Source organism: Frieseomelitta varia, unplaced genomic scaffold (assembly GCF_011392965.1).
Source record: "Frieseomelitta varia isolate USP_RPSP 00005682 unplaced genomic scaffold, Fvar_1.2 scaffold_463, whole genome shotgun sequence".
NCBI lineage: Eukaryota > Metazoa > Arthropoda > Insecta > Hymenoptera > Apidae > Frieseomelitta > Frieseomelitta varia.
The window spans coordinates 88550-228458 of NW_025110216.1; the positions used below are offsets into that span (position 1 = coordinate 88550).

General features: G+C 43.5%; 15 protein-coding genes and 2 long non-coding RNA genes across 20 annotated transcripts; 14 read left to right on the plus strand and 3 right to left on the minus strand.

The window, feature by feature from the left end:
• The first annotated feature begins 4169 nt into the window (after positions 1 to 4169).
• On the plus strand, positions 4170 to 6139 carry LOC122532685. Its single transcript, XM_043661675.1, has 4 exons — positions 4170 to 4228; positions 4341 to 5007; positions 5095 to 5197; positions 5293 to 6139. The coding sequence occupies exons 1-4, from the start codon at positions 4170 to 4172 to the stop codon at positions 5625 to 5627; spliced, it is 1164 nt and encodes a 387-aa protein (XP_043517610.1). The 3' UTR covers positions 5628 to 6139.
• Positions 6140 to 11123: 4984 nt separating this feature from the next.
• LOC122532666 lies at positions 11124 to 13964 on the plus strand. The gene is made up of 3 exons (XM_043661647.1): positions 11124 to 11648; positions 11832 to 12007; positions 13080 to 13964. The coding sequence occupies exons 1-3, from the start codon at positions 11392 to 11394 to the stop codon at positions 13475 to 13477; spliced, it is 831 nt and encodes a 276-aa protein (XP_043517582.1). The 5' UTR covers positions 11124 to 11391; the 3' UTR covers positions 13478 to 13964.
• Positions 13965 to 16149: 2185 nt separating this feature from the next.
• On the plus strand, positions 16150 to 24416 carry LOC122532661. The gene is made up of 6 exons (XM_043661641.1): positions 16150 to 16349; positions 16437 to 16932; positions 17213 to 17499; positions 22828 to 23108; positions 23219 to 23391; positions 23469 to 24416. Exons 2-6 carry the CDS (start codon positions 16449 to 16451, stop codon positions 23786 to 23788), a joined length of 1545 nt encoding a protein of 514 aa, XP_043517576.1. The 5' UTR covers positions 16150 to 16349; positions 16437 to 16448; the 3' UTR covers positions 23789 to 24416.
• A 524-nt stretch (positions 24417 to 24940) lies between these two features.
• Positions 24941 to 34228, plus strand: LOC122532676. Of its 2 annotated transcripts, XR_006307550.1 has the most exons (3): positions 24941 to 25691; positions 26252 to 26753; positions 34218 to 34228. XR_006307550.1 is itself a non-coding variant. In XM_043661665.1 (2 exons), the coding sequence occupies exons 1-2, from the start codon at positions 25211 to 25213 to the stop codon at positions 26674 to 26676; spliced, it is 906 nt and encodes a 301-aa protein (XP_043517600.1). In that variant the 5' UTR covers positions 24941 to 25210; the 3' UTR covers positions 26677 to 27019. The 2 variants fall into 2 exon arrangements, 1 of the variants encoding a protein (XP_043517600.1); XM_043661665.1 differs by lacking the exon at positions 34218 to 34228 and having other exon boundaries at positions 26252 to 27019.
• LOC122532662 lies at positions 29105 to 40652 on the plus strand. Its single transcript, XM_043661642.1, has 4 exons — positions 29105 to 29584; positions 29685 to 29744; positions 29834 to 30060; positions 38794 to 40652. The coding sequence occupies exons 1-4, from the start codon at positions 29215 to 29217 to the stop codon at positions 39571 to 39573; spliced, it is 1437 nt and encodes a 478-aa protein (XP_043517577.1). The 5' UTR covers positions 29105 to 29214; the 3' UTR covers positions 39574 to 40652.
• Positions 30638 to 32382, minus strand: LOC122532679. Of its 2 annotated transcripts, XM_043661669.1 has the most exons (4): positions 32323 to 32382; positions 31993 to 32218; positions 30916 to 31092; positions 30638 to 30810 (listed from the first exon to the last, which is right to left on the minus strand). In XM_043661669.1, exons 2-4 carry the CDS (start codon positions 32039 to 32041, stop codon positions 30662 to 30664), a joined length of 375 nt encoding a protein of 124 aa, XP_043517604.1. In that variant the 5' UTR covers positions 32042 to 32218; positions 32323 to 32382; the 3' UTR covers positions 30638 to 30661. The 2 variants fall into 2 exon arrangements, with proteins under 2 accessions (XP_043517604.1, XP_043517603.1); XM_043661668.1 differs by lacking the exon at positions 32323 to 32382 and having other exon boundaries at positions 31993 to 32250.
• A 307-nt stretch (positions 40653 to 40959) lies between the features above and the next one.
• On the minus strand, positions 40960 to 52953 carry LOC122532681. Of its 2 annotated transcripts, none has more exons than XM_043661671.1 (3): positions 52836 to 52953; positions 41508 to 41941; positions 40960 to 41147 (listed from the first exon to the last, which is right to left on the minus strand). In XM_043661671.1, exons 2-3 carry the CDS (start codon positions 41758 to 41760, stop codon positions 40960 to 40962), a joined length of 441 nt encoding a protein of 146 aa, XP_043517606.1. In that variant the 5' UTR covers positions 41761 to 41941; positions 52836 to 52953. The 2 variants fall into 2 exon arrangements, with proteins under 2 accessions (XP_043517606.1, XP_043517607.1); XM_043661672.1 differs by lacking the exon at positions 52836 to 52953 and adding an exon at positions 42575 to 42592.
• LOC122532680 lies at positions 45922 to 47177 on the plus strand. Its single transcript, XM_043661670.1, has 2 exons — positions 45922 to 46278; positions 46858 to 47177. The coding sequence occupies exons 1-2, from the start codon at positions 46092 to 46094 to the stop codon at positions 47175 to 47177; spliced, it is 507 nt and encodes a 168-aa protein (XP_043517605.1). The 5' UTR covers positions 45922 to 46091.
• Positions 50181 to 52371, plus strand: LOC122532677. The gene is made up of 3 exons (XM_043661666.1): positions 50181 to 50526; positions 50867 to 51052; positions 51821 to 52371. Exons 1-3 carry the CDS (start codon positions 50304 to 50306, stop codon positions 52210 to 52212), a joined length of 801 nt encoding a protein of 266 aa, XP_043517601.1. The 5' UTR covers positions 50181 to 50303; the 3' UTR covers positions 52213 to 52371.
• A 1113-nt stretch (positions 52954 to 54066) lies between the features above and the next one.
• On the plus strand, positions 54067 to 56409 carry LOC122532678. Its single transcript, XM_043661667.1, has 2 exons — positions 54067 to 54483; positions 55963 to 56409. The coding sequence occupies exons 1-2, from the start codon at positions 54126 to 54128 to the stop codon at positions 56292 to 56294; spliced, it is 690 nt and encodes a 229-aa protein (XP_043517602.1). The 5' UTR covers positions 54067 to 54125; the 3' UTR covers positions 56295 to 56409.
• Positions 56410 to 62033: 5624 nt separating this feature from the next.
• On the plus strand, positions 62034 to 63049 carry LOC122532684. Its single transcript, XM_043661674.1, has 2 exons — positions 62034 to 62581; positions 62667 to 63049. Exons 1-2 carry the CDS (start codon positions 62056 to 62058, stop codon positions 63047 to 63049), a joined length of 909 nt encoding a protein of 302 aa, XP_043517609.1. The 5' UTR covers positions 62034 to 62055.
• A 15609-nt stretch (positions 63050 to 78658) lies between these two features.
• On the plus strand, positions 78659 to 82834 carry LOC122532683. The gene is made up of 4 exons (XM_043661673.1): positions 78659 to 79813; positions 79912 to 80144; positions 80219 to 80967; positions 81663 to 82834. The coding sequence occupies exons 1-4, from the start codon at positions 79183 to 79185 to the stop codon at positions 81799 to 81801; spliced, it is 1752 nt and encodes a 583-aa protein (XP_043517608.1). The 5' UTR covers positions 78659 to 79182; the 3' UTR covers positions 81802 to 82834.
• Positions 82835 to 83521: 687 nt separating this feature from the next.
• Positions 83522 to 84639, plus strand: LOC122532668. The gene is made up of 3 exons (XM_043661649.1): positions 83522 to 83674; positions 83797 to 84158; positions 84241 to 84639. The coding sequence occupies exons 1-3, from the start codon at positions 83571 to 83573 to the stop codon at positions 84519 to 84521; spliced, it is 747 nt and encodes a 248-aa protein (XP_043517584.1). The 5' UTR covers positions 83522 to 83570; the 3' UTR covers positions 84522 to 84639.
• A 1899-nt stretch (positions 84640 to 86538) lies between these two features.
• Positions 86539 to 87716, plus strand: LOC122532665. The gene is made up of 2 exons (XM_043661646.1): positions 86539 to 86832; positions 87064 to 87716. Exons 1-2 carry the CDS (start codon positions 86632 to 86634, stop codon positions 87610 to 87612), a joined length of 750 nt encoding a protein of 249 aa, XP_043517581.1. The 5' UTR covers positions 86539 to 86631; the 3' UTR covers positions 87613 to 87716.
• Positions 87717 to 89754: 2038 nt separating this feature from the next.
• Positions 89755 to 91352, plus strand: LOC122532664. The gene is made up of 2 exons (XM_043661645.1): positions 89755 to 90468; positions 90626 to 91352. The coding sequence occupies exons 1-2, from the start codon at positions 89913 to 89915 to the stop codon at positions 90880 to 90882; spliced, it is 813 nt and encodes a 270-aa protein (XP_043517580.1). The 5' UTR covers positions 89755 to 89912; the 3' UTR covers positions 90883 to 91352.
• An 843-nt stretch (positions 91353 to 92195) lies between these two features.
• Positions 92196 to 94199, plus strand: LOC122532688. Its single transcript, XR_006307552.1, has 6 exons — positions 92196 to 92417; positions 92614 to 92736; positions 93599 to 93657; positions 93809 to 93877; positions 93947 to 94004; positions 94118 to 94199. It is a non-coding gene; the product is annotated as an uncharacterized LOC122532688 (long non-coding RNA).
• Positions 94200 to 119669: 25470 nt separating this feature from the next.
• On the minus strand, positions 119670 to 120790 carry LOC122532687. Its single transcript, XR_006307551.1, has 2 exons — positions 120350 to 120790; positions 119670 to 120247 (listed from the first exon to the last, which is right to left on the minus strand). It is a non-coding gene; the product is annotated as an uncharacterized LOC122532687 (long non-coding RNA).
• Positions 120791 to 139909: the final 19119 nt, after the last annotated feature.

Here is a 139909-nt window from a genome sequence, read left to right on the forward strand (position 1 = left end):
CGTTATTCGTTTCACGCTCATTAACGATCGGAAGGAAATTTAAAATTTAAATGTGGCCAGGTCGACCGATTTTACGAATCGATCGCGCGTGTGTCAACGACGATCCTATCGTTGTGCTGAATAATCTGACGTACATGAGTGTTGGAGCTACAGGTATTGGAAAATGCAAGCTGTTCAGTTTGGAACTAGAAATGTCGCTACAAGTGGCACGGTTGTGTGAATTACGCTAGTAGCTGATAGAGAATCAACGATTTCGATGTAAATGAGTTACAAATAGAAGTGTTGAATTTTTTCAATTTCTCTGTCTGAATGAGGAAATTAGAATTTTTGATCAAGAAAATTATAAGGTTGCCTAAAGATGGTAATAAAAAAAAAAAAAAAAAAAATCTAAATTCACAACGATGCGTTCGAAAGTTGATTTACGAATTGAAAGTGTTTTCTGTTCGAACAACTTAATTCTTATGAAATGTTTACATATTCTGTAAATGTAACAAGTTTTTTTTATTAATATTAACAATTGAAGCACTTAATCTACAAAATTGATTTGAAATTGATTTGAAAACGTGTTTGAAAATAGATTTATAAATTGAGTTTCCTTTCCATTCAAACAATTAATTATTTCGAAATTTTACTTTTGTATGTTTTGTAAATTATTTATCATTTACTTTTGTGAATGTAAAAATTCATCTTACGAGTTCTTGAACGTTTTTCATAAAATATTACAGAACACAGAGAGTCGTTGAAAAGAATACAAGCGACGCACGTTTACTCGAATAATTTAAAATAGCTTGTCGCTACAACCTTACGCTGATTCACGCAACTGTGAAACAAGGATTTAACGAGTCGACGATCGTGCCTTCGCGAATAAAAATGCGTGACGTACAGAATTGGTAAGTAACAAGTTTCCAAAAGTTTTCGGCCAGTCATTTGAAAAAGTAGACTAGGCGAAATTCCTCGATTCTTCCGCTTGATCGGTCTTGGCCTCATTCTTATCTAATATTTTCTATCTCGCTCGGTCGCGTGACAGAAATTCCATTTCCTCTGAATTTCGATGCCTGTGGAAAACACATCGACCGGTACAATTTTCCTGTTTCTCGTTGACCGACTTCGCTCTCGCGCGTCGTTTTCACGAGAAGTTTGCAATTTAGAAGTTGGCCGAAGTGCAAGGTAAATCACAGGGAATTTGTAAGAAATCTTGCGTGCACGACGCGGGCGCTGTTCTGGGTTAATACGAAGTCCGGTATTAGCAGACCAGTGTCATCGAACATTTCTCTAGTTCGAGTGAAACCTGGAGCGAGCGTACGCCGAGCGAGTCGGGTTAGAGAGAAACGTTGACACACGTGCCCCGTGACACCTATTTCGAGTTCTCATTTTTCTGTCCTTTTTTTTTTTAGAATCTCGTTTACGCGAAAGGAATCCGTTGAAAGGAATGTGACTCGATGTAAATGACAAAACTTTGCCTCTGATGTATGTATAATTGCCTCGAATCTTGACGTCTAAATTGGAAATAAAAATTTGTGGCATCGGAATGGCAATAAGTCAAAGTGGAATGCTGGAGAAATTGCGAATGAAGAAAGCAATTTTCCTCTAACCTGCTCCCTGTGATTAAACAGGGCGGTTTTGTGGGTCGTATTGGCCATTCGCGAAACGTACCATTACAATGTGACACATAAAATGACGATACAGCTCGTCTACAGTGCCAGAATTATTTCTATGATTATCGCACCTGGCAAACTATCGCGTGTAACGTTCGAAACTGTCGTTTGAATTACCACTAAAACTGAAAGTGGCTGCACCTCGATGCCAACGACAACCTCGCTTGCCCCACTGACACCCTTTCCTGCAATCTCAAGCCTTCAAAAACTCGTCCCTAAACATTCCGAGTCACATCAGAAAAACAATTTTCTGAAGCAAATTTCGTTGATTGAATCGTCCAATGGTATCAAGGACAGTTAGCATCCCCTCCAACGAGCAGAGTCAAGATAAAAATCACAAACAAGAAGGCAAGAAGTCACGGTGGATCGGTGAAAGTTTGCATAATCCGTTGAACGAGCGATATTAGGCTAATTTCGCTCAGGTCGTGCAAACGCTCTTACAGTCGCGATATTTTACCCGAGAGGCTGGGCGTGTCTGTTCCTTTCTGCTGCTGTGCCACGAAGGAGAAATCTTCATTTTACTTTTGAACGGCTCTCCTTCCCCGCGGGAACGAAGGATCGACGAAAGGATGAATGAACACTGACGTAAGAGGCCAGCCGGATTTCTTTTTCGATCCGATCCCTTCGCTGCCATTGCGAACGCGAAAAAAAGGAGCCTCGTTTTATCAGAACGATTGTCGCGCGACGAGTTTATCTCAACTCGACACTTTGCTTTTTTTTTCTTTTTTACTGATGATACGTTTCGTTTCATTGATTGAAATTTAAAGGCTTTAGTGTTTTAGAATTAAATTTAGAATTTAAACAGTGTATGACTGAGCTAGGAGGTATATAGAGTTCGAAAAGTTAGGACCGGAGATCTCCGTTTCACCGATTCAAATTTGACGCTCTTAATGGGGAGATTAGTACACCTGACCTACGAAGTATAAAATCACGAAAGTTTAGCTGGATCAAGAGTTTCGTTTCATTGATTCAAATTTGTTGCTCTTAGTAGGAGACGACAAGTAGCAATTAAGAGTTATTTGGCGATAGAGGATTGGAAAAGTGTTTGGCCAGACGCTCCGGGGTATTATTCAGCAAGGAGATTAGAACGGTGCCTGGTCAGGCACTTCTCACGTATCACCACTATATTTAACGCTTTGATTTAAATCGTTACACAAGTGTCTTACACGAATAAAAATTGGAAAATTTCTCTTACTATGACAATCTTTAAAATACCTTCGCGTAAATACGTAAACGAACGTAAACAAACGAATAAAGAAATAACACAGAGAGCGTAAGAATATATCAGAGCATGAGACAAGATATACACGCAAAATGTCGTGCATACAGAGAGCATGTGAAAAAAAGATTGAAACTAAAATCTTAGAAATCTCGCGTACTCTCTAGAACGATCGTTACGCTCGATTTCCCGGATTCGTGCGAGACGCGAGAGTGTCGGCAGGACGCGCGCGGAATTCGAACGACCGGGCACCTACACGCGCGGCTATTTCGCAACCGAAATTCCACTTGGCCGCTTTGTAACCACTTGTCAGGTCGAAACGAAAACGACAAGAGCCCGGCGCGCCTGTATGTGTATGTTATCGGCACAGGCTCGTGAGAGTCAGCGCAGGGTCAGAGTAGAAAGTGGTGTGTTCGCGTGTGGATATACGAGCAACTCGCGATGAAGGTCGGATCCGGGATGTTTGAACCTGATCCATACCAGTTTTCTTTCATTCATGACGATCGCGTTTCAACGTTGATGCGCTCACGCGATGAGGAGAGAGTCACGCCGATTTCTGACCCCTTCCTGCGGAAATTACGAATCGACACAGTCCGCTACGAGATTCTTTACTTACGCGCGTCTGCAATTACGCGATTCCCCGCACACACGTGCTCAGAGAGCGAACTCGCGTCGCCTCGAATTGGATGCAGCCAGCTGCACAACTGGCGAAATAGGTCTTCCATCTACGCCAATGGCCTCCTCTGCTTCTTCTTATCTACCGCGATTAGTGCTGTTAGCTCGTGTACACCGTTTTACCGCTCTCTACTGGCAATTGTTAATTGGAGGATTCTCGTTAATTGCGCCTCTCTGGCTCCGTAACGCTTCTTCGAAGAGAAAACGCGTTAGCTAGTGTTGGAACATCGAATCGTATAATTTCGTATCCTCGGATTATGTCAGACGCAATGCACGTATCTTGCCGTATTTTTAGATCCTCGGTTTCAGTCACGCGATTTCGATTCAGGTATTTTCCAGTCTGAGATTCTATTCGAACGCGAGACAAGATTCCAAATTTCAAATCTTCAAATAGCTTTAATTCGAGCTTCGGACGTGTACTTTCGATCGTTAATCTTTCTTAGTCCAAAGTTTGTTACTAGCTACAACTTTAGGACAATTTCCAAATAAATGTACGTCGCCCTTTTTCTAAATCCTTAAATCCAATTTTATGTTCCCGACAAATTTCTGGTAAAAATTTAAACTGTCGAGTCGAGCGTTACGAGCAAGCCACGGATGAGGTACAAAGCGACGAGAGTGGAATGAGGTTCAGGATGAAAGGGAACAACGGAAGAGAGGAAGGTCCCACGATGGACGTACGGTATTCGTCGGCCGTGGGCAGGTCGCAGGTCGCGGCGGATAGATGGGCGGCTGTGAACGTGTGCCTGAGCACCTATCCGCGTTCACCAGGGCCGAATACTTTCGTCGGTTAGGCCAGCTAAATGGCCTGAACGGGCCACGGCGACGCCGTTGAGGCATCGTGACGACACTCCTGTATGGCAAATAGAAAGAAAAAAGAGACAAGGTGGGGCGGTGACGCGTACGGGCCCAGAGGAGGGGCCCGCCAAATATAAGCTTAAGAGATTGCACGATGGACCACACGAAGTTTCACTACCAACGGGACGGGTTTCCAAAAAAAAAAAAAAAAAAAAAAAACGAAGGAAAAGAAGGGCAGTCATCGTTATCCTTCTAGTGTATCCGCAGCAGCCGATAACATATCGTTTCTCGCACTTTGGACTTTCCGTTTCGTCGTCACCAGCCACCATGAAGATATTCGCCGCTGTGATTTTAACGTCGGCCGTTGTACTGGCCTCTGGACAAAGTCTGGACGACTGTCTGCAGAGCGACAGCATCTCTTGCGTGCAGAAGAGCCTGTACCGGAAGGCGAAGGAGTTCTTCGACGAGGACAGCTTCGAGCTGTTCAGTGGTGTTAGCTTGGTGAAGAACGGGGACAGCCGGGGAAGAAGCTCGAAAACCAGCAAGGAGCTGATGTACGAGCAGGAGATCGACGCGGCTAACAGTATCACCGATCGGCAGAGTGTTCTGGAGAACTTTGTCAGCGACGAGGCTGGCGAGTTCCTCGCTGGTCGCAGTCTCAGGGTAAATAGACTGTCATTGAGATGATTAATCGCACTTATTTGATTTACTACCTTCGCACGTGACACGTCCTATGTCTTGGATTTGTAGATCAACTTTGCGCCAGCCTTTGAAAAGATCGGAGAGTCTGCTCGTGCTCTCAGCGACTCCGCGCCGGAGGAAGTTCGTCAAGCAGTCAACGAAGTCGTTGAAGGTACACAAATACTTTTAGCTGCTGAAAGAACGCGTAACTCTAACCCAGCTTTTCTAATTTCTCACTTTTCTTATCTCCTTACTTTTCTTTTTTAGGTCGAGGCAAAAAGAAGCTACTGAAATCGATCCTGCCTCTGCTCATCGCAGCGAAAGTAAAAATCGGAGCATTGGCTACTCTCGCGTACTTCGCCATCGGTCTCATAGCCAAAAAAGCCATCTTCGCCTCTCTCATTTCACTCGCCATCTCGGCGTTTATCGGCCTGAAAGCACTATGGTCCAAGAATTCCTACGACGTCACCCCTTACAACGGATGGAGCGGCAATGCTGGATGGTCCGCGCCGGTCGCCAGCGGAGGATGGTCTTCCGGTGGATCGTGGGACGATTCTCACGGTTACGCGCAGAGCCAAGCGTACTCCGGATATCACCACTAATTTGAAATTAGCCCCGCGTAAATTGTTTCTTTCCCTCTTCCTTCACTTTCCCCTCCATTTCTTCTTGACTCCTTTCTTCCTTTCCCTTTCACATTCATCCTTTCGTCCTCGCCGCCGATCCAAGAATTACGAGCAGGCGACATCGACGAGAGCGTCGATAATTCATGGATCGGCAAATGCTATTTATTGTTTATTTATCCGATTCTCGAATAGTTAAGCGACCACGCGGTGGTCCCACGTGTAAATAATGTTGTCGTCGTAAGAATGTACGAATAGAACATTTTAGGCCAGACAAAGGACTTTGGGATCGAACGTAGAGGCTAGTCGGCAACGCTTCGCGCGTGACCATTCGTCGCTCGGTACCATTCCTCTCTCCAGATCGCAGCCCGATCGCATGCCATCTAGTCCAATACGATTCAAATGAACCCCCTCGAATTACTACTATCATTGAGAATATCACTGTACGCAATCGGATGTACGCAGCCGCCAAATACAGAATTTTTAGAAAATTACACGACGATGTTTTTTCGATTGCCCACCTACATTCCTTAAAAAAAAAAAAAAAAAAGAAAAGATTGTCGAGTTATCGTTCCGGCAGACTCGCGGAGGCAGTCTATCAAATTGTCGAACGAGTTTCTTTCTCGTTGTCGAAAATCATCCCGGATCCACGGCGAAAAGAGAAATCACTCGCCGACTTTCCAACCTTCCAGGAACCTCCGAAACGGTCTTGTTTTTTCCTCTCTCTCTCTCTCTCTCTACTCGCCGGCGAAATTTCAGAGCTGTCGGCCTCGAAATCGAGCCTCGACGTCGAGATGGAAATACCAGATGGCAGCGGATGATCGACCGCGGCGAACCACAACCGAGGGGAAAGTGCACCGGCAAGGTGCACATCCGGTCGAGCAAGTCGTGCCGCAATGACACGCCACAGCTTGCTCGCGAGACGCATACGCGGAGGTCGAGAGGCCGAGGCTCGCGTTTGTCATTCTTAATCGGGTCGAGAGGACGGACATTCTATTAAATCTTCCGCGACCGATGTCCTTAAGTCCCAGATAGAGGAGGAAAATGAGCGGCTGGAAAGGAGGTTGACGCAAAATTGCCGTTTCTTCCGTCGTCGCTGGTCAACTCGCTCCGAGGTCCGCCAGTAAAAATCCTTTTTTGCCGCCGCTTTCTGGGCCAACGTTCGACGCGCGACCCACAGGCTGATTAGTGGTCGCAGCCGCCGTCGAGGTGCGAATGTAAAACAGCCCGTCACGGTTCGTACCATGAATCGTTCGCACGTTTTATTGTTTGGTAATGCTTCGAGTTTTTCACGCGACGTCCGCCTATTTGTTATTGAATGCCGACCGAGACTTGTAATATTTAGGGGAGGGGGGCGAAAATTTGAAAAAATTATAATATCGTCTTGAAGGTAGTCTGTGGATTTTTATCCACTTGCAGGAAATTTTGAGGTATAAAGTATGCACACGGTATGAAAAAGAATTTCTGTGTCATCTAATATATAAAACAGTTTCTTTCTGTTAAAGTTTTTAATTGGGGTTAATGTCGGCGATTAATAATAATGACAGTCGAAGAAGAAATTTGTTTTATTCATTAAGTATTTCAGCGTCAAGATTTACATCTTGTATCTTCAATAATTTCTTTGACACAATTAAAAAGATAGAAAGATAGAAATAGATGGAAAATTATTTTCCTTGAATAATAGATTTAAAAAACAATGTTTCGAATAAACATTTCTTTGTTCCTTCATTTGTTACTTTTAAACGTTTCAAGTAAATTTCCACCGAGCATTCATCAGGGGGGAAAAAATTGGGCAGCGATTGATATAAATCGGCGAGAACGATACCAAAAAGCGGAACCGCTTGATAGAACGAAGGTGAAACGAATCGGGAGAGCAAGAACGCAAGTGTCACGGCTCGTTACGTCTGGCTGTACCGCGGCAGGATCGCGAGGGATCCCGAGGAAAAAGAGATGCGAAATTATTTTGAAAGGAAGAGGAGACTTTCGTTGGTGGCGAAGTCACGCGGGTAGAGACACGGTGCATTAATCGTGACGCGGTGTCGAGGCAACTTGTCTTTTATTTCATTCAGCCTGCTGTACCTCTCTTCCTAACCTAACCACGCACAATGAAACCGAGCGTTGAAGCAGCAACGTCAATTATCCTGTCATATTCGTTGAAGCATTATCGAGTTTGTGAAACCCGTTTCAATCTCTGAAACTGCCGCGTCTCTCCATTACTGTCCCGTGAAAATACACTGAAAATGGAATATTTTTGTTGACGTGCGCTTGCTTTCATAACTCGTGCAATTTTTTCGGTCGTCGAGCAAACACGGATGGAAAAGTCAGAACGAGAAAAAGAAAGGATGGTCCAACGATCCAACAACTAGCAAGGAAACGAACGAAAGAATGAATCGCAACGAAAATTGACGCTGTGCTCTGCGCGCGTCACGGATCTGCCAGCTGATGAATAGAGGCTTTCTTTCGAGTATCACAAAAGCGGAATTTCACCTCGCGCTGAAGTAACGCGAGAACTTCGTTCTATCTCGTTATTAGAGAGTCGTGAAATGGCGGAGCCGAACGAATCTCGGCTTTGCTCGTACGTATCTAAATCTCGGTACGGTTCTCACGTCACGATTAGCCTCGCCACCGGGTTCTCATGCGTCACTGGGTTACTGGATCCTCTTTGGCCGCTCGTGGATTTCCTAGTGCCTTATTATTAGCCGCGTGGCGACCAGCGTTAAGCGCCGACAGATGTTCATCGACATCGACAGTGCTCGATCGTCGTGATTCGAATCGCTAGCGCTAGCTTCGATAGAAGCGCGCGACACCGATTCCATCGTATCGTCATGAACAACCATGGCGCGGAGTCTGTTCCCGACAGATTCACTGGAAATTGGAAAGTTTCGATGTTCGATTTTCAGTAGCCTCCACTACGAGAATAAAAGATAACGTATTCCTCGCTGTTCGTGAGCAGCGAGCGTTGCTTTATCGTCCGTAACTTCGAACATCGTTTCTTCGCTTTAGGATAATTCCACGCCGAGAGAATCGACTCAGGAACAAGAATCGACGTAAATAAGGGAAATCGTAACAAACGTCCCATGTAATTATCCTACGAGTTTTTTCTTCTTCTTAGATTTTTCAGGTTTTTACGTACTCTGATTTACAAAAGGAAGACAACGAAAAAGAAAACGAAAGAAACGACATTAAAATTCCAATTTCCCGTGGATGTCGATCGACGGCACGCCATCTCGCCTCGCGTGTGCGTTCGATCGAGCAGCGTTGGCACGCAACACCTTGAACTTCGCCGTGAATTTCGAAACAACAATTGCCAGCTGACCCGTTACTCTTTCCCGCGGCTCCGCTCGCTCTCGTCGGGATCGTCATTTCAGACCTCTCGTCTGCATTTCGTCCGCGTCTAATTACGAGCACGATCCACGAGAAGTGGCTTCAACTTAATTCTAATTCTAATTCTTCGTCAAACTACACTCTTCGTCTCATTCGCGTCTCTCGCCGAATCTCGAAATCGCTCGAAACTTTCAATGGGAATGGTTCGTTGCTCGTTTCGACACTCGACAGCTTTCTGATCGGCTGAAAGTGTGCTGGGTCTCTCGTTGGCTACTCTCTCACACACGGGCTCTTGACCTTTGATTCCCGCGTTCTCTAACCATAACGTCCTCGATACCGTGACTTCCACTGCTAGAAACCGTTCTCCGCATCTGCTGCCTTCCACACCGCGTACGTTTCTCCGTTTTCACAATTTCGATTCGTGTTCCAGGGTGGTCACTCGCCGAGCTTTTGTTCACAAGCGCGCAGAAACGTCGGGAACGTCGCTGCGTCAGGTGGATGATTCCGCCTGGGGCGATGTTCGCTTTCGAGGACCAGCCGGAGATCTTGATCCTCGAAACCGGCCGGACGAATGAAGAACGTCTCTCCAGAGGGGAACAGGGGAACATGAACCTGAGGAGGCGAGATGAAGACAGGTGTGCCGAAAGAACATCGAGAGAGAGAGAAAGAAAGAAAGAAAGAGAGAGAGAGAGAGAGACAGAGGGAGACGAAGCAGCCGAAACGAACGCCCGGCTACTCGACCCAGTTGTAAATGGGTGAGCGACCCCGTTCCCGAGATAATATCTCGCGTCCATCATCCGCCGATGAATTTTTCGATGCTCCATCCGTATCAACCTCGTCCATCCGATGGATGCAATTAACGATCCTCTACCATTAGAGTTGTTTTGATGCTTTTTTTTACTCCAGGATGCGTGGCGAACGATGACGAAACACGCGCGTGATTTTCCTCGCGGGAGCGATACCGCTCGTAATTCGTAATTTAGGATCACTTAAATACAGGCTGCATGTGCAGGGCCTCGAGTAACGGTCAAAGAGCACCCAAACGTAAGATCGTCATCCGAGGAAAGAATTCAATCTCGGACGTTAAATCTCGTATAACTGTAAGCGGCCCAGGACCGGTCTAGGCAGCTCCAACGCGGAAACAGTGTCATACTATTCCAGCAGAGTGTGACACCTTCGAATTTCTGCGTGACAACTTGGTTAATCTACTCGTAGCGTAAAGCCACGCTAAGTCGAAATGGGTCGTTCGACGGGGAAGTCTCATGCGCGTGCATCCTCCGATGCATCCGGAGAAAATCACGCAGAGGAGCGAAGGAGAAACGTCCTTGTCCCCTCGTCACGATTTCGATTCTCGCTGTCAACCGTGTATTTGCTAAGCGTGTGCTGTCGCACGCGAAAAAGGGACTGGATGCACGGTGAACGAGCATCGGTATCGCGCTAGTAATAATAGACGCGATCGGACGGGATCGGCGAAGAGAGAGAGACACGTGAAGTCGTGCGAGAAATCACAAGGGAGCCGCCGTGTACGCTTGTTCCCCACGATCACCGCCGCGTAGATTTCCCTCGTTGAATCTCCATTCCATCGAGGAGGAAGCCCTCCCTTCTATCACTCGGACCTTAATGGAGGCCGAAGTAGGTCTGCTACGGGCGGTAAGAAGAAGAAGAAAAAGAAGAGGAGGAGGAGGAGGAGGAAGGAGCAAAATTCACGACAGATGGATGGAGAACGACGAGAAGGAAAATGCAAGTGCGTCCTTCTCCAATTTTCCTGCAGTCGCTCCGCGTGTATCCTGATCTTGCATATTCCTCTCTCTCTTTCTCTCTCTTTCTCTCTCTCTCTCTCTCTGTGTTCTTCCTCCCGAGTTTAGAGAGGACTCTTTTTTTTTTTATCTTGCCGAAATAATGAGATTCGCACGCGAGGAGAGGGATGACAAAGGGGGAAGGAGGGCCTCGTAGAGAGGCCTCCGAGGACTCGAGTCCGAAGAGAGGGATAGGAGAGAGGGGCGAGGAGACGCGAGCAGGGAGGATATAAGGGGGGATTGCAAGCAAGGAGAAAGAAAGAGACAGCCAGTGGTAAGCGAACGCGAACGCGAACTCTCGGTGGCCCGTGCCCACGAGGTCTCCCCTCGTGCGATACTTCGGTATAAAAGCAAAGCAACCTCTTTTGGATGTAACACACGAAGTTCGATCGACGCTCGTCCTGGCGTCCTCTCCAACCGTGAATCGGCTGTGACAGATCACCGCGCGATCGTCTCGAGGATAACGCACGACAATTTTTCTTCGTCCTCGTCGTTCTGAACTCTCTCGTCGTAGACGCAGACGGTGGTGGTTCGTTTCCCTCTTTTGTTCTGTCTTCTTTTTTTTTTTTTTTTAAATATTTGCATTTCTCGTCGATCGGATCTCGATCTCGAGTATTCCGGGAAACATGAGCAAGTACTTTGTGACCATTCTGTGGCTGCTTCCGGTGCTGGCAACGGCTCTGCCAGCCAACGACAAGTCTGGAAATGAAAACGACCTAATGGCGACCATATACAGCGACTGTTTGAAGAAGGAGTCGATCAACTGCATCAAGTACAAGGTATTCTCGTACGTGGACAAGATGCTCGCTGATAAGGAAGATATCACGCTCACAGACGGCATTACTGTGGTCAAGACGTCGAATGCCGAGGAAGGTGCACCTAGGTCGGTCCTCTTTCGCCAAAATAATGCCAGATAAATAGAGTCGAAAATATCGTAAATTTAATTGTTAATTTGATTTGATTCTGCGTTTCATTTTTAGGAGGGGAAAAATATATATATGAATGTACTTCTATCGAGCATGTTCCACGTATTAATTGATTTTAATCGATCAACGTGTCCTTGCAGATCAATCGAGTCTAGCGATTTGGATACCCTTTTGTTCGACCGTCTGGGCAGGTTCCTGAAGACGCACACTGTTAAAGTTGACCTCAAGGGAACCGATATCCTCGGTGCCATTGAGTCTGCCGGTCGAAGTTTCGAGGACTTCACCGACAACGCTGTCGAAAGTCGTGGCAAGAAGAGTGAGTATAAATTCAACTAACCAATAAAAGACGTTCGAAAACGTTCGCTTGAAACGTTCCAGTTGAAACAGCTGGCAAAGTTTACTTTACGACAGAATTCTTCTATAAACTCTACGCGTTTCTTCTTTCGTTCCATCTACTTCTAATTACCAGACTCTGAGTAAGCTTCATCGAGTACTTTGATCAGCACTTGGATCCGAACAATAGGCTAATTGGCTCTCAACTAATTAACACGACCGAATGAATAGGTAGCCGAGATTCGCTCGATGTTGGAGCCAATAACGTCGTGCCTAGCTCCCAAGGCTCGTTGTCGGCGTTATTTAGCGACAACGTTAACGACGATGCCAAGGAAGCTGGTCGCGAGACGTTGACCCACTGAGGAACTGGTTCCGCTTCCCCTTGAAGCGGCACCAGCGACCAAGAGGCGATTACCCAGGAGCGAGCGAACACAGAGAGAAAGATAGGCAGCAGGCCTCTCGAGATCTCACCGCGCGAGATTTTTGACATACTTTCCTTCGCGCGCGGGGTACGTCGCCTTGACCTTCGCCTATTCCACTTCGAGATCTCTTGGCGCGTATCGTCCTGAGAAAGGTCGGGTCGCGTGCCTCTGAGAAATCTCTCGCAGTCTCTCCTCGTGGGAAGTTTTCAAAGTTATTCAAACGCCGTGTACTGTAACGTATCTGTAAGAACGCTCGCTCGGCTTGCCGAGTACATTGTACGTCGTAGCGATCGACGAGAAATCGTAGTCACGCTACGTTGAGTCTCGTCTTCGCGGGCAGTTGACCGGAAAATTGCCAATAAAACGGTGACCGCCTCCGCGAACCGTTTATCCACGAGCCTATTGGGTTCCAGAATTTTAAGCCTGTTACCCAAAGACCTAGAGGAAAACTGGAAATTCCTCTAGCTTTTTAGAACAGAAATCTGTCGATGGCGAGGAATTGAGGATTCTCTCTTTATTTAAGATTCCTTCGATTGTTTTGAGCAAAGAGAGAGAGAGAGAGAGACAGAAAGAAACATTAACCCACAAAAAAAGATTCCACGTTACCGTTACGATCGTCGAATTCCATTACAGAGAAGGCGCAAAAGATCCTCGGCCCGCTGATGATGGCCTTGGCCTTGAAGGCCGCAGCCCTGTTACCCTTGGCCCTCGGCGCGATCGCCGCCATCGCTGGCAAGGCTCTTCTCGTCGGCAAGATCGCCCTCGTCATTTCCGCCATTATCGGGCTGAAGAAGCTGCTCAGCTCGAGCGGGAAACACGTGACGTACGAGGTCGTGTCGCACCCCCATCACAGCAGCAGCCACATCGTCAGCCACGACGACAGCCACGGTGGCGGCGGCGGCGGCTATGGTGGCGGTAGCGCTGACTATGGCGGTTACTCCGGAAGCAGTGGCCACGGTTGGGCCAGAAGTTTACCTCAAGATGCTCACGAACTGGCCTACCGCGCTCATCAACCTCAGACACAAGCATGAACAATCTCGTAGAAAGTTTCCTCACTTTTCTCCTTTAACGGTCCTCTTTGAACAACTCTTTCCTTTCGTTTCCTCTTTCGTTTCTCTTCCCTCTTCTTGCCTTTTCATCACGATCCCAGCGCTCCCTGTTTTATACGTATTTATTGTTCCTACTCTCGTCACTTGAACATTTCCGTATGTTATTTCCCCTGTCCTCTCTTAGCCTTTCCTGGAAATTCTTTGGAATTCTCTGTTTTTTTTTTCTTTTTTTGTTATTACTATTTTCTTCTATTTCTACGACGAACCAGTACCTTCGCGAGATACTCGTTCTGTGTATGTATAGCGTAACTCGAGCCTCTGTTATTTATTCATTGCGCCTATAACACGACCTAGTATTTATTTAATTTCATGCATTCGATCGTGTGCTATTTGTTACTGCCTGCATTTGTTCTTTGTAATAAAGAGATGGCGAACGGCGCGCAGCGTCTTGTCCCAAAGAAAAACGCAACATACGTGAGTGTGAGAATGCGAAGAACGTTTTACTACATCCGTCTATACTATTCCTTGAGCTTTGGCACTTGCACTCCGATCGCACTTGGATCCTGGAGACGCGATCTCTTGGCGCGAACGTTACGAGATTCTCGCCTGTATTTCGTATTTATGAAAACGAGTGAAAGTAGTATAGGAACGCGACGATGCATTCATTGATACCCTGCAGCTGCCAGATACGAACGCGAGCCACTATGAGGGATTCCGGTTAAGTATTATATAGAAAGTACTTACTCGCGTGCAATCCAAATGTGTTCGATTTTTTTTTCGAAGGAAAAAAAGAAAGAGAGAACAAACTCGGAAGTTTCTCCGGCGTGACCCATCGATCGATCGACGAGACGTTCCATTTGTCTAATAGCAAATAACAGGCAAGTTACAATATGGCTGCTACCGCGGAATTCCGTGGTAAATAATGCAAAACGCCGCTAAATGATTGACGTCCGCTCGTCCGTATCGCTACTGACCCAGCTACGTCCAACAATCGTTCAATGGCTCGTGAAGTTTGCCTCTGTTTCTCTCCAAAACACCCTCATTACTACCGCATGGATTGGTCCGCAATGGCCAAGCGAAACCGGATGCACCGCGAACTTCCAACTGGTAACCTGCATACCGACCGTATAATGAGAGGCGAACGCGTGGACCGTGTGCGTCGGAGCAAGGCCAGCGCGAGTGAACGCGACGGTCCCATTGGCGAGCAAGTGACGCGTGATACGGGGTATCATCAGGGAGGACTGCGATGCAGAAAATCATCGGCTCGGTGTCCGTGCTTGCTTGCGACTCGTTCAACCGGAAACCAAATCGTGGTTCCCGCTGGTGTCAAAGCAGCGCTCTCGCGACACCTCAATTTTCGCCTCGTCGTCCGAGTCATTTTTTTTTTTCGCGTGCGACGCATGCAGACACCGTGTATCGATCATTTCCGGCCGAAAATTGGAGATTTCGTCGTTTCTTTACGCTTCGTCAGTGTCCTCGTTATGTCTACGAATGATTTCCATTACCTCGTTCGCGAGATTCGTCGAATCATCGAGTCAAAAGGAGTAGTGCGGAGCGTGGGAGAGGAAGGTGGGCAGGTGGAATGGAACGAGAAGAAATCGCCGTGCGGAACAGGGCCAGTTCCCCACCGAAATTTCAGCTGGCTGCTTTTCGACGCTTCACTGCGCTCGTGAACCCGACCACCGTTGTCGAGCGAACGATATCCCCTCCGAAGTACGCGGTAGCCTACGCGTGTCTACGTGCAACGCGTTTTCACTTGGCGCGACCTAGTTTAACAGACCTCGCCGCGCCGCCATCCGCCAGGACGAAAATGGCAAGGATGCGTAGTGCATTGCCAGGATAAGAGGGAAAAGCGCCGCGTCGAGGCACTCTAACCGGGACGGCGCTGATACGCCGGCATTGGCTAACGGTTCGCGTTAATTAACACGAATTTCTTCGTTTCTATTTTCATTCGTGTCATAAATGTGGAATACACGTTCGTCGTGTTTCCGTAACGCGCGATACGGCTGTTTTTGTCGCCAAACAGGGAGAAAGAAACAAAAGAGAGAGAGAGAGAGAGAGAGAACGTGATTACAACGTTCGAACAAACGTCGTGATTTGGTTAATCAGACACGTCGGATCGAGTCGTCGATCCAACCTTCGTCTCTCCGTTGCGACGCTTTCGATTTCAGATTTATCGAAACGCAACGATAACCCGATCGCGTTAGGCAGAAGGACATTCGAAGACGCGTGTGCACGTGGTTCGCCAGACGGGAGAGAATCTTCCGACGAGAAACGGTTTAGTTTCCGCCGGTTGGGCGGAAGAAGTCGAGCGACAAGAGCGATCCGGTGTAGAGTAGCGAAACAATTCGCCGGAATCATCGGTTTTATCGGTGGCAAGCTGGTGGGGCTGGATCGGTGGTAAGTAGGAGTGGAGGGATGGATGCGAATTCCGGGCTGATCCGGAGAGGAACTCTGCTCTCTACCGATGGCGATGGCGATGGTCCCCAGGTGGTCAGCGAGACGCGGTCTCTGCTCTCGAGTAATCTCCTTGGCAATGAAAATTCTCCCACAATGGTGGTATTCGTACGCGTCGCGGCGCAACGGTGGGGAGAATATCACCGGCCACGGAGGTACACTTGACCAGATATATAGAGCTAGGGCAGGGCTTCCGTTACCGACAGTCCAGTTACAGTGCTCTGCGTAAGCACGCATCTCACGCGGCCCAAAGTGTCAAACGACTCGACAAACCGGTGGCCCCGACAAGCTTCGACGAGCTTGTTCTCGAAATATCGAGCAACGAGTAGTACAGCAGAGAGAAGTAGTATCGTTTAGTTTCTACTCGCGTACAGTTTCTCTATAGATTTCCCTTTTGGTGGGTAACACAGAGAGACGGAGACTTGGCGATCGGAAGGATTCTATTCGTGGAGAGTATCACGGAGATTATTGGTTCTATTTTCAGATTCGCTGCAAGATGAAACGCCTGGCGCACTGTTCCGTGTACATGGCCATTCTGTTGGCCGTGGCTTCGGCGAGGTCGGCCGAGACCAATCCCACGAGTAACTCCATCAACGAGGAGACTGCCAGGTCCACAGGGAACAGCAACGTGTTTGGAGACCTTCGACAGATGTATCAGATTTACAAGGAGTGCGCGGACGAGGATCTTAGTTCTTGCTTGAAAGTAAGACTACTGTCTGCGATAGACAGGGTATCCAGGAGCGCTCAGTTGAACATCGCCGATGGAGTTACCTTCGTCCAAGACGACCCGATCTCGAGCGCGGACGAACCTCCAAAGTCCCTTCAAGAGATCGAGGCTGGTTTACCTAGAGCTCTGGACGACAAGGAGGACGCGCTCAACACCATGATCTTTGACCGAGTGATGAAATTCTTCCAAAGCCACACGTTGAAACTGAAGCTGTCCAACGTGGAGGAACTTCAACGAAGTTTGGTAGAGGAAGGTAACAGAGAATTTCTATCTAATTGTCCCGTGACACGAGACATTGCAAATTCGTGTCAATTCGTTCAGAGCGATCATCCGAGAAAAGAAAGTTTCCGGTTCCGATTTCCCGGTCTGGTAGGCCGTATGGCCCACTATTTTCCTCTCGGCAGACTCTGGAACGAACTCGCCGCGATTGTTTCCCTTTTTTGTATAGGAAATAATTATTCAGCCTAATTCCGATACCAACCGCTTTAAATTCGTTTAATCGTGTTTTGTTTATTTTCCCCCGGAAAATCCAGGTCGCAAGAAGAAAAAGAACATGGGAGGTTTGCTCGCTATTCCCCTGTTGATCGGTGGAACCCTGGTACCACTGGCCTTGGGAGCGTTGGCTCTTCTAGCTGGCAAGGCCCTGATCGTCAGCAAACTCGCTCTGGTGTTGGCCTCTATTATCGGCTTGAAGAAGTTGGTCTCGGGCGGTGGGGACCACGGACACGAAGTCGTTCAAGTGGCCGGGGGCCACGGATCCAGCGGATGGGCGAGATCCAGTCACGATCTCGCCTATTCCGCCTACAAGCCGTCGTCTACTTAGGAAACAACAATAGAACAGCAGCGAGACGTATTTTCAATCTCGTTAGAGAGTTCGCTTTCACGAGGCGCATCCGCGTGATTCTCGCCGCGAACGTCGCTTTCCTCCTCGACCGTTCACCTTTCTCATCTTCGCATTTTCCTCGACTTCTTCCTCCTCCTCGTTCCGCTCCATTCTACTTTCTTTCTTTCGTCCTTTGTCGCCCTGTCTTCTCTTCCCCTCTCCACACCCCAAATCCCCACTCCTACCCTAAACGATCGTTTCATTCACAGTATTTATTGTTTTGTACGGAGCTGCCAGGCAGCCGTGTATATTTATAAATATGAAAATATATTAAGATTGACTTTTTGTTTGTACCACCGATCAACTTGTTCTTTACACCTTTTGTATATCCGTGTCGTCCAAGCAAATCACCTTGATCTAATTAAATCGGACAATCGGATAATCGATCGAATCGCATCTCGGGGAAGGTGCTCGAGAAGCAACTCGATGGCAACGTGGGTGCGAAGTTCGAGCGGGGCTCGATAAAATCCGCGTACGAATTCCAACGCTCATCGAAAGTAAGTACTGTTCGACGAAACGAACCGCGATATGGCCGGTGATATTGTCCGGTGCGTTTCGCGTCATTCGATACAGGCCAGGAAAGCGTCCTTACTTCCGCCTTTTTCCTCTATCGCGCGGCGATCGAGCCACAGCTCGACAGAGCCAGAGAAGAGAGCAAAGACGCGAGAGTCACCTACATACTGGAAACGCGCATTACGCACTTGCCTCGGACCTGGAAGCCTTGCGTACGAGCACATGCGCGCGCGATCGAGGCACACACACACACAAAATCGAGAAGTAAACCAGGCCGAGCAGGCCGACCAGGCCAGTCAGCATCCGCGCCGAGCCGAGTCAAGCCGATCCTTTTCAACCTGAGAGTCTAACACTCTCCACCGTTCCGAAGAAAAAGCTGCGTCTCTCTTTCTCCCTGGGTCCCCTCCTATCCAACGGTCGATCGATCTCTCCCTCCTCCTTCGCCTTATGACGGCGAGGTTCATCGATCCTCAAACACATCTCGGGTCAGGTGGTTCCGTTCCGAGAGATCCGAGGCCTCGGCCCTTTTCGACACTTCCGAAAGTCGTGCCGAGAGTCCACGAAATCATTCACCTCCTTTTTCCCATATCCACACATGCCGCGCACACATCTCATCGTGCACGTGTTTCACGAGATTTCGTTAATGGAACTGGCCAAGAATGGATTAGCTGTATTTGCTGCTGGACGAGTGAGAATTATCATTCGCTCGGGAATAGTATCGAGACTGATAGACGAATGTAGAGTTGGCTTTTTTTTTTCTTTTTATTGATTGTATTTGAATTTGAGGATTTGAAGATGGAAGTAGGATCTTTGGTACTTAGTATTATTAGAGTTATTGGAATTGGATCTCCCCCAACACGTTGTAATGGTATTAAAATTTGTCAGGTTACAATTTGTGTAATTGAAATGGTGTTGGAAGTGAAACGAACGAGCTTCAGGATGCTTGGAATTCTTTTGAATTTTGAGACAAAAAACTGAAGTGGAATCTTTGGTCTTTGAATCTTGGAATTAATTACAATCCATAGATAAAACAATTACTATTGCAAGTATATTGAATCGATATCGAATATGAATTATGACTCGAGTTCTTCCTATCAATCCATTGACCAAGTATTTTTTAAAAGTAAATAAAGCAGAATGAATACCTACGTCTTATAATTCAATTTCTTTTCTTGTTTTTACTGTGTTCATGCTTGAACATTAATACGAAATTGCCAAAGAATGGATCAGAGTGTTAAAATTATGATTCGTCAAAAATATCATGGAAAGTGGAACGAATAACGACTGGCAATTGAAATTGTTACTCTCTTTCTCTCCGTTATAATCTCCATCGTGATATTAATATACACTGATCACAAAAAAAAAAAAAACACGAATGTAAAAAGAGAGAAGCGAAAGCTCATTCACGCAGACGCGTATATGTGTATGGAAAGTTGTCTTTCTTTTTTTCGGCTATTGGCAAGTGTGAGCAAAACGCGCGAATCAGAGTCTGCGGATCAGATACGCATGAATCGCGTTCATTCATCCGTGCCAGACGCGTCTCCGATTCTCCATCGTGTACTACTTTTTCTTCCTCGGAGTAGTTCATTCATAGACTGAAATTAAGCTCGATGATCATCTGACTCGAGTGTCACGGTGATCAAGAAGCTATATTACCGCGACAGATTGTCGATTTAATTCTCTCCCTTGCCCAGAGAAAAAAAGAAATAATTAACAGATTCATTAACCAACACATCGTAAAACTCATCAACAATTGATCGTACGCATTGAAACTTTTTCCTTTAAACTTTTTCCTTTAAAAACTTTTTCCTACAAACTAAATTCGTCAATTTCTCTACGATCAACCGTCTGATTGTTTCAATCAGAGAAATTCTAGTGTAAAGATTTAAACGCGAGGAATCGTGTTCCGTGTAACGGAGGGATCGGTATTTTCTGCATTCATACTGCTGTACGAGAGAAGAAGGGAGAACGAGGGAGAAAGAGAGAAGAACGAGAAGTTCGAAGCGTCGCTTCGTGGGAGCCTTGACCTGACCTCGATCCTCGGGCGAGTTCACTCTCGCCCGGCGTCGTCGAGAGGAAAGTGTTCCATTACCAGCCGCTGCTCAACTCGCAGCCGTCTTGTTCTCCCATTGGAATTAGCCATTTCGTCGAGAATATTTACTCCACAGTCGCACGAATCGCTAATAATAACTTCGGCAAGATATTACACTCGTTCACGAGTCGTGCGACTCGTCGGTCGTTTAATTTACTCGCTCAATGATCAAAACTTTTACTTTAAGAAAGAACCGAAATTGACCGACGTTATGGGCCAGCGATGAAAGATAAAGTGAAAGTTTTTTATTGAGAGGATGTATTGTAATTCCACCTTATTTAGAGTCTGATGAGTTTTCTCGTTGCATCTATTGACGCACGTGATGTTTGCGCGCACTTTCGCTTCACAGAGTGGAAAATCGCACAACTCGTTCGTGATGACTAGGTTCTTGAACGACGATTATGTTAGAATGTATAATTACTCAGTTGTTAACGTTAGAATATTTTAAGTAGTGTTTATATCTGACGTGTGAGTATAGAACTCACCCTGTAGGTGAGTCTGAACATAAATTTTCGACGCATATTTATTATATGAAAGGCTCAGAAGTAAATCCTAATTCCTCATTGAAAGCAATTTCGGTTACGCAAATATCTTTTCATTAATTATTACAGTACTGCAGCTAAACTGCTTCATCGACTGACAGTTCCGACAACGAAAGAATATTTGTAGAATAGAAAATGATTTATACTTATTGGCTTCTGTTCATGTAATCTATGAGGCGAATGAAATCAGACTAAAACATCAAAAGAATGAAATGCATTCAATCTTTACGAAACGTTATTTGGAAAAATAAAAAGACTTTACCTTACTTAGATTACTTTCTGTTAAGAAGTAAGTTAAAGAAAAAAAAAAAAAAATTTCCTCACGGAATTAAGCCGTAAATAAAGGTGGCAGCGTGGAATCGAGGAATTCGAAGCAAGGAAGCTCGTCCGCGGAGAAAGTCGCGACGATCCAAGACCACGTTCGCGTCGATCGGAAACGACTCTTCTGCCCTCTCATCCTTTTCCTTCTTCGTACATATATACATTTTTCTAGGCGTCTTCGGGGTCACGCCGAGGCGCGGCCGCTTGTTCTCCTTGAGGAGGTCTGGCGCGGTCCCAACTCGTCCACGCACTACGAACATTCCACGAAAAACCGTTAAACCGTTCGGCGTGCGACTGTCGCACGAATACATTAATTTCAAATAGTTTGATCTTAACCTGTCGCGTCGCTATCGACGCACGGTTCGGATGAATGAGACGCTCGGCTCAGAGCGTCAGAGAAATCCAACCAGGAATGCGGGCTTTAATTATAAATTACAGTTAGATGGGAGAAAAATCCCATCGAGATTCCGTTTGCACGACGAAACGAAATAGGACGATGGAATATCAAGTAGATAGAAAGAAGAATTCGCGGGCTGGGAGCGTTCGATTCGCGTACGATAGGAGGTCGCTGCGAGGAAAGTTGCGGAGGCGTGAGATCCAAGTATCTTCTAGTATAACGCGAGATATTATATACACGGCTTGTTGAAAGTGAAATCGTCGCGGTTATCGCTCGATCCGTTTTCCCGTTTCTTCCCCGCTTGCCGACCGAAAAACATCGCGGATCGTTTTACAATTTGTTGTTAAGCTTGGCGGAAAGTTGTTTTACGAGCTGTTGTGCGCGAGAGAGTTAATTACAGGTGAGAATGAAGTTTGGACCGATTTCGAAGCTGTACGCAATTGTACGAAGACACCGACAGGTGTGTACAGCGAAACGTCCCATGGGAAAAGTAAAACGATTTTTATGGTATATTTGCAGAGACACGAGTTCTCAGCATCAGCGATTCCCCGTGAATATCATTGACCCTGAATATTCGATTTCTAAATACACCTTGTTCGTTTCTCTCCAGAAACAAATACCAGTACGAGAACTGGAACGAGAAAGTAACCAAATTCTACGAACCTTTCGCCGTTTACAGAAGACGTTATCACGTTTCGAATCGATTTGCTTAAATATTCAAGACAGTCTTAGAATGTGCCAAACCAATTACCAACAAAACTCAATCAATACAATCGACCGGTTTACTCCCCAAATGATTCAAACCACAATCTCACCTTCATCGACAGTGTCTAATAGTTCTAAGAACTTTCTGTCGAGAGACCAGAGAGGAGGCTTCAATTCAGAGACAAGATGCTCTCGAGTTTGCTGGGAAAGGGCTGAGAGACGCGTGGACGAACTTCTCTCCACAATTTCCTCTCTCTCTTTTTCTCCCTAATTCCCAATGACCAGCCGTCCGATGGGCGAACGCACGTGTGTGCAGGGAGTGTCAGGGCTGGCTCGGGCTTGCCACAGCCACGGAGAGGAAAGAAGCGAGAAGGATCGAGCGAGCGAGCACGCGGAGGTGCGTTAACGGGAGAGACGCGCGCGTGAGACAGGGAAACGCACACCAACGACGACCGCCTGGAGGAGAACCAATAGCTCGTACGGGTTGTAACCCAGGCGGGGACCAGGTCGGTGGGGGCCATCAAAATTTCAAAAACGTACGCGGGCCCCTTTCGCGACGAGGATAAAAGGCAGCAATCGTGATTCTTTCGGTCAGTGCCGATACGATCGCCGCAGTAGTTCCAGCTGTGCACATTTGTGAAAGGATCAGTATATATACGACAACGCAATTTTTTGAGGGATTTTTCGCCTGGTGACTCCGGAGTATACGATCGCCGAAGATGTTTAAGTTCGTGTTAATCGCCGCAGTTCTCGCCTCTAGCTCGGTGCTAGCCGCCCCCGCAGGTCAAGACGTTAGCCAACCGTCGTCCATCTTGGAGGAAGCCTTGGACGTGTACGCGACATGCACCGGCCAAGAGGAGATATCCACGTGCCTGAAGCTGCAGGCGCTGCGTCTCGTCGACAGGGTGGCCAGATCCGCGAACATCGATATCGCGGATGGTTTCAAGATCGTGCAAACCGAAGAAGCTAAGAACAGGTAAGATTCATTCTGAAAGTGAGAAAGTGAACGGACGGGCGAATAAAAATAAATAAAGCAACTAGCGGATCGATTCGTGATCCAATTTACGTAAGAATTTTACTTTCCAGTCGTGCGGACAACGCTAGATCCTTGAACGACATCGAAAGTACCCTGCCAGCCGAAGCGGAAGCCAAGGAAGCTGTCATTGATCAAGCCATCTTCGACAGAACTGCCAAGTTCCTCTCCACTCACACGGTCGAACTGAGTCTTCCCGATGAGGTCTCTCGCTCCTTCGACGAAGGTAAGGCATTATCCATAGGATGATATCATTTGTCGTGTATCTAATTCATCGATCTGATCTTCTTTATTTGATCGTAGCTCGAGGAAAGAAAAAGAAGATCGTGAAATCTCTGCTGCCGATCCTGTTGCTCTTGAAACTGAAAGCCGCGGCACTGATCCCTATCGCTCTCGGTGGTTTGGCTCTCCTAGCGTTCAAGGCTCTCGCAATCGGCAAAATCGCCCTCATCATCAGCGCGATCGTCGGTCTTCAGAAGCTTCTCGCCAACAAACATCAAAGCTACGAGGTAGTGGCTCATCCAGTGCACTCGTACGGCCACGAAGAACACCACGATCACCACGGATGGGCGAGATCAGGAGGGTCTGACCTCGCGTACAACGCGTACAAACCTTCCGAGTAGTTGGCTCGTCGCCATAGTCTCTTCGTTTCAACTCACTACCTTCGTTCGCCAAAGTGATCGTTCAGCCGCTGGCGATCACCCGAGGGCTGCGCGACTCGACCCCTCGAACACTTCGGAAACTCGTGTGCGATCGACCTGACCGAACGTTCCGCCCGACCGAATCACCATCAACCGAATCACCATCGACCGAAGCAAACGTTTCGTCGAGAGAGACCATCGTATCATTGTACGTGACCAGTGACCGAAACGTGACGAACTGTGACGATTGACGATCGACCAGACTGTCAGAGACACGTTGTTAGTATATCTCTGGTGTCCGAACGATTCACCGCAGGATTACGATTGCGAGCGGTGATTGCAAGCAGCAAGTTGAAGCAGACAGAACAAGTTTACCAGGAACAGTGAACGGTGATGGTCGAGTCATCCTCGACGCAGCTCGTTGTGCTATTTATTCAGGGGGCTTCGAAGCAACCTCGATCGCAGAACCCGGGTCGAACGCGCTCGGACTCGTCAGTACCTGTACAGGGCTACCAGATTTCATCCAATGATTATTTATATTATCCCCCTTCCCGGGGTTGCCATGTAATTTATCAAACTATTTATAAATAAATATAATTTTATACGAAAACCAACGTTCGTCACGTTACCATGTTGCACACTTTTCCCTTCTCCTTCGTCGTAGATCGTGTCATCCCGCGCAACGCTCTAAACGCGCTAATCAAGCATAATCGCGTTAACACGAATATTTACTTGCCACCACTGCTTTCTTCCATTATCTCTGTAACTTTGTCGAACTGTGTCGCGGAATGTCGTCATTCTTTGTGGTTTTACTCGTCGTTCGTGACAGAATTTCTCCCTGTTGCTTCCCGAACCGACGTTCTGACAGTCTAACGAGATTCGCTCTTCCTCGTCCCCTCGAAATTGGCCTGCTCGGGTGCATCCGGTGTATCGAGGGATCTCCCTCGATCTCTCGGTACGAAATGAAAAGAGCCAGACGTACTTTCGCTGCTCGCAAGATCCGCCGAGTGAAACCGATTGTTCCGTCGCGTGTGAACGCTCCCTTGCCGCCTATATAGCAGGCTGATCGTGGGTGCTGGTTCAACAGTATTGTTTTGGAACCCGGTCGTCCTTCGTTCGTTCGTTTCGTTTCATGCCTCCGTCGTGAAGAAATTTCCACTCTTCTCGCGTGTCTCTTTCTTCGAGAACGAAAATGACGAGGGTCGTTTTCGCAGGGATTCGAAGGTTTGATAAATTCGTTGGAACGCGGACTCTTTCTTCTCTCGGAACTGAACGATCCGCTTAATTGCATCCAGGCGGAACTTTCATCGCGGAATCACGAGCCACGCGAAAAAAATATCTCGTCGACTTTCTCCGCGATCTTCTTTCAGTTTTATTCTCACTTACGAAACCTGTATCGTCGTCATGAAACACGGATTACGAGGTTTGTGTCTGTTGGCCTTCGTTTCCACGGGAATTACAGTCATTATGGAACCAACAGAGGAATCAATCTTGCCCAACGAAGATTCGACCAGTTTTAACGAGGCTTTCGGCGCCTGTTTAGCGAGGAAAGAATTCGGCACGCTGGAATGTGCGAATCGTGGTGCTCTGAGTACTCTCCAGTCGCTTAATCACAAGGACGATCTAGATTTTGGGAATGTTCATCTGGAGAGGGCCGACGGCCAAAGTAGAGAACTTGTGGATTGGGATTACGATCCGAAAGATTTTGGAAACATCGTGAAAGCGACGACCAAGCTGATCGAGCGTAGAAGTTTCAAGTGGAATTTGGACAGCGTGTATCCGGGACTGCAGTTGCGAGCTGGACCGATGCTGAATGGGAATGGCATCATGGAATTCGTGATCAATGAAAGAGCAACGACATTTGGCGACAGGCAAGCTGGACCAGGTAAAGAATTATTTCCCTGTCAAATATTCTCGACTGTTGTTCTTAATCCCCTATTAATCATTTGGGAAAATTTGATAGATGTTACGTGGAATTTTATCAAATGAATCCTTACGAAGAACTTTCAAATTAGTTTCTATTTTCTTCCATCGATCATTGACAAATTTGGAGAATTATTTCAACGTTGTTTCAATCGCGTGATATTTTCCCAACGTTGAAATAAGCATAGAAACGAACCAGCGTTCTCCACGGTTCGCATCCACGCTGTTGCGGCGTTTGCCACATACTGCTTTCAGGAAGCACCTCCAGCAGGCAGCACGGTCAAGGCCATCCACGTTGAAGAATCTTAATGCTTCCTATGTTTGTACTTGTAGAATACGTTAACATCCTCGATTAGATATCGTATCGCTGGAATGTCTGAGATATTACCAGTTCGATCCGCGCTAGATCTACTTTCTATTAATAGTTCCATGCCGGTACGAATATTTCTATTTTCGAGCAACAAGGTTAAGAATGCGAATGCTATACGTTCGAATGTTGTCACGCAACTTTCTTCTTTGCAGGAAGGCAAATGGTGAGGCATCTGCTGCTACCATTCCTCCTGGGCTTCAAGTTCAACCTCGCTTCTCTCATTCCGCTGTTGTTCGGATTCTTGTTGATACTCACGAAGAAAGCTTTGCTACTGACGAAGATAGCTCTGGTGATCAGTGGTCTGTTGGGCTGGAATTCGTTATTGTCACCCACTGGGCCGCCGCATTATCCAGCAGGAGGATTCCATACGCACGGACACGAGACACCGATCGGAGGATTCCCGTACTACGAACACTACAATTTTCACCACAGACCGTACAGGGGATTCCAGGGCAACGACTTCCAGCCGTACAGTCAGCATGTAATCAGAGAGGTCGTCGACGTTTACGATAACGCGGAGGAAGTGGGGAAGAGCAAACGGAATGGCAAGAATTTCGTCTGGGTAAAAAGTAACTGACGTGATCAACAAGAGGTAACAAATAGGTGCTTTTAGTCTAGTGACTTTCATCAAAACCGAAACTCGTGATACGATGTGTCGCGAAAAATTTCTATACTATAGAATTGTTCCTCTTGACAAAATTTAGTTCCTTTCCTTTTAATTTCTTTTGATGGAGAGTAGCTGATGGTTTTAGTCTAGTGATTTCTATCGAGACGAAATTTCGCGATGATGTCCCGTAAAAAAAGAAAGAAAAAAAAAAAATTGAGCCCGTTTAGAAATTTCCATACTACAGAAAATTGTTCTCCTTCGTACAATATATATGTCTATATTTCTATCGACAAATATTTTATTTGGAAGAAAATATATTTGGAAGAAAATATTGAAACTTGTGTGTTCTACCAAAGATGCAGAAACTTTTAGGTTAATGCGATGTTGCACAGTATTATTTACCCGTTGAGACGGACAGGATGTGTTTATTACATCTTCTCTCTTGAAATGTGGAATGTTCAAATTAAACCTTTGAATAAAACTTAATTTCCAGAAAAGAATTATTCAGTGCGCAACCATTTCTTACGCCCCTGTTCCATTTACACAGAATTTTCCTTCCGTCTACTCTTATGAATATCGTTTTTCTCTCCCATTTTCCCAATTAAGGATTCTCCTTGTAATTAAACGAAACAGAGGAGCTCCAGCCGGATATGCCTAACCCGAAAAGATATCACGTTTGTGATGTCTACAGCAAACAAAGGCCAAAATAATTCGTTCTCTCCGCGAGAACAGCGTCTGAACAGCGTCACTCTTTCACTGTCGTTTTCCAACTTCCTTTCGGAGTTCGCCCTAAAGGAAGGACAGTTTTCACTCGTTCGCAGATCCATTAGTCTCAGTCCATTATCGTGTACTGTGTAACTGTACCGGTGATTGGTATCCGAAGGAAGAGGCATCGTGTCCGGGAAACGCTTTTGCTCGTAAAGGTAACAGCGTTCATGGTCCCGTGAACGTTCGTGTATCTTCACCACGTGGTTGCGGAGCCGCTTATGTCAAGTGTGACCGACGAACGCGGCATACATTACCAGGACAGTCGACGGTCGACCGTAAAAGTTGCTCGTTTTCCGCCACCGTTTCACGGCCGGTGGCTTCTACTATTCCACGTCGCTGTTTGCGTTATTTCTGCACTTGGCTGCCCCGATCGAACGTGCGTGACGCCGTCGACTCGTTACGATGTAACGGTTCATTCTTCTTCCGCCGTTGTGGAATTCGCTATCGTGCTTGAGTTTCCCCGTGTCGAGATCGCAGATGTCTTTTCGCAAAATTGTTCCACGATCGTTCTTTTTCTTTCCCTTCCCTTTTTTCTTCATTTCCTCCCTTGTGCTCTCAAGTAGGGTAATAGTGGCCATCACGGCGACGAAATCGGCGAGATAACGAGCAGGAAAGAGGGGTGGCCTGGATTTTTCAGACGCAATGTTCGTTGCTCGCACGCGTCGTGATTCCGACGATACGTTGGAAACTTGGTTCTTTTTTTTTTTTTTTCGTCAGCAGCCGTGATAAGGCACGAAGTAGGGTAATTGCGTTTGGCCCGGTCGCACAGAGAGACATCGGGACAAGGATGAACGACAAACGCGGGGAACAGTGTCCTGAATCTTTCAGGCCAGAGATTGAACGGCCGTGAACAGTGGACACATTTTTTAACATCAAAATTTCGTGCGCGCGTAATTGCTCGGGCTGTGTTGTTGGATGTGGCGCGTCATGGTCTGTAATCCGTGTCGGATTAACAGTATCTCGACGAGTCGGGTTAAATAATTCGTGGTGACTAATTCGTCGGCGTGCGTAATTAAAAAGGTTGGAACGATGCATCATTCGCCCGCGATACGTTCATTTTTCACGAACGCAAGCGTGGACTTTCACCGTGCAGTAAAAACGCCTCGAATATGAAACTTGATTTCTCTAGTTTCTTCTCGATTCTTGTTACGTGAATTTTCATCCAATTACGAAATACGTGCAATCTTCGATTCGTCGTCTTTGACGCTTGCTGCAAGCAAATCAAAACGGACTCTTATCTTCGTATCTTTGAAATTTGCATTATTTCCGAGAAAGAGTTTGAAAACGCTTGAGGAGTAATGCGTGGAGTAACGTAAGGAAGGTTTGCTACAGCTTTACCTGGATTCACGATACTCCTTAAAAGCCGCTCGGCCTTTAATTCCTATTTGCGAGCCACTCCGCGAGGGTTTCGGCTTCACTTGGCAACAGGGTCAGAGGGATACTTACTTACGGGGCTGTACGGCATTGTTTTGGTTCAAGAGTCCCTCCTTCTGGAGGAGGAGGCGTTAAACAGCGCGTGGATCAGGTGTGAGTCCAACGTCGTAAGGACGAGCTGACCAATGGTAGGAGAAACGTGAAATACCCTTATATAAGTGCGACGGCCGAGCAATTCGAATTAGTTCGCGATATTTTTCGAGCGGTCGACTCGAGATCGGTGCGGAACGCTGCGAGATCAAACTTCGATCCATCAGTACGCGTTTGTACGCGATTTGCACCGAATTTGCACCGCGTTCGAACACGATGGGAAAATACCGAACTGCTTGCCTCATTTTTATTACCCAATCTGTGTTACTGTTCAATCTGGCGCTGAGCAAGAACGAGTACACGAGGTTATTCGACAAATGCGCCAGGGAGAAGAACGCCTTCGATTGTTTGAAGCAAAGGGCTTTGGAAATTCTCGATTCGGCCATCAAGGATGACACGGTGTACGTGTTGAACGACTACATCTCCATCGGGAGGGACCCTGCAGCGGTTATCAAGAGCATAGACAGATCGTTCAAGGACGACAACGAAACGAAACTCACTTTGGATCAAAAGCTCGATCACAAGTTTCACGAGTACATTTCTTCTAGAAGCGTGAAGCTTACTATCCCGGGAGACTCGTTTCAAGGTACGGGGTTAATTCCAGCTGTACAAATTGTTTCATACTATAGAATTCAATTAAATTTAGTTATGAATTCCTTTAGGATTCAATTGAGTTAAATTTTTAGGTCGAAAGAAGAAAGACAAGGGATACGGTGCTCTGATAATGGGAGCTCTAGCAGTGGGAGGTGAGTTGTAATTTAATGAAGAATACAGCTGTAGAACACAAATTTGTTGCGCAACGATATCTCAGAGTTCATAGAAAATTAATTTTTAGCTATGATGGCGCAGCTAGCTTACGCTAAAATCGCGTTCCTCGCTGGCACGGCCTTGCTCACAGCTAAAATAGCGTTAGTTCTGAGCGCAATTATTGGATTGAAGAAGCTGGTCTCCGGCCAGGGAGGCGGTGGCCACGAAGTGATCTACGCCACAGGTGCTGAACATCACGGAAGTTACGGCGGAGGAGGATATGGGAGTGGCTGGCAACGATCCACCGACGGTGTTTCTCCTATTTGAATCGATCGAATCCTGCGAAATTTCATTTGTTTCATGTACGATACTTTGTTTAGCTAGTTAAGTGTAGCAAAGCGAATAAAGATCCTTCTTGTTTGTATATAAAGTAAATTTTGACGTAATAGCATTTGCGTGATATTAATTGAAGAAATCAACGTGCGAAACACGACTGCGTAGTATTTATTTATTATGAGTTTAAGTGTACCTTGTAGTTTATAGTGTTGTAGTTAGGTATTTTTATGTAACTTGTTGTTTGTTCAGGATAGTTAGTAAAATGCGCTGTACCAAAAACTAATATTATTGTATTTAATTTATTTTGTACGTACTTGTATATTAATTGAACCTGATACAAATAAACAATGTTAGCAAGATTCACTTCCCTCTTTCTCATTGAAGAACAGAGGAACTTTCAGATAAAATTAATTCTTAATTGATTCGAATATTTTTTAAAAATCTTTTTTTTAAGATTAAGTAAAAAATGACAAATTTACTTTGTAAATACTTTTATTATTCAAAATAATTATCCATTTGCATTTAATATTTCAAATGTATATATATATATTTGTACTTTGAATCTCAGTCGTTCGATCTCCTAGTGGAGAATCCTTCGTCGTTTCCGATAGTTGAAATTATTTTCGCCGTATCCACCGTGATGATCGTATTCTATACCCGTGCTGTAACTATGCTCGGAGCTGTGATACGGATGTTTAATTATCTCGTACGATACTTTCTCTTTATGTTCTGAAAGCAAAATGAAAACTTATCAACGCTCCAATAAGAGGACAAATACCCTTTACAGCGGAACAATAATACTGTCAAACTTTCGTTCTAACTCAACTCGCTTACCAAACGCTTTTTTTAATGCAATCGCTGTTGCAATTGCTAGAGCCACTTTACCAACAATCAGAGCCTTTCCAGCAATTGCAGCGACAGCATTCACTAGTACATAAAGCATAGTCAGTTTCGACGCTCCTAAAAAGTACATCAACATCTGACCGTATCCTTTGTTCTTCTTCCTCCGTCCTAAAAATACGCATTTGCAAGTTATTCCTTGGAGTATGATTACTGCAATAATTAAGGCGAACGCGCGTCTATATACGGCAAAAAATAAAAAAAAATATGAATAATGCAGAGGTAGGCCTCGTCACGCGATGCGCAAGATCGTTTGCGAAGATAACGTTTAAAGAAAATATATAGTAGAGTTAAATGAATAGTTTAACAGGAAACTTGAGTAACTACCTAGAATCTTTCTCGTCGAACGGTATTTCACATATTCGCGAGTTATATACCAAGCAAAATAAAACGAAAAATCGTAAAAAAGAATCGCTCAACGCGTCCACTGCGAACTTGTCCGATGTCTGACCGGAACGTTCTCATCCCCCTTGAAGACAAATGCCGCGCGCATATGTAATATACATTTTTCATCGTCACGGTCGAATAGAAAAAGGATAAATATAGATAAAAATGCGAAGTAAATGAACATGAAAATTAAAAGAAAATATAAAAAATATGAAATTACGATAAGAAAAAATATCAGACTCGTTTTCGTTCATTTCCAGATAAAACGTTATATTATATTTCTTTCATATTAAAATTGATTATTATGTTTCTCTTTCTGTGTTAATTGAAATTGATTAAATATTACATTATTATTATTACGAAGCACATCAATCTTTTGAATTAAATTTAATAGCCCCAGTGAAATATTCTGAAATATTAAAACTTTCGTCCCTAACAGTAACCAAACATTTATAGAAATATCCGAATACTTCCTAAATACCCTAATGATAATATATAAACACTCTAAATATCCTAATAATAATGTTCTAATAAATTGAAGAATAATTCTTCAATTATTTCACTCTTATCACAATGCCTTAATTCTTCAATTATATTTCACTCTTAACTCATTGTACAACTCACCTTCTTCGACCGCAACATCATTATTCTCCAATTCTTTTAACCTAATCATCTTAACTTCTTTTGCCGACGCTGCTTCATTGCTTCTGCCTTCAATGTCCCGCACGTTCTTCGTTGCACACTCGGTAGAATTCTCGCTCTGGCTGCAATCGGCCGGCGCAATTGACAACTCACTGTGCGTATTCCGATAGAGAACGGTGGAACAGCATGTGGCCAGAAGGCCAAACAGCTGTAGGACGAGGATCGTACATCGAAGCATGTTCGACGCGAACTGACCGGCTAAACGTGTGGTCATTTTTATAGGAACAGTTGTAATTAGCGGTTACGACATACAGAGCGTGAATTCAGCTACGGATCGTTCTTCTGTGTCTAACTTCGATTCTGCGTTGCGGATACGATACGTGCGTGGACCGCTAGCACGTCGAATCACGCTCCGTACTCCCTGTTAATTGCACCGTGGTCGTTCAGTGTGAAGAAACGATAGCCCGATACATTGAAATCAAAAGGATCTGGGCTAATTGCGAGAGTTTAGAAAAACATTTACAACGCACCGAGTTACTTCTGGAGGAAGCTGGTTCGAGTTAATGCTCTGTACGCGGAACCTTCTTTTTTTAATATAAAAAATTAATACTGAACACAATGTTGAAAATAATATTAATCATTGAACAGCACTGGAGGAATTATTAGGATATAGAAGAAATGTTTTCTTTTTTTATTTATTATACAGGGTATTTCCAAAATTGCGGTAAAAGCTACTCGAATAATGATTCGACCATACATTTTACAAAAAGATCGAAAAGCAAGAATAATATTTTGTTATTTAAGGTTTTCTCCTCAACATGTATCAGTTACACGTGCACTAATTGTAAATTTTGTAGTAAATTCGATTGTTTCTTCGGCTCCTGATATTTCACATCAAGGAGAATGTCACGATTTGTTTTTTGTCACTTGTAGCATGATTTCGAAGATATCTTATATAGTAAAATAACATAAACAGTTAAAACATTCAATAGAAAAAACTCTACAGTACAGTAGAAATCTGTTTATACGACAAACAAAATAGTTTGAGGGATAAATAGTTTATCATAATTGTTCATCGATATATAATAGAAGTTCGCTAATTCTCCATTAGTAATTTTTTGTTCACATGATTTCAGGAGTTCAGATTTAAATAAGTAGATTCAACCAGCAGGGGTTCATTTGACCAAGTATAAAATCGTTTAATCAAAACTTGGTTCAGATAAGTGAGGTTCTTCCGAAACAATTGTGACTGTAAAACAAAGGTTAAATGCCAAGTACAACTTTTCATCTTGACAAAGAAGGTACTTTCTCCAATACAATAGGAACTATCGCGAATCAATTATTATCAATTTACAGAAACTTCAATAAAGGATCGAAGAGAATCCATGTTTGCATTCGTCGAGTATACTGTCAAGAACAATTCAAACGTGTAACACTTAACGCTTCTACTAACGATTGGAAAGTTATCGGTGGATGCTACGATCGTAGATCAACTGAAACACTGTCGCCAAACTGAGACTGCTTCTTGTAGCTCCGCCTCCCGCGTAGTTTATACGCTAGGAAGTAGAAAACAAGGTTTAAAAGGTAGCATCTTTTTCTGCGATAGCTTTGTGTGCCACTGGGCCGATCGAGCATCCTCGATTCACTGCTTCGAGGTATGCAGGATTATAGCCCGCGAAGGTCGCGGATTGCACGCCACTTGAAACCGTGAAAACAACGATCACACTGCGTCTCTACATATTGTCCTACTAAATATCCTAGTTATTTTGTAAAAAATTCCAAAAAGAAGTTGGAAAAATTTCCAAATCTAAAAGAAAATTTCATACGATGACGAAAGTTTGGCATTTTATAATAGCTAACATTAAACTAATGAACACTATATTTTAGATTACAACTAAAACGTTCGAAGTTACAAAAAGATATCTCACAATAATTTATGTCAAACGTACACGTAAAGTTGTGTAACATCGAAACAGATTTTGTATAAAAATTATTTTTTTTTAGCAATATTGCAAGTAATTAAAATCGTACATGCAAGTTAGTGTGAGAAGTCTTACATAAATCTTATCACTTGAGCAACTATTACACAGGCAGTAGAAAGAATTAGTTGAGTTATTGCATAAATTGATAATCTCCTAGGGATTTAATACTTTTATACGTACTACCTGATATTCAATTCCTAGACAAAAAGAAGTTACAAGAGAAAGGAACTTTTTACCAGAATTATTGTCAGATTCTACAATTAACCTCGACTGCGAGTCTCACGATCCAAAGAAACAGCGTGAAACAGATAAATAGCAAAGAAAAACAGTCCCGTGGTTGTAACCGGTGGATGAGTTAACGCGTAAATAACACCGGACACCGCAAGATTACACTCGCACCTTCATTCTCGCCATTCAATTTATAACAGTGGTAGCAACCGATGAACAATTTCGCGCATCAGTAAACTTTCATCTCAACGATCAGATGATACCATTCAGTCGCGATATCCGAAAAAGTCTGTTGCACGATCTGTCTGTGGCACAGGCTCGAGGCGAAATCGAACTACGAGCATAAATTCGTGGCTCTCTCGTCGAGGTAATGAGCCAGGTCAAAAACTTACGAGCACCTGTTGCGGATGGTTGACCTGGATCTAATGACGAGCCGGGTATTTGCCCAGAAGCATCGCCCCGGAGTATTTCCTAGTTCCTGTCCGATTGGTTTTCTCGTTTCTGAAAGCTCGTATTATCTACGTGTACTTCGAAGTGCACGACGAGAAAAACTCTTGCGTGGAGTCATTAAACTTTATGTCACGTTGTACAAACTCACGCAAAATAAATTGAAGGTAGAAAGTATCGAACAGATTCTTGGAGATGAATTTCTGTTTAACTGCCTCCAGGGGTTGTAATAAAACAGCGAAGAATTTAAAACGACCGATTAACAAGTAACTGCGTCCGTTCGTGCGCAAATGAAAGGTGAATTTTTCATGAGAAATAAAAGCTTGTATTGTCTATTTTGTTTGATTACCTTCTTGCCACTTTTCAGGCAACTTTTCATCAACTTCCGTGTTCAAAAAAATGTTCATCATTTTTGACAATGTTCTTGGAACATTGTCATACAGCAGTGAAATTCAGCAAACTAGTTTAGACTCTGCTGTAGTTTTAAATCTTCTTCACTGCACAGCTTTCTTGTTTTCCTTCTCGAAGGTAATACAGTAAAATATGACGAAAATGTTACTTTTTGAAATCGACGCTAAACAAACAATTGTTAACGAAATCGTGCATTTTTGTTTCTAAAACAAGCTTGCACAATCAGTTCGTGTAATCGGGTCGTATAATGAATTTCCGATTTAAAATGAAATTAGTTTTAAAATATTTTAAAACGTGCATACGTGTCCATTTGTTGGAAAATGATGCAATTACTTTCTAATCCGATATTTAACATTAAATCGGTTTCAAGTTTCTGCAGAAAATGGGAATTGATAACTGTACTAAGTATCGTTATATAGACGATGTGAAATTTAGATCGCTAAAAAAAGTTCCTTTGCCGCAAAAATGGAAAACGTTTTCGGAGAGTTTTTGGGTAATTGTAGACACGTTTTCGTTCCTTAAACGCGTTCAGTGGGCTTTGTGGCCGGTGAAGTGATCTTCGCGTCGGTAAATCCTCTTGAAAAGAATCGCGCGCAACCATTCATGCTGCGACAGTAACGTATTCCCTCGTTAATCTCGTGCGTTCCCGTTTACCGTCAAACCGAGAACTTTCCTTCCCAACAATAGGGAACGCGCCAGTGTCACGTTTACTACTTGATTGTGGTGTAACAAAGTAGAATACACCAGTCTTCCTAGCAAACGTGAACCAAATTTCCCAGTTTCTAAACATCAAATCATAATAGCAATGACTTCATTATGATTATAAGCATAACATAATTATGAAACGAAAAAGAGAGATGGAAGTGGATGGTCCAGTGTGCGGGACCCGAGGCATAAGTGGCACAGTCTAATTATTACAGAAGAAAGAAGGACAACCGTAAAAAAAATAGTATCGAGAAGAGAGATCTTTCTTATTATATTAACTCGTCGATTTAAAAATCGTGTTACAATAATGACTTTATTATAACTATAAGTACAACATTATAAAATGATACAGAGAGATGGATCGAAAGTTTAGCACCACGAGTATAAGTAGCACAATCCAATTATTGTAGAAGAAAGATGACCAATGGTACGAAACGTAATATCAAGAAAGAAGAAAATAATCTTTTTATTATTTATACGTTAAATCTTTAACCTAAATATCGAACAATAAATTCCTAAAAATAAACCTAACCTAAATACCGAATAATAATAAATTCATTAGGATTATGAGTATTACAATAAGAAGAAGAAATAGAGGAAAGAAGCGGATTAGCAAAAAAGAAAATAGCACAATATAACTATCATGGAAGTGTACAACTCTTACTGCATGAACATTTCGATCCAAACGAAATATCCTCATTACGAATACTCATTGTAAAACGCTACTAAAAAAGAGCAAAAGAAAAACAGCGAACCTAATCTAAACCAAACATATTAAAAGAACATTTACATGTCATAAATATAATAAATATAGGAATGCCAATTTAACACCAAATAAAGTAAAATTAAATATAGAAACACCAAACACAAAAGAGAAGTATCCCACCTACACCCACCGCTGACACCTTTCTCACAAACTCATCGTGAAATCGGATCATGGCCAAGCGAGTGTACCTTCACACGTTTCAAAGCAATCGCGATGAATCCTCAAAGCGCCGGCTCTTCGATCTTACTAGCACGTTCCAGGGATTTCGTTTCTGTCCCATTGTTACTGTCACGGAATCTATCCGGTGACGTTTGTGCGAATTCACCTGCGTGCCGTGAATGTGGCACGCGAGCCAACACTGTTCGTCTCGGCTCGCCGCGGCCCTAGCTATGGGATAGATAATCACGAAGTAGGTAAGCGAGCATCGAGGATGCGTCGTAGTCGCATTAGAGATGCGTTAACCTCGATTGAGCTTGTGTCGAGATCGGCACAGTAACACATTCTGTTTGACCAATCCATTTTTTTAAGAATCTGTTCAAAATTTACTCGTCGGGTTTCATCCATTGGTATGCACGATGGTTTGAGTCGGTCTGAGACATCGTTGATCATTACATGAATGTGAACTTCTCGTTCTTTCCAAATTTCTTTAAATTGAAATTGCAGTCTCGCGCAATTGGTTAAAAATTAAAAAGAGTATTTGTCACAAACAATTTTGGGAAGCGAGATCAGACGGAAGTTGAAATTACATCCCTACGAGCGTTCGCAAAGTTCTATGGAAAGTTGAAAGTTCAGAATGAAGAAACAATGAAATGGGATTTGAATTGAGGTAGAAGACGGTGGTTTAGAATAGAAGAGAGTAAAAATCGTGGGATTATCAGGATTCAATAAATCGCCCAGTCGACAAGCGTTTGTTTTCCTCGCCGCGGACACGCCCAGTTAGCCGCAGAAAAAGACGACCGCGAGTGAAGGTGAAAGATTGCAGTCTGGTGCAACGGACGAAAAAGATACGAACGTGATTCACTCTTCGCGAGACAACTGTAATTTGCTCTCGTTGTTACGTGATTCGTTGCACTACCTACGCCACAAGATTACTCACCGAAGAACAATTTTCAAGTCCTTGCTTCTTAATTGCAACCTGTCTAACAAAAGTCTAATCTGTCATTCACGGTGGAACAGAATTCGAGGAATGTTTAACTGTATGCATCCTTGAAAACTGAATCAAACGTAGAATGGACGAGTGGATGTTTACAAAAGTTCGAGACAATTAAGAGAATTCTTAACCGAGTTGTTCCCTCGAAAGTATGTTTGAAGTTTAAATTGAATAAAAAGATCCACGGTTCGAATAAATTCATATATCCTTGTAGTCTACGTATGTTTCTCGAAATAAAAATTCCTAATCAATAACCACCATCGAACTCGAGGAAATTCCCATCCCAACGGTCGCGTAAATTGCTTCATTATCGTTCAATTCAACAAGCCGAGCGAATCTGGATCGCGATTTCGCGGGATCCAGAGAGCAGGAAACGATCGGTGGAAGGGACATGCGCGCGAGAGTTAAGGCCGCGGTCCGTCCACGACCTAAAACTACTTCCAACTATCACGATGAGAGGTCAACAGGATCACGGTGCCAGGCAAGTTTCAGTAAGACGCTAGCTTCCATACGCTTGTCCCCTCTCCTCCAGCTTGTTCCCGCAGACATAAGCGAAACTTAATGTCAGGTCGTTCTACCTTCTTCTATCTCGATCTCGATGCCTGTGAGTGGGTCTGTGTGTCAGAATGGGTCGCATGCTCGCACGCTGTGAGAGAATCCTCACTCGCGGGGAGCGAGTGGTGAGAGCGAGGAAGGAGATAGACGGCACGAGGCACGAGCATACTGAAGCGACGAAGAGAAGAACAGAGAACGTTGGTTGTTTAGAGGCCGTTGCAGGGGAGCCCCGAGGAAGCGCGGGGGAAACATTGTCACGTGTACCGCATTGGTACGTCCGCGGGCTGTCGGCACTGCTCCTTACGTGGGAGACAGCTCAGCCCGGTTCGCGAGGGATGGCGGATCCCTGGATGGTATATATCCGACCGGACGTATGCTGCTGACGCCAGTTCCCAGTCTAGATCCTGAAGTTCGCGGAAGTGCGCTCAGTGATCTCGCGAATAATCGCACGTTCACTGTGACGTTTCATTCGCCCGTGTCTCTCTCTCGTCGAGGATTGAACGAGTCGCGGGGAATCATCCCGTCAGCGGAAGAAGTAGACGAAGAAGATGATCGATTTGTCCAAGTGTGTGCTCGTCTTGTTGGCGTGTTGTGCGATTTGCTATGCGTCCTCGGCGACCAAGGAGGAAGACACTCTCGTGGACAGGGGCTTCAGGGCGATGTACAGAGTCTACGAGGACTGCCAGCATCGGAACATAGCGGTTTCACCATGCCTGAAGAAGAAGGCGATCGCGTTTTTCGAAAGATTGGGCCGGATGCGTACGCTGCCGTTGTCGGAGAACTTCGAGTTGATCAGAACGACGGACGAAATGCCCAAGAGCTCCATGTCCGAACTGGAAACTACACTGGGCAGAACTACGTCCAGCAAGGACGAAATTCTCAACGAGATTCTGTTCGATCGTGTCGCCTCGCTGTTGAACAGCTTCAACGTTCAGATTCGGCTGCCGAGGACCAGTGCCGGTGAACTGAAACGAGGCATGGAGGAGGGACGCGGTAAAATGAAGAAGATGATGGGCATGATGATGATGGGAATGGCCATGAAACTCGCGGCGCTGATCCCCATTGCCCTTGGTGTGCTGTTCCTGTTGGCTGGAAAGGCTCTGATCATCAGCAAGATCGCTCTGGTCTTGTCTCTGATCATTGGACTGAAGAAACTGCTCAGCCAGAAGCAGAGCAACGATCACGGTGGTTGGCAGCAAGGTGGCGGAGGCTGGGACAGGAGTCTGAAGAACGTTTTCGCCGCTATGGAAACGTCGACGACCGAACTGACTCGCGACTACGCGCAGAACTTGGCCTATTCGGCGCGACATCAGCACTGATCGCCATCGAGCAGGGTGGCGGAGGAGGGAGGGGGGGGGGGGCATAGAAGGTCTTCCGATTCCGTTCGGCGTTGCGTGGCGCCACAACGACAACTTCACGTTCTAAATCGACCGACATTACACTTGCTGCGCACAGATAAGATTATGGTTAGGCAAACAAATGTCGATCTGATCAATTGTCTCCGACAGATTCGTAAATATTAGACAGATTAATTACCTCGGTAGAATCGTAAAGACACGGGCACCTATATTGAAATTTCACACGAAAGATCACATCCTCTCACCTCTGCACAAAAGATTTAGACAAACGATTCTACAGAGTAACGACATAATTTTCTCACTTATATAGAAAGTAGTTCGCTTAAATGTTCTTCGTGGAAGGGAATATTGCAACTGCGGAAACTTGTTAGCTTGTTTGAGAATCTTGAAACTCGTTAGACGCTCGATTTGTAATCTTCCACGAAAGATACTAGGTCTCTGTACAAGGCTACGTTGACAGTTGACGATGTATATTGTTAAATTATTTATAAAAGAAGAACATGGCTATCGTTTCAACTATCTTTGTTAATTATTCTCTTACAAATCGTACCCTGTAGAAATTAACGCGGAAAGTATCCGAAACGAGACGAGTAGCGGTAATTAGTTGCCAAACTTGCATTGCGGACGCGACGCGAGAAACGAGCGTGATAATCGTTAGCTAAACGTGTACCGCGAACGTCAGCGACATTTGCTCGCAAATGCCGTCACGCAATAGTCGGATACACCACATACCTGCCACTCATTTTCGCTCCCCGTCAACCGAGAAACCATTCGGCACGATAATAGCTACGCAATCATTTCCGCGCACGCGAGTTTCTAACGGAATCGGGACGAGGCACTTTATTTGCGCTCGGGACGACGTGCAAACGGTCGGAGAATAATTTCCAAATTTAATCTTGCAATCGTCTCGCCGCAATTACACCGCAATTCTCCTGGATAGTTTAATTATTCACTTAAGCTACGAATGATGAATATTTATTGAACGCCATGATATTTATTATATTTACTATTACGACATATTGTTAATCCATTGACTCTGTAACAGTTTCCCGATAGTTTCAAGACTGAGATCGAATAAAGAGAGGCACGTAATCGACGTGAACAAGGAAGACGTAATGATTTAATCATTTTTCATCGCATATTCTTTCGCTACACATACGGGATAAGTGATACATATGTTACACTCTTACTCCTAGAGTCCGACAGCGGGGATCACGTGGATCGCGAGAAGATGGCGTGACCTCGCAATCCACGGGATCGAGAGTTCGAAAGCTATCTAAGTACATCGTTCCGTTGTCGAAAAACCAGCAGCGTCGGTCTAATTCGTTATCGATATCGACGCTGTTCTCACTTCACTTTCAGACCGAGAACCGCGGCGAATAGCGCGAAGAAAAAGCCCGCGAGCAACGCGGTGGCCTTTAACAGTATTAACCCTCCGATCATCGTTGGAATCAGAGCGACGAACTTCAGCTTGTAGGCCATTAGCAGCGCCATCATTGTACGGTCCATTTTCCGCTTCCTTCGGCGAGGACGATCTGAAAGCGATTGGAAAGGTTAATTGCCGTAATTCTCTTAGCGTCGATTACCGCCTCCTTCGAATCGATCAGTCTATCATAGATGTGTGTGTTCGCGAAAACTATTTATTTAAAGATGAATATCTGTTTCACGATTTCAGCAGCTTTATAATGTATTGTATGAAAATTAATAAACGAGATTAAATATCGTAGCGATCGAAGTGTTCCTCTTTCATCGTAAAAATTAATCCAAATATTTAAACTCGCATTAAAATTTCAATAATTCCGACAATTCAAAATTTTGATAATCTCGATAAAAAGTGGTTGCTGAGTAATGCGAGCATGAACAGGTTTGTTGAAACGAAGAGAATTCGATATTACCTGGTGTATGTAGGTAATCTTTCGACAAACCCAGACCAGTATTCCTGGTCTTCACCACTTTCGTTTTATCTTCTCCGCGTAGGACAGCGACGCTATTTGGTGCAACCTTATTATGAACCTCCTTGAAAACCTTTTTCACAACAGAGTATTCCTTGTGGTTTGTACGTTTGTCGTCGGATTTCAAACCTTCCAACGCACGTAACACACAGCTCAGAGTTAATATAATCGCGACCAGATTCACTCTCGGTTTCATCTTCCCGAGTTTATGTCTACGATGGAACGTCGCTCCCGGTTACATCGTCGACGTGTTCGCGAATTCCTAAGGTCACGACAATCTTCGTACGCATCCGCTCTTCTTTCGCTGATCACGATAGAGCCGCAATCTCCAATATTGTCCGCACCATGACTTTGCTTAATTATCCGTTTCGACGATTCTGCAAGCGTAAAATGATGACTGAGTTTGATATTCTGACAGAATGGCCAATTCAAATTCAGACGTGCTCGAATAGTTTGGCAAAATAATGTTTGAAAATCATAAAGACGCCAGAAGTGCTTAACCTCTTGCGCTGGAATGACGTGCCACGCACGTCGAGAATTTTTTGTTCCAAAATTGTAATATTTTCTCAGTTTTAAGTATATTTAAGTAAAACAAAATAGGCAAAACAAATGATAAATTTATTGCTTCTCAATAATTTCTATCCAGTAATATCACAATGACGAGTTCAAAAAGAAAGCGAAGAATTACTGTATACGGTTTGGTCGCTCGTTATGGTCCGCAATTAGTTGCCAGCGCGGGTGGTTAAGGGAACAATTTCATCGAGAAGTTGGAAGACTCTGACAATTTAGAAAAGCGAGAGAGGCACGTGCGTGATTTGAAATTTGAATCTGAAGGGAGACAATTTTACGAAACTCGAATGCATTTTATCCTTCGACCTTCAAACAAGATTGCATCGTCACTAGATCGAAAAAAAAGAAAGAAAGAAAAAGAAACGTTCGCAATAACTCGCCACTTTGAAACAACTTACGACTCTCGTCCAGTCTAACGTAATCGTTCAACGAACGCTTACAGAGATTCCTTCGCGACGTTCCTCAACTTCTGCGCCAACTGTTCTGTACCTAATTTATTTTCGAGAGATTTTGAACGATGTGGAATGACAACACTCACGTTCGAATACAAATGACGAAATGATGGTTTCCAGGTTTGTAACGGACTACAACAGCGAGCAACCGCGACCGCGAGCTGACTGATGCGCTCTTGATTCCCCGGCGACGACCTGTGGGGGGCTGGACAGGGTACCACGCCAGGGCACGCTTCAGTTACCAGCAGGATCGACAGTCCGTGAAAAATGAGCACCGTGCGACGTGGCGGCAATATATGCGTGCGGTAAGCGCTATGATCCAAATTGTTGGCGGCAATATGTGTCAAGTTATATTGCCGAACGGTACAGCAGATTACCCTGATGTTCACCGCGAGAGAAGGAAGGGACTACAATGCTGATGTGGGGTGACGGAATCGTCAGTGATCATACGGTGCGAACGATCGTACCATATGGACGATGATTTGAGTTACGCTGAACTGCTAACCGGGCCGATGACAGGACGATTAGAATGTAACTGATCGGCGATTCGTTTTGAATCTGGGTGGTACGATCTATGATTGTATAGATATGTATAATGAACGAATAAAGGGAAAGAATGGGAGGAGTGAAATTGAAATCTTTTCATCTGATAAAAATAACAAGCGGAAAATCTATAAATTACAAAAGGGCACGGTACATGGCATGTTAATACGAAATTGACAAACTTGAAATTTTGTTCTGTGAAATGTCGAAGAGAGAAAAAAAATGGTTAAAAATTTTCGAATTAGAATTAGAAGGAACGAAATGTGATTTAGCGTTAACGTGGGTCTGAAAGAATTAAATATATTTTAGTGGAAACATTTGAAATGAAAAAAAAAAAATTCAGAGAAATGAAGCTGAGACAAGAAATTTTCGAAAAGATAAGGCTAACAGCGATGAAAGTTCTAATAGTTTTATTTATCGAGAGGTTTGTGAGGAATTCCTGGAATCAACCGCGATTCTACAGGAAATTGACAGACAACACGCGATACAGTTTATCGCGTTTTGACATGCATGAAAGTTGAATCCTCGTGCCAATCGTACATCAAGGTACAATTATGGTAAGTTTTCGAGCCCTGTATTACAACATTATTCATATGGATGGTGTATTATACATTAGGAGATAATTCTGTCATACATTTAACATATATAATATTACAATTAGCGGAACTCTGTCGCATTTTTTTGTCGATTTCTTTTTCTTTTTAATAAAGTAATATATTTATATATTGCTGTATTGACAATTGAACAATATACAATTGTTTGCATTTTTATAGTCGTATATATGTAATTTACTTTCAAACTGAATTCAACAGAAACTATAACATGGTTTTTACATGTGTTGGCAATTTATGCATAATATTGTCAATATGTTCATTGCATATAATTTACATATATGTATATCATAATGATATATCCACATTGTGAATTTTTATATTATTAAAAGCTATAAAATTAATATTAAGAAATTGTAGTTCTGAATGTACACGCAACTTGAGACGATTTTCTATGATCTATTCACGCAATACGGTTCAAAATTAATAGTTAATATATTATGCTACAATTATTTCCCATAAACACACTCCTTAAAACACACTTCATATCTACAGCTTATAGATAACACAGAAATTATTAAAAATAATCATTAAAAAAATATTATAATGCATGCCATTAAGTAAACAGTTAATGATGTATGTATATAGGGGATTACTGGCTCGTTAATATTAATAATACAACATCGAACGATAGAACCGTCGTATAAATAAAATGTTAAATTTTGAACGTTCGGCCAAACGAGGAAGTGGGATAAAAATTGACACAGAAGTCTCGTTTTCAGAAGAGTCTCTCAGAAAAGGGCCACCGGAGCAGAAATGGCGATATTGTGTGTAGGAATCGAGGGAAACAGACGTTGTCGGAGCAGTTCTATTCATGTGCCAGTTGTAAATGCATTGTAACGTTCCGCAAGGAAGCGAAGGGCAATTTCGTAGCTTCCTGCGTGAACACGGTGACGCGAATAATTGCGCGAGAAACGGGACAAACGGCAAAAAGGAGGAACAGATGAAAGAAAGGGGAGGTCGAAAAGTCTAGGACTGCAAAATCATAGTCATCATTGCGGTCCTCTTTCGTTCTTTGTTTCGAGCGTTGCATGTCGCTGTAATGATCGATATCGCCGCTTTATTTTCAGAGAGATATAACGGTGTGCTGTTGCCCCACGATTAAATAGCGAGGAGCACGGACCCGATTCTAGATGTTTCCACAAAAACTATCGGAAACGGTACGATAACCAGAACGATCGATTTATTTCCAGAGGACACGATTTATCTCACAATTTCTTCGGACAATTTTGATCGCGTAATTGTACGTATTGTTTGTATCAGCGAGCAAGAAATTAATCGCGCAGTTCAAGGTAAAACAACAAATAATTCAACGAAGGATAATTAACAGATTTATTACTGGCGCACGTTAACCGGCGATCGTGTTTTAGAGCCGGGAATCACTGTTGTTTTCCTATTTCCGATTACTCAGCGATTTAACATGACGCGCCGTGAAAATTTATAACCGCCTCTTTTTACGTGATTGCGTGTTATTAACGAATAGATCGTTTCATATGTGATAATCAAGTGATTAACAAAGCGTGCTCAAAACCATAATAATATCTCTTCTTAAATATCCGACAAAAAAAATTAGAAAATTTTACACAAGCCCTCTCGTAGTCCAATCTATTAAAAAAATTCCCTCAAAGAAAAAGTTCCACTACCCAAATCGAAATGTCCGTGCTTCAACAACATCGGTTTTTACGATTATCCAGAACGTTTCCTTTCGCGGGTCGTTTTCGTTTCACCTCGCGTCGCCACCACTCTATCAAGATTCGTTCCCGTAAGCTCGTACCACGCTCCAGCAATCCAGATGGATTACTCGAGTGTGAAACGAACGAGTTGGTTAACGATCGAAGCCGGCACACACTCTCGCGATTATCGATCGAACATCCATCCACCGCTGAAAATGGTTCTGGGACCAGTCGTCTTCAACGTCGTCCAATGATCGGAGAGAACAAAGACGGACGTGGACGGGAATGGACAGTGAATCCTTCGTCACGCGTCAGTACCAAGTTAGATGGTGGTCTCCTTCTCTGGGCTTTTCACATTCCACCTATATAAACTAATGGTCCGGTCTAGGGCGAATGTCAGTTAACATTTCATTTGCCAGCTGGACAGTTCGTCTATCAACAGTCTCCTCGTCATTCTCTCTCTTTTTTTTTCTTGTCTCGATCGTCACATCCTTCGATGATTGGCAACTGTGAATTACAATTTGAGTGTCGTCTGTGAATTTCAGTGAGATAAATTGAACTCTATTTTATTTTATTTTATTTCTTCTCTCTCCTTCAAGAAGTGTGTGCCACGTTTGCTGACGACCTTTCTGTAGGATATTAACGGTGGTGAAGGAAATCGTCAGATGAGACAGAAGGATGCTGATGCTGTACCCACTGTTCTTTCTTCCTTTGCTAACAGCGACGGAGATCACGCAGCCTACCATGTTACAGGAGCGATGGAAGCTTCAACTGGAAAAATCGAAGAATCCTGCGGATTGGATCGGTGATGGTATTTTGAACGCTGTGGACACTGTTCTTCCTGTGGCTCGATCATCGTTTGAAGGTAAACGAATTAAATTACAAGTGCTTCTTCATTTTATTGCTTAGCTGTTAATCGATCACAACAGTTCGATGTAGTAGATTTATTTTTTGAAACGAAGAATCGATGCTTTGTAAAGTGTAGTCAAGTAATTATCGTGAAGTGCGACGATAAAAAAATTCGTGTGATCAGAGACTCGTAGCTCGTTACATCGACGCGTTAATAGACTGAAAGGAGGAAGCATGTTGTTACACAGGCTTATTAGCGGTGACTAGTAGTTATCATAATGCGATGCTCGGTCGTTCACAGTGCGTGGTCGACCAACACAGAAGCTTTCCACTCCAGTTCACCTTATTATTTCGTTCGTTTCATGAACGTGACTAATAAGAAGTGCTTCCTTTTTTGTCATCGATGACTCGTGTTATCTGGTGCATCCAGGATGACATAGAAACGGTATCTGATTTTCTCGAATATATTCGACGATAGTATTCGATTTTATTGAATCGACAGTGCATAAATCCGAAACGTCATTGAACAGTCAATTTTTCTTTTTAATTCTAATCAACTAATTATTCACGCATTGCCTTACTTTGTTGTACGCAGCTCGCAAGAAGAAAAAGCACAAGTTGAACAAATACATCATCCCTCTGATCATAGGAGTTATGTTGATCAAGTCGATTCTGCTGCCTATAGCGTTGAAAACTTTGGCTATATTAAGCGGCAAGGCAGTCGTTTTGAGTTTGATGAGCTTGATCCTGGCAGCTATCGTCGGGTTGAAGAAGGTCGCTCAGAGTCACTCCGGGACAAGCTACGAAGTGGTGAACGTACCCGTGAATAAATACAAGAGACAGGACTTTATCGAGAGAGAGGACGTGATGGACACCGAGCCCTACAAATTTTATAGAGAACGTAGAAGAAAGTAAAGATCCATTATTATTGAAAAATTTTAAATCTCTTGTTCATTTCACCCCCTCAACCCGCCTACGATTCGTTCGTTTTTCAGAAAGTTAAATTTCGATTTTATTCTGAATCATTGTTCATGTTTGTCAAACAAGCCGGAGTCGATGAAAACTCGTTTCTCGTTCGAACTGACACAAATGAAACTTGCTAATTATTCTGTTACGCAAAAGGAAGGAACCGGGAAGTTAGCGAACAAGAAACGAAGCGAGTCGTAGAGAGTGTTTTCCGAAGGTAGAAAATAATCATTTTCTTGTTTACAAGCGATGCTTGACTCCATGGGAATTCCCTCGAACAATGGGTAGAATTAATTGCTTTGATCCGTCACGTTTTTCATTACGTAATTGCGTCGCTTCCTCGCGGAGTGAAAGTTCATCTCCGACTCCAAGAATTATAACCTCGCTCAGCTGTAAATTCTATTAATATGTAGCTGTCGTTACGAAATTCTTACAAATTTATTTTTACAACTTCATAGTTTTACTTTAAAAATGTCGTTTTCAAGAATATGCACAGAAGATATCACAGACATCTAAGAAAACTTGGGAAATGATAAAGATGAGAAAAGAATGAACCGATATTAAATCGGACAAGTCTAGTATTCAGGTTGTCGACTTCAAAATATTCAAATTGCACTGCTCTTTAAAATTCGTGGAAAAGTAATCCTCTGAGGAAGTATATTTACTTCCAATGATTCCTATTGTATGCAGAATCTTTCAAACATACGTTTCGCTAAACTGTGTCGATCGAAAGTTGGAAAATTATACGAAACGGTAATGTAGTCAGAAGAAAGTAATACGATCGCAACAGCAGTCGAAATTGAATCATCGTCGAAAGCAAGGTGAGTAGTCGCGAAGAAATTTCTCCGTTTATCACGTGATATTAACATTTTGAAACTTGTACCTTTTACGATCTATTCTTTCCTATTTTCTACAATTGCTTGAATTATTTTTAATCGAAATAACAACTGTATTTTTATATATATGCACTTTACGTCTCAAAGAATTCTTTTCTATTTCCAATTCTTTTATTCTTTCCTATTTTCTATAATTGCTCAAATTGCTCCTATGATTGCTCAAAATAATTACGGAACATTAATTGGACAAATAAAAGCGAAAAAGTTCTATATAATAATGATAGATATACACTATTCTCGAATTGTTATATTTATTATTTTAATTTCAGCAAACGAAAAGTATTTGCACATTATGAGAAAATTTCTCTGTTCAAATTCTAGACATTTTTCAACAATCAAAGATAGCTACGCTTGAGTAGAAAATGATTTAAAGAATGGAAAAATAAGTAAAAAGTGGACATAAAAGTCAAAATAACATAAAAGAACGATCTAATTATTATATTCTAATAATGGTACTATAATCGTACCATTTACTTATATTCGTTTCCTGAATCGATCGGGATAATGATTCTTTGTGACAATCGGAAGTCACAGACTTCATGGCCAGGCGTAACCTAGAAAATTAATCACGAAAATCCATCGTAAGGATACCGTTAACACGGAGATGACGAAGTTCCGCGCGACTGTTAAATATTTAAACAGACCCGGAACGGAGACAATGGAGCGGCGCCCGCGAACAAGGCAGTTGCCATTCCAAGGCACGTGCTACGTGAAAGAAAAAAAAAAGAACAATCCTGATGAGATGTACGCATTGTTGGACATTGTTTGCCGAATGAATGACATCGGTTGAGCTACTTTTGCGTCCATTGTCGGGACAAAAATTCGCAGTTAATCCTTATTAAAAAGAAATTAAAAACAAAAAGAGTTATCTGGATGCTTAGGCATGACATCTAATTAATAAATGACATTTATTTATTTCGAGGAAAAGGAGAAAAGCAATATCAAAAATAAAAAGAAGAAAAAAAGCAAGTGAAATGCAGGTATTGAAATACTGACAAGAAATACAGCTGTCGTAATTTTTACTCTGTCCATTCAACCGCGTTTTGGTGTACCCGGCGCTATTGACAGAGCAAACAGTGTCAGAGAAAGTAGAATTTTCTTCGACGATTTGCGAATGGTACAATTTTAGAAACGCAATGTTCCATGCGAACGATTTTTACCCGACGATTCACGTTTCAAAGAGATTATGCGAGCAAATTAAGGAGAAATCATAGAGAGTGTCAACAAGAGGGAAACTGTTTAGAGTAGGTGTTATATCAAGACGACGCAATTCGTAGCTTGGAACGACCAATGACTGTGTCTGTGGGTCAAGGTGAGCGGCTTATTACACGTGGAAGTATCTGAATGCATCGATCTCGATCGTGAAAAATTTATGTACAATCGTACAATATTCAAAGAATAGAATTTAGTGAATGCCTGAGAAGATTAAGGTTTCTCGACACGCAGAAGGATACGTAATCTATCAACGATACACTATGATTGTCAACAGAATAAAAAAATAATCCTAAAATAATGAAAACTTCAATTTCACGAAGGTAAATTTGAAAAAGATCTCAGAATTATTTAAAGGGCAAAAATGACAATCCCGATTTTCCCCGACTGGAAAATTTGACAATAGAATAAAATTTTCCCTGTAATCCAATAATTTTCCAAAATTAATCAACAATTATCAAGCAATAATTTTTTCTCAGAGGATTAAAATTCTTTCCATCCGCAGTGTGACGTTAATTGATTTGAATGCATCCAAATTGGTAGTGCATCGACGGGTCATCAAGACGTTTTTTCCTACTAACCTAAATCTTGAGATCTAGCCGGGCTACCAGATATCAGCGATCGTCTACGGTAAGATCCGCCCAGTTTCAACTACTCCGCCGAAACGTGGAAGTGGTCGTTTGTTTAAAAAATTATTGAAGAAAGTTTCTTCTAACGGGGAGGTGAGTAACGACGTGTACCAGCGATGATGCCTCGTGTGCCTTAGGTCGCATGTCGTCGTCACATGCGTCATCGGTTAGAGTGGGGATATTGGGGAGGGTCCCAGCTGGTGAACACCTATAAAGATAGAAGCTACGCAGGGTCAGATCACACTTTGTTCCGAAAATTTTCCGAGGGACGTGCTCGATCCTTTTCAACGCCATCTCCGTATAATTATCGGTTGGACAAGTTAGACCAGGGAGATAAGATGAACAAATTGGTGATTTTTGGACTTGTTGCCGCGTCCGCGATGGCAGTGCCCATGCCGGATTCTAGCAAAGTTCAATTGAACAGGAATCTCGATTGCTTCGAGCAAGAGAACGAACTGTTCAGCTGCGTGTTCGTCAAGACCGTCAGCGCTTTGGATAGAGCTGCCAGGTCTAGTGATATCGAGATTGTCGATGGTGTGAAGTTTGTGAGAGAAACGCCAAGTGAGTCGAATTTTTTATAAGTTTATAGAATCTCTTAAACTCGTCATTAACTAGTTCTCGAAATTTTAATCCCTCTAATCCCGATGGCGTTAACGCCAAATGAATCTTTAACAAAGTTGTTTGATTCTTGAAATTTTCATCCCTTGATAGGGTCAGTTTATCGCGCGGCTTGCAAGCATTGACATTTTATTTTTCCAATATTCATTTCTTATCCATCGTAGAGTTGCTATTAGAATTTAATTCCCCAAAACTTGAATGTACCAACTTTCTAGAAATTTCTAAAATCTCCTCCAAACAGCTCGGTCTTGTAATACATAACACACCACATTTTTCTCCACAGTTGAACGCAGCGGTAAAGATCTGAAGACGGAGGTCGAGATAATGAATGAACTGCCGAGAGACACGTCGGACAGAGCCATCAAACTCGCCACTATGTTGTTCGAATCGGCCATATCGTTCATGAAGTCCCACAGTCTGAAGCTGAGCATGCCCGAGGAGGGTTCAATCTCCCGCGCTCTTGACGAAGGTAACTTTCTATCTCGCGCTATGATAGAGACGCTCCCATTACGTAATCCTTCCCACCCCAGTGACGCCCCGACGCGTCACTGGTATGAACGAATAAACTGTTCGCCGAGCCTTTCACCTTCGTGATATCTATACGCGCCGCGGCAACCTGTTCCGAATAAACTCGTTCCTCGCGCACCACCTCCTCCATTCGCTTTCCTTTTAAAATTATACATACACTGCCCCTCTCGGACAGAGAAAAAAATCTCACTGAGTCCGATAACAGGGACTATTAATTAGCGGCATTTAGGATCTCCTGGCTAACAGACTAGAATAAATATGCTTGGATCGTTAAATGGTTCTTCAAAGTTTAGTTTGGTTTTTAGTTTGATTAAATTTTGGGGAAGAAGCGATGTTTCATTTCAAATACCGCGAGGTTCGATTTCTCGGATATATTCTGGATCTTTTGGAGAAAAGGTTACTTTTAGATTGTTCGGCAATTCTTGAGCTGAGAGTAATCAAAATTGGCTACTCAGAGTTTTCTGTTCAGATAAAATTTAAAATCCTGCTCTCCCAGACGATCTATTATTCTCCAAGTTAAATATCTTCGCATTAAATATTGCTTTAATTTAATTTAAAATAAAATCGAACGAAAACTTTTCAATCTCTTTCTGTTGGGTTCTCAAGATTCGATTTAAAAATTAAAATCAAACTTTCAAATCTCCAAATAAAAAGTACCTCTGCTCGCAAATTAATTTCCATGTATTGTTATGTAAACTTTTATTTCCAGGTCGCGCCAAAATGAAGAAGATAGCACTGCCTCTGATCGCCGCCGCAGGAGTGAAACTGTTCGCTCTGATCCCAATTCTTCTCGGAGGTCTCGGTCTCCTGGTCACGAAGGCTCTGTTTGTGGGGAAAATCGCCCTCCTGTTAGCCGGAGTGTTGGCTTTCCAAAGACTATTCGGCGGTAATAGCGCTGGAGCCGCCAATTTCTTTAGCAAGAATACTCAACCATCGACCGGATGGGTTGACAGCGCTAACCAAGGCTGGTCAGCCAATGTCGCGACAGGCGTCCAACCTCAGGGCTACTACAAGAGAAGCTTCGACGTTGAAAACGAAAAAGTGGATGCTCATTCGATGGCATACTCGGCGCAAGCGCCAATCACGAACGAAACCAATTAAAAAAAAAAAAAAGACGACGATCTCGAGTCCACGTTTTATAGGGAATGAAAGTATCTGGGCTACCCAAACGCCATACATTCCGAGTCTGGTGTGTGTAATGCACTCTAGGCTTGTTCTCGACTGCTAGATTAATATTTAAACGGATAACTTACGGATCGACTAAATTATTAATAATCTTTTGTAATTAATAAATTATTTCTATTACTGTAGATCATCTGACTATCATATATTTTCTGCATTCGAATTACTCGAAAATTGAAAATTCTCGACAGACTCCAAAATTGCAACAGCAGAGGAAAGTGATACAGTTACGAGCATCATTCCTTTAAAAAACTTATTTTGAGATTTTGGTAATCGCGTAGCTGGATTATCAATTGTGAAACTCAAGGTGGAGTTGATCGTTTTGACACGGTTTTCCTTTCTTCGGCCACCGGTAGGTCGAAAGCAGGGACGATTTCTAGTTTGAAGAGATTATTTATGCACGCGCCAGCGAGGCGCGAAGGTGCATAGAAAACGCTCGGTACGTGATTAGTGTTTGCCTGGCGCGACACGCGAAATATCGACATGTTGGCAGATCGGACCGGCAATCGGTCAGGCTCATATGCCATTCCGAACGGACATACCTGCGCTTCGTTTGCACTCCCACCGCACTCTTCGTTGTACCCTATTTTCGCGCCTTCTCTCTCCTCGTTCTTCGCCCATCGTTCCATTTCATTCTCTCTTTTCTTCCCTCCTTCGCTCCTCGCTTCCGACCGAAAACAGATTCGGGACACACGCCGGTCGGTTTTGCATGCGGTTCTGTGTCACACGCGCCAACAGGCACGGAAATCTAATTTTCACCGAGAAACTTATTACCAACCGTCTCGTGAACATGATGTACCGCGAAGGAACACACGGGAGTCATTGTCGGAGCCACTCGATTGAAAGCGCGGATTCTGCTTGCGGAAACTCGCCCATTGTGCCAACTGGACAAAGGAACGCTCGTTTCGGCGCCTCACTTTTATTCTTCTATTAGAAGTACGAAAACGCGACGTTCCAGTACGGCGCTGTTCTCTGCCGTTTCGTGCGAACGGAATTTACAGAGAGAGTTTTACAGGTCGAACAGGGGGAACAAGAGCTCCACGGGTTGGTCCCACTTTTCGAATAAATCACGCTACTAATTTCCCACTTTTCTCCGTGGTAAATAAGTTGCTTGAGAGATCGTTTCCTAGTTTTCTCTAAAGCAAATCAGTCGCACCTTCGACAAACCATCGACATTTCCCGCTTTTCAACAGCTCTAAGGACACTCTCAGTTCCACTCGACGTGTCATTCATCCACAAAGTTTCTAAGAATCTCTATTTTGCATTTATGTTTCTCTAAAAGTAAACAGTCGCTCTTGTACTCTTATCGCTAATGTGAAATGTAATGAAATTAATTCTCTTGTTTCATCGATTCTTTTCTTCGTCGAATTCAAACGATAAAGACAACACTTGTCAAACTCTATTCAAAAAAAGAAAAAAAAAAGAAAACTAATACAATTGATATTCGACAGTTTCGGTACGCCGAACTTTTGCCATTTGGAAAAGCAATAAAATTGGTATTCCGATTGATTTACTTTCGATCGATCACAGCCTAATTTAAACACAGGCCGTAGACAGATAGACCGTTCGAAAGTGATTCCGCTGAAAAGGAAAATTAGTTTCTATCGGTAGACGATACGTCACGGGGACGTACGCACGCGTTGTACAGTGGCCAGGCTGTGAGACGTAGAAATTAAAATTCTCGACACCGCGGCCCTTGCACGTTGCTTGCCAAATGGTTCAAACTGGCCCCACCATCGATCACCAGCCGAAGTATAAAAGAAAAATTGCCCCCGGGGCAAACAGTCAAAATCCTAGTGTCCGTCCTGTTCGATAGCGAATCGATCATCACAATGAAGCCATTGATCGCGATATTGGCGTTGTTTCCCGTTGCGTTTGTCATGGCTGAGGACGCCAGGAGCGCGGAGATCAGGCTAACCGAAACGATGAACGAACTGAATAAAAGGGACACAATCAAGATCTATGGTGATATGATCACTTTGGAGAAGGTCCAATTTGCGGAGGATGAAGAGACTGCTGGAAGAGCTAGCCAGGATCCTTTAGTGAGCAAGATCGAAGAGTTCTTGAGGAGCAGGAGAATTCACGTGCGTCTGCCTAGCGATGGATCTTCCGCAGACATGTTCGGAAGAGCTTTGGGTCAGAAAGATGTGGCGATTGAGCTTAGAAGCTTAACAACGGGAGCTTCCGAAGGTAAAATTCATATCGGAGGTATCAACAAATTCAGGTATCAACATTTTCGATTCGATTGAAGAAATTTCTTCGACAGACATTTTATTTTTAAACTGTGAAACAATGCCGAAGAAATTTGCGGTGTACAAGAGTCGTTTCATTTTTAAGCTCTTAATGAAATCTAAAAATCGGAAATGATACTGAAAAAAATTTGGAACCTTCGAAAGTCATTTCATTTTCAAACTTAATTTTCGAAATTAACACTAAACTTAGAACACGATTCTCTTTACTTAAAGAATAGTTTTCACACTCCACTATGCACGCATAGAGTAGCAAATGTAAAGTTCATTAAAAGTATTCAATTGACTCTGTACGTAACTGTAGCTTCGAAGATTTCAAGCGTGGATTGACTTTCGATGCATGTGCTACGTAATTGTTTACCATGCACCAGAGTCTCGGTGAAAAAAAGAATCAATCAATAATCGTAAACAGAAGGAGCAAGAATTCATCGCGAAGAAAGCTCGAAGGAACTTTCTACGACAAGTATTCCTTCGATCTCTCCTTTAGCCTACATTGACGTCTTCAGCATATTCGAGACTCACCGTCTCGAATGCCAAAGCGTAATACATCGAAAGAAATGGTAAATATTCATGATCTCCCAAAGCGATCTCGAGGAGCTAAATTCCATGGTGTAGGGCACTTGTTACCGGTTCAACGGTGTTCAGATGGCTAGATCTTGGACGCGTCTACGTCTGCGCTGTGAACGAACCGATCCACAGCGACGAACTTATAGTATCTCGCCTTTCTAAACTCTCTCCAATACGATGGAAGTAAGGCACGAAGACGAGGGACGATTGGCCGTAAAGTGGAACTTCCGATAGCCAGGCTTCCGATTGGCTTCGCCGACCTCGACTGACACCTCTGCCTGCTCCTCTTTTTCTCGGCCTCTTTTCCGCAGCGCTCGAAGTTTCCACAGATTCTTTTTTTCTTTTTTTCCTTCTCCCCGGAATCGAGTCGACGAGACGCGATCTTCGAGCCGCGGGAGAAGTAAATGTTTGGAACGCGACGAACGGTTGGAGAAGGGGGGAAAAGTAGCAGCGTGACGAGCATAGAAAGCCGCGTACAAGCGTCCCACTTCGCTCGTATCCGCGAAAACGTGGCTGTGGCAGGGGGGTCGGGACAAAGTGGATCGCCGATGGGATTCCGGGTTTCTGGGACGAACGACGAGAGAAGAGAGAAGACGACGAACGAGGACCTTGAACGAGAGTGCTACATGTCGAAGAAAGTAGATAGCCGATAAGTGGCCATTAGAGACTCCTAGATACCCCTTCCGGATCCTTGATGAATTTCACTTGATGATCCATTGGATCCATCGAATTCATTGACACGCGTTAATAGACGCTTCTTTGTTCTGTCTTAATTCTTAATTTGTTGGTAACATTCGCGAGATTTTTCGTAGGATTTTCAATTTTGCATTTTTGTATTTCACTTTCGTTGCAGCTCGAACCAGGTTGAAGAAGATCGCGTTGCCGATTCTACTGGCCCTGAAACTCAAAGCCCTGATCGTCCTGCCCATCGTCATCACTCTGATAGGTCTGGTGGGCATCAAGGGACTCGGTGCGGGTCTACTGTCCCTGCTTCTCTCCGGAGCGGTCGCCCTGAAGGCTCTGCTAACACCACCACCCCCTCCTGCCAGGGTCACTTACGGAATTGTGAAACCTGAAATTCACCACGATCACTGGCACAGGTCGCAGGAAGAGGTGAATCAACCGTACAGAGGCTGGGCTCCAGAATTCGGACCCGAACAGTATCCCTACCAAGACATCCCTTAAAAATTCCATCTTCCAATTAAGATTCATCCTCTCATCCCTTCATTTTATTTATTGCCTCTTCTCTGTTACTCGCGTTTCTATCAAATAAAGACATCACGTTCTCTCTTTTCTACAATTTTACTTGTCTTCTCTTTCAATCTCCTTCACGCCCTTCGTGTTGTTCGTCGTTATTCTCGTTCATAGAATTCCGACGATGTGTCTTTGGGTTCGTCATCCGTCAAAACATACCGAGGAAGCACTTTCCTTTCCGTCCGTTCTCCGCTCGAGTGGATCGCCATCGGCAAATAAAGTAATAAAATAAATAAATAAATAAATAAATAATTGGAAATCTATAATCGCCGAGAGAAGCAGGTTACTACGGCGTAGGGGAAGGCTAACGACCCAAATAAAAGTCGTGCAACGCGCTCGGCGGAGAGAGCACGACAGGTAGAGAGGAAGGAGCAGGTAGGGGGAGTAGGAACAGGAAGGAATCGGGGTCACTGTGACAGGAAAGGTGGGAAAAGTGGCCGAGCCGACGATTGGTCGTGCCTGCTTCCCCCGTCGGTGAATTCTCAGGATCAAGGGCACTGGGTCATTGCCTCCACGTGCACTCCCACCTTTCACGATCCTCCCCTCTTTGCTGGGTGATCGTTGCCCCTCTTCAGGGGAAGCGGCGAGTAACGGTATCGTTTGTGATTATGTCGCGTGGAGAGGGCTGAAACCTTGGGTATATACGAGCCGATCAAGAGGACAGCACTGTCAAGAGCCTGGAGAACTCGAGGAGAGAAGAAGTTGATGAGTGGAATGCTCGGCTAGGGTATCGTCGACCGATATAGTTGATCAGTATCGGCGTTTCGTTTGGAGTTCTTTAGAAACATTTTGAGAAATTGATAGGAACGTATGGAATATCTTCTTCGGTAGAAAAGAACTGTTTTATTCAAACAGTTGATCTATTTTTGTCAGGGAATTTGTCAGGACATTGTTAGATCTTTTTATTGAAGAATGCGTTTGTATCCTTTCTTCTTTGTTTTGATTTTTAGAGACGATTGAAATATTTTTGTGACTTCAAATGTCGATATGAACTTTGTTGACTACGTTTCGTTAATTTCGAGAAATACTTTTCGCGTAGATCTCACGTGTCATTTGAATTATATACATAGCTGTTAAGGCAACGATATATTCTTCGATGAATGGAGCGAAAGAACTATCTAAAATATAATCTAACGAACTCCATTTTTCATAAATTAAGTCGATATATTCATCGTCTTATCATTTTATAAATTGGAGCACAAATAGTTGCAAATTAAATGCTCGTAACCAACTTTCTCAAAATCCAACAGATTTCACGAGAACTCCACCTATAAAGATGGATTATAATTAAAAATACACGACGTTTGCGAATTGGCCTTGAAAAAAATGCGAAAGTATGATCGTGCACGATGCATTTTCAGCACATAACGGATGCTCGTTCTCGAATTAACGGTGTCTACGCAGCCACTCGGCCAGTACCTATCAGTCGTCAATGCATCTTGGTTTTTTTCTCGTCCCACCGGACACACGACTCGATAACGCGAACGTATTCGCGCAACCAATTCGAGAACATTAAACTAACCGGATGCTCGACTATCACCCGAGAAGATGTAGACTAAAACTGCGCAATATTCGTGGAAACCGTAACGAATCCATTTCCTTCGGTGTAAAAGTGAATTACAGCTTCAATTAATCCATATTCAAATTGGAACGTCGATCTGGTGTGAGTTCGACGAGTTGCAAGCTTTCATAATTGCAAATATTTTTCAACGTTGAGGGTTCTCGAATCTGCAAATTTCCAATATTCGAAAGCTTTCAGAGAAATCAAAGCTCCTGTATATTTTCAGAGAAATCAAAGCTCCTGTATATTTCCTGTATAAATTTACGAAAATATTTCTAAATAAAGGTAGAAAATACTTCCTATAAATAATATATGGTATGCTCTTCCTACGAAAATATTTCTAAATAAAAGTAAAAAAAAAAAAAAGAAAACAAGAGAGTATAAATGTACCATCAACACTGAAAGTTCCAAATTTATTGGGAGACTTGCAGATGGAGAAGTTGCCCAATTTCGCGCAGGACAGTGGAACGATCCGTCATGGTCAGACAGGCGGCCGCTCCTCGTTCCGAGCGACACGGTTTCCCAAATAACGCGCCGTTCACCAGCGATTCTGTCCAGGGAACGACTGCACCGTCTCTTTCGAGGATCGCCAGTCGATCTTCGGGCATCATTCTTGCGATCCTTGAGCATTTGCGACTTGGAGCAACTTTCTCGACTCGTTCATCTCGATTTTCGAAGCGAAAATGGGCTAACTGCGCGCGATCAATCGGAGGATGTCGGTGCAATTACCGTTTCACCGTTTCTAACGTATAACAGTCAAATGTTGGATCAAATACTGAACACGAGAACAGAAGAGTCGCAAGAAGAAATAGAGAATAAAGTCTTATTGCGTGACACAGACAGGAACAGTAGAATAAAATTGAAGAGTCTTTGAATGAGCAGTTAGATCGTCTCTGATTCGTTGTTTCCTCTGATTTTTAGCGTTAATTGCTACGAAGCTGAAATCCTTCCTCAAGTCCCGATCGATCATCATCGAGCAGTTCGTTGCAACACGTTTCATTTTACCAACTCAAGCGGATGAGAACTGGTGAATTCTGTTATATCATTCGGATAATGGCTGGAGAAACGCTCGGACAGATGATTGAGGGCACTTATGAAATTGCGAATCGTAAAATCGCCAAATGGCTTTAATTTTCGCTTTCGCGGATTCTGGAAAGTGGAGTAGGAAATGTCGTTAAAGATATTTCTCTTCGCGGCAGCATTTAGCTCATTGTGACTTTCCAACGGTAGAACGTTGAAGGAAGATTTAATGATATGCGATGAAATTCGGCCGAGGCTCGAACGCTCGCTCAAATTACGTATCAAATATAGTGGACGAATAGTAACAGTAACAGTATACGGAGGAACAGTTATGGCCGAACAAGAGCGCCCATTCACGTTTCACTTGCGGCACAGTTTGCGTGCGATCGATCGATTCCTGTCGACAATTGGAAAGGCGTGACCAGGATCGACCGACGAAAATCGAATCGAATCTAATCGATCCACGTCGCAGCAAACTCTCGAACCAATTGTCTCGTCTCTAACTTATAAATAAAGTTTCACTTTTCATTCGTCTGACAGATTAATTGGGGAAAAAGTACTGGGATATCGTGGGAATTTCTAGGATTCGATGGTCAACGATCGCCAAGGATCGAACGACTGGCTGACTGTACGCTGCTGCGCTGGATCGAAAGAAGAGTAGCTCAGTGGAGATGGTGCGATTATTAACGAAAGGAAGGCGTTGCGGTAAAAGGAAGTAACAAGTGGTGAAACAGATATCTGGAGAAGAAGGCTAATCCTCTTCTTTCTGACACACCTGCGAGCGCTTCGTCTCGGTTGTACGAAACATCCACGAACGCCTAACGCGGTGTTCGCGCCGCGAATTTACCACGCTCAAAACTGCACGTCCTATTGACGGTGAATAATTTCGAATCGAGTACGCAGCTTGGAATTTTTCTCGAACTTGCATGCCAGCTCTAAACGTTTGGTGAAATTCCAGCAAACCTCCGGGTGCCATTATTAAAATTGATTGTCAATAGTTAGTTGGAGCAGTAATCCTCAATCATTGGCACTTAATTAACTCTTTGAGTTATAATATCGAGTTACACTCGTAGTAGGAATTGGTTCGATTGGTTCGTGGTAGGAAGTGGTTTCGATTTGAAAGAAAAAGCAAATTGCAGTCTTATGGGATATGAATTTGAATTTTCATGTTTCAGTCTTCAAACTGAAGATTAATAAACACAAACTATATATATATATATATATATATATATATATATAATGCTTTATTTTTAATGCTTTACATCTGACACGATGTAACATGTTATTTGTAATAATTGAAAAAAATCGTAAAGCTTTGAGTTATAATTTTGAGTTACATTCGTGGTAGGTTTCGATTTGAAAGAAAAAGCAAATTCCAGTCCTATGAAGATTAATAGATACAAATTTTATACAATGATTTACATCTGACATTGACTGTTTAAAGATTGAGAAGAAAATCACAAGACGAAAGATTATGTAAGTATATTTTCATTCTGATGTAAGAGTACCACTGTTTGAGAATTAATTTAGCCACAGTTCCTTCAATGTTTCAAAGACAAAAGATACCGAAAAATTCTCGGGACACAAATCGAGAAAATTTTATTTTTCTTCAAATTATGGATTTTTTTCAAATGAATACAACGTATCTACTCTACTATACTTTACTTTCTTTATTTTCAATTCTTCCTCTTCCAAAATCGTCCAATTTCTCATTGAAATCGATTGATTCACAAAAATTCGATAAAAATCGGCCAGAGTGTCGAGCCATACGAAGTCATGCGAGTTCCACGGATGCGTAAACGACCGCGCGATTTCCAAAGCGTATTAAACGTAAAATGCTGCGCTCGCGAGTGGATCCCGTGAAAATTGGCCGCGCACTTTCTCGCCGTCAGATCCGTCTGCAGCCGTCGTCGTTCGAGCGTGGCGCGCGAAAATCCGATCTCCCGCGAGTTAACTGGGCTAATTTAAAGTAGGCCTTCTCCGTTTCGTTTCGCTCAGTCGAGGGAAATAACGCTTCGCCATTTCCCTCTCCCTTTATAATTTCCCGAAATATTCAGACGCTTCGTTTGCTTCATCCGAGCGGGGAGGCATCGATTTTATCGGATAGACGGCCGTCGACCGCCTCGATTTCGTCGTCGAGATCGAAAGTGGTACACGCCGGGTCGTCGCTGTCATCCATCGGCCACAATCGATCCGTGATCGCAGCCGATTCGATCGATTGTTATGTTTAAACACAACGAGAATCGTTGTTGCAATTATCTGCTGAAGTAAACGGATAGAAATACGTTCAGGTTCTACTTTTACCGAGTGAAACTAGAAATTAAATGTTAATATAGATGTCCACTTGCTCGACATCGGGTATAATTGAACAGGACAGAGCTGTCAATACAGGCAGAAAGCTCATTTCGTCTCTCAACAACTGCTGTGATCTACAATTTCTGTAATCCGCGTGATACGCGTATTTTCTGAATTCAGATTGCGAGGAGAACGATTTCTAGAGCAAACGGAATCGATATCGAAGAAAGTCCGGTCGCGTAGCACCAAAAACGATCATCGAACGAGATTCAATGAGATGCTCCCAGTAGCGAGGATTGAATGGGCGTCCAAGATCACGAGGCTTCGCTCTCATTAGAGCGTCTCCGGTATCCTTTTTCTCTCGTAAATTCGACAGATTCGAATTCTCCGCTCTATTTGACGCTCCCTCTCGCCACGTACCGTCAAGGCGGCGGTGGCGGCGGCGGCGGTGGTGGCCGCGAGAGGGCCCCTCGCCTCCTCTCTTGGACCACCGCGAAAGAAGAGAGTACACCGTCGCCGACGCGTTGCTCTCGACTTAGGAGAATGTATATGGAAAGGCCGAAAGGCAAAAAGGAAAAAGGACTACCCGGTGACTCGCTCTATATATACTGCAACTATCCGAGGGTATGTCCAGTGTAGAGTACGCGTCTCGTCTGTCAGCTTCAGCCAGCTTAATCGAATCTCAATCTCGAGCAACAAGTTCGATTCGCGCTGCCTATCCACCAGCCGCCGGACGTTCTCCAACAGGATCTCTCTAAGATCAGGGTTACTCGCGTCCGACTCTGTAGAAACGTCTTGTAAAATACGCGCAACACGATGAACGGATTCGCGGTACTCGGTCAGTCGTCGGTCAATCGTCAGCAGACGCTGCTGCTGTTGCTGCTTCCTTTTCTTCTCGTCGGTTCAGTCGTCGGTGAGATTGAAAGACGTACCTCGAAGCAAATGGTCGAGGAATCCCCGGAGAGCTTGGCGTCTACTTTGAGCAAGGACTGTGGCAAATCCTACAGTGCCACTTGTCTCAAGCTAGACGTGGTGTCCTTCCTAGATAGATTATCCGAACAGGAGGACATCAGCATCCTGCCGGGAGTGTCGGTGATCAAGGAAAACGGTTCCGCCAGTATGCCGGCTTCCGAGGTGGTCGCCAATCTGGCTAGAGATTTCCCCAACGACGTGGAGAAGAGGCTGGACGCGTATCTGATTCACAAGGTCGGAAGCTACCTACACAGCCACTCGATATCCATCAAACTGTTCGATCCGAGGACCTTCGAGGCTGCTAGGAACTTCAACGAAGAGACGCTGGCCCAGCTTGGACTTGGTGGCGGGCAGAGTAGTGTCGGAACTGGTAAGATATTAATCTCCTTTTTCAGGGAGAGGTTGAGATTAACGTGAATGGGAATGCGATAACGATTTCATTGATCGTCACACAGGACGTAAGAAGGAGAAGGGCGGTATGAATGGCATGATGGCTGGCCTGATGATGATGAAAGGTACCCTTGGCGCTATCGGCTTCGGTGCTCTTGCTCTACTCGCCGGTAAAGCTCTGATGACCGGACTGATGGCCCTCATGCTGTCAGCCATTGTTGGCTTGAAATCTTTGGCTAGTGGTGGCGAGAAGAAGACTACTTATGAAATTGTCAGTAAACCCGTATACTCGAGTTCTCACACTCACAGCTCCGAGGAGCATCACGGCCATGGCTATGGACATTCTGGATACGGAAGATCTCTAGACACGATTCACGACAGCGTCCAGCAGGCCGTTTTGAAATATGGCAACGCGAGGGACCGTCGATCGTTGTTCCGGCAAAATTAATGAACTCGTGATTAGAGAAGCCGCCAGCGAGGAGCAGCTGGTGGCACGTGAGAGATCTAGTAGCACGTCTCTACCTCACCGAGTCCACTTTGTTTCCGTTTATCTTTTTTCTCACACCTCACAGTTTCCTTCCATCTGTATCTAGCTGCTGCTCCACCTTCTCTTCATCGTGCTCTCCACTCTGTTCCTCCTACTTTTTCCTCGCGTTACTCGCGATCGTTTCGCTTTCTTGTTGCTCGCGCCTCTATCCGTCACTTCCGTCGTCTCGCCTGGTCTCATTTCATCGTCCTCCATTTCTCCATCACCATCATCACGTTATATCCGTAGATTCGTAGGTATTTATTTGCGAAGCATGCTCCCACGTACCTCTATTACCCACGGTCACACGGCTCGAGCTGAGCGTCGTTGCACATGGACCATCATCGAATCGTGTACATGATTCCTCCCCTTTGTTATTTATATGCATTTATACGCATTGTAAAGTTTAATAAAATCATATTTTTAAGAAGTTGCCTGGTCAATTCGTTCTTACACGTTCGTTTTACACTCGTAAAAAAGAATCAACTGTGAGTCTTTTAACGTTTTCTTTCTTTTTTCCGTTTGATCCAGTATATAATGATTGATTATAGTCGGAGAAAAGATGAATCAAATCGAATAGCAATTTACGCGAAGTAAAAGCTGCTCCTCGCCTCGGTCCGCTGCGAGGAAAATTATATACGGCGGATCGTAATTGCAAGACGAATGGTACCACTCAATTAAATTCATGCGAAACAAGGTCGTCCCTTTCTAGACGCATACATTAGGCTTCCTGAACATCCTCCGATCATCAAGGTGCGCGTGGTTATGATTTCTCAGGTGTAACCGACTGTTCTTCATCAAGAAGGAATGGGGAGGAATTTTTTAACACGCTGGTGTTACCTGGCGTGAAACGATAGAAATCTCTTAGAAATTCCGATTGAACTGGAATTCAATCTTGAGATTTATTAATATACACGGCACAAAAATTTATGGATTTTATAAATAAATAAAATATAACACAAACGAATACATTTATAATACAAAATATGTAACAAATAAAATATACTATACAATATACATTGAGAACATCGAATAAGGTACTCGATAAAATATTTTGCGAAAAAAATAAATTTCTACTTAAAATCTGTTATAAATCGATATAAACAGACTCTCAACTATGATTCGGAAACTGCTAACAGCTCTGAAGAAGCTGACAGAAAATTTGTACTTCAGCTCTCGAATCCTCATTATTACTCTCGTAGGAAAACATTGAGTTGTCCCTGAAATCTCGAAAGGCGGTACTCTGTTCCGCAACCTAGGAATCACGACGAGACTAAGCTACGAAGCAAACGTATCATTACATTATATTCCTGGTGCACTGGTAAATGACAATCGTGACGAGTCGTTGAAAAAATCCAACGAGTGACATAAATCTTATCGTATTTAAGCGATTACGATCTGACGGAAGTCAGTCTTTGTCGAGGATACAGTGTGAAATCGATCATCGCTTGTCGAGCGATGTCAACGTTGAAGGTCGTTCACATAGTGCGCAGGTCGATATTCATCGTGGTTCTAGTTCTCTCGATCGTCGAACAAGTTCATAGTCAAGTCAACAATGAAACGTACACGGATGGAAACGTTGACGTGGATCCTTATGGGATTGTTGGAACCACCGGTCGTCAATAGTACTGTGACATTTATTTTGTAATCGTTCCTTTCGTTTTATTATCATTACGGTATTACGTAGTTTTCGATGAGTGAAGAAATTGCAGAAATAAATTATTAAATAAAACAATTTTGCATACTCTGAATGCAGTAGGTTCTATGAACTAATTAGAGAAATTCACTAGTCGAGAAATACGATTTTTGTCAAATCATTGGCTAATATGATGATTGATCTAATTTTGATAATTGATATTTCTGCGGTAGTTTACTGTTGTTGATGAACGTTAAAATTTTTAGTAACACCGGTCGACAATTGTTCGACTTCCGGAAAAACGGATTCAGAGTGGATATTCGAGTGATACCGTCGTTGAAAAACGATTCTGCGAAAGACGATAGCTTCCCGGAGTTCCCAACAACAGACATAAGCCGCTGCGTCATCGATCTCTCGTTAATCTGCGCGAAGAAACGTCTTGGTCGATTCCTGGAGTCTATTAGGGACTTGAACGAGATTTATTTACTAGGTCAAAATGTTAAACTAGTAAAAACTAGAGTGATTAACGATCGTAGATTCGCGAATGATAGCAATGATGCTATAGAACGAAGTATCAACGATTTCTTTGATACGTTCGTTTTGAGAATTACACTACCAAGATGGAACGGAAAACAAGAAAAGAATCAAATAGATGTTATGTTTGACGAAACTCCTGGTTTTGAAGGTTTGTAAAATTGTAGAGTACAATTACGGAAATGACAATCAAAAGAAGATTTAACCTTCTTCCGTGATCAATGAAACTTCAAGATACTGAAATATTTATAACACTGTTGTGAATATTTGCTTCATTCTTAATGAGTTAAAATGTCCTTTAGGACGAGGTAAAAAAGGTGGCGGAGATAAAGGAGGCAAAAGCAAAGGTGGCAAATGTAAAACGATGATGATGGCTGGACTTATGATGCTCAAAATGAAATTGATGGGTAAACGCACGAATTATTATTCTGTTATTATTATTTCTTTACGACACTTCAAAATACCTAATTAAATTTATAAAAATCAGGAGTTGCAACGATGAAAGGTATGATGATGGCTGGCATGTCTTTAATGGTATCCATGGCAATGTTGATGCAAAAGTACATGAAAGGAGGAGGCGGTGGAGGAGGCCACGGTGGTGGAGGAGGTAATGATATCATAAATTATTGATGTTTTCAATCAGTATTGATGAAAATACGGATACGAATTGAATGCAATATTATTTTAATATTTTCAGGTCAATACAAAGAGATCGTCCTTCTAACAAAAGCTGGAGGCGGAGGCGGAGGAGGTGGTTATGGTGGAGGAGGTGGAGGTGGTTATGGTGGAGGAGGTGGCGGTGGTTATGGTGGAGGAGGCGGCGGTGGTTACGGTGGAGGGGGAGGTGGTGATTATGGTGCTCCACCACCTTCGAGCTACGGTCCACCGTCAGGTGGTGGTGGTGGTTGGGGTCGCAGTTTTGGAAAACGATTTATAACAACCGAACTTGAGAAAGCAGAACATACCATGACGTCGAAAAATTCATCCCTTAACGCAGAACAATTTGCACCGAGGATGAAATCTATTAATTATCATAGTTACAGATATCCTTTTATTAATTCTAACTTTACGCGTTCAGACTGGAATTACAGCAATCGCGAGGAACTAGGGAAGCACCAATATTTGACTAACAATGCCACTAATGTGGAGGACGATAAAGAAATGGAACCGTTATTGCGCTCAGAATCTGATACCTATACCATCGAAACCAATCCTTATCAGAGTGATGATTCGAGAGATTATGTGACTGATTCGAAGCCAGTTGTTAATTACGTGGATAATGAGCATGTTGCTTCAACAAATTATGTAGCGAATAATTATGATACGAGTGTAGTACATCCAGTATATGATAATGAATGGCAACCTACGGAAGAAAAGTATTCAACGTTAAATTTGCGTAAAAGGAGTACGAATGTTAAGAATTCTTTTGTATGATGAATATTTTTATGGTTCTAGAGATTACTGCATTATTAATGTATTATTTGGAAATAAACTTCATACCGGAAATCAAGTGTTTTATCTTTGAAAGTGCTACAAAAACATTAATAATTTCAGTACGCGATCGTGATTTTAAATTTATTGGGCGTACAGCAGTGGCGCGATCTTTCGAACAGTCGATTAAGACTTTACACAGGTGAGAGCGTTACTTGCATCTTATGGGATTTTGTATGTTCTGAAATACCGACATAGCGCGCTCTATGCTTAAACAACGGTAAATTGGAGAACTACAGCAAATAAAACGTTCGAAGTTGGTCAAGTAGTGAATGCGCCAGAAATATGATTTCTGAAATCCATTACAGTGTTGTCAATTTTCAATATCGAAATGTGAAGCTAGTAACTAACCGAAATCATTCTATTATATATCACAAACAGCTCCATCTATGTTTTACGAAATTATGATAGTTTTTTACGAGTGTCTTTCACATAATAGTATAAATTAAAATTCTAAAGTTATTAATAAAACATTAAAAAACCTATCAACTCAAATAAATTTTATCAAAAGTATTTTAATATTCCGAAAGTAAGTACGCAACACTATTAATCTATGCATTCATCTTCAGAAATACGCAACATTAATTGCAACGCGTCCAGTGCAACCAATGCTGGAGGTTGCTGATGTATGACCACCTTTGTACAGCTCTTGTAGTTGCACTAGGTAATCCAGGAGCAAGAACAGCCTTCCACGAATCCAGTGGAAGAATTTGGGCATTTTGTAACCGCAACACTACTTCAAGAAACGCGATCATAATCATTAATTATCGCAACACTAACAAGAAGAGAAATAATTGAAAATCGCGATGGAACAATATCGCAACACTAAGAATAAAAGTAACTGGAAATCGCGATGAAATAATGTCGCGACACTAACTATAAAACCAAATTCAATGAAAATTGTTACAAACAAACAAAAGTTACTGTATGAACAAAAAACTACTTCAAATATTTCAACATTCTGAAATTAATTAAAAGCAATGACTCTGTAATCTTACAATGACTCTCTCTAATTATGTATAACTCTAAGACAACTTTAAAAATTCACAATCAAAATTGCTAAAGACAATCGCGATATTGTAATTCGCAACATTACAGCAAACACGATTATCATTTCTTCGCAACTCTAACAAGAAAAATCACGGTTTGCCCAAAACGATGCTGAACGATGATGAAGTAGAAAAAATACAACTAAAAATAGCATAGAAAAAAATACAACTAAAAATTGCATAGAAAAAAATACAACTAAAAGAGCATAGTGACAAAGTAGTAACGAGAATGACTTCCCATGCTCTAGAGTCATTTCAATGAACTAGAGGATGACAAGCCATTCGTTGTGACCTTCTTCATGGCAGTTTGCCGGGTCTCTTCGGCTTCTAGCCTCTTCTTTTCTTCGAGCGCAATGCCCGCTGAAACTTACATCTAGCTCGAGTCTTTCTAATCGCAAACCAAAAAATAACTTACAAAGGTGAAATAAAAAAATAAATCGCGAAAGCTGATTCAATTGCACATGGACGACCATCGATCATAGTGATCGTTGTCCGTTCGCACGTGCGTGCTCGAGCAATATCTACGTAAACGTTCGTTTCGGGACCTATTCGCGACCTATCCGCGACCGCGGCCACGATGCTAAATTCGAAAAATCGAAGAGTAAAACCAAAAACAAGTGGCATGCTCTATTTATACCAATTTTACTGTCGATTTTTCAAATTAGATTTCCTGAAACAGGTTGGACACGCGAAAGGGGAACACGCGACCAGAGACTGTGCCAACCTGCCCGGCCCTACCTACTTATAATTAAACACAGGCATACCAGAAAGTAAGCTACCTATCCTAACAGTCGCCCTATGTTTAAAAAATGGCAAAACAGGCACACCAACACATTCACTCCACGGTTCTGACACAGACCACTCGGGCGCAGACCTAAACTAGAGAGGACATCCCGGGATGTCTCCGACACCCGAGCTTAACACACAAGTTTCATACTCTAATTTACGTACCATTTTCCTGAAATCGACTAACAATAGCTAGTGATCATTGCTTAAAACACGTTTATATTTACAGTTATATGTGAAATATTAATAATAAAAATATATGTAGAAATATATGTAATTTTTATAGAAATTACAAGTGTAAGTTAATTATTATATTGTATCATATTATATAATTGATAGTATAATTAATAATACAGTTATAGTGTATTTAATAAGTATTATTATAATAAATTAATATTTTAAATATCTTAAATATTTATAAGGAAAGGAACAATAGAAACGACGCAATTCCACATCCTAACCACACACACACACATGCGGAAAATACGTCGTACACGATACGCTAACACATTGTCAGTCGCTAAGAAATTTTTTATAAAATTACAAACTATCATCGTGCCCAATGTCTTTCACCCACCCAAGTAGCACCTGAGCACTTGAGTGAGATCCTGACAATAAACACGGAAGGGGTTAAACCTGAAAATCCTGAACTAGTAAAATGATTAGTTTATGTAATTTTTATCTAACAGACTATTGCATTATTTTGTTTCAAACTCCAATGACTCTATTTTTTCAGAAATTATTGAAATTGCAAGAACAAGACTTGAATTTATTAAAAAAATTCATAATATGAACAATTTAACAATTGATTCGAACACTCAAAAACAAACAATTGACTCTAAATTAAATATTAATACAATATTAATAATCTCAGGCGACTTCTTCATCAAAGCATATTTCCGAAAATGAGAAAACAGTGTTCAAATTTGCTTCTTTGATTCAAAAATCTGCCTGTCGCGAAGTATCTTCTTGCACATAAAATTTCATACATTTCTCCGCGAAAAAAAATTCTAATCTGTTATATTTCAAAATTCTACTAAAGTTCAGAATTATAGAACTCAATTAATTAAATCATTTAATACTGTCATAAAAGGGAGGATGAAATTAAAAATAATTAATTATTATAACAAAATATATCACCAGTATCAATAAGTAATAACTGCATCTTTCATAGCAAGGAAGTTGGAGGATATCCATCGTCTCTACTATGATATGCTCAAATGAAATCGTTTTAATAATAATTATTATAAATATTTATAATTTATCAATTCATATGGGTATTTTACTTTTGCATTTATATTGAAGATATTTTGATTCTATAAGTAATTACTATAAATATATATATATATATATTCTAATTGTTAAAATTGCGATGTGCAAGAAGCCCTATCCTGATCTAATACATAAAAAACCTGAAAAAATTGTTACTACTCACGGGTACAAAAAATACCCGCGGTCACTATGCTCATCAAAAATTCTACGTATACAACCAATCACTCGTGCCGATTCAGATCTTTCATCCTACGACATGATTGAGTAACCGGAGGAACATAAATGCATGCGACTTACGCGATAGATGTGAAAAACATGGTCATCGTTGCTGCACTGGAACAGTTATCGTGAAGACTCCCATCGAGTAGACACCATTGAAAATTCCATGATGAACGCCGTGAAAAATTTCTTAAAAAACATAAAATATTTGTTTTTAAAAATACAATGTTATTTGAAATTTTAATTTTAATAATGATAAAAATTGGGAGTAATAATTTTAAGTGTTTTTATTTTATAATTATAATTTTACATTCGATTTCAGTAGAAAGAAAACTAGAGAGAATAAAATATAAATACAACGTGCTAAAGTACTTACATTTTCAGCTTCATCTTGGAGTATTAGGGGAATTGGAGACTGTAGAAGATCTGTAACAAAACATTAGAATTATTTATGGGTATAAAAGCAAAATCTTAGGTTGGAATGAAAGATTCTTACATTCTTGGCTTTAGAGCCACCGTTGGATTTTCCCCCAAAAAATATAAAAAAATTAATGATGACGAGAAGCATCTGTAACAAAACATCAAACATTATACTTTATTGTTAAACTTGAAAAATTGAACAAACTGAGGTACAACATATAAAACTACTTACAATCTTGATCTCCTGGAGAGGCCTTATCCTCTTGAGCACTGACTCTAATACCGAAAACGAATACTGAACAAGAAAAAATAAAAAGAAAAATAAAAAACTATCAACGCGTGTGTTCGAGTGATAATCGACGAACTCACTGATTCTAATTTCGCGAATTACAATTTGAATGAATTATTTAATTTAACAAGAGCCATTTTGCTCAGAAATATATGAAAATACTTCGCAACAAACTGACTTTACCAACCGCTTTGCGCGCGGTCACAAAAACTATCTGAAAATAAAGCTGATTAGTAGGGGGAGAGCGTACGAGGATACATTCATTTAGAAAATACGGCTATTTTTCTAAAACATGATTGTAAAGAAACTTGAATATGTATTAAAGATATTAGTTGTAAATTATAAAGTATATATCAATACTGAATACTATAAATGAAAGACGAGTATTCTGAATGTGCGTTATTAGAGTAGAAAGTATGCAAATTAATAATAAATCTCGTCAAGTGTTATAAATATTCGAAAATGTTTCGTAAATCAAAATTTCATAGCCAAATGTATTTAAAAATGATATTAGGAAAAACGTGTGTGAAATCTTGCTTTGAATCGTTTAATTACACATCAATCGTGTGTGTATACCTAAATAAATGAAATGTTACCAAATTTCCGTCAAAGAATATCAGATTGTCCATTAATAATCGTGGCGTCTATGTGATCTATCCTATCTCTGGAATCAAGAAATAACCTGCACAAAAAGAAACCAAAAGTTAGAACAAATATGTATATCAAATGAAGGCAAACGTGTAAAAATGAAACGATAATCGCCTCAAATTCTATTAAAGAAATGAGATAAGCTACTGGTAACCATACTAGTGAAATCGACGCGAAAAGTTTCAAAGTATTACATGATTTCATTACCGTAATGCTCAATTAATCGTTAAACGTACGCGTATTAATTAAATAATACTGTTAATGAGGTATAAATGGAAGTAAAAGAGTGTCGAAGAAGCGACGCTATCGAAGAGACGCTACCGATAGGTTAGAAAAGATTACGAACCTAACGCGACGTAATACGTGTTGTTGTTACAAAAGTCGACAGCCGAATGACTCTTCGCGACACGTCTCGTCCCGCAATTGAGAAACTAGTAGGGGATGGGGTGATCTTGAACGAACAGGCACGATAAGAGGGATATAAACATTGTGTTGATCTCTCGTGATGTCTCGACACGTTTAGTCGAAAGTGTTTATTTGCGACGCCGAAAAAATAGGTGCAATATTAAGAACCTTGCATACAGACGTAAGCGTTTTGTTTATGTTATTTTGAATTACAAATTTCGAGCCTCAAGGCCTTCTATGCCTTACTTATTTGAGAAATGGAAAATTTTATTATATTTGCAGTAAAATTGTTATTTCAGCTATTAAATACGTACATTATTAATAAATTATTGTTGAATTTCGTATTAGAATTATTAAAAATTACGCAGTATGAAGTTAAAGAGTCAATAAATAAGTAGAAAATGTTGTAATACATGTATGTGAGAGCATATAATAAAATACATGTATATATACACATAATGAGTTAGTAAATTGCAAGGTTACAATATTTTTATTGGTTAGAATTGAAATTAAATTTTGGTACAAAATTATAAATAACTTTTAGCATAGTACGTTCAGTTTAAATGTTTATATCCGATTATTTCCTTAAGTGTTGAAAATTATATATGACAATTTGATTAAATTTTACCTTGAACTGAAGTCAAAAATGCACGTTTTATTTTAAAAGTACATACACAATACATACAAATCTAACAACTACTGATTGATATTTTTACCTGAGAACTTTTGTATGATAATTCTTTCTGGGTGATTTTTCTGAATAACACTTCCTTCTTTACAGATGAGGCGTGCTCCTTTCCGCCATGTTTGCCGTTTAAAAATCGATCATGAGAAATTTCGATTAGATTCGAGAATCGTAGGAAGTATGTTGCATATTTCACCGCTGGGGCGTTGTAATCGCGCGTTTCACACTTGGAATAGAAAATAAAAAACTTTGGTTTAAATCAAATACACAAAATTGATGAGAAATTCTTTGAAAAGAACGAAAATATTCACACACCTGATAAAAAATTGTCAATATTTTAAACTAAGACATAAGAAATTTTATTATATTACACAATAGATTTATTATGTTAGCCATTAAATACGTAGATCTTTAATAACTTATTGTTGAATTTAATATTGAAATCATTAAGAATTACGCAGTATGAGTTTAGGTTAGATTAGAAAATGTTACAATAGAAGTAATAGCATATTATGTATACATATAATAAAAAGGTAGTCATATTACAAGGTCACAATATTTATTGTAGTTAGAATTGAAATTAAATTTTGGTACAAAATTATAAATAACTTTTAGCATAATATGTTCTGTTTAAATGTATATATCCGATTATTTCTTTAATCGTTGAAAATTATATGTAATAATTTGGTTAAATCTTCAAAATCATCAAAAATGTACGTTTTATTTTAAAAATTGTATTTCACAATACAAACACAAATCCAACAATTATTGATTTATATTCTTACATGAGAACTTCTGGATAATACTTCTTTTTGGATAATTATTCTAGACACAACTTCCTTCTTGGCAGATGAGGCTTGCTTCCTTCTGCCATGTTTCCCGTTTAAAAATCGATCGTAAGAAATTGCGATCATGATTCAAGAATAGTAGGAAGTATATTGCATTTCACCGTTGGGGCGCTGTAATCGCACGTTTCGCGCGAAATGATAATTTGGAATAAAAAATAAAAAACTCTGGTATTCAATAAATAAATTCAATTCGATAAATAATTCTTGAAGCAGATGTGGCAAAACTGTCCATATCTTTTAACTTCAATTTTCACCACTAGTAGCGCTGTAGTACAAAACATGCCTGAATCGGTACGACAGGATGCGATACAAAAATGGTAAGGGGATCTTGAGATCCCGTAATCGTGGGCTGAAAAAATACATTGTACGCAAGGTCTATTCATATATACCTCGTTTGTGATTAATGATCTTATAGAGGATGATAGACTAATAAACTATCACAATATCGATTGAGTAAATTGTTACAAGTTGAAGAATATTGTCACCAGATGTCCAAAGCGATGAATCAACTTCCGCTATGGAGTTCAACGTCGTTTAAATACGTAATTCTTCTTCCGAGTAATTAAAACCTTGCACATGTAATAACATATAATCGCATCAATAGGAAGTGTAAAATAAATTTCATTTTCGAAAAATCGAACGTCTTTAAAAGTTGTTTAATTATTTATTACGAAACTTCAACAAACCTCTACAATTAATATTTGTTAAACTTTTAATCTTTCTTACGTTTGTTTTTCCCTCCTTCATTGTTTCGTCATAAGGAAGTGAAATTTATGACCCAATATCGAATCTAGTTATAATCATTTTTATTTCTTTTATAAAATCTGGATTTCTCGTTTTTAAATTACGAAATTCTATTTTTTATATATTATTTAATTCTTTTTTTATTAAAATATCATCGCAAGTTTGTTGTACCAAATTTTATGTAACTCACAATTTGAAATTATATCTCTGATGTTACATGGAGTACAAATCTCAAACTAGTTACTACTTAAGTAACCCACATGAAACGACAACCTTGAACAATATAAAATATTGATAATTTTTTAATATATGCGATCAGTACGCGTAGAAATGACTCGTAGACGCGTTAATTAAGCGATAACTGTAAGCAGATTGAAATGCGTGTGGTGTAAATACTTGAGCTGCGTATAAGAGTGTACTGTTCACGAGCTCGTCTTAGAATCGATTCTGGACAATAACTAACCCACTTTGATCTGCGAGCACAGCTACTTTATACTCGTAGCACGTAGCATTTTTGGAGACAACGCGATTTGATTTGAAAAGTATAACGGCAGTCGGATTTTTCTGCGTCCGATGATTTCGATCGCTTCTTTATCGTCAGTAACTTCAAAGAAGCATTCTTTTAATTAGAAGTTCTAAATTATTTTTCAAAGATTGCTAGTTATTAAATTGCTTATCTAGGTCAATGACTCAGACGTAATGCAATCAGTAATGCTAACATTGGAGTCATCGAAGACTTATCGAACTCCTAGAAGATAGAAACACTTGAGAAAACGATTTGATAATTTAATGGAAAGGATATTAAGGATATCAATCGACAAGAGATTAACAAAAAAAAAAAAAAAGAAAACAATGAATCAAACGGTCGATCGGAAAAATCGGTGAAAGTTTCTGTGTGGGAGAGCAGACTGGGCTGCAACCGCGCCAGAAATAGGTAAAACGTGTCATGCCAAGAGTTCGCCATCGGTTCACTTTCCTACACGCGCAACACTCGTCTCGTAATGGATCTTTAGCCGATTCTTCGTTGACGTAACAAAAATTACCTGCACGAAGAAACAATCTGAGAGGAAAACGAATGTAAATGTAGGACGATAGTATTGTGCTCTAGTCGTTTCCCAGGACGACGTAACTCGTGGATGATGGATTATACAGTATAAAAATAGTATCCTTTTTCCACGTGCGTAAGTATGTTGACACTTTCAAGGTAAACGGTGATTATTCCAGAGAATCCTGCTAGAAACTTCGTTTTATGACTTACTCTTCTTCCGTATCGCAAATGTATGCCAATCTTGTTCATTCTTACGAATAAACAAGGCTTGCATATTTACAAACTTTCTTGTCCTTTTCACCATGGTGAATGCCTTTGTCAATTACCCTGAATACGTCATTAAAGTTACGCAAGTTTTGATGGAAAAGATTATAGTTCATCGACCAATTGGTTAGTCGTTTGCTCCTTTATACAGAGAAAACATTGAATATTAAATAGTTCCACGGTATTTTATCTAGCTCCACAGATGTATCTGAAACATAATTCACAAATTTAGGACTCATGGGTCAACGTCACGTTTCTGAATTCTTAAGTATTTTTTTTTTTACTTCAACATTCCTTCGTATAGTTTTTTTATTTCAATTAATATTAATTCCGCCATCAAAGTTTTTGAAGATTCCACAAAGCGTGATAAATACCACTTATTAAATCTTTGATCTTCGATTCTATCGATCTTCGATCTTCGATATTAAATGTTGATCTTCGACTGTGTACGTGACATTAAACAGGAGTAACACGCATGCTTGAAATTTTTTTCACTCATCCAATATATGTAACGTGTCCCAGTTGCTTGGCTTACTTCGAGCATGTGCAAACCAGTTCCGATGCATCGCGTCTGTGCAAATACTTTCAGCCGACGTGTGTTTCTCACTTAAAGGCACGCATGGACTTCCGATTCGAGGCAGCTTGCGCAATCTGCATGTTTTGGGAAATCTTTCGCTGCAAATAGTGACACAGTTCTTTCGGCCTACTTTGACAGACGAGTTTCTCTTTTTTGTTTATTCGCTATCTCTAGTCATTTTTTCGACTCTTTTCTCTATCCGCTATTAGTTCTTGAAGCCCCATAAAGTCATTAAAAGTTCCATGAAACAAGCAAGCATTAAATTCAAACATGCTCGAGTACTTTCGATTTGTATCTTTTCAAGAAATATAAAAAAAGAGTTTTTATCTTTCTAATTTCCATAAACACCAGCTTTCATTTATTCGATAGCGTAAACAAGTTTATAAGTAGAAAAAATTCTGCACTCTAGTTAACCATCTATTTTTTATTTTTTATATTTCAATCGCCTTTCAAATGACGGTGTTTAACTTTTCTGTTGTTCGTTAAAAAGTTCGACATATTGCGTCACAATCTTGAAATTGGAAGTTTAATTCGTTCTACGAATCACCTTCTGCATGAGTAATTAAACGGTAGAATATACGGTAGAGTGTGAATTCAACGCATCGGTACTAATATCTAGGCTGGCTGGAACGGACCCGTTCTTTCTCCATGAGTATCGAGGGCCGCAGGAAAAAAAAAAAGGATGAAAAAGGCGCGCGTACGGGCGCTCGTTTCCGTGAACGTACCGCTCCACAATATCGCTTTTCGGCGGTCATCGAGCGAGCAAGCCGGTCGTCGCTCAACCTACCTACCTACCAGTCAGATCAATAGTAGGTCAATGGAATTCATTCGGTCGAACCACGTTCGCCACCGTACAGCTCCATTGACCCACCCGATTCCTTTTGGAATCTTCCTTCTCTGGAATTCGACGTAACCACGCGACAAACTGTGTGACGTTGAACGATAGTCGCACATGTTTCATCCTTGTTACTCGAACAGCACAGGTTGTACATACAGGTTGTACAAGACGAATTCATGTTAGTTTTCAATATAAATACTTGATACGAAAGACGTGATGGAAACAATAGCTAACTTTCTTCGGCGTTGATTGATGTCGCGTTGAAGCTCCCGTTCTTTTCTTCGTAGATCAGTAAGATTTTAAAGAAGAATTCGAGGAAGTGGAGTGCCAGTGAAACTGGCCTCTTTCAAACCTAGATTCTGTAATTACGCTTAATTCACTGAGTTGTATAATTATGCGTAATCTGCAAGATGTCCCTAACACGCTGTGACAGATATATTACTGCGACATTTCCGGCTTCAAAGTCGGATTTTCCCAACCAGGAAGACACGACACAGCAACTATTTCTCCTTGATAAAAAAAAAAAATAAAAACATAAGAACGATCGATCATTGGAAACTGTGTTTGTAACTATGTGATAACACGCTTATTGTTCTTCTCGAATGTAAGTTGTCCAAGTTACATCGAAGTCACCGATAATGGAAACATCTTCACCAATAATCTGTTAGTCAAAAACTATGGCCTGAAGCTGGCTGAGAATTCGCGACAATGTAACGTCCAATGACGAAGTTGTTACATTCGTTAATGAGAATTTCTACAATTTCTACATGAAGTTTGTAGATCACTCTGACTTAACAAGTAAAGTAATCAATTTCTTTTGAAAAGTAAAATAATTAAAAAGATTTGTTCTGTTGCAGAAACTTGTTATGAATTTAATCATAAAGAAGAAATGTCTTGACATTGCGACACTATCGAAACGAAGAGCGAGAACAAAACAACTGGTTGGAGAAAATAAGCGGTCATCTGAAATTTTTCTCCACGTAATAATTACTTTCATTTCCTAGCCGAATCAAATCTCGAGTTCTGCTGCCATCTTTCACGACAATTAACCTCAATACGAAAAGTTACGAGCAGATAATGTTAGTTAATATTCCACACAATGATCTTCTTCATTTCACACTTTTGAATTTCATATTCGCGTTCTACTTTTTCTTTCTTGCATCTAACGAGCATTTTACGTTTATTCGGATATGTGCCGCAACCCAGCGATCCCAACGATAATCGAAATGGGATCACTTACGAGCTCGCATCAGACCGGTTTGATGGCATATAAGCAGCAATCTGCAACGGTTCGCGCAATTTCTATAGAATTCGCAATTTCTTTTTCCCAATTGCAAGCCGCAACAAAACGAACGGACGAGCTTCAAGTTCATTAAGCCTGTAATATTCACCGTCGTAATAATAATAACAAGTTAAATCGAAAAGATCATAGCGAGTAGTTGGCACAAGTAGTTGTAATTTCCGTGTCAGCGACGAGCGCCGTCACACGTGACCAAAATGCCACCGATAACCATAACGCTCGATTCACACGTTTCGACTCGACTGAAATCGTTGCGAAGAGAAGTTGACAGGTTTTTCAACCGCTTTCACCGCGAGCATTGCCAGGAAGTTCGGTCTGGCGTTGCATACAAAATCAAAAATCCTCGTCGATGCCTTTCGACACGCGCGCGCGTGTAGCTGGACGCGTGGCCCGGCTGCAGCCAGTAAGGAGACGATAATGACCTTCCACGGAGCGGCCGCGGATGGAGTAGGAGGGCCTTTGACACACTTGACGCTCAGGTGAATTGTAACCGAGAACCGAGAAGCCTGTGGTTAGTTTTAAGCGGGAGATCGAACGGAACGCGTCTCGCGGAGAAGGAACGGAGAAGACGAAAACCAGCGGACGAGGACGACGTGACATGCCGGCCAGATGACACGGATATTATCGTCGAACAAATCGATAAATCGTTTACCATGCGAGTGGATTGCTTGGAATTGAAGGATCGATCTTGTCCCATTGTCGATGGTAGAACGTTCAAAGGTGGTGTGATCCATTCAAATTAATATCGAGGTCGTGGCCGTTGGAGGGGGCAGCGGAAGTGATAAAAGGTGCACGTGGATAGGGCGATGTTGGTTTGACGAAAACAAAAGTGTATCGAACGCCGTTCTGTCTTCCTATAGTCTACACGCTTGAACGATTTAACATATAACAACGAATTCGATTGTGTTAAATTTCAGTTCAGTCAGGTACGAGCGAAGTTTTGTTTTAATTTTTGAAAAAAGAAAAATACACATTTATTTTGGAATTTAGTCGTTGTCAAGAATGCATTTGAGATCCGTGATCGTGTTCGTGTATTTCTGCGTGGCGTACGCAAGCTGCCAGTTCTTCAACGTCAAGAAAATCTTGAACTTCGATGGCCTGGCACTCAATGAGACTGGGAACGAATTGTGGAGAGGATTGATCAGAGACTGCGACCAGTCTGTGACGTTCTCCTGCATACAAAAGAATGCTTACGCGTATCTGGATAATGTTTTCGCGGAACGGGACAATATCACGGTGTTTGAAGGTCTGACTATGACCAAGAACGATTTGAACTACGGAACGTGTCGCAAAACGGGTAGTCGTGATGACTCTATGGACGAAAATCTCGTGGAAGGGTCCAGCAAGGATGACTGCGACGAGGAGGAAAGTGAGGGGGAGAAGGGGGAGGAAGAAGGTCGACAGTTCGGCGAAGAGCAGTCACCTTTGGAAGAGGTGACTAACTCATTGCGGAAGAAGGTGGTAAAATTCCTCGCGAACAGGGATTATCAGATTCAATTACCCGATTTCTTCTTCGAGGGAGCTACGATTAAAATAAGTCCACGCGACGTGGATGAAAACGGCGCGCTAGTTAAATTGGACTTCGGTGGACAACGTGGCCTTGAGAGCCAAGGAAGAATCTTCAAGAAAATCAGTACGATGAATAATTATTTTAATTTAACGATAAACGGTATTTTCTATCGACAGTCCGAAGTGTTGCTGTGAATTTAATCGATATTGTTTCCATTTTAGAGAAATTCATACAGAATAAATTGTTGACAAGCCTGCTAGCTCTGCTCATCATCATCAAGCTGATCAAAGTGAAGTTCATGTTCGTGATACCATTCCTGTTCGGCGTGGGAGCCGCGAAGAAGCTTTTCCTCAAGTTGTTACTTTTCTTCATCCCAGCATTCGCTCACGTTTTTAAGCTATGCTCGAGCTATTACTCCGCGCACAGCACGAAGTACCACCATCACCATCACCAGGTTATTATTACATCAATTTAAAGATGAACTCCAATGTCGATGAAAACTAACGTTTCATTTTCTTTTTACTTCAGATAGCGCATCATCATCACCACGTTCCAGTCCCGGTACCAGTTCCAAGCTACTACAATCACCATCATCACCACCATCAAGAAGACGAATTCGACGGCTACGATTACGCCCATCCTCATATTCAATACCGAAAAGATATCGAAGAATTAAAAGAATGGGGAATCGAACCTTACGAGGAGCCTTACGAAATTGAGGCTGGCCCAATGCCAGCTCGGCCTCTGCCGGGAGTACATCCGGGAGCACCTTTCCCAGTGCCCGGTTACTCTGGAACGTACGGGATTCCTCAATATGCGCCAAACGCGCATCCGATAGTTTCTCCGTATTTGGAGAAACGTCCGTCGCCGTCTGCTCACAATCTGGCCTATTCAGCGTATGCCGATAACAACCGCAGAACAGCGAGTCAATCAGTTTCGCCAGCTGTCGTCAACGTTCATTTAAATCCCGCAAACCTGCCGTCAACGATGCTACCAACCGCGACAAACGTCAAGAATTCGTACGTCGCGTTTGGACATCAGAATGCGAGAGAAGTTTCGGCGAAGAGTGGGCCAGCGGATTCGAAAGTAACAGTGGTTACGCAACGGCCAAAGTACGACGACGAGTACTACGGGCCGATAATTAACAGGCTAGAGGAGATATTCAAGCAACTGAGATTCGTCGAGGAGAGTTGTAGAGAGAGGCTCGTGTGCAGCATGTACAAGAATCCGACTGTGTACTCGCCGCACAGCAACCTCGTTTCCAACGAGCTGTCCAGGTAAGCGTAAAAGATGAAGCGCACTATCAACTGGTGCATAGTTCGTTATTGCTATCCAGAGGAAATTGATTCAATCTGAAGTGAATGTAGCGGAGAGCGTGGGAACGAGAACGATGTTATTTCGTCTATCGTTGAACAAGAGCGGAAATTTTCATCATCGGTCATTTGAAATTCCCCCCCCGGAACTAATTTCTTTTAGTGCGTAAATTATGCAAAAATTTCGATCGTCGTGCTATTGATTATACATTCACCTGTGCGTCACGTTCGAATTCGAGCACTTCGGGCGTCAATCGCGAAGAGAAAGGTGGTCATCGCTCCGAATCGCTCGAATCACGTTCCACGTAAACCCGGCTATTTCTCCTGGTACGTTCTTCCCGTTGACCGTTCTCCGACAACAATACACGCACAGCCCACGGAAGGAATCATTAGTTCTAGCAGGAACTTGATCTCTCGCCAAATTCTTCCATGATTGTTCGTTTATTAAAGAGAGATCATCTGATTAGCTCAATTAGATCATTATTAGCGAAGCCACTAAATGGCGAAAGTATGACACGCGTCGACTAGAGGTAAATATCGGTGAAGGAAACAGGGTCAGGGTTAAGCGTTATAACACGATTATCGACTGATTTCGATTCGGAACGATGTCAAGAGTACATTAACAACTCAATTTCCAATTTTTTTCGTTTCCGTTTTAGAGATCCGCAGGAGTTAAAACGGACGGAGATGGAAAGCTCGTCCAGCCAGAAGTTCCACAGATATTTCAACGCTGCCAGATTGGGTCAAGACGGTGGAGATTGCTTGAGAACATACCCATGTCACATAAATACCGAATAAAACCTCGACATCGATTTTTCTTGCTCATCAACGAAGACTCGCCGTGGAGACAATTATGCATTGAAGTCACCGGCGCTTATGGCGCTGCGCCGCCACGCGTTGAAGTCTCTAATACGAGTTCGACTGGTTTGTTCCGCTAGGCGCTACATATTTAGGTGGTCACGAATGTAGGCTGTTCGTTCGTGTCAAGGCCATGGATCGATCGTTCTAATAGAAGGATGTCAGTTGATTTCACAGCTAATTTATTATTTATAACTGTCGGTAACGAGCGAAGATTTTTGTAACACGTAAAAGCGTTCTGATTGTTTCTTGCATTCGAGACGACATTACGTGGGATTTTTATGTCGGGTTACGTATTAAATCGAGAAGAAACGTGCGCTCCGTTCGATTTAATTAAATACGTTCTATTTAGAGATGTAAGTAGGACATTTTTTTGGAGGAGTTGTAACGAGGAGTTTCTTAAACGTTCGTTCAGCCTCCGATACTGTCTGAAGCTGAATGAAATTTACTGATGAAATGTCAAACTTTCGTTTCTTTGACACTTTGTCAGAAAAGTGAGAGAAACGTATCTCCCAAATAATGGCCTTCGATCGTGCACTGGACTGTGCGTTGGCAATTATTGTTTCACGTTTTTGTCAGATATGTATTTTGTAATTGATAACAATTCTTCTGTGTACACATAAATGTGTGCATTTGGCACGTTATCGTGTTACACATAAATGATAATTTATGTATATATATATATATATATATAATTCAATCCAAGTGTAAGTCGATACGTTATACATGCGAATTTTCGAATAGGAAATCCTCAACATTAGATGCGATGATTTATTTATTTTTGGATATGATTATTTATTGCTACGTTCTCGGGTGCCATACCCAGCTATTATTTATTGTACGCGTTATTAACTCGATTATGTTTAGAACGTAGTAAGTTATGTACTGTACAAAGACGACTTAATACTTCGATGACACTACCTCGAAGTTGTAACTCATATTGTTTTGTTCACAATAAACGATGTAAAAAGGACAGTTACTGTGTCATAATTTAATTACCACAATCAATATAATGTATTATAGTAATTACTCTTGAATTTAAAATTAATCAATGTATTTTATAATCTGTATTATAATTCAGGTATAGATTATATATCGAGAAAGTCATTTATTTTTCACTACGAAAGAAATTCAACATAAACCGCAGTACCTTATTTAAGAACAGTCATTCGTACGATTCTTACGCAAGGGCGAGCCAAATAGCCTATATAAAGTCACTTTCCATCAACTTCCACCGGTCTTCATTATTTCTCATTTATAAATCGTTTTTACTTTCATCTATTCTCCTCTCACGATCGACGCTCGGGCAATTTCACTTCATCGTCGTCAGTTTTCCTTCACTTAAAGTAACTATCACGCCGCGCGTTTCTTTCCAAACCGTTGCTTTTCTAAAATTCACTTGTGTCGCGAGCGCCGCGACGGTTATCGACGAGAAATGTCCTCAACGCCATGGTTCCAGGCCATGCAAGGAAGCAAAATCGACCGGAAACGGTGGGTGTCGAAATCAAAATTGTCCCGCGAGGACAAAACACGAAGCCGTGAAAACATTGGCACCCCAGATAACGAGGCTTTCTTCTTTCCTTTTAGCCAGGCACACGTTCCTGATCAAAATTCATCGGCCGTACGTGGCTTCCATCGGCTATAAAACCGCGTTGTCTTCGTTCGAGCCGGCATTCGGTGTTTAGCCTCGCAAATCGGTGGGTACCGTCATGAAGTTCACAACGATCGCCGCGTCTGTCACCCTCCTGGCCGCCCTCGCCACCGCGCAAACGACCGAGACGACAGTCGACGCCCTTAGAAACATTTATTACAGGTAAGCCCGTAAGATAAGAACGAAGTTCATTCATTAAAGTGCTAAATAAAAATTGCGAGATATTGAAAAAAAATAAATAAATAAATAAAAATTATGCTCCAGTGATTCGTTTCATTTCGCAGATGCGCTGACAATGAGTCCATGTTATCGTGCGCGAAACCCAAAGTCCTGGCCTATCTCAGCCACGCAGTGAAAAAAGACAGACTAGGCATCACGGACGACTTGGCGATCGTGACATCTAGAGACATGCCCGAGGAGAGCAGCGAGGAATACTACCCCTCGCAGTACGATTCCGTAGACCCCGCTAGGAAGGAACTTCTGAGGTCCTTGATGTTGGAGAAACTGGACGCGTACTTGTCCAGCCATCAGCTGGAGGCTAAGTTACCCGAGGCCATTGTTGGATCCAACATTGTACCAAGATCTCTGGTGGACAGCATGCCCAGGAGTTTGACCGTCCCTCTATCAGACTCCTCGAACGGTCAAGGTAACGAAATTTATTTTACAAAGGAACAAAAAAGGTGGAATTTCAGTTGATTTGATACATTCATCCATGATGATATTCGCAGGCCGTGGATTCGTCAAGAAGGTCATGATACCGTTCCTGCTTGGTCTGAAGTTTAAAGCCACTGCACTGGTGCCGCTCGCCCTTGCCTTGATTGCTCTGAAAACCTGGAAAGCTCTCACTCTGGGTCTCCTCTCGCTGGTGCTCAGTGGAGCGATGGTGATCTTCAAGCTGACGAAACCCAAGGTCGCTTACGAAGTCGTGCACTACGGACATCCACCTGTAGAGCACCCGCCGCACTGGGAGTCGCCAGCTCACGGCCCCTACAGGGCGTACAGGAAATAGACTGTCGAAGGAACTCAACTTTCTCCCTCCTCCCCCCTAGAATCGTTCTATTTATTATTTATTCACGCGCGACTTTGACTTATTTATAAATAAAATTTCTTACATGGTCTCATCAAACCTTGTCTCGATCTGTCACTCTCACCCTACTCATCGGGAGAAAGAAAGAAAAAAAAAAAAAATCGGCTGCATTTGGTTACTTTCCATTTTATTATTTGCCTACGAGACGAGAATCGATCGTAGCAGGTGTTCAACAGCTGAGAAAGTAGAAAGGGTTACTTGGGCATTCAGCGATCGTTTCCAGGCAAATCTGCTGGAAATCGAGTGTCGTGGAATTAATTGGGTCGATTGGCTCCAACTGAGTCGTTTGAGATGATTTGTAGAACAGTAATAGTAGATATCGTCCCTGCGAAAATCGAATCGTTCTTGAAGTTTCGCGAACTTCGGACAGCATTTCATTCAAGTAAATCCACGTGCTATGATCCCACGTCGAGCAGAGCATTGCGTGTACGTGGAAATACGACGCGCAAGGGGGCAAAGGAGAGCACAAACGAGGAAAATTAGAGATCGCGAGCGTGGAAACTCGCGAAGGGAAAATTAGAATGTTCGAATACAATCGGAAAGGTGACATCGATCGGTGCTGCTACGTCCTGAATGCTTATGCAAACTCGACCCAAAATTCCAATTACCGCTTCATTGTTACAAGGAGAAGGATGTCGGGCAAAGCGGACAAAAGTGTCTCGTCACAACCCCGCGCGCGCATTCTCGCACGAGAAACTCGCACGCAATGTGCATTTCTGATATTCTTTGTCTGAACCTCTTTGTCAAATCTCTCAACGCGTGCAGTTTGATCGAGGCACGAAAAAGTTAAGTATATTCACGATCTTCGTTAAGCTTCGTGAAGTATCAATCAAACAAATATAAAGTATTATAGTGGGAAATCAAATTTCTTTTTAGAAGATGAATGAACTGGGAGAACATTTAACGTTTATAAATATCGTTCGTAAGTTCCTTTCGTTTACTATATTGAACATACTCGAGTGCTATAAATTGCGATGAAAATAGAAATTTTCTCTAGAAAAAAAGTGAAAGTTATTATTATCCAGTAGAATATCAATTTTATCTTGGACGAAAATTCTATTGTCAAGGGGGATACATAATTGTTAGATTAGTATTAATTCAAAGGGGTGGGGTGTAGGTAAGTATCAGCGAGAACAGACGTGTGGAAAGTGCCGTGCTCGTGGCGTGAATGAACGATCGATTCAATGCCAATGTTACGGTGCCATTGGTGCCAAAGACGAAGAGTCTTCTGCTTTTACTAGCTCGCGCACGCCAGGCACTTCCGCTTTGCTACCTGAAACGATGCTGCACGATGGCAGGCCAAATATTCGAAAGTTTCGCCCGGTTTATTGCGTGAGTGGATTTTTTTATCGATACTTGATCGAGGTTAATGAAATGATAGATATTTTGACGAATTTGGTATGAATCGGTGGTCAGGCGAAACACCGATTCTGACGTGCAGTAATATCAACCATATCTGCATAACACCTTATATCGAAAGTGGAAGTTTCGAAAAATGTATCGTACGATGACAGGTATGATATATTTATCAATAGAATCATCTTCTCATTTCTCAATTTTCTCAATCTCTACCTGCCAATACGAAATTCGATTGTACAATTTTGAATGGATCGCACAGAACACCTAACTATACCTCTGCAGTCAATGCACTAAAAGGAAACAATGCAACACGCGTCGCTATGGTAACATAGTCTTTAACGCAGCACGCGACCCTTTCGTATTGACATCGGTCGCGACGGAGCTTTCTTTCGGCTTTGCTGATCCTGCACAGTCCCATATTCCTGTCACGATCGCGTCGAGGCCTCGATAATCGAACACCATACTGAACGAAAAGAAAATTCGTGGCCGGGTGGAAGTGGGGGCGTCGTGTGTGCCGGGTGCTCCGCTACGCGACGAACGTCCGACGATTCAACGACGGGGGCTTCGTATAAATAGTCTGGTGCCCAATCCATTGGCATCAGTCGTCGTACAATCGTCGTTCCCAGCTATCGTCCTCAAGACCTTCTTCAGGGTATCACATCAGGGAAAAACCATGAAGCTGTTCGTGTTGTGCTCGCTGTTGGCCTTGGCGGCCGCTCAGCCCGCGAAGAACGACCTCTGGAAGGGTAGCAGCATGGACCAGATGGTGGATCAGACAAAGATCGAGTGCGCGCAGAAGAACGACGAGGTCGCCTGCATGAAATTCAAGGTTCTGAACCTTCTCGACCAGGTCTTCCGCAAAGACAGCTTCAAGGTAAGTGTCGACTAACCCGTTTCAACCCGGTTGAGCAAGCAATTTTACGCCGTTCTATTTTCACTTCACTTTTACCACCTCGGCCCCGATTACCAGTTATCACTGTGATTCGGTGATCGTAATCTGACCGTTTTTACAGTTTGAAAGTTTTAGAGAGCGAAAAGGCAAGTTGCGCGACCGTGTTTAACCAGGTATTCGATGTAAATTCACTTTCCCCTTTGTCACGTACAGGTCTCTGAAACCGTGGAGGTAACTCGCAACTCGTATCCCGCCGAAGAAGTGTCCGCTCGCAGCGAGGGTTCCTTCCTGGACAACGTGCAGACCTATCTGACCTCTCACGACGTGACCTTCAAGTTGCCGATGGACTCGTCGGTGAAGGTGAGCGCCAGGAACATCGACGACGATCAACTCACCTTTGACGTCAAGTTCGGCCAGGGTCGTGCCGTCGAAGAGGCTCGCAAGTCCAAGCTGAAGAAGGTCGTCATCCCCATTCTAGTGTTCGTCCTGCTCAAGGCAATGACTCTCATACCTTTGGCCATCGGTGTCCTCGGTCTCAAAGCTTGGAACGCTCTTCAACTTTCGTTCTTCAGTTTCATCGTCGCCGTCGGCATGGCTATCTTCCAGCTCTGTAAGAAAATCGCAGCGGACAGCCACGGAGCAGCGTTGGCCTCTCACGGACCGTGGGAGTACCAGGCTCAATACAGATCCTTCCAGGACGACGAACAGCCGTCCGCGTTGTTCGCTCAAGATCTCGCATATTCCGGACACGCGCAATCGTAAAGCACTCGTCCGCGCATCTCGTTTACTGCCGCGACTTTTGTAAAATACCTGTCTTCCATCTCTCCTCCTGTACTCTTTATTTAATAAATTATTATTGCAATTTACTCCGTCTGTCTGAGTTCCTCCACGGCTGGATTCCCATGACTTGATTTGACTGCTGATGGTAGCTCGATAATCCTCGCAAAGTGTATATATTTCAAGTACATGTTGCTAATGGGTAATAACAGAACAAACTCTTGTGGAGAAAATGATTTATAGAAGTTGAAAGGGGGCAGTTTTTCGATTAAAATTAGCTAGCTGGGTCTGAAGTAAAAAGCAGGTTCTTCGTAGCGGCTAATAGCAATTTACGAGAGAATTTACTGAAGGTGATAACTAACTAACAATACATGTAGATACAATACATGTGATAACTAACTAACATGACATGTAGTCGTAGGTTTCGCATCACGTTACAATTATGTCTTTATTTCTAGTGTCTGATATAACTTCGACGCAATAAGAATATATGATTACTATCGTTATCATGATGAGTCGTGCCACCTAATTACAAGGCTGAAACGATATCGATGTACCGACTTACTTTTAGAAGCTTCGTTAAAGGAAATTCTTAGATTCATTAAAGGACGTTATTCAAGGATAGCATGTCTCGTTTATCACGCAACAAATCAGATCTTCCTTCACGGTGAAACCATTTCAAGCGAAGCTTATCATAAATGTAAATGACCCATTAACGATGCAGATTATTTCATAGTTTAACGGCATGAATGGTGTCTGTTAACGTCACGCAGTCTCCTTCCTAATTGAAGCAATCCGTCCTTGCCAACGTTTAATTATAAAAACGGTGTGTAAAATTGTCTTCAAGTGGAATCTAGTTCTAGACGCAGACGCAGTCCGGTTCTGCAAGGAGATTATGCCCGATAATAATCAGACGCGGCTACTGCGCGCGGCCTGGAAACCACGCACCGCTTTGTCTCTCGTGAACATGTTTCCGTAAAATGGAAATCCAGTTTAATCCTCGCAGTGACCCTCCTGCAGTTTATACTTTCCTTTTTATTGTTATTATTTCTGGTATACCTTACACGGGTTATCTCATATCGATTTTCGTTTGACACGCTGAAATCGCCGACAAACATTTAATCACACAAATTGATGGAAACATTGCCAGTGATTTAAAAGTATCCCACTCGTTTACTCGTTTACTTGAAACTGCTTCAGGACTCGCAGATTACGTCGTTACTATAGAGGAAATGATATGCAATTTGGGGTGTGCAACATTTAACTCAACGATTCGCGGTATTTTATAGTTACATGCATTTTTCTGTAAACGATATTAAAGTTCCAATTTTTTAATTATACTGCGTATCGAATGAATGTTGATTATAAGATTCTTCAAGTGATGCTCTAGATTTATGAGACTGAATTTTCTTTCATCATAAATTTAAAATTAAAGAATCTTGAATAATCATAAAATAATCCTCTTTTATGTGAAATCGAAAATCCTCCAGAAGGTTTACGCAAATAGTAACGTTCAAATCATCTTATCAGTTTATCTTATGAGGTATTCTATAACAGTAACACTAGCCAAGAAACCTAGATACCAACGAGTCGTTAAAACAGAACGATCTATTGAAACCCAGCAAACATTCCATCGATCCTTATATGAGTGCGTCAAACGGCCAAAAATCGTCGGTGGAAGCTAAGCGTCCCCGTTCACCAGCCACTTGTCGACGTACAACGAGAACGGTTATCCGTTGGCCAAAACGCGTGTTCCTTACAGATCGTAGAAGGCATAGAGATCGCTCGCGAATATGTTAGAAACGAGTGGGGCGTTAGAAACGACGTCCAAGTTGAGGAGAGCACGAATCGTCGGTGAACGCGGGACAAGTTCCGTTTCCCGTGCGGCGAGGCGTCGCGAATGCCATCGTGTACGCGATACGCGACGCTACATACGTATACGCGATCGTAAACGCGTCGGGACGCGTGCACGCACGTACTTCACGAGGTGAGGGAAGGGTGTAGAGGAGAAGTCGTTCTATGTGCCAGTGAAATTTGAATAATTTTCCTCCGATCGTCGATTCCCGGCATGCGCGACCGAATAACATAGATTCGCGGGGGGCAAATTAAATAAAAGGGGCGGGCCACTCCTCTGTCAGTCGCAGTTCGATCGGCGATCGCTCGCTCGCACGCACACGGGTGGACGATCGATCGTTTCGCGTTTTCATCGAGAAACAGAGTGTACGAGTCGTGTTGCCAGAGACCACTTTGGGATAATTAATCGCAGGGATAATCTGAGGATCAAGATGAGGACTTTCGTAGCAACAGCAGCGATTGTGTTGATGGCAGGAAGCTGCCTGGCCAGCCAAGAATTCCTCTCCAAGTCTCTGAACGAGTGCATCGCCGCGGACTCCTGGATATCTTGTCTGAAACACGAGGTGCTTGGATACTTGGATGGAAAGCTCGGAACCAGTACCGAAGCCAGATCCTTGGATACCGTGGACGAAGCTATCGTTGCTAGGACCTTCAAGTACCTGAAGAGCTTCGATTATGGAATTGATTTGCCCTTCGTAGACGCTAGTCTCAAGTACAGACCTAGCAGAAGTTTAGCTGACTTAGACATCGAATTCAAAGGAAACGAAGTTGCTACCAGCCAAGCCAGAGGACTTTTGAAGAAGAAGCTGTTGTTGCCTTTCCTGCTGTTGTTAAAACTGAAATTGAAAGCTTTGATGCCAATCTTCGTCGCTATCATTGGACTGAAGGCATTGAAAGCTCTGGTGCTCTCGAAACTCGCGGTCCTTCTAGTCGTTGGATTTATCGCTGTGCAGTTCTTCAAGAAGAGTGGAATGGCGATGCCAATGGGTATGTATTACGGTCATAATGTGATAATTTCTAAGAAGAAACTCTTTTTTGATCTAAATGTTAAATATCAGCCGAAGGAAAATTTAATATAATATTACGCGACGAACGATGTCATCGCCTGACGAGAGAGTAAAAACAGCAAAACTTTCTGTTGCAGGAATGTCAATGGAACCAGCTACACCGGCATATGGAGCTCCACCTTTGCCCTCGACCACGTCGAGCTACGATCCGGCGAACACGTGGGATGGAAATGGTCCATATTCCCGCGTCTGGACGCCGACCAACGGTGTGGAAGCCCAGAATCTCGCTTACTCTTACTACTCGCCAGGCAGTGGATCGAACTCGTATTCCTCCTCCTCGTCCTCCTCATCATCCTCGTCGTCAATCAATCCAGGCAGCTCATCGAATTACTAGATCACGGTTATAAATATGCGTCGTTTGCCGACCGATGCCACGATTCATTCCCTGATTAACTCATGTTCTTAACGACGGATCGATCGTACGATCGAGAGACCAAAGAGACGCACGCCATTTGGTTATTTAACCACCAGAACTGAATTTGATGATCGTCGATCGAAGTTAGTTCGAGATAGACGATCGGTCGATCGAAGACTGCCGATCGTTCTGCCATACAGAGCAAAATGAAGTTCTATTATCTCGTTGTACAATTTCGAGGTTGAAAACGATAAATTAGTAATTGATAATTTATGGATCGTATATTCGACGAGGAAATGGAACTTTAATGGCACTGTTCGTTCAATGACACGTATACGTATACTAGTTAAAAGGTAATCGATTCAGTAAAAATTGATAGAACAAAGAGATGATCACCAATCTCGATTGACGATGAGTCGAAGAGGCTGGCTTGAATGTTTATCATTTTTTAACGAACGCCAGGACGTTGCTGTTTCTTATTTATTATTTGCGCGACACGATTATTTATTATCTCCCTCGCATTTGTTAATAAAAGCATGTGAATAACAGAGTACAATTTTCTCTTTCTCACACCCTTTATCATTTTCTTTATTCGTTAAATAATTTTACTCATTGGAATTCAAAATCATTTCTGCCATGAGAGACGCATTAATAAAATTTCATTGGAAATATCTCATGTACGTGACATGCGGACAAATGTACTTTCACCGTTAATTAAAGTAAAATTATTCTAATCGCGTTGAAAGGGTCAAAAAGTGCTATTATTATTTCTATTGTGTTCTATTTATTTACTTCCTACTATTTCATGATATTTTTAACAAATTTTTTTCAATTGATTGCAACAAATATTTTAAATGTTTTAAATCTTTTGAAGAAGATGTAAAACAATATAATATGAAAATTTCAATAACAAAATTCAAAAGATAAAAATATTAATAAAAAAATATAATTATGTTTCGTATTTAAAAAATATTCTCATTAATTATTTCTACTAATTATTAATTAATTTAATTTCTTCAAGACAAATCAACATATATATGTATTTTCTGAATAATACTACCTATTTATATTGCAAAATCACTATACATTGTATATTCTTTATGAAATTATTTGCAAAATATTTAATTTTCTATTTAAAAAATTGCTTATATGCTTAATATACGTACATTTTGTTAAATAAAAAGCACAAGATAAATTCATTGTTTGATTCTACTGCATATAGTATTTCAATTTGCCGTAAACAATATTTCAATTTACCGCGTACATAATTTCAGTCCCGCGCATAATTCTGATTGGAAATAAAACTGTGTAACGCCAGCCAATCAAAAAGCGGTAACGTATCGCATCAGCCAATCTGAAAGCAGCTATCTAATGTGTTACGCACGACATTACTCACTTATCGGAAAGTAAACCCTCGTGTTATTACATGCACGACGTGTCTCAACTGCGTAGTATTTTCATCCCTGCTTTGTCTTCGTTCATAGACTACAGTTAGCATCATTTAATTAATCCAGGTTCGTATAATCATTCGTTAGACATTATTATGTTGAAATTACACAATCATCTCCGTTTACACTATAAGCTTTTGGTTTTGGAATTTGGTTCAGAGTTCAATTTTGGATTGATTCTAGTACACTTGGTATATTTTTATACATCTTTTGGTATATTTTTATACATCTGTTTCAAATCTTTAATTTCTTTTTCATGTAGATCGATTAGTTGTCTGCAGAAATGACATCGAAGCAGTAGAAAACCAGTGCTATGATTATCAACAGTCAATTCAATTCGATTTTCGTAGTAATATTCGATTGATGCTGGTCAAGACTGATGTAGGTATATATGTGTTTCAATTATTTCTTTTTTGAACTAATGTTAAAAATATTTAATATAATATTCTCTACACTAGGTCAATAACCTACAATACATTTAATATGTTTATAATTAAATTATTTTATAGTGATTGTAAATTTGATTAATGTTGATTTATCAGGCATTCCTCCCATTTTAAACAGGTAACTTTTAGGTCTTTCTTTAATTACGAATTCTATACAAATAGTACTACCGAATGTTCATGTTACCAACGTTAACAATATTTTGTTGTGGGATAGACTCAGTAACAAAAACATTCAAACACGTTTCGACAAGTTAGATGTTCCTTTTGTATAATATCTTGCTATCTTTAAGCACGTATTTACAAAATTTTTTAGATGTCGTAAACATTTGCACATATTTGTAAGACGTAATGTAGTTTATTACTTAACAGGAATTATATTTTGGTAACGAACATTCATAACCTAATTCGTGCAAATTGGTTGTATTGCACTTAGAATCTATTTTTTAACATGATGATTTTTAATAAAAAATGAATAGTGATGATGTGACTTCAGCAAATTAAAAGATATTTTTCAAAACAAACATTCTGTAGAAAGAAGAAGAGAAATTTTTTTCCCCTTTTCCCCACTATTTAAGTTTTATTTTCAGAGAATGTTTGTGACCGCGTGCAATGCGGTTAATAGAGTCAGTGTTTGTTCCGTAATAGTATCAACTATTTCTTAAAACATAATAGCTCTCAGCTCAAAGCTAGTTCTAATGATCATTCGCGAAATTAGAGTTAGTGTTTGTTCGCCTATTTTTATATAAACACGTGCACTAATGGTCTTTTCTTTTTTTTTTCAATATTCGTTTTCGGTATTAGAGTGGTGTTCGGTATTAGATTTTCGCAAGTGGATCGAGCGTCTCCAGAAGATTAAGAATGTAAGTACTTACTTACTTGCATATATTTTATTTCTCAATCTATTTCGTTCTTTATATAATTATCTAAAAGTATAATTTTCTATGATTAAATTATTTATTTTTCAAATGACTCTGAAGTTGAATTATAATACGTATATTGGTATTTTTATAGATTTTTCAATTTTCCAATCCTCCTTCAATCCTCTTTAGAGGATCTAACAGTTTGGCAAAAGTTAAGAATGTAAGTATATTTATATCATATTAAATTTTAATTAATTTACATTTTTATTAATTTCATGTTTTGTTATAGACTTTTTGCCATATGCTTCCTTTTGCCAGGATCTGATGGCACTCTGATCGCCAAGAATGTAAGTATCTGTGAATAAATCTCTGTTTAAAATTAATTTTATTAAGAATATATTACGATATTCCATGTTACAAGATTTATCATAGTTTCCTTTTCCAACATAATATTACCTAGATTCAACTTGATGACGACCTTCATGATGACTTCTAGACTCGCTGGCAGCATCGATAATAACGCCCTTCGCATCTAATCGTAAGTCATATGCTTTTCTTTCCTCCGGTCACTCAAACATGTCGTAGGATGAAAGTCCGAATCGACACAAGTGACTGGTTGTATTATATAGAAGTTTTTGACGAGCATAGTGACCTCGGGTATTCATTATACCCGTGAGTAATAACATTTTCTTATTTAGTTGTTTTTTGATGCTTTTTGTTGTTTTATTTATTAGCTTAGATTAGTTTTTTTGCACATCAAAGTTCTAAATTTCAATAATGATACATTTACAATACAAGTGTTCTGGCGAAGTACAATATTTATTTTTATTTATGACAACAATGCAATGATAATATGATATAAAAATATAACAATAATAATAATGATAGTAATGACATTATAGTCATAATAATAAAATAAAGGTCAAAATTTAATTTTTTCTACACAAAAATGTATAAAAAAATTGCTATGCAAGAAGAAACAGGTAGATTTCGACCAATCAAAGTAATAAATTATATATATTGGAAAATCCCTCTAGAGCATGGAAAGTCATTCTTGTTATTATTTTGTCACTGTGCTCGCTTTTAATAATTAGCAGAGATAGTTATTTTTTGATCGATGAACATTTATCACCAAATCGTGGTTTTTTAATAATGTTGCGAATGATTACTCAGTTTGGACTAGAGTTTCGATCTAATTAATTTCACATTGTGAAAAAATATTGAAGTCGGATTGAAGTAATGTTGCAAATTTTATATGATATCGCGATTTTTCGTGATATTTATTGTTATAAATTGCTGTTGTTTTTTCAAGAATAATACATTAAGTAATAATTACATTAGATGTAATGTGAGAATTTTTTTGGAATTGAATTTAAAAAAATACTGAGTTTGAACTAATTTTACAGCATTGCGATTTGTATTATCCGTCGCGAATAATTAAAATTCTAGTAGATTTTTTTTTATTATTATCAAGTATTTATTCAGATTATATAAATATTTATTTGTTTAGACTTTTGATAGATATAATAAATTATATGTAAATTATTATAGATTAAAATCTTATAGTACTAGCTATAGCTTAAACTCTTTAATATGATAATGGGAAGGGATCATTAACTTTGAAACTAGAGAGTAATTAAGCAGCTAAAATATTCATTGCGTGGGATTTTAAGCTACTTTAAACTACCTATAATTACAAATATAATTTTACTTCGTACTGGATCGGTAATGTTGGAAATGACATTAAAGTGATATTGATCTGTTGGAGTTCTCAAATCGTAAAGCATAAAAATCAATTATATTATACACATCTATGCTATATTTCATAAAAAAAAGAAAAAAAAAAAATGAAAATGAATCATAATCTCGATCTATCCACTTTAGTCCTTTACCGGTAACCTGTTCGAATTTATCTTGAGTAACCTTCTCAAGCTTTAGGATACTTACTAAAGATGGCACCTGCTCCGCTTCTAAGAAATCTTAGGTGTTATCTACCGGTATTCAACAGCCCAGTATAGATAGTATACATTGGATTTTGCGCCCAAACTATGATATTTCATTAAATATAATCTAAATATAATCTAAATATAACATATAATAATTTTTTCGAAGGGTAGAAAATAAAATCAACAAGAATGTACGGAAAGAACAAAATAGTTCTTTCGTCTTCCACCGAGAGTCACCAAAATTTATAACTCCCCAAGCAAAATATATTTGACGTAATAGATTCTAAATGTCCGTAAAAGTCTCTGCAATTACAAAGGGACTACGGTAATCTGCGATTTCGCAGCTTTAAAAAAACATTTGTCGACCCGATCGTACCCTGCAACCCTTTCGTCGTCTGGTCTTTACAAGGCGCAGCGTGAATGTACCTTTCAGTCCGTGCAAGAATAATCCTTTCACCTTTCCTTCATTGAAAAAAAACCACACTGACCAAAAAACATAGTACAAGTTTATGGCCAGTCGAGAGAGGGCCAGGTAATTTTCTGCTTTCAAGTGTCGAGTGCTTTACCTCGGAAAACATCCACCATCGTAAATAGAAGCATAAATCCCTTTGAGAATTGATATAATTCACTTTAAGTCCTTTCCATCACTTAACTGAAGGATTTCTTTCTTTTCCGCCATAACATTGCAGGAAAAGGACTGTTTAACACTTTGTACGAACGAAAGGAGAATTAATGGAAAAAATTGTAGGATTTCCGTAGGGATTATCAAATTTCAGAGATTATTCCGTGAAGCGTTGCTATATTCGACTAGTTATTCTATCAATTGTGAATTACAGGATTTACTTGTCATGAAATAGCATTGATTACAGCAGTACAATTTAGAACTTGTAAAACCTACACTTCTTAGGATTCTCTATGTCACTACTATCTACAAAATTAAAATTAATTTGTTTAAATTGGTTTAATATTCGCATAATAATTCCTTAATTGTTTTGAATAGTGTATTACTTGTCGGTATATATTCGTCCTGGTTCGTTAGCAAGTGTGATACAAAATATCCTGTTTCATGAATGCATAATTTTCTCTTCGTTTACATTAGTATCGTAGAGAGAAACAGAAGTTGGTGATTTCAATGAGAGGATAGGCGCGATCCATGCGCCAAGTTTCAACGAATCTATTAATATATCCATCAAGGTCTGTCAAACGCATCTGTGCGGATTCTTGGTGTAATTTTCTCAATAAAATTATCAGGTTTTTCTCGTTTCTAATTCATTTATACAACGCCGACTGCCGTTTTATCTTCTTACAAGTTTTAATCAATCTGGAATGAAAGACCGGTTCAGTCTGGTGGAAAAAAGGCGCAACCCTTTTTCCAGTAACCTTCTGCCGCATCTCGTTCGGCCTCGTTTGTGCCCCAAATCATCATCATCATCATCATCATTATCTTGAATGCCCGGTGGTTTTATTTTTTTCCAAACCACGCATTCTCACGGTCCAGCGAAACCAGCGTGATCTTCCTCGTTCTCTTATTTAACAGATTCATCGTCCGCATTGTGCAGCTTGCTAACAAAGCGTTGCTAAATACTCTCACACCTTATTAGTGTTATCTCCCACGATGAGGATTCTTTCTGTAATAATTGCTTCGTGGAAAGATTATCGTTTTCTTCTGGAAGTAGATCATTAGCGAAGCATTGATAATTGCGTTAAGTATTAATTTCCATTAAAGTCCAAATTACAAATGAAATAAAGACCGATCTCTAACATACATAGATACGATTTTCTTTTCGAAAAGTACCCGATGAAAAGTTCGAGAGAATTTAGTTTTTTCGAGACGGAAGTAGGTACTATTTACTAAAAGTGAGAGTAAAATGTTGGAAAGTATTCCAAGATCAAAGTTCTCTATCTGCGTCTCGAGTGTCCAGGACCGGTCGAATAAAGGCCGAAGCACGATCCTGCAAGCGATAGATCGATCGCACAGGATGCGTAACTTCCTGCATTTGTATTCCCTCCTGCTCGTGCATGGACACTCGAGGGACCGAAAAACTGTCGGCGTTTGTCGACAACCATCCAAGCAACTGCTGCACCGTTCATTCGTTCTCGTTTTTTTTTTCTTTTCGTCCTTTTCTTTTTCCCCTCTTTTCCAGGACCTATCGGAAACTATTAAAAAACGCTCATCGAAAACTGCGGATCCTTTGTTGAAGAGAACGCAACGAGCGGGTGTTGGCCAGACGAAGGGATGGGGTGTAACCGGGCGCCTGTTACACAACCGGAAGGAAATGTGTAACACAAGAATTTTGCATCCTCCTCTTCGTGTCATCTCACGCATCCAAAGGTGTGCTGACAAAATGTGCAGCTTCATCGGAGAGTTGTTTACGTAATTTCGCTCGTCTACTTCCGTCTTTTTATGCCGTCTTTTTACACGATCGTCAGTGGAACAATCTTTTTTTATAACATGGTGCTTTTCTATGGTGTTCGATCACTTTTTCATAATATTACATATTATTATTGTGATAAATTCTTACCACTCTTGTGGAGGAAGCTTTCCTACATTTTGACTTTACATCTTTTTCCTCGATAATCTTTCTTTTTTTTTTCTATTAAATCGAACGATAAAAGCAAATAAATTGTATCACACTCGCGGAGAAATCGATAAAAAGTTTCACGGCGGATTTCCTTCCTTGAAACTTTCTCTCCACTTTTCATCATATCGCTCCGTCTAATCGTTAAAAATCCATTTGAGTTGGTCGCGTCGCGACACGACTATCTTGCGGAAAAGAGGAAGTTGGTTCGTGTCGCGCTCGATGCAAGAAAGTTCCTGAACCTGAGTTAACGCTCGTCGCCACTACTTTCTTTCTACCCTCCCTCCTGCGTGTGGTTGCGTAACGAAGAAATCGATCTTCGTTGTATCAATACGCGGCGGGACGACAGGATACACACAGGGTTGCCGGTGTGCGGCTTGCGGTGAATTGCGTAATTTCGTTTCGTTTCGTCGAGAGCGATCTTTTCTACGCGCGCGAGCAGCGAGGACCGTCCAATTTAATTTCAACAAGGACGCGCCGCCGTATCGAGTACCATCGCGCGAGTATCTCGACGGCGACATTTAATCGAGCCCGCGCGGATATGTGACATTTGACGCGTCCAATTTCCCCGCGGCTCGTGCCTCGACTCCCTTGCAAAATCGTCTCTTCGAACCAGCCGCTCGTCTCTTTCCCGTCCCTTTTTTTTCCTTTTTTCCTTCCCTCCGGCTGCGTTTTCCCTCCTGTCACGGTTGACATTTGCGACTGGAACGGCGCTTGTTGGAAACGAACGGTCGTCGACTGATCGAGTAGAATCTCTCGATGTTCGTGGAAGTCGCGATGTCGGTGGGAATGTTCGGGAATATCGAGAAAAAATGAGGTCCAGAGACCACGGCAGATCGTTGCAGAGATTTTGTAGAAAATGTATAGATCAGGATTCGAGAGTTAACGTTTCTTTTACAAGTTTGGGATAAATAATTGAATGCTTATTCGAGCAAGCCTAAGAATTCCCCGTAAAACTCTTGACGAATGTACTCTTTTAGTCTTTCACATAGGTAGCGGTAACAGGTGCGAGAAAGCATTTCGATGGTCGATTGTCTCGCGACTGTAGATCCGATACAGTCGATAACGAGCTCGGGAAAGGTGCGAGTCAAAGAAAGTAGCCGATGAAACATGGCTAAGAACGAAAAAAGGAAAAATAACAAGCGGAAAAGAAATAGGGACAAGCTAGGTTTCGGAGAAAGTGAAAGAAACCAGAAACAAAAAAGAAAAGAAAAGGGAAGAACACGAGGAGAAAGGTACACCCCCTCGACACAGGTAAAAGTGAAATGATGCGAGATCTCCGCGGTTTAACACTCCGCTAACGACTCTATTCTCTGAGTTTCGTCGAAGAGTTGCTCGTAAACTTTGCGTAAAACCAGCCGAGAGAATTCGAGTTCCCTGTTCGCATTACGAATCAGCAACAGGATGAAGATACTCCATCTTTCTCGAAACAATTTTGAACTGTGGTCCTTGCCGATCGGTTGCGCATTATCTCGTCAAAGATCGAGCCTTCTTCGACGCATCCTCTGACGAGGATGAGATGAAAGGTTGCCACATTGTTCTTCAACGATCTTTCACTTTTTGGTCGTTTGCCTATCTGATTGGCATCGATGGCCTTCATTGTCATTGCAGAAGGACACGAATTTATTTTGTTCTCGATGTAAGTAACGACTTTGCTCGGGATGGAATCACCGCTGTGCGAAGGAACTAGACGAAAGGAAGGAGGCCAGAGAAGTCTTCTCCTCCAAGTCCTTGTCTTGTCCTTTTTTCTGTTTCCTTTTTTCTAGTCCTCTAATCGATTTCGATCGAGCCGCTTCTTTCTCTTTCCTCCTGCCATTTTCTACTTTTTTTTTCTTTGTTTTTTTTTGGTTCATTTTCTCGCTTCTTTCTCCGTTAGTCATCGGCGATCCGCCACGATCGCATTCTATGCCGAGGATTTTTCAAACGCGAGAGCTCGCACACTTGCGCAATCGATCGCGCTGCTACGAACATTCCGATAAATTATCGGGCCCCCGGTTAATGGACCGAGATTGATACGCGTCGCGCAATTATTAAAATTTATGATTTTAATTGGTAGATCCTCCTCCTCTTCTAATTAATGCTTCTAATTAATGAAACACGATGCGGAGTTTATTGAAACTCGCGGTTGGTAAAGGGGATGCTGGTTTTTTAGGCTCTCCTCGATCGTTGCGACAGCCCGTTAGAATGCAATATCACCGGATAAAAACGTGATTAACGCCGCGGCTGTTTGCATTAACATTGTTGATCACTGGCAAAAAGGGGCACTTTCCATTCGATACTTTATCGTTTATATCGATCGAAGCTGAAAGTAGGTTCATTCAGATCCGAATACATAGTCCATTCATCGGCGGTTTCGCGTTCGAGATGAGCGTCGGAATCGCGTCGGAAGCGTCTAGACGATACGCCACGGACGATTAGCAATCGCCGCGTTTGAGATCAATAGGCTTCGTGTTCGATAAATGCACTACTGTCGATAAACGTGCGTCTTCACTCTATACAACCTCTAGGACCACCAACGACATATCCATTGATACGATGACGACGAAATTTCTAAAATTGATGATAGTACAAGTCTCTCGTAACTCGTAGCCTACGTCTTCGTACATTTTCATTTTTTCTTTACATTTTGTCGCGGTCCGTGGAGACAGCATGAAGCGTACCTACCAGTGACTTTACACGAAATCACAGGCAAAGCTTTCGCAAGTGTTGGAAGATCAACTGTTACCCACTTTAATTGAAATATTCCCTTTCCTCGAGGCTGAAGTTGTTAATCACGGATTAAGATATCAATCATACAACGCGTACAAACTCTAATAATTATAATCTTGCGCGTCATTTCGCGTAACTCCTGCCTCCCCCTCCCCACTCCTGGAATCTGTTGGTTCTGGTGAAACAGCATATACGCGGCGTGGCAATCCCATCCTTGGGGCTCGTTTCGACAGCACAGGTATATAAGTGGCGGCGATTAGTGCTCCAACAGGACAGCGTGTAATTAAGGCGCCTGTGTTAAAGCTCGTTCCACAGTTGGCCGGTGATGCCGCTTTATCCGGCGGAGGAGCGCGCCGCGCTCGGGCATTGATGCGTCACGAAATGTTGAGCCGCCTTGAATACCGGAGAATTCCTCCGCTTATCCGCATATTTTCAAGGGTCAGCGAGCCGCCGAGCGAACGTGCCTCGTTCTTTCGTCGCATTCTATCGCGACCGCTCGTTGGCGACACCAGTCGCGGGGGTGGAAAAATTGGACAGTTCATCTTGTTACGACTTACTTTTCGACTTTCTGTCATCGAGGGTAAACCTCGCTTCACAAAGTAGGATTAAATTAAGAAAATTGATAAAAATATACGTATCGTATTTCTTGCGATTGCCAAATTCGTACTATTGTCCTTCATAAATTGCACAAATTTTTTCTGTTAAATAGTAAAAGGATTGCAATTCATTTTCGAAGAAAAAAATGTACATTGCATCGAGTCTCACGAGTATTGTAATTCCACGAAGTTTGTTTCAAACGTTCCTTTCCGCAGCGTCGAAAATTAGGGGGCGTTTCTTCAGTCTATGCACTGTTATCGACGTGGAAACATTTTGTAACTTTCTATCGTGATCATTTTGAACCTTCTAAACTTCTTCGATTATTTTGAAAAAAAAAAAAAAAAGAAAAAAGAGAAACGGTGAAAGGCAGGGTGAAAACAATATAGACAGTCGGTAATTGGTTCGTGCAGAAGTCGTTTTTTCGTCACTATGTTTCGGGGCTATCTTATCAGCGTGAAAGGGAAGAGGGAGTCCGCGAGCGGGCGGCCACGTCCTCGACGATTCGAAAGGGAGATTCCTTCGTGGTACCGTCACGGGTTTCATGCATTCCTGCGCGGACGCCGCGGGAGGCTTCCTTAAAACCGAAAGTGATACGGAGTGGACGCCGGGAAAAGACGAACGAGCGATGCGTACGCACGCGTGTATATACGCTCTTGCGTGACACCGCTCCATCTCGGCCTCAAGCCAGGAAAAGAAACGGCGAAAGATAAAAGAACGGATAAAGGTCCGCGGCATTTTCTCTCCACGACCACATGACAAACGTGGACGAGTTAAGTGCACCTGTGTCTCTCGAATGCCCGGCCGTCGATTGACCAGATAGCTGGCCAGGGGGAAACAGGTGTAAATGAGTCGAGAGGAACGCGATTGGGTATCGAATCGATGGGTGCACCTCCCTTGAGAACTTTGTCTCGTTTTCTGATGAACCTTTGTCGATTTAGGGCCTAAATGTTTGACTGTGGTTGCAATATGTGTTGTGACGAATTACACAGACTATTATTAATTAAATTATATTAATATAACAATTAAACAAATATTGCTCGTTTCATGTAAAAAGAATTGTGACGTTATTTTCAATTTTCAAAGAGTTTATAATTTTCGAATTTATCGAATTACGTCCCTTTTATGCTACTTCGTGTTAAGATCATTCTTTTTACGGTCATTAAGATGTAAAAGAACATCAGTAGAAATGAACTCGTCAATTTTTCCTCGGTATTTTCTTTTCATATTTAACTTGTCACAAGTGCAGAACGCACATCTTAACGTTGTCTTAATTTTTTTGGAATAGGCATTCGTTACATTGATCAAAGATATTGTTTGAGCCGCTGTGAGCAATAAAAGCCATTTTCTATAAGGCCGTTTTTTCTTTTTTTTGTCAAAGGCTTCTAGGTCATCGATTTCTTCAATGGTACGTTTTTGCTTTATGCAACGTTGCAGTGACGCGCAACAAGACCTTCGAACGATCTTGAGAACGATCATTCTCGTTACGTGCCTTTGCTCCGATATAAGGTGATGCAATGAGGAATGTTTCTCTTTATCTACATCTTGTTTGTGTGTCCTCGAAAAAATATTTGATCGATCGAGCGAGCCTTTGCAGTAATTCGAAGAACGTTTCGTGAGATATAGATAATATATAGAAAATTTGTTTGAGAGAAATTCCATTCCACAGCTAATAAAATTTCTGGCAAAGACAACAACATGGCTGACGGTATGCGCGTTAATTGTGGATCTATGCAAAACGGAATGGGACTAACGTACGATCATTGTGCGCAAAAACAAGTTAATAGACTTATTATATAAAAACTCCGTTACTTTGAATTGGCCATATCCGCTCGAAACGATCATTGCTACGCCATTTGATTACTTTCCTCGTTGCCTTGGAATCAATCTTTAAACATAAACTTTCTCGTAAATTGTTCGCAATCCTACTGCCATCTTGGTCTCTACGGAGATGAACGGCTACGGAAATAGGGATAAACAGCTGGCAAATTTCCAGACACCTGGTGGAAGAAGCTGTGGAATCGGTTCTCGAGTAGCTGGCCTGAGATTTGGAAGAACCGACGTCCAACGCAAGAAGTAGATGGGGAAAAAAAAAGAAAAGAAAAGAGAAAGAAGGGAGAGGAAACCACGAAATCTGGCAGAAGAAAGACGTGCAAGGGAAATGGTAGAAGGGGTTGATAGTGGTTAGGTAAGAATCTCTCTACTTTCTAAACGGCTGCTCGATCGCCGGTATGCGGAAGGGTTGAGGCTAACCTGGACTCTTTTTTTCATCGGATTTTTTTTTTTTTTTTTTTGATCCCCTACCATCGGACACGATGGGGCGGTTACGAGGGTTCCGTTAGGTCAGCTCGCCAGCAAGCTGCCCCTTGAGGTGGGTGGTGGCGATGCAGTTGCGGCATTTTCCCCTTCTTTTTCCCTCTTTTCTTTGTTGTCCCTTCGTTTACGCTTCTTCGTCTGCTTCCTTGAAACCCTCGTCTAACTGTGATCCGTGTAATCCACGCGCAGCTTCCGCGTTTCGAGGGTCTGTCTGATTTTCTCACGAACGCTACGTTTGGGAAACCTTTTGGTCCTTTCCTCTCTCTCTCTCTTTTTTTTTATTTTCGTTCTGATGGGAATGGACCTCGTTTTTTAGGAATTAATTTGGACGCGATATTTCCCAGGAGAAATATGGAGAAGAAACGTGTGAAAGGAACGACGGTATAATAATAAAATTGAGTCTCCTCTTTGTTCCATTTTGTAAAATTTCATAGTACAAGATCAGGGTAAAGATTTGAGTTTCGATGATAAAATTCCGATGATCGTAGAAAATTGAAAAATGATTTTACTTTAGTTTGAATGATATCTTTGTAAAATTTTGTTACACGTATTACGACCATCTTAAGTACTTTTTTCGTGACAGATTTAGTTCTTATTTGGTCAAGCGGTTATTGTGTGTCATAATCGTTGGAACACTCCAATATTTGAAAATTTTATTTTCCTATCGTAAATCGTGTACTGTATAAACGGTGGAAAAAAGACTAGGGATTTTTCTTGTTTTACATATTTAATAATATTTAATACAATTTTGGGAAATAATATGTTACATTGAAAAGAAAACGATAGAGTTTCATATATAAAGGAGTAATATATGAGTACGCACTGAAGGAAAGTATCAAAACTGTGTTAAATTATTCTCTGTTGTTATTATTACAAGTTGAAAAGAAAATTAGAACTATGTTCATGCATTAAATTCGCTTTTTGTCACGTTCTTTAGCTTTGGTAATTGAATAAGACATCAAGTATGAAAGTCTTTCTTGCTGTTAGAGGGAAGTAGCAGAAAGTGACAAAGACTCAAGCTTTGGAAGGAGCAAAATCCTGGTTTACAGCCGGACGATTCTTTTCTCGGTTTTATCACCTCGTTCTGGTGCCAAACGAGGAGAACTGGTTCCGTTGCGGAATGCTAAGCGTCGAAAGTCGATATTCTTTAGAATGCAGAGCGCGGAAAGAAAAAAAGAAAATAGAGAGAACAGATGACAGCACGTGCCTGAACGCATAAAGAAATTTCCTTCTTCTTTGAATTGGCAAGGTTGCGAACCGTAATTCCGACGTCGTTTTGCAAATTTCTTCGGTCTTTTATTTTCCGTATTTATGCGTTTACGGTGCACCTCGCTGTGCCCTTCGAGGTCACGGGTTCGTCTTCTTCTTTTTTTTCTCCCTCTCAAATACGATCCCCTAACGGGATCGCGAAAAATTGGCCTCTACCTGCGAACCGTTAAAAATAATGCCTCCGCTTCCTCGGGCCTCTTTCTTCCTTGTTGACGCGTACGCAAAACAGCCAGAGGTAACGTAGAAAGGAAACTTTGGCAAAGAATTGGAAGCTTCGTATCTGATTGAGAGCAATCGACTTTGTCGGCCTCGAGGAAGGTTGCTCGAGTTTTCTTGTCATTGTCTCGCGAGTGAACACGCTGCAAGAAAATTTACGAGAAAAGCCAGTTTCCTGAGTCGCTTGAGAAAAACCGCAGCCGTTTCTTGCCAGAAGTCAAGGACAGGGCCTCGACTTTGCTAGTCTCTTATTCTTTTATTATTTTTTTAGTATCCGTTGGTGAATAAAATCAAAGTAAATAACGTGTATTTTATTGTTCAGAGAGGATGCTCTTCCGGACGAAGCAGTATCTGATTTCTTTGGCTTTCAAACTTTATTCGCTAGAAATACTTGTTGAAACATTGTAACAAGGAAGATACCTTGAATCTGCTCCGATTATTATTAAAGTTTCAATTACTCTGTTACCGCATACCATCCAATTCTATATGTCACATAAAAATAAAAGCATTCCTGATTGACGTAATTAATCCATTTTATTGCATCACTTGTTTATTGATAGCTGTGCTCTGTCAACGAAAAATGTGAAAAATGTCAAAGTGAAACTTGACAATCGTCTTTTATTCGAATAATTTACAAATCGATTGACAGTAAACCATTTCTAACAGGCTTCATTCGCTCTATCTTCGCAAACGACTCCAATTTCATCAGTTTCCTATTCGTTGAAAACTGTCTTCTTATTTCGACGAGAAATTTCGTCAAAGTGTCAAGAGCGAAACTCGTTAATCCGCTTTATTTAAAATCATTTGCAAGTTTCCTTCTCCTGAATGACAATTCCAATTTCTCATTTACCAAACGCGAACCAACGTGTCCCCCTCGATTTTTTCGCGTCACTGTGAAAGAGACCAGGGCCGAAACAAAGGCGGGGTGGCAGCGAAAAGTAGCGAAGAGATCAGGTTCGGCCAGAAGAGAGAAATAACCCGATACGTTGTCAGCGCGGGCAAAGGTGCATCTCGCATATCCGGGGTATAGCTCGGTTCGCCGCGTCCACGCCGTCAGGGTCGAGGGAAAGAGAGCCGGGAGTTGGCCGGGTGGTGATGGTGGGGGGCAGCAGGACGAAGGGGAAGGAGGAGGCAACCCGAGAAGAGAACCCAGTAACCTAGTGCCGAGTCGCTTGGAGGTCTGCAAAAACAAAAGAGAGAAGAGAGTGCGTGCCACGTGCCCCGGTGCGCCGCCGATCGGCGATCCCTCGCGATTAGTCGCGGTGCCCGCAAAAATTACCCCCTTGGCGCCTCCGCGCGCGATTTTATCGGAGCGACGAGGGTGGCCCACGGCGGCCGCCACCGCTACGTGCTCGAGATTTCGCGATTCTTTTCGCCGATACGCTTCCTTTTCGGCTTCCCTTCCCTTTACATCGTACAACTTCTTTGAACAACTTGTGGCCTCGTTAGTGAAGATTTATTTTTCACTTTCACGCCTCAGACTGACGGTTAAGTAATTGTTTTACGTGTTTTTGGAAATAGTTCACAGATATTTTATTTGTCTGAAAAGTAGTCGAACGTAGGAGAAAAGAGGGGAAACGTGCTCCGTTTAGCGCGTTGTGATTCATTCACGCGATAGAGCGTGTGGTCAGCGAAAATATTTCCATCTCGAAGGCCAGCAAGAGGCGCGAAGGAAGCGGTTTCGAAGAGAAAAAGCGGCAGGAGGAAAGAGGAAAGCAACAGCGACGCTTGATCGGTCCCGTCGCGTTTCTTTCTCCTTTTCTACTCTCTAATAATTTGTCGTTCAAAGAGACAAAGAAAAGAACGACGTAAAGGAACAGTTCAAGGGTGCGTTTCCATTGGACGGCTGTATCGCGGGCTAGTTGATAATTAACCGAACGATAAATTAGACATTAGCAGCGAAAATGGTGAACACGCGGTCTTCCTGGCGCAACCTCCGGTAACAAACTTATCGATCTATCGATCGTTGCGTTCCACAGAAAGGTCAGGAGGATCATGACGGGGAAAGATACACGCTGGCACGCGTTCACGTGCGCTCGATGCGCGACAAAACCGCATATTCCAGGATTCCGCGCGAACGGCTATGGTAACTTCAGCAATCTATTTTGACGTTGAAGGAAGCCTCCTGTTTTCCTTTCACTTCACTTTTACTTCAAACTTCATACACGTATAACTTATACGTCTACGATGCTAACCTACGATTTTACGGGTTTGTCGCGGAACTCCTTAGCAAAATGAATTTTTAATATATTTCCTCGTTCCATCCCACTGCGATTCGACCCCGAACAGAAAAATACAAAAATATATATCCATTTATTTGTATATATATATATATATATATATATATATAATATATATAACTCATTTTTTTAAAAATATGTATATATATAAAATCTGCGTGTGCAACCAGTCTATCTCTCTTTTTCTCACGTTTCGTCCATGCATTCGGCTGTCTCTCCTTCCTCTCGCCTCGTAGCCACACACAACGCAAAACCTTCCGATCTTCCTCTCTCCGTCTTTCTCTCCTCGGCTTGCCGCTTCTTCTCGCTTCGCTTCTCTGTTTTACAACGCGCGACCACGATCCGTACCGAGCGTTGGCAGGAAGAGGAGAGGCGAGGAGAGGACGTCCACCAAGAGGAACGTCCAGGTCCGAGGAAAGATCGTTAACGCAGCTTAAACAATCGAACGTAATGTTAATCGCGATCGCGATGAAAATAACGTAACATCATTGACAACGACGCGACCTGCTCGCATTGTCGCGTCGTGTTTCGATAGATATAACGAAGGTAGTCGCATTTTGATGATCCGACGATATACAGAAAGTGGCAAAAGAGAAACGGCATATCTACGTTGAATAAAAAATACGTACGATATTTTTCATATAAAGTTATTTCAAATTTTTGGAGCGCTGTACAGACTAAGACGCGTTCGCTGCTGAAGTATCTCGTGTACTGATTTGTTACATTTGCATTTCGTTTTTGCCACTGCTCGAAGCAATTGAGAAACAATTCGACCGAGCAAACAGAATTCCACGAGTTTGGTAGACCGACGTGGTAACTCGTAGATTCATAAACTGACTTCGAGATGATAATGAAAAAAAAACAAGAACGAGTAGAACGTATCAGTTCCTTCTTCTCTCTTTTTTATTCAACACAAGCACACTGCCAATTCGAGTCTTACGATTTCTGATTAATTCTGAACGACGAGGAGAATGTTCTTTTTTCTCTTTGCGGTTAACCAAATACAGGAATACAATACAATATATCCAAAATAATATCCTAGTCTGTACGTCTCTTTGTAAAAAGAACTTCATGCCTTAATCCTACGTTCTCTAAATTCTACAAAATTTATGCTATCCACAGTCATCGACCGCAGATTCGATCAGGGTACCGACGTTTCTTACGCTTTTTTTTTTTTTTTTTTTTTTTTGTTTTTTGGATATTTCTCTTCCACCAGTGGAGACCATCTCGCGGATGATCACGGTAACTAAATGGGTCGTCGTAGCGAAGACGAAGGTGGTAAACGGGTGACGATGATCTCACCGATCTGCGGAAAACGCGGACCGGACGGTGATCGGGTTCCGTGGGACGGGGCCCGCGAAAAACCGCCGCGTGTGCGCGCGGAATGCAAAGCGCGCGGCGTGTTCGTGGCTGGAAACGCGCGGATCGCGCGCGTTACAACGCCGACGATGGAAAGAAGTTATGTGTAACAATGCACGCGGCCGCACGGTAACTGCTTCCTGACGACCACAGACAGAGAGAAAGGTGGAAAGAAAGAGGACAGAGGCGGTGTTGGAGGGAGAGTGGCGGTAAGAGAGAAAACCGCGCTGCTGTTGGCCGGCCGTCGTGCTTTGAGGCGCATTCTCTCTCGCGTGCAGCTCGTACGAGCACGTAGAGGCGCGATCGCGAGTAGAGGAGCGGGTCAACGAACACGCAAACTCGTGTGCGCTGTTTGAACGAAAAGTAGACGAAATCGAGCAATCCCCCTGTTTCTCTTCTTCCTATCTCTTGCTTCTCTGATTCTCGCGACTGCTCCGTTCGTTTTCGGCGCGTTCGACTCGCTGGTGACCGTCTTGCCATCTCGCTCGAAAACTTTGATCGTCGAGATATCCGATAACAATGTTTCTTTCTCTCTCTCTTTCTCTCATTACTCCCCGATGATAATTCCTTAAACTCGTTAGTTGCCTGAGATTTTTCTACGTAGGTAGGGAAGAGAGTGGACGAGACAAGACACAGTCGGTTGTTGCTTTCATTCAAAATAAATATATTCTAGAGAGAAGGGAGTAAGAATAATGTTGTCGTCGCACACACACAAAATTCGAAAGGGGGGACAGATTGTCGCTTTTTCTCTTCGTCCGCTGGTATCGTCGAGTTTGACGTTGATTCAACCGTGGCCGGGTCACCAGCGATCTCGAACGCGCGAAACACGGAAATAATGGTGGTCGGGCAGCAACGGAGGGACAACGTATATTTTTCCAATGGCGGCCGTGTTCGCGCCTCGTAACGGCTCTATCGGCGAACAGGTAGTGCGCTAGTAGCGGATAATTGCAATGTAACAGGCGGGGCAATATAGTGGCGGCTAGTAAATAGGCGGTGGTAGCAGTAACATACATGGGGAAAAAACGAAATTTTCCATTGAATTTACTAGTTGAACGTGCTTGGCCACATTCTACTCTGCTCCTAAATCAGTCATTTGCAATGGGACTGGGCACAAGTTGCACGTCGAAACGGGCCGACGCGACACGGCGGAACCGTTTAGTAAATTCAACGTTCTGCTGTTTGTACAGACGGTATACGTATCTCCGTGTATACATGTACGTGTGTGTATGTGTATTATCGTTGCCTGTGTATGTATAGGTATGCAGCGTAGCTTTACAGTAACCAAGTAACTATCGAAGAGTAATGACAACAATTTTCCAGCGGTAGCAAAAATTCCGGGACGCGGAAGCTCGCGTCCCATCGTATTTTAGGATTCTTCGTTCGCATCTACGTCTTCGTACATGTACATATTTATATTACCTATTTATAATATTGTATATTATTATTTTACCGTAATATTTATAACGGTACCCCCCTTAACACTACGATTTAAATAATAATAATAATAATAATAAAATAATAATATTAATAATAAAGTAGTAACATCTTCGAGTTCGGACCCCGAGTTGTGAATGAAGAGGGTGTGACAGAAAGTACAAAGAACACGCGTCGAAACAAGGGCGACCTTGCAGACCGTAGCGTCGGGTGCAACGACGAGGCTTGACGATTTTAACACGTCCAGTTCCTCTCGCTCACTCGGTTGCTCACGACGAACAGCGAACGAAGAACAGCAGCGACTAGGTGACTGATGATGTTGATGGCAGTGCTGAAGCTTCCATTCTTGTGCTCCTTGCTTCTCTCTGTTGGGCGTGGATCGCGGTCGCGAGCACGACTCGATCGCGCAACGATCCGGATTCTTCGAACGGCAGTGACGTTGTTGCTGGTCTGTCTGCAAAAGAAGAGAAAACGTATGGACGTTATTTCCACGTGTTGCTATCCTCGCGTTTCGTTGAACCTCGTACGTCGGTCGGGCTATCGTTAACCCGTTGTTTAAAGGACGGCGAGCAGGTGTCGACATTATTGACACGCAGGTGTAGGCCACGTTGTCGAACGATCACGAGAAAGGAGGAATTGGCTCAAGGAGCAAGATCGCGCTCCGGTGAGAGTGGTTATGGGATGTCACGAGGGCGCGGTGGGTGAGGCGAGCCAGCTGAACGAGGGAGCGAGACACAGTAGCGGAATATTCTGATCCTAGCGAAGGTCGTCTGGTGCATTCTAGGCGGGTAAAAATTGCATAGGAAACCACGCCCTGGCCGGAGCCGCGATCCTCAGGGACGCGTGATTTCCACATGGAATTGACACCCTTCCTTTCCAGTCCAGCACCACGCGTTGATCGTTGATCTATCCAATAGGTCTTTCAATGTCGCCAATATGTCCTCACGCGTGGATAAAATCAACCGAATAACCGATCGTCAAAGACACGCGAGACGATGTAAAATCCCGTGAATCGGCAACGATTTCGACTCGTTTCGAAAGACTTGAAAGGCGCACGAGGACACGAAGGGGCTACGAAACAGAGAGACGAATGACACGTTAACAGCTACCTACGTTCTACCTACTTTACCCACCTACCCAACAACCTAGTTGTCTGCGCCGTTTATTCGCGAGCTGTGTGCACGGTTGCGCTTTATCGCTAATCGATACAATATATCTTCCGGCGTTCAGCCGCGAACCAGTCGCGCAAATCGCGTCGAACGGCCTTCGGGACGATTTCGCCGAGGTCGCGACTGAACACCGAAGCGGACTCCGTCTTTTTGCGTGGATCGAGCTCGTAGAAACAGCCGCACAGGAAGAGACTCGCCAACGTCGTGAGTGAATCATCCCGAGAACCGGCGATTCTCTCGCCTTAGGCGAGAACTATCGAGAACTATCGAGTGTTCAGTGACAATGAGAATCGAAAAGGAAGGAAAATGGCACGCGTTGGTGGTTGTTCTAGTACGTTGAAGAACTTGCACACCGAAAGAGAGAGAGAGAGAGTGAGAGAACGTGAAACGCGTCTCACTTTAGAGGAACGCAAGAGAGTGGCAGATGAAACGATAGACAGACAGAGGTTTCACTTGCACTTTCCGTCGGGCCAACTCGATGCGGAGAAAACGCGTTTAGTCGCCCAACTCGAGATCGTTTCGAACTCGGGGAGAAAGAGAAAACGGGAATGGAGTGGTGAAACGATCACTCTCTCCGACGCGTCTTCGACGCGCGTCCAAGTGTGTAGAACTACCGGGTGGTGTCGTCTGTGGGAAGGTCGGGGGAGGACGCGAGTGCGAGAGAGGAACGGAACGAATGGCCACACGCTTCTTCGGGTACAGCGGAAAAATAAAACTAGGCAGACCAGAGAAGTCCGTTAGACCGCCTCCGCCATCTCTGTCCGCTCTGCGCCTCCTCCTCGAGAGGGAGGTATATGCACGTTGGAGAAGGAACGAGTGAGAATACCTAACCTAAGTCACCAGGAGAGTCCGTGTGCTCCAGGCACGGCGCTGCAATTCGCCCCTGAACTTGGTTCTCCGTCTTGCCCACACGACGTTGACCTACTTCCATGGCCTACCCGATATCTCGACCGTTCTATGCCCGTGAATAAGCCGTCGATTTTCTCCATGCACGCTCGTTTCTTCTATTTTTCGCGCCAGTATGATTAGCCAGTATGCGCAATTTTATTAACGCAAATGTACGCTCGGTATGCACGTTGAAAGTTCACTTCGTATTCCGAAGATGACAACTTATTGGAAGAACGTGTTTCGATGTAGACTAATGTAGATTTAATGGTACATAGTTTCGTAACAGAGTAGTTAGTTACTCGTGCCAGACTGAAAGCTAATCGACGTAAAACACGAGACCGCCTAATCCATGATCTAATCGACAGGTGCCATCCAATCTAGTCTACTCGATCTCCCGCTCGAGGGGAACCCTCGTCTGTCCCTCGATTGTGTTAAATCAGCAGAGTTCTAGAGGTAATAAGAAAGTAAACTGATAAACTTGCGAGTGTTTTCATCATTAGACATACTCATTCGTGTCAAGTGGTAGTAAAGAACGAATGTAGAAATTTTTTCATCTGAAAATCGACGAGGCGAGACGCCAACGCTAGGAGATCGTTTCGGATCATAAAACGAATGGCTGACAATCGATGCCCGATGCCGGTACCGATTCATCGGGCCGTTTGCATATTCAACGCGCGATCGAAGTTGTAAGAGCCACGGGGACGATGAATCTCGTGCTTCTGAACGTCGTGACATCTCGATCTCCTTGGGCCTTGTCTGCCGACTGAATTTCCTGCTTGGGAACGGTCGAGATGACCGCAACGCCTGCCTGGCTCATATATTATTATTAGAACGGCCTCTTGGGGGCGTTATCCGTTATCTCGTGTGTTATCTGTTGGCCGTAAGTTAAACGAGCTGCTGCGATAACGAGCCGAGCGCGCACGCGGTCCCGTGTCCCGGTCGCCAAAGAGAAGCGGTAACCGCTCGCAGAGATTACCTTACACGGAGAGTATCGATACTACCGTACGTATGTAAACGTGTAATGAACGGAGGGCTGGTCAACCTGTGCCGGGCTCATTGGTTTAGACACACGGCAATGCACAGGTACCAGGATAATCATTAGTTTATATAACAAGTCATTTCCCGCGGCCACGTGATTTTCTCGTCAAGGCGAGCCGCTCACCACCACTGTGGCACCGTTCTACGTGACACACCGCTACTTCTCTACCACCATAGGTCAGCACCACCACGCGATCACCTCGCACAGCCACCGACGGAAAGAGAGAAGTTTGTCCACGTTTGTTCGGCACACTCGCTCCTTTCCTCGTTTGCAGTCTTTCTCGTCTGGATGATTGGTCAGATTTTCAGTGGAAAATTTCGTCCAGTTGAAAGTCCAGACCGAAGTACAATCTCGGGCAGTTTGAGGCAACGCGGTCCAGAAATTTTATCAGAAAGGGGCGAGATAATGAAGCTTTGCAAGTGTTCGAAGGAAATTCCTGTGGCTCTTGTCTTGTGTCTTTATCTGAGCAACGTGCAAAGGTAATGAATAACCTGAATTCGAATTGGGGGACAATTGTCGAGAATTTAGGAATGTACAGGCAGGTTGTATGTAACTGGCCTCTAAAATACGCTTTTATTCGTCAAGAGTAATCAAACTGGTCCAATTTAAAAGCAGAAGAAGGAGATGCTTGCTCGAAAACGGTATCAAACTGATAGATTCTGCCTGATTCCGCGAATTCCAGGCTCGTAGGTGTTGCGATAGACCGATGCATTCCATAGAACGCTGGTAATGGAACGTTAAAGAAGCTGCTGCTCGTGCACCTCGGCCACGATCGAAACGGACAGAAAGAAGGAAAAAGATCGAGAGAATGACTGCGGTAACGCAAGTAGGGAGGGAAGAGGAGAAAGAAGAGGGATGGAAAAGAAAGAATATTGTTGGTGGGACAGAGCACAGTCAGGTGAAACAGACAGAGAGAGAGAGAGAGAGAGAGAGGAGAAGGAGCAACAGAAAGAGTGAAGGAGCGAGGGAGAGGGAGAGTCGAGGCAAAGGTGGTCTTACCGGCGTAAATGCCACTGGTTGGCATTATGCCGCTTGCCTGGCCAGACCTTCGATGTACATCGAACACATCTCGATGATGATTGCCTGCTTGTTATAATCGTGATATCGTTCGTCTACGGTACAACGATCGCGAAAGGAGACGGTTAGCGAGGCGAGAGCCGGGTTTACTTGGCCGGATTGGAGAAAATTTCGCTTGTTGCACGAGCAACCACACGGCGACGATCGACACGGCAACCACGAGGACGGCCGTGGCCTATTTACCTCCGGCAGAATCACCAGATATACCACCGTGCCGATATTGGCCTTTTCAACCTGTCTCCGATGCTTTTCCGCCGGCCCCTCCACGCGGCATCCACTATCCCGCAGGTTGCGTTTTTTATCTACCACCTACGCGACACGCCGCGAAAGGTCGCCGCGGTGCCAGCTAGCTGAAGATTCCACGGCTCGCCTCGGCAGTTCCGCGAATTTTCCATTTATTTCGAGTCGAATATACTAGGATTCCGGGATGTACAAATTGAAGAAAGTTTCTCGTTACGAACATTATTCGCAACTTGTTGATCGGATGACTAACGTTGATCGATCGATCGGTCACGTAAATGCCAAAACACGGCCAAGAGCCAGGACACCAGGAAAATCCATCACGGTCACAACATCTCCGCCTCCGATCGACGCGAGCTAACTTGAGAACGCGTTTTGACGTAATCGACCCGCGAACGGATCGCAATCGAGGCAAACGGAATCGCGGCGACGCAAGGACGCCCGGTGTGACGATCGTGCACAACCGTGGAACGGTTCAGCAGTCGGAGGAAGAATTTTCGAGGCTGCGCGGGAGAGCGACCAAGTGCAAGGAAACGCGGCGACCGTGTGTGAGAGATTCGTGGAATATCGAATCGAAGCTTCCAAAGTCTACGAGCTACGATCTTCTTAGTTGTTCCGTCTGGCTAGACGCGGTACACACACCAGGCCAACGCGTATGTGCGAGAGACACCCGTGAGAGTTTGCGGCGAGATCGAGGAACGAGGTGAACGAACCTCCGAACCTCCTGCGCGACCGTACGAACTAGAAGATCGAGAGGCCCGGGGGAAAAAAAGTAGTAGAATCTTTGGAGAAAAAAGGCCGCCGGTCAGACCGAGGATATCTCGGACCATTCGACTAGACAGACGTCCAGAGAGGATAGAAAAGAAAGAGAGAGAGAGAAGAAATTGTAAAAAAATTGAAAAAAAGAATGGACGGATGAAGCGAATGTCTGGCACGAGACCGCGCGTGTATGTATGTATGTATGTAACTGCTCTTTGTGCGCGGACAGCGAGCGCGCGAGTTGCTCCTTTTCAGTCGTTTCGCTTCGCGCGATTATCGCTATTTAATGATCTTGCTCCGCGATATTAATAGTCCTAATAACCGGTGCTGCTTATTAGCCTTTTATCGCGCCGTCTTGTGTCACATTGTAACTGGTCAATTCGCAGAGCGTAAACGTGATTCTACGAAGCAACGGAATAGAGTGCTGGGGACAAAAAATGCCATGTATAGTCGCGAGAACGCGTTTTTTTTTCTCTTAAATACCGCTGCTGCGAGCGTCGGTGACGTTGTTCAAGGCTGTCGTTTAGCTTTTTTTCCCCGTTTCCTTTTTTTTTCATTTTTCCTCATTTTTTTTTCATTTTTTTCTTCATTTTTTTTCCTTGTCGTTGAAAATATGTAGCACGATATATGCATTGCTCCTGTTTATCGAACGAAGAAAGAAATGGAGCGACGCTCGGATCGGTCGTTTAACGCTTATGTAAACGTCGTGGGTACTACGTGTTCACCGTTTCACGCGCTTACGTCGCTCTGTTCACCAATAAATCATATCTCGTGTCGCGAGAGAGAGACAGAGAGAAACAACCATGCATGTAAAAAAAAAGGAGCATGACACGATTAATTTCCGCAAGGAAAAAACAGATTCGCTGCCACTGTATCAGATTGAAATTGATCGGTCGATACCGGGAATAATCTCTTCGTCGAGCGTGCGGTTTGGAGAAAAATCGTCAACTTTCCCTTTCGAACGCAATTCCTCATCGATGATCGTGTATTAATTGATTCGTCGCGCTGTTACGCGTACCTGTAGGTAAAAGACGAGTAATACAACACGTGTTTGCCCAGAGGCACCGACCGTAGTATTGTTTATTTTTACGTCCAACTGTTTATCCTGCTAATGCGAGAGGATAAAAATAAGACAGACAAGTATCTTTATACAGAGAAGAGGCCGAAATTGTTGAAGAAACAACGAACGAGGACCGGAGTGGGCACTGGGCCCAAGCCAAATAAAGTCAAGCCTTAGTTTTTCGTCGCCGTGTGTGCACGTGTGCGCGCGTGCTTTCGATACGTAGGCCGAAGAGAAGGAGGAGGAGGAGGAGGAGGAGGCGGTGAAGGTGGAGAAGGAGAGACATGGAATCGGGCAGTGTCCGAGCACGTAACCAAATTCAAATCCGGGGGCGCCATTGTTATGCGAGCTGCATCGGCCCGTTCAGATGCCTGACTGCCAAAATCTGCGAGCGCTGGGTTCGATAGCATCGCGGCGCTTCGCTCTAAACCGATCGGCTCGATGCGTCACGGGACTATCGATACGTTTATCCCCTCGGCTCGGCTATTATAAGACGCCCGAATCTCATTACGAGTGCCGTTCGATATTTCGACGGGACTCGCTGTCCGAATCTTTCAGGCGAACAAAGTCGGACAAAGAGGAAGCGCAAAAGAAGGAAGAGGCAGGCGCGAAGGAGAACGGAGTAAAGAGTGGACACGGCGAACGCGCGGAAAAGAAGGGAAGAAGGAATGTACGCGATTATACGCGAGAGAGCAAGAGAGAAACGATTGGCATGCAGGTCGCGCGGTATGTTGTCCTAGGTCACGCGTAATCCCTCTCTCTCCTCTCCTCTCCTCTCCTCTCCTCTCTCTCTACTTCTGACTCTCCCTTGTCCTTTCATCTCGCGAATGATGCACGAAAGTTCCGACCGTCCACCGTGGCTGTCGTCTGTCCATCATTTTCGTAACTAGCTCGTGAACAGAGAGATAAAACGATGCTGACCGATTCGGAGGAAGTGGTGTCGTGGATTTTCTATGGCTTTTACTAAAACACGCCAGATGAATATCGATTGGCAACGACGCGGGGGCGGCGATAAAAATAATTACGCGATTGCGAGTGTGAAACAGGGGGGAATTGTATCAGTATGTGCTCGCGGATAAAAATATACGTACGTATGGTACGTTTTTCATGAAAGTTGCCCGTTCTTCGACGATCGCGCGACGGAGCGCGTTCGACCGGTTGGCAAAATTTTCGCCGGAGTTTCCCGCCAGCGAGGGAGCCGACCGACACGAAAACGATCGTTTTCAAGCGAGAGAAACGCGCGCGCCGGTAGCCGAGAGCGAGAACCGAGTCGACCGAACGAGCGCGTACGAACGAGCCCAGCGATCGCTTATTCCTGACGAGGAGGGCACGATCGTCGGCGTGCGCGCACGAACGGGACGGTGAATGCCCAAAACTCAGCTGGTGTCAATGAACTCGGCTATGTGAGGAGTCGGACGAGGCCTCCTCGGCTTATACTCACTATCGGGGTCTTGTCTTTCCCATGGAACCAAGACTAATTTCGTGACTTTGCGAAAGCCTCGCAGCGACCAGGAAGCGCAGCTTCCTGCAAACGGAGTTCGATCGCACTCGATTTTCTCGATCCAGAGCTACGACGTTTGACTATTTTTTTTGCCAACAGACGTGGTAAATAGGCGCGGGTCGAACAACACGCGGAGAACGAGCAAGCGGTGGGTAATAACGTAAGAGAGCAACAAGTGGAAGACGGAAGTGCGATAAACTACCAATACCCGAAGCAAGATACATAGATAAAATCGTCAAAACCGTGAAAGGAGGCAAACCGTGCGGCAATGTACGTACGGAAGACGAGAGAAGTTCCCCTAATTACGCGCGGCAGCGACATATTTGGCTGTGTGTACCTGTCGGCAGACGGAGAGAGAAAGAGAGAGGTGAACGTTCTAGACCGAGTGGCAAAGCACCTGCTCGTAATCGCGACGAGAAAACCATACGATAGACGAATCTTCTGTCTCTGAAGTTGAATTTTTCCTTATCAAATATTCAATTTCTACGCAATCGAAATTTTGATCGGTCGTATTTAGTCTTGGACTTAAAAAGGAAAAAAAGAAAAAGGCAAAGGCAGCGAATGTCACCTGTATTTCGAACAACGTGACGTAACATGAAGAAATCAGACAACTGCCTTCCCGCATTGCTCTCGAAGCTGGCAGCGTGTTCGTTCTTAACCGGCTCCCTCTTCTCTCCCCGTTTTGAGTCGCCGGTCACGCGCGGGTCAGCGAATCTTTGAAGAGGAATCCTCCCTTCTTTCGCGACTTGGACGCGAGTAGCACCGCGACGGCTATGCCGAACAAGGTAGAAGTGGTGGAGGTGACTCGAGAGGGAGACAAGAACGAACGAAGTGGGAGGGTTGACCGCCGAAAGAGAAGTTCAAGTAGTTGCGATTCGATCGCGACGATAACGCGGTATGCCTCGCGTCATCCTCGAGCGAAGAAATCACCGAGAGAGGTGGAAATTCGAATTTTCATTCAATTCGAGAGTAACTCGATAGAAGCGGTAAGATCGTTCGCAGGTCGTTCGATTTCGTTGCAATTATCGAAGTAATAAGAATCGTTGATCAAACTCGCAAACAGAATACCGCTACCATATGTCACCGTACGGGCGAGCATTACGTAATAGAGCGGAACACAGGTGAACTCGTATCTATCAACTTGATAACATCTATCGACGATAAGAAAAATCCGTCAACGACCGTAACGATGGCGATCTACCAGTCGGTGATTAACCCTCGCGCGGATAAGTCTAGGTGAAAGAGGTAGAAAATGGGAGGGGCAGGGGAGAGGTGATAGGAGAAGAAACGGGAGAAAGAAACGTCGTTGAATTCCGGTCGATCGATGAGCCGGTAAGAGAGCCGATGAGTGGATAGAGAGAGAGAGAGAGAGAGAGAGAGAGAGAGAGAGAGAGAGAGAGAGAGAGAGAGAGAGCAAGCTGCTCTATAAATACGGGCACGAGAACTAGTAATTAACTGACTGACCTCTTAGACGCAGGCAGTGACGATCTCCGAGCGCTTCATTGATGAGACGAGAATGGAGAACGGCGATGTCTTCCCTTCCGTATGTGGATGCTCCATTCGGGTCTCCTCAGATTCGAGGTCGAGATTTTCTCTCTTCCCCTCGCGTGTCCCATCTTCGATTTCACGTCGTTTCACGTCTTCGACACCGTCTGCCGGTCCCCTCTTTTCGATAATTAGGAGACTGAAGAGAAAGAGAAAGAAAAAAGAGAGAGAGAGAGAGAGAAAGAGAGAGAGAAAGAGAGTCTTCAATACTGGCCGGTGGGATCGAGGCCTGTGCTGGCAGCCATGTCGCGACCTTGAGGTACCTCGACTCTCTCGATTACTTCCTCGTCTCTTCCGGAATCCTCCTCCTCGACCTACCTCCACTTCCCTTCAGTACTGACCGGTCGGATCGAGTCCAGCCATTTTGCAGGATGCGTCTCGATTCAACTTGTACGTATAAATAATCGACTCGACGGAAACTGGCCACGGGACGCGGGTATTTCGATCGGCTATCTCTCCGGTTGCTCTGCCTGTAGAGTGGGGAGAGGTTGTTTCCAGCTCTTCTGGTTTCACCGTGGTATTCAGTAAAGTCCTGTGGGGTCCAATCCAGATGCCATGATGTCAACGCGAATGATATTAACAGTGTCACGAGTGCTGGTGCGGAGACAAAGAGATGAACCGAAGTCTTCCGTTTCTTGCGAGTTTCTCTCCTGGAAGATGGAAGAACAACGTTTCGTTCAGTATTGGCCGGTAGGGTCCAACTGACGAGCCATATCTTTCCACCCAGTTAACTCGACAGCACCGGCTCTTACGTGCATCAATTAACTGTCTGCTGGATAAACGGCGGTGAAAACAACGCCAAAGGCTCGTCGACTCCGGATGCACTCCACGAGCTGAAGAATCCACGAGCACGATCAAATATAGACGAAGTCAGGCGTAAGCGTGCACAGTGAGAGACGAACGATTTCGACGATACCGACAGTAAGCTGCGGACTGCCGCGAAACGTGAAACGTACGAAACTGTGTGAAACAGAACGCAAAATAGAGAGAGGGGAAAAAAAATATATTGAGAAAGCCCCGAAAAAGACCGGCTGCTGTGTGCGTGACCGTGCCCCACAGAGCTCTGACAGCTCCACGGCGAGTGGCCTCGCTTAAGTCTCGGCTGACCCCCACTTGCTCGACCGGGGGCGACGCTGATTGGTCGACGCCACCGGCTACACCGGCAATCGGCACTCCGATCAAGCTTTCGGAAAATTTCCCCCGATATATCGTCCGGACGAGCCCAACCCCCACGAGTGTACCGGATCGGGGACCCACTACGTGGGGAGGAAAGTGGGATTCGTTGGTCACTCTCGAGGAAGGGAGAGACACTTCCGAACGGCTGACGCTTCCACTCGGGGCTTCAGCATAACATTTTCACGACCGATTGGACGAGACCCGGCGACCGACCAAGGGGGCGAGATAATTTACCGCACGAAACGAGAGGGATTCGTCGCGAAAACTCCAACAGGGCGTTTCGGTCGATTTTCTTCCAACGGAGCACCGAGAACTGCATCACACGCGAGAAACTGCTCCGTTGTATCGTTGCTCCTGTGCACGCACATGAATCTCTAGATCTCACGGCTCTGATTCACCGGCGTTTCATTTCGAAATTGGAATTTCGAGGTAGTGAATGAACGATCGACTATATGACGTTTATCTTTCGGGTAGTGCAGCCGCGTTTACGTCTCGTTCCACTTGCTTGCGCCGTGGTGGTCTTTAGCTCGCCGTTGCCGCGGCTGGCTCGCAATCGACGGGGCAAAAAGTTCGCGCGAACGTTGGCAAAGTATGCGACCACGTTTCCCGGATGGAAAACTGGATCGCTGGAACGTTCGGACGAATTTTCCACCGGTGGAAACATCGAGACGTACGACGACGTGGCGATTTCTGCAGCTCGGTGAATTCATTGACCTCGTGTAAAATCGATTCGGTCGTTATCGGGCGGCACGGTGCGCGCAGGGAACAAGACGTACGTTATCAGAACGTACTTGATAATCTCTTCTCCCCTTCCTCTCCGTCGTCGTTCTTCTTTCTGATAAAATCGCTTTTACTCGCTTATCGTTTGAAAAGAAGATAATCGTAGACAACGTTATGTCTCGGTTTTGCGAGTTTTGTAATCTTAAATGCGTTATTCACCTGATTCGTTGCGACGAATCTCAAAACTCGCAAAACGAAAACGTCCTGAAACGACTTGACCGAACGTATTCAGAGATGTATCAGCGTTGGTACGCATACGCTACGAAAATAAACTCGAGCGTGCATTAAATCATCGCGAGCGCCGGTTCGTGCCAAGCACGGCCTCTTCCTACGTTCGTCCTACGAACTGGAATTCGTAGACTTCCCTTCGTTCCAGCCCTAATGCTCTCGATAAGGAAGCTCGTTAGCTAATAGGCTGTACGTCTCGGATCGGTCGAACCAGACGCTTACGTAACCGGACGGAAATGTCAAAAAATCGGTAGACTTTGTCACCCCTGTCAACAAATACGTTCGTATCTAGTTGAATTAAATATCACAGGTCGCTAACAAAGAGAAGAGCAACGTCTCGGCAGCTTTCACACCTGCGTGAAATACGAGACTTTTACGAACTAACCCTTCATTCTAAATCCCCGTCGAACGCTGTGTCGACGTTCGAAAGTCGTAAACGCATCATCTCGAAGGGATTTTTCTTCGCGTTGTTGTCGTCTGTTTCTTTCTCTCCCCCCCCCCCCAACCACTCTCTTTCTCTATTCTTCTCTATACTTGGTTTTACCATGTTTCCAGCGTGCTATTCGAACACGTAGAAAAGGATCGAGGCTTACGAACGGCCAAAGCGTTTATTGCGCGTCGCAACTATTCTTAAGTGCCGGTGCGGATTAAGGGTGTGGCCCCACCGCAGTTACCGTTCTGGCCCCATTAAGACAACAGGCCATACCGTGGCTCCTCGTTTGCACAGGAGACAATGACCGGTGGCCCCAGACGGTTCACCTCCGCCAAGTTCCACCTCCTGCGCACCCATATCGGATCAACAATTGTTGAACCACGGAGCCCCTGATCTCGTCGTACGCGAGGTCCTTCCGCAGACTATCATATAATCCAAAGGATCGTTTGATAAAGTTGCGCTGTTTCTCGTAACTTTTCAGAGCTACCGCTGATCGTAAATACTCGCAAAGATTCGCGAATCTGCTTCTAATAGCAGCTGATTTCCATTCCATTTCATTGTGCACGAAACGTTCCTCTATTCTATCTCTATTCGTTGGCGAGACGTGCAAAGCGTGCAAAAGGAGAATCAACGTAACAGCCGAACGTTGTTAATTTACATGATGGGGGCTGGTAAAGCCTCCCTGTCGTAAATCACTTCCGTTTTAACCCCTTCGTTTCGAGAGAAAAGTTTCGTTTCCAACCCTGTAGGGACATTGATTTGACTCGGTAGAGCCACGGATTCCTGGTCCATCAGTTTTACGAGCCGCGAGAACTTTTTGTCCTCGAAAGAAGAAGCTGAAGAAGAACTAGAGGAGCGAGAAGAAGAAGAAGAAGCAACGAGACGACCCTAACGGACTCAGGAACAAGAAGAGGACGGGGCGCAAGCGTCGACGGAGCGAGAAGGAGAAAGAGACGCGACCGGCGGCGGAGGACGGGGACGTTGGTACACGCCGGCATCTGATCGGCCGATACAAATAAAGCACAGTACTGCCATCGGTCGTGTAGATATACCGCGAGAACGTGCAGTTTGTAGTTTGTCGCCCGTCGTCGCTCGCGGCTACGACTTCGTGTTACTGGGATAAAAGGTGAACGACTCGCTGGTACTCGCTTTGCTCGTCCCACCAGCAGCATCCCGCTCGACGTTTGGAGGGGTAGCGTCCTTCTACGAAGTCTAACTGAGAGATACGCCGGGACGGAGGGAGAAAGAGACAGTTGTCGATGGTCCGGTGGGAAGAGGACGGACTGTGAGAGAGCAGCAGAGTTAAAGAGGAGCAGGGGAAGAAACAGAACACAGAAGATGAGAGAAAGAGAGAGAGAGAGAGAGAGAGTAAGACAATGGCGGAGGGGGGCGGGGAGGAGGTAGAGGGAAAGAATAAATTACTTGATCATCCTCCAAGGTTCGATTCACCGACTGCGTGCATCTCCTCCGTTGCGCCGGCACGCTGTCATTAACGCAATTTTTGCGCGGAAATGTAAATCTGTTCGATGCCGCGAACGGACTCGGCCTGGCCTCGCGTGGGCGTAATTGATCCGTCTAGCGTGGCGATAATAACGACAAACACGAGCACCGCGGGTCGGCTAAGCGCGATTTAATGAACCATCCATGGAAGAAACGGTTTCAAAGCTCGTCAGACATCAGGGAGGATGACCAGCTTCTCGAACGACCTTTACGAACACCGTGTGGCGATTTAATACAATCCAATTCAATAATTGAGCTCATGGTTTCCCGCGGTAATGGACGTTGAAGGATATTTACGCGTTTACTATCGTTTGAACGCATACGGGAGCACGTGGTGCTTGCGAATGAGAGGTTCTACCGCGCGAATCCTCAATGGCGACGAACGAGAAGCTTACACTTTGATTCCTGCAATAAGTTCATACGAAAGTAAACTTATTAATCTTAAATTTTAAAAAAAGGACAATTATTTCAAATAAATTCTGAAATAATTTGAAAACGCACTTTCGATCGAACTTTGGTCACTCGTTCATGAACGCACGTAATTACGTGTCTCATGAGCTTACCAGAAGAATTAGTTTAAGTTGAAATCTCGATCCGTGGGCGTTTTAAGGGCGTACGAACAACTTATATAATTCCGGTGGACGGTCGGCAGGTTACAAATCTCCATTTTATAGCCGGTGCAGCGGCCAGTGTCGAAACTCGATTCGACCGCATAGTTCGGCGATCAACGAAGCTCTTCGATCCACGATCAAGGCGACGACGGCGTCCTTTGCAACCATTCAGATATATCTACTTCTCTTCTTCACTCTGCGCGTCAATGCCGTATAACCATACTACACGACCGATTGTGCAAGAAACGAATAGTCTACCTACTTACTCACGCCGTTTGCGCAATAGCCAGTTTCGAAAAGACATGCCAGCATGGAGCGTCTCGTTCGAGAATGCATCGTTCCGTGCAACGATGGAGAGAGAGGGAGAGAGAGAGAGACTATTCACGTCCTATTCACGTGATTGGTTGGTCGACGATTAATTAAGCTGCTCGATTGGGAGACCACGAAACGATACGATGAAGAAGAGGTTTTAAAAAGCACGATTGATTGCTCGAGGCCGGAAGGGCCTTTTAGCCGGGACTTCGCTCCACATTGTTGATGAGAAGCGCCTTTAATTACCGCCGACTTCCTACTCTAAGCTGCCCCCTTTGCGCGCCTGGACCGGACTCGTTTCCACAGGCCATAAGCCATAGCACGGTGACGCACAGGTCCATTAGGCGGCTAATGACGGAACTAAACGCTGAACATTCGTGGCTAATTTTCGGATGCTTGCAACATCGCGATTTATATCAATACATGCCATTTTTCGAGAACATTGTCCGATCAGGATCAGCCATTATCTACTTACATGTGCGATACTTTATCTTCGTTTTATGTCTGCTGTAGGTGAGCAACATGATATCGTCGCCATTTTGCAGCTGTGGCAATATTGTATATATCAGCAGTTTTGTGTTTTTCACAATACCGTACAACATGATGATTTCGATATTGGAAATATAACACTCACTGCAAACGTACGATTGAAATCCTTGGTGATTTCGCAATGGTTGATTCTCCTTTTTTTGATGATACATGCAAACGATTTGTAACGATTCTGCTACTGTGAATACAAGACGTAATGCGATATCCGACTGTCATTTCGTAACGTTAGCATCGTGCGGTTCAGCAACTTCCAATAGGTATTCCTAATAAAATGGCAAACTGTGCGACACTCATTGGAAATATCGCAGATCGTTGCAACTTTGTAACAATAAAAATACGGTTCAGTTTGGTATCACCGCTAAAAATTTTGCACTCGAGCCTTTACGAAAGCTTTTCTCACGTGACACGTGACACGTGTCTTAGCCATAATCCTGGCGATCCTTCGCATAATGGAAAACTCGCGCAATTTTTGATAATATTTTATTAACTATATATTATTATATTAAATAATTATTTACAGCTTGTCATGGTGCAAAAGCTAGAGTATTAGATTCTTACGAAGGTCACCAAGGACCAGAGTAGAAATTAGCGCACATGCTGTACAAGGTGGCATAGATTTCTCACATCTATTCTTAACACCATCCATTGATTGGACAATTAAACTCTGGAGTTTTAAGGAGAGTAAACCTACTGATCTACTCGATCAGAGGGAAGCTGTACGTGCTACGATGGCAGGACTCGTGATGACGCACGCGGTGTCGTCGTGCGAGGAAAAAAGAAGACGAGCAGATGAGGAGAGGGGAGGAAGTAACGAAAGACGGGAATGAAACAACGATGAAGAAGAAGAAGAAGAAGAAGGAAAAGAAGAAACGACAAGGCGATCTTAATCGCGTGGCGCGGACGTGATCCTAGGTCGTCGAAGGACTCGGAAGTTGGGGCGCGCGCGTGGTGCCCTGACTCGGTTTGCTCCACTAGCGGCTGGGAAAAAGTGAAAGACGCTACGGGCGGAGGATGCGAAAGAAAGAGAACGAGGGATGGGGAACGTGGAGAAGAGAAGAGGATCGTTGGTGAAGAAGAGAGGAAATGAGGAAGTGGAGACGGACGCGGAGAGGATGACGTCGGTGGAAAGGTGTGATGGCGAGGGAGGACAGGAGGAAATGAACTGAACGGATAAGAGGAACTGGGATGGAACGTTCGGTCGAAAGAGGAAACGAAGAGAGACAGAGGAAAGCGTCGACGAGAGGGAGCGTGCAGGAGGATCGTGGAAGGAGCGAGAGACAGATGGTTAGGAGGAAGAGAAGGAGAGTCACTCGCTCGAGTTGTCGAGGCGATTGTGCCGATGTGCGTGGCAAAGTTTTGCGCCGAGCTCTCCCTGACCTAACCACTTCGTCTCTCTCGGCTCGTCTGTCGAGCGTGTCACCACGCAAATTGACTGGTCAACCATTTCCCCGATACTGTCTCAAGTATAAAAAATCCTTGCTCCAACTACCCCGATCCCGCGATCTGCATCTAGACAACGCTTTTTCTTTTTTCTTATCGCGAGTTAATTACAGTCTGTTAAGATTGTAAGAATCTGATGGTAAACGCTAATACGTCTCTCTGTGTTTGAGATAACATTTCGATATGTTGGGATTTTCTGAAATTTAATTACGTGGCTGTAGCGAGTCGAGGAGAAGATCGATTAAGTGTATATAAACAACCATAATGGGCAAGATGCGCTTTAGAAGGGCTGGATTGCCGCCTGGGTTGGAACTCTCGCGAGAGTAGCCGCTTTCAGCAAGACGCAGCGCGCAGCCTCTAGGTCGGCCGTTCACCCTGTCCCGAGAGCCGAGACTCGCGACCGGCAATGCTGAAACTCGATCGAATTTCGCTGTTGGCTGCGAGCAGCCACGAATCGCCACGGCTGTTCACCGGGAAATACGCTTCCGGGAAAGCGGTCGGAAAAAAAAAAAACGAATTCTCAAACGATGGAGGAAAGGAGAACACGAACGCGCGGACGTTCGTCGGGAGGACGGGAACGCGGTGGAATCGAGCCGGCTGTGTTGTCGATCGAATTCCAGTGAATCGTGTCGGTTCGACGCGCGGAGCGTTGCTTTTTATCCTGGCGCTCTCGTCGTCGATCGATCGTCAGCCAACGATTCGTCCGGTAATGAAGATCGTCGAGTCGAAACTCTCTTGCGGAGGGCGGAGGTAAGACAGGAACAACGTCTCTTTGGAATTCATTGGCCGCAGAAAGATTCGCGATCGATAGGCTTGCGGATAAACGTGCACGAGTCGGGATTTGTCGCCTTTATTGAATGCAATGAGAATCGAAGTTGGTATTTTCGTTTTTTAATTGGAATTTCATCCTTTTCATAAATCTTTGTTCTTGGCGAAATCTCCAATTTGTTTCTTCTGTAAATGCGTAGAGCGAAATCTTCGGTTACGTGTTCAGCGACTATAAACAGTCCTGTTGTAATCGCACATTGTGAATCACTTGGTGGTTGGATCGAACGCTTTCACGAAAAAATAGGTAAACGCTCAATGTTCGTGGACGTTGAGACAAACGGGATGGTGGATGATGAAAGCTACTATAATTTCTTTGTCCTCCGCAACGATGTCTGGTATAATTGATTCCTCAGTGCCCCATCGGACGTGCTCCAGGCGGTATTTACCGACCACGATCCTCCGTCGATTCGTCACAGTTCTGTACTTCCTGTTTCGTAGCTTCTCCCGCGAGACCTCTAACCGATAAACGTGTCTATCTATCGTGCCGTCTGAATTATCCTACGATGAGTTACATCTTTGGTGATTGTTCACGAACCGAGGCAAAATAAGCGAGGAAAAAGGGTATCGAATAAAGCGAAGTCCAGATTCAACACGGGCTGACCCGCTTGCTGTTAATCGAGGCCCCAGCAGTCCGATACTCTTTTTCAAGGTAAAAAACCGTGCTGACCGTGTGATACCTTCCCCTCCCCCCACGCCCGCACCCCTCCCACCCTCGGCGGTCCTCCGCCCCCGTGCCCCGCTGTCGATCGACCGGAGCCCGTTTCTTGCGAATCGATTCAGCTGGATCAGTGACCTGAAGTCGGGGCGCCATGCCCCGTGTTCCATCGATACGGGCTCACGAATTATCACCCGTCCTTTCGTGTTCCTGTTTATCTTCCTTGCTTCTCTTAACATTACACCTTGTCTTCCTCTTCGTTTTCTTCTTCTTCTTCTTCTTCTTCTTCTTCTTCTTCTTCTTTTTTTCACTCTCAGCTGTTTTCTCGCCTAGCGACCGTCTCTAGGCGCTGCGGAGCTCCGCTGGTAGCCCGAGAGGGGAGACGAGAGTACCCGGCACGGTTAGGCCGCCGATTCACCAATTCGGGATTCTACTGCCGCGAGCGCCTTGAGGAGGGAACTGGTGAATAAGTGACGATAAGTAGGTAGATGGGTAGGTAGGCAGAATGGATAGGTTGGTTGGCTAGTCGGCTCGTTATGTTAGGTGCGTTGACCCGCCTGGCGTGTTCGCTGTTCAGCTAGAGACAGATAGAGAGGCAGGCGGCGGGGAGAGCTGTGAAAGAACGAGACGAGCGGATCCTCGAATAACGATAGAACGAGATAGTATGATCGGGAATCGTGCGAGTACGAGAGGGGGGGGGGGGCAGGCCCTTGGCCAGGCGGACGGAGGGGAAGGGTTGTCAACACGTCAAGTCCGCGATTCTCCTTCCGCGGCTGATCGCTCGAGCCCGAAAACCGAACAAAGAACGTTGAACTCCGCCGCCTTTCGACTGGCGTTTACACGCTCGAACCAACTCTCCGGGGGATACGGTCATCGTGTCACGATCGAGGCCACCGTTCGATGCGAACCGTGGCATGCGTCTTGCTCACCGATCGTTTCTTCGACGCGATTTATCGGTCCAGATCGAATGCTCTTCGTCTCGTATCAGATCTTCATAAAGATACATATATATAAAATATAATATTATACATATTGCAATTATACATATCACAGCGAGACTGTATATATTGCAACAGCATGTGCGATTTTCAAATGTTACCCGCGCGATCGTACTGAACGGTTTACGAGGTAAAGGTGTGCGTAAATGCCATGCAATTATTCTGGGGGAACTTTTTCACGTTGGACAGGAAGCCAGAGTTTCCGTCGATTTCATGAAAATATATCCCGGAATTGAAAGAGGCCTCCGAAAGGAACATCCGGCGATCGATTTTTTAACACCTTCGGCGCGTTCTCTCTTTCCGCCTGTCACGATTCTGTTTTACTTTCCCCGCGCGTGAAAAAAAAAAAAGAAGCGAAAGAAAGAGACGGAATAGAAGGAGAGGCAGCTTCCTCGTCGGGGGAAAGTGAAATCGGCCGACTGCACGGTTGCACGCGTGTTCACCTTGTTCACTGCTGCTGCCTGTCGCGTATATCAGCCCCGGCCAATGCTACCATTAATAATGCAACTCGCTAATTTACCTGCGTCCCCGGTGGAGGCAAGAAAGGTCAGAGAAAGCGCGTGTATCGCGGTACGATTCGCGAGAAATCGCGCGCCCGCGCCCGCGCTCGCTGCGAGCACTTTCCAAAGTGTCGAGAAAAATCGAAGAACGTGACGGACGGTATGTTGATTGTGGTTGCATTGGGAGATCGGCAAAGTATCTCGAAGTATAAATATAGAAACGTGTTTTTCGTTCGATTGCATTGTAAAGTAGACGCGACGTGTTGGGAACGTTTCAAAGTAGATATCATGTTTTACGTTCAAGAAATTACTTTATTCCGTCATTTCATTACCGATTTAACCATCGCCGACTCACCAAACAAGTGTTACGTGACGCCCGTCACATCCATCGCATATCCTCCGTAAAGGCATCTTCTTGTTCGTGTCCGTACCATTTATCTCCTCGTCGGACAACCTTACCGTTTACAGGGTATACAAAATTAACAACATCGACCATTTGAAGAAACAACAATATGGAGTCGACAGGAGAGTAATCAACGTAATTGGACCACCCAGGAATTCTGAACGAACATTTCCCATGAATGTTCTCCCTTTCACGAATAAAACAAAACTTCCTGGTAGGAATGATTGTCCTAGTAAAAACGAGGCCAGAATTCAACTAACAGCAAGTTAATTTCTTAGTCAATTTACATTGTCGAATTTCATTCGATCCACAATGTCGTTACGAGAAGACATTTCAAACGCTTGTTGAGTTTTTTCTATTCAGATTCTATTTATTTCCTGTAGGTGTAACATCTTACACGTTATAGTTCCGTCAATGATTTGAAATCGCTCAATTATTATTATTTTTAATATTACTCACTTTGTCATACTTATTCCACACTTTGCGAAAAGTAAATCCACACTCGGAGGAAGTAGGAAATGGGTAAGGAGAAGTCTCTGAATCGAATCGGGGGGAGGGGGGGGGGGTAAAGCGGCGGCACAGGATGTCAAAGAGCATCACCCCTCGGGCCGGTGTGTGCGAACGCTCGTCACGCACGCAGAACTGTTGTGCAGAATTTAGCGCGCATTTGCATCCCGGGAGGGCGTGTGTGCGGCGTGTGTGCACGTGTGCAGACGTGGCTGGTCGCGTGCATCGACGCGCGAATCGCGGCGCGCTGTGTGTGCGTGCACCCGGCTCGATCAGCTCGAACGCGTGATCGGCACGCGAGTCGAATCTCGATCGGTCGGTGCGCGTGCGCTTCGCTACGCGACCGGACAGCCGGTCTGCGATGCGACCACGAAACAGGGTCGAACGATCCGCACCGCTAACGATCGGCCATTACACGAGAGTGAAAGAATGAACGAGTCTGCTTTGCCTGACAGCGCGCGATCCGCATGGAATCGGGGTCATTAGCGACGTTTGTGCCTCGATCCCGCGAATTTCTGGGGTCCTGCCCGTGGTACAGGTAGATATTAATTAGAGATTAACTCTGCACGAGCGTGTGCGTGTATCTGATGATGGCTGTGGGTGCATGATCGTAATCGATCGTTGGGTGTTAAACGCGCCCGCAGGCACGTAGCTTCTTTTCATAATAAATATTGGGAACGATTATAGTCATTCACGCTGCTCATTGAATTATACATATAAAGCATGATGTAACGCTTCGTGTAATGACGAGTTTGAGATAGGGATGTTTATACAAATTACTGAAGCTGCAGAAATTTTTTTCGTATCTAACGTACACAATTATCTCGTAATGTAGGTGTATACAAGGCGTGAATCATCTTATCCTACGCAAAAAATATAGAAATTTGTAAATATAGATAGTCTAGTTGTATTTAAAGAAATATCGCGATGATTGTTTTTACATATTATTTTTACATATTATTTATATCTCGTATCTCTGTAAATACCAAATGCATGAATATCAGCAAGTCGGAGATCGCTTTGTCCGAAAATTTACAATCAAAATATCGGGAGTGGAAATTTCATGCAAGAATGTTGGTTGGTTAGTTTCAACACTATTGTCTCGCGTGCAACTATGCGCTCTGTGCAAGCTACTTTGAAATTTCTGCTATCTACCTGCATATGTAACGAGGTTTGACCTGTAACAAGGTTCCTACATATGTACAATGTTTTACCCTATTTTCATTGGTATCTTGGGTGGAATGGGACAGTGTACACATGTGCAACACTGCAATCACGAAACGTACATAACAGACAACGCACACGTGCTTATATAACGTCTCAATACGAATTTTTATGCCTCTTCCAGACCCTTTTCATTCATTGATCAAACTTTTTTTTTCGTATCGATTCCTCGCTGGTGAGTTCTAAATTCTTGAAAATTCTTCAAACGCTGCTTTTTTCGACCTCTTCCGTTAAAGAAGAGAGTGTAGAGGATGTTCTCGACTGGAAGGAAAATTCAAATTTCCTACAGCATCAACGTGGGATGAACGAGGTTAAAACTCGACTCGCTGCTGCGGGGTGGATCAACAGAGGAAGGCGCTGCTCGGACTCAGAGGCAAAAGAAAGTGCTTTGGTTTCTGGCGAGCGTGGTGAGAAAGAAAAATGAACGTCGCGAAACGGAGGTGCGGAAGGAGATCGCCGTCCAGTCTAGCGAAACTGGCACAGTGTCAAGGTGCCTCGCGGGCACATTTGCTTCAGCAGGCCGCTGAAGAGGGGCGTGCAGAACGCGGAAGGAGTGGGAGATGCATCGTGGTCACCCTTCCACCTTCGTCGTTTCACCACCGAGCGTGAACGGTGAGCAGAGAGCCGGTCGAAGCGAACGAACCGTGAGGCGGACTTTCACGGGGCTTTCTTTCTTCTTTCGCGGCCGACTTGCCACTTGCCCGTGTGTGCCACTATTTCGCTTTAAACACGGCCGAGATATCGCCGCGTTGTTTGACCACACCACGTCGACTGGCATCCGGGGTGAAAGGCAAAACGAGGCACACGAAACGAGAGTCGATTTTCCATGGAAATGAAAAGCATGGCAACGCCTTTCACCAATATGCTCGGCTCTCTTCCTTGCACGATGCACTTTCTTACTTTCGTTTTGTAATACTTGCGTCCACGTACACGGAGCTGACGTGGCTTGGATTTCTCGACGTATGCCCGAGATACGAAACACTATATTTCAATACGATGCGACAGCACGAAACATTGGACAATTTATTGAGAATAGATCGCGATAGAAAAGAGGAAATATGTTCGGGACGAAGTTCAAAAGACAGGCGGACATTACACCGTGAAGATGACTAAGTTACATCAATTATCGCGGCGAAACTGCTAAAAAATTCAGATCCAAATATACCGATGGATACGAGCGTGGTTCGTAATGCAGTCACGTAACGTCCTCGAAAATTGAATTCTTCCGTGTACCATCGCTAAAGCATTCCGGACGCCGTTCCCGGTATGTCATTCATAAAGAAATTACACCATCTTGTTATTCAACGATTATTTATAGCAAACGAGGCGGGTGTGGACGGAACGTTTGGCCATTTCTTTGCCTCTTCGGGACCTAGTTTCGAACGTTTAAATTTCCTACGACTTTCTCATCTTTGTCGAATGCAAACGTCTTCATTCCAAGGGAAGGATACGAAGAATACCTGTGTGAAAAACGAACGAAACAACAGTGACATGAACGCTGCTGATACATCGTCTTCGAAGATTGAACATCGAAAAGTGCAAAGAGAGCGGCACCTGAAGAGGACGCAAGAGAGAACACTGTGGTGGGACTCTGCGATTTCGTGGTACCACGAAATGATATTCAATCGTGTGTTTCGACAGGCCTGGTGTCGTTAACCTCCTGTTCGGTTCGTTTCCCGTTAGCGGGGGAACAATTGTCCGATCTAGGACTAGCCGGTCGCCACTTGGACGCCCACTCGTCCAGGTCTATTTCAAGTCGGCGAGTGTGTCCCGTAGGTTGCGAATTGGGCGTTGTCCTTCGCCTGCTTCCTCCTGGCGTCTCAAGCTCGGGCGACGAGCTCGCGCGTGGAATGCCACGTGGGATTCACGGACTTACGAGAAAATCTTTTTTCCCTCCCACCTTCTTTCTGGTCGGGTTTCGGTGGGTCTGCCGCCTCGAGCGCCGAAACGATGCCTTCCCGGTGGAGAAGGGCGCGCTCGGTGGAGCGGGGCGGCGGTATGCATAGAGGATCGGGAGGGAACGGACACGGTCGCGAGCAACTGGGTGTGTGCACTCTGAAAATCCAAGGGATCCACGTGGATGGCCCAAATGTTCGGCCAAGAGTGTTGCAATCTTGCTCTTCGGACCCGTTTTTTTCTATGCTCTTCCCGATCCCCTCGAGCTCCGCCTCTCCTCTCCGACCGTCCACGATAAATCATCGCGTGATTTCTCACGGTGAACGAGGAACGACCCGTGGGTGGATGGTGGATCGTTTTTTAACTATTCGACCATTGACTGGGCATTGTCGTAACTGCGACGCGTGAACTACGCGTCTAACCAGGAATATACATATATGTACATACACGCGGAAAGAAACGAGCCAAAGCGAGACGAAGAGGCGGAGAAACGGTGTAAAGTTAATTAGAGACGTGGCTGGGAATTGGGAAGCGACAATGTCAAGAGCAAGAAGTTCTGTAACCTTCTTGCGCGCGTAGAACAATGCATCGCGTGCAATGGCGCGTTTCGTAATCGTATCGGCGTGGCGCTGTGCACGGTAGGTCCGAAAACAGTTTCAAGGCGTTAAATTTGCGGCCTCGTTTACCCGACAGGACGGTAGTTTGCAGCGTAGTTAAAGGCGAGCCAGCGTGTTGTAGAAACGTCACGCAAGACGAGCTCAGCTGTCCGCGGTAACGTGCACTAACTCGCAGCTCTGATCTATGGTGTCAGGGTCCGCGGCTACCACGGCTGATCGCTCTATTATCGAGCTTACGGACCGATCGTTCAACCGACCGGCCTACTTTCTTGAAAATCGTAACTCCACCGAGATATCGTACACCGTTAGCCGGGACGTGCGCCGCCTCATCCGGATATTTGCTCGACGACTTTTAAACCTAGCCTATATTTCTCCGCCTCTTGAGTTATTTTCTCTTTGTATCGGCGGCAGATGTTTAGACTTCCGTGTTTATTCTTGTGATCGTACGATGGGAATTTAATAATTGAAAATCATTGAAAAGTGCATAAACTCGCAAGAATCTGTTCTATCGATCAGATAGTTATACCCAACATGTATAAATTATACGTAATACGTATCCATTTTACGTCGTCGAGTCAAAAAGCAGCTCCGTCAGTAGAAAAAAATTAATCTTCAAGGTTCAAATAGTTCGATAGTAATCTAGCTCAGTCGCATCGTCGAATGATATACCTAAATAAATCCAAAAGGACGAATCGTTGAGCCCCAGAGACCCTGCCACCCCCGAGACGTCATCGATCACGAAGGAGGGATCGAGTCGGCAGGGCATGGCTCGGTATCGATCAACCGAAAGCGGCAAAATAGTCTCGAAGGAAGACAGAGAGTAAGATCTGTTGCGATAACAGCGGACGCAACGATGTTTCACAGATACGTATGCAAATGGCGCGAGCGAGTTGACCGAGTGAGAGAATAGCGATGGGGCGAGCGGTGGTGGTGGCGGCGGTGGAGCCGGTCGAATCTCGAGTAAAATCTCGCGGCAGCGGCGGATGAGGACGAGGAGGAGGCGAGCAACGGTAACCCATTGTATCGAACGGCCGGTTCCTTTACGACTGGTTTCTCACGATCGGTCAGTCGGCGGATAAGCCAGAGGCGAGCAAACGGGGCCTGTCGCGAGGATGTACCCCCGGTGCGTGCAACTGGGTTTACAGCCGGATGCAGGCGGCGAGGTCGCGGCCACACACAAGCGTTACACGGCACGAGGGAACGCTACACGCGGCGAGTGTAGTCGAAGCAGACTCGGAGCGGAGCGGAGTCGGGACAGGGCAAGAGAGTACGAGGCGAAGCCGGATTTCTTTTCTCGTTGCCGGAGCCGCTTGCTCGGGCGCTCGCACGCGGCCACGACTAACTGTATTTTGACTTTGTGGCCTGAATTGCGGTAACACGGTAACTGGCTCCACCGCGCGCGACACCCTGAAGTAACGGACCATATTTCGAAGAGCTACGGCTCTTCAGGCTTTTACGTAGCGTATGAGCTACCTACATAAAAGGCACTCTCACGCGCTGACTCCGTGGCGACGTGCGTGTATATACACACGCGGTCGGCCACCAGTCGGCCGCCAAACGCCACCGATACGCCGCCAACTGTATGGAAGCAAGCACGATGGACAGATGGCCCGATACCAGCGTGCAGGAGCAACGAGGAAAAAGCGCTCGACGGAACGCCGCGTACCACGTCGCGCTGGTATCGTTGAGAACGTGAAGAGAGACGGAAGCGAGCGTGCTCGAGCGCAGGTAGGATCAAGAGCGGTGGCGGTTTGTCAGCGTATGCGCTCGGCCCGTGAGCTCCAACGCGAGCTAGCCTGTATACACGCTTGTTGTTGCAACGTGAGTGTAGGTACAGTTAGATAGAAGGTGGCCACCGGCTCGACTCTGTAGGTCGGAGTCGCGGGACGCGCGGATCGACTCTGTATATCCTTCGCATCCGGGGGATCGTCTTCGAGACGACAGCAGGACCTTGGGCCTTAACCCACTCTTGCTGGGAAAGGGACTAGCTACGTAAACGCTTCCTCGCGTCTCCTTTCCGTGGGGTGTCTCTTCCGCGTTCACCTTCTCGCCGAGAAGACCGATCACTGTCTTCGCGGAGTGTTTCTCCGTCGATCTCGATCGTCAGATGCGTTTAACGACGCGTCGTAACTATAAACTCTAATTTTGTTCGTTTCATCAGCTATTTAAAACTACTCGAAGTAGAATTTCTGAATTCTCTGGCCAGATACGTTGGTTGCTCGACATTCAAAAAGTCGTTTAATTGGTAAATGCCACAATCGACGAATTGAAAATGGAATCGTCTTTTGATCTTTGTCGGTGGGATCTCTTGAAGCAACGTCGATACGTTACCTGCCTCGTAAAGAATCCACCGCCGAAGGATCACGTGCCACGGCACGCGACACTCGGTTTCCGAGATCTCAAAGCACGGTGCAGGATCAGGAAGCGTAACCAAGAGAGCCGTCCCAGAGACTCGTCCCTACTGTTCTCGTTGTTCTCACCCCTTTCTTTCCGAGCGTCTTCCTGCGCCGAAAGAAAGGTGCAGCAGCTGTTTCTGCCGCTTTCTCGAGAACCCTTTCTGCAGAAGGCAGAGGACGTTCTTCCGGGATCCTGCGTATCCCGTATCGCATCGAACTGGTTCTTCTCTCTCGAGGGGAAAAGGTGGCCGCGTGTCAGCGGAGGGTGTGGATGAAAGTGAAGGAAAAGGAAAAGGAAAAGATGGCAGGAAGGGGAGGGAGGGAGCGATCGGCTTTTGTCGGCGCTCCACGTTCCACGCCACGTCCGCGCAATCCGCGGGATCGTTTTCTTCCTGGAAACGCTCAAATTTGATCTACGAGATCGATAGCTTCGACGAGAGACCCGGAAGTCGCTGGCCCCTCGGCCCACGCGACGCGAGACCTCTGCCGCCACGAGGACGCGAGACCAACGTACCTCAAGGCGGAATAATTATCAGTGATATTCGATCGACGTTCCTTTCATCGACTTCAGTTGCCGTGCTTGACTGGAGAGGAACGTCTGTCTATTTCTTCTGCAGAATCACGACGGACGAATAGAGCAACGTGATTTTCTGTTGTACGGTCTAATAGAAAAATTCAAGGAAGCTCTTGACAGCTTACAATGCTGCTCGTGATGGAAGCTTATCGATCACGATTTCATTTCCACACTCGCAGCCTGTTGCCCATACGCAGTCTGTTACTAGTTCTCTTTCAGCCTTTCACGATCTTTGTACATACGACTTTAAAATGCGTTTCTTTCGACGGTCCACCCCCGTGGATTCGTTGGCCAAACAATGAATTTCTCGATCGACGTCCAGCCGATTCTTCGGGAAGAAGAATCGGCATGCAGATGTCCAGCGGTCAACGCTGCGGCGGCGACAGTGGAAAAACGGTCAGCCGGTTCTGCCAGGAAAAATGTCTTTTTAATTGGCAATTAGCCGCGTCATGGACCCTTTCGCAGCTGTCACACGGCCACGGGTGATCTTTCAACGGCGGACGCCTTTAGCCGCCCTCGAGTATCCTACGAGACCCCTGAATGGATCGGTTAACTAAAAAGCCGCCACAGAGTGACGGTACATTCTTCCTTAATCCCTGGGACACGCGTTTCCTGCGTTTCTCGAAGAGTGGCCACGCGAGTGTGGCGAAAAAAGAAGAAAGGCCACGCGGCATGAAGTGGACGATGGCCCACTGGACATTTTTCATACCTTAATTTGACAGACGGGCGTGTGGCCATCGTGCCTCTTGCCATTCTAAGAACATAGTACCGCAAAGAGAGGGTCCGATAGCCATAGGAGGGCATTCAAGAGCGTTGGCTTGTCAATCGTCGTGTTTTACACGCGACTGCTCCATTTTATTCTTGGTCTCGCTTTCAGAAAGAGAACGTTAAACTTTCGGCCACTCTCCTCTGCCTTCCAAATTATTGTTGTTAAATTTAACGAAGAATTTTTACTGGGTGAAATTTCGATCAAATGGATTCTGTCTTGTTTTAGCCAAATATTTGCTTAACCGATCTGAACGGAAAATTGACGTAGGCTAAGGGTAGTTTATGACCGGGTTACTTAAGGCGCGATAGGATAATACTGTCTCAGGAATATGTAGCTGAAGAATAAAAAAGAGAAAGAGGGAGTAAGAGAAAATAAATGGCGATGGCAACGAGTGCCAAAGGAAAATCATAAAATGTAGACTTGTCCATCGTGAAGAGAATAGTAGAGAGTACAGAACAATGTTGAAGACCATAGTGTCTAACGTAGTTTAGTGTACTTTAACATAAATCAGTGTAGTTTATCTTCAGCTCGAAGTCTAACAATAATGTAACTTTGTATCCATTGAAGCACGTTTCAATTATTATTAACTCTTGATTTGCTTCCAATCTCACAATTCTAATTATATTTACTCAGATGAGTTAATAGATTCCAATTATAACGAACTTTGGACAAAATAATACGGAAAATTAGGAAAGCTCAAATCGATAAAAGATTGATCTCCAGCTCAGAATCTAGAAGAAGGAAGCAGCTCGATTTAATATCCAAGTTGAAAGTTTTGCGTCTACGTAAAGAATAAGAAAAAAAAAAAAGAGAGAAGAGAAGAAAAATGCAACGAAATGAAATGGTAGCAGAAGCTTCACGGCGCCCACGCGTCACGGCGAAGAAAAGACGCGTCCCGGAAAAGCGATATCTCCGAGGGAGCGATCGAGAAATATCGCTGAACGAACAATAGGAAGGAGCGCTGGTTAAGAAGCGATAACAGAATCGAGGCAGCATATCACGGACCTTGAATTGCGGCGGGCACACCTCTGCGTTGCCATTACGCGGCCACTTGGCACCGGCCACTCGGTGTGCCTACCCGGCCGCATACATCGCCGTCTTTTTACCACCGTTGATCTATGCGTTCTACGATTACGCGACGTTCCTCTCATTCTCGAAACGTACGCTCGGCCGCGCGCGTTCCGGCTGTGAAAGAAAAGCAAGACGCACTACCAACCATTACCTACCCTTCTCTCTCTTTCTCTCTCTTCTAATACGACGCCGCCATTGTCGCGGTTCACTGATAAATCGATTGCCACGGCTAAACTGCCGGTAGAAATTCCGCGCGTTATCGCTCTTTGCTCGTGTTCCACGGTTGACGTTTCGGTGAAAGCAGGAAACGACCGTGGCGTTCCCTATTTTCCCCTTGAATTTTCACCGAGGTTTTTATTCGATAATTTCATAAGTTTATGCTCGTGGATTTTACAGCCACCGCGTGTAACACCGTCGGAATTTTTACGCGTACGACTTTACCGAATGCTGCTTCGCTCGGAGGAATTTGGGGAACGCCGAGCAACGTTCAAGGTTCGCAATCGTAAAAGTCGTCAAGGTCCGAAATCTTCTTCGCTTCCTGAAACTCGAGGCACGAGTTGGAAAGCCCGTCGAGGCGGCACCGGCGGTCATCGAATAAAATGCAACGCCGCACGCCGATTGCATCGTAGCGATCGCAGCCAATATAAACACACGGAGGCGACCACGGATGGCGAAGTCTAATTTCAAACACTTGCGCGACTCCGTCGAGGCGTCATGGGAATCGATAATACGAGGCGATGCCTATTGTCCTCTTCGTCCTTCTGTTCGCCAGTCGTCGTCGTTTCCTCCCCCCTCGTCGGCGGTCTCGCTCGCTCCCACGCTGCCATCTTGCTCCCTCTCGCAGG

Bases quoted from the DNA above. Each gene is read 5' to 3' on its own strand.
- LOC122532685 (XM_043661675.1), top strand. From the start codon at position 4,170: ATGAGGTTCAGGATGAAAGGGAACAACGGAAGAGAGGAAGGTCCCACG. The intron at 5,008-5,094 runs GTAAATAGACTG...TTGGATTTGTAG, and splicing joins TCGCTGGTCGCAGTCTCAGG to ATCAACTTTGCGCCAGCCTT. The intron at 5,198-5,292 runs GTACACAAATAC...TTTCTTTTTTAG, and splicing joins AGTCAACGAAGTCGTTGAAG to GTCGAGGCAAAAAGAAGCTA.
- LOC122532666 (XM_043661647.1), top strand. From the start codon at position 11,392: ATGAGCAAGTACTTTGTGACCATTCTGTGGCTGCTTCCGGTGCTGGCA. The intron at 11,649-11,831 runs GTCGGTCCTCTT...GTGTCCTTGCAG, and splicing joins GCCGAGGAAGGTGCACCTAG to ATCAATCGAGTCTAGCGATT. The intron at 12,008-13,079 runs GTGAGTATAAAT...ATTCCATTACAG, and splicing joins CGAAAGTCGTGGCAAGAAGA to AGAAGGCGCAAAAGATCCTC.
- LOC122532661 (XM_043661641.1), top strand. From the start codon at position 16,449: ATGAAACGCCTGGCGCACTGTTCCGTGTACATGGCCATTCTGTTGGCC. The intron at 17,500-22,827 runs TAGGAAACAACA...TTCGCCTGGTGA, and splicing joins CCTACAAGCCGTCGTCTACT to CTCCGGAGTATACGATCGCC. The intron at 23,109-23,218 runs GTAAGATTCATT...TTTACTTTCCAG, and splicing joins ACCGAAGAAGCTAAGAACAG to TCGTGCGGACAACGCTAGAT.
- LOC122532676 (XM_043661665.1), top strand. From the start codon at position 25,211: ATGAAACACGGATTACGAGGTTTGTGTCTGTTGGCCTTCGTTTCCACG. The intron at 25,692-26,251 runs GTAAAGAATTAT...TCTTCTTTGCAG, and splicing joins CGACAGGCAAGCTGGACCAG to GAAGGCAAATGGTGAGGCAT.
- LOC122532662 (XM_043661642.1), top strand. From the start codon at position 29,215: ATGGGAAAATACCGAACTGCTTGCCTCATTTTTATTACCCAATCTGTG. The intron at 29,585-29,684 runs GTACGGGGTTAA...TTAAATTTTTAG, and splicing joins CCCGGGAGACTCGTTTCAAG to GTCGAAAGAAGAAAGACAAG. The intron at 30,061-38,793 runs TCTCCTATTTGA...CGGAAGAAGTAG, and splicing joins AACGATCCACCGACGGTGTT to ACGAAGAAGATGATCGATTT.
- LOC122532679 (XM_043661668.1), bottom strand. From the start codon at position 32,248: ATGCTTCGATGTACGATCCTCGTCCTACAGCTGTTTGGCCTTCTGGCC. The intron at 31,093-31,992 runs GTGAGTTGTACA...GCGTATTTTTAG, and splicing joins TGATGTTGCGGTCGAAGAAG to GACGGAGGAAGAAGAACAAA. The intron at 30,811-30,915 runs GTAAGCGAGTTG...TTTTGCTTTCAG, and splicing joins TGCATTAAAAAAAGCGTTTG to AACATAAAGAGAAAGTATCG.
- LOC122532681 (XM_043661671.1), bottom strand. From the start codon at position 41,760: ATGAAACCGAGAGTGAATCTGGTCGCGATTATATTAACTCTGAGCTGT. The intron at 41,148-41,507 runs GTAATATCGAAT...AATCGCTTTCAG, and splicing joins AGATTACCTACATACACCAG to ATCGTCCTCGCCGAAGGAAG.
- LOC122532680 (XM_043661670.1), top strand. From the start codon at position 46,092: ATGCTGATGCTGTACCCACTGTTCTTTCTTCCTTTGCTAACAGCGACG. The intron at 46,279-46,857 runs GTAAACGAATTA...TGTTGTACGCAG, and splicing joins GGCTCGATCATCGTTTGAAG to CTCGCAAGAAGAAAAAGCAC.
- LOC122532677 (XM_043661666.1), top strand. From the start codon at position 50,304: ATGAACAAATTGGTGATTTTTGGACTTGTTGCCGCGTCCGCGATGGCA. The intron at 50,527-50,866 runs GTGAGTCGAATT...TTTTCTCCACAG, and splicing joins GTTTGTGAGAGAAACGCCAA to TTGAACGCAGCGGTAAAGAT. The intron at 51,053-51,820 runs GTAACTTTCTAT...TTTTATTTCCAG, and splicing joins CTCCCGCGCTCTTGACGAAG to GTCGCGCCAAAATGAAGAAG.
- LOC122532678 (XM_043661667.1), top strand. From the start codon at position 54,126: ATGAAGCCATTGATCGCGATATTGGCGTTGTTTCCCGTTGCGTTTGTC. The intron at 54,484-55,962 runs GTAAAATTCATA...CTTTCGTTGCAG, and splicing joins AACAACGGGAGCTTCCGAAG to CTCGAACCAGGTTGAAGAAG.
- LOC122532684 (XM_043661674.1), top strand. From the start codon at position 62,056: ATGAACGGATTCGCGGTACTCGGTCAGTCGTCGGTCAATCGTCAGCAG. The intron at 62,582-62,666 runs GTAAGATATTAA...ATCGTCACACAG, and splicing joins GCAGAGTAGTGTCGGAACTG to GACGTAAGAAGGAGAAGGGC.
- LOC122532683 (XM_043661673.1), top strand. From the start codon at position 79,183: ATGCATTTGAGATCCGTGATCGTGTTCGTGTATTTCTGCGTGGCGTAC. The intron at 79,814-79,911 runs GTACGATGAATA...TTTCCATTTTAG, and splicing joins AAGAATCTTCAAGAAAATCA to AGAAATTCATACAGAATAAA. The intron at 80,145-80,218 runs GTTATTATTACA...TTTTTACTTCAG, and splicing joins ACCACCATCACCATCACCAG to ATAGCGCATCATCATCACCA.
- LOC122532668 (XM_043661649.1), top strand. From the start codon at position 83,571: ATGAAGTTCACAACGATCGCCGCGTCTGTCACCCTCCTGGCCGCCCTC. The intron at 83,675-83,796 runs GTAAGCCCGTAA...TTCATTTCGCAG, and splicing joins CTTAGAAACATTTATTACAG to ATGCGCTGACAATGAGTCCA. The intron at 84,159-84,240 runs GTAACGAAATTT...TGATATTCGCAG, and splicing joins AGACTCCTCGAACGGTCAAG to GCCGTGGATTCGTCAAGAAG.
- LOC122532665 (XM_043661646.1), top strand. From the start codon at position 86,632: ATGAAGCTGTTCGTGTTGTGCTCGCTGTTGGCCTTGGCGGCCGCTCAG. The intron at 86,833-87,063 runs GTAAGTGTCGAC...TGTCACGTACAG, and splicing joins TCCGCAAAGACAGCTTCAAG to GTCTCTGAAACCGTGGAGGT.
- LOC122532664 (XM_043661645.1), top strand. From the start codon at position 89,913: ATGAGGACTTTCGTAGCAACAGCAGCGATTGTGTTGATGGCAGGAAGC. The intron at 90,469-90,625 runs GTATGTATTACG...TTTCTGTTGCAG, and splicing joins TGGAATGGCGATGCCAATGG to GAATGTCAATGGAACCAGCT.